At 44.5% G+C, this 144,179-nt stretch overlaps 1 non-coding gene across 1 annotated transcript; it reads left to right on the top strand.

Annotated features, from left to right (window-relative positions):
• The first annotated feature begins 4,894 nt into the window (after positions 1 to 4,894).
• Positions 4,895 to 5,003, top strand: LOC128585144 (U6 spliceosomal RNA). Its single transcript, XR_008379888.1, has one exon. It is a non-coding gene; the product is annotated as a U6 spliceosomal RNA (small nuclear RNA).
• Positions 5,004 to 144,179: the final 139,176 nt, after the last annotated feature.

Genomic DNA, 144,179 nt, shown 5'->3' with positions numbered 1-144,179 from the left:
CTACCCAAAGCAATATATAATTTTAATGCAATTCCTATTCAAGCTCCATTGTCATATTTTAAAGATCTTGAAAAAATAATACTTCGTTTTATATGGAATCAGAAAAAACCTCGACTAGCCAAAACATTACTCAGAAATAAAAACAAAGCAGGAGGAATCACACAACCAGACCTGAGACTGTACTATGAATCAATAGTGATCAAAATAGCATGGTACTGGCACAAAAACAGAGAGGTAGATGTCTGGAACAGAATAGAAAACCAAGAGATGAATCCAGCTACTTACGGTTATTTGATCTTTGACAAGCCAATTAAAAACATTCAGGGGGGAAAAGATTCTCTATTTAACAAATGGTGCTGGGTAAAATGGCTGGCGTTCTGTAAAACACTGAAACTGGACCCACACCTTTCACCATTAACTAAGATAGACTCTCACTGGATAAAAGATTTAAACTTAAGACATGAAACTATAAAAATACTTGAAGAAAGTGCAGGGAAAACTCTTGAAGGAATTGGCCTGGGTGAATATTTTATGAGGAGGACTCCCCAGGCAATTGAAGCAGTATCAAAAATACATTACTGGGACCTGATCAAACTAAAAAGCTTCTGCACAGCCAAGAACATAGTGAGTAAAGCAAGCAGACAGCCCTCAGAATGGGAGAAAATATTTGCAGGTTATACCTCCGATAAAGGTCTAATAACCAGAATCCACAGAGAACTCAAACATATTAGCAAGAAAAGAACACGTGATCCCATCTCAGGGTGGGCACAGGACTTGAAGAGAAACTTCTCTAAAGAAGACAGATGCATGAGCTACAGACACATGAAGAAAAGCTCATCATCCTTAATCATCAGAGAAATGCAAACAAAACTACTTTGAGATATCACCTAACCCCAGTAAGAGTAGCCCACATAACAAAATCCCCAAACCAGAGATGTTGGCGTGGATGTGGAGAAAAGGGCACACTTCTACACTGCTGGTGGGAATGCACACTAATACATTGCTTTTGGAAGGATGTTTGGAGAATACTTAGAAATCTAAAAATAGACCTGCCATTCGATCCTATAATTCCTTTACTAGGTATTATACCCAGAAGACCAAAAATCACAATATAACAAAGACATTTGTACCAGAATGTTTATTGCAGCCCAATTCATAAATGCTAAGTCATGGAAGAAGCCCAAGTTTCCATCGACCCACGAATGGACTAGCAAATTGTGGTACATGTATACCATGGAATATTATGCAGCCTTAAAGAAAGATGGAGACTTTACCTCTTTCATGTTTATATGGATGGAGCTGAAACATACTCTTCTTAGCAAAGTATCTCAGGAATGGAAGAAAAAGTTTCCAATGTACTCAGCCCTACTATGAAGCTAAATTATAGCTTTCACATGAAGGTTATAACCCAACTATAGCACAAGAATATGGGGAAAGGGCCGAGCAAGGGGAAGGGAGGGTGGAGGTTAGGGTGGAGGGAGGGTCCTGGGTGGGGCCACACCTACGGTGCATCTTAGAATGGGTACAGGCGAAACTTACTAAATACAAATGTCTACATACAATAACTAAGAAAATGCCATGCAGGCTACGTTGAACAGTTTGATGAGAATATTTCAGATTGTATATGAAACCAGCACATTGTACCCCTTGATTGCCCTAATGTACACAGCTGTGATTTAACAATAAATAAAAATAAATAAAAAAATTATAATTTCTGGAAGCGATGAAGTCACAGTTTTTCTCACAGCTTTTTGTCTAATTTATAATTGTAGAAAATGCCAACTTTCAGTGTGAGGTTCATGAACATACATAGAGTAGAACCTCTGTAAGTTGGTCACCCAAAGGACTATAACAAACTAGACAACATATGAAAGTGCCTAATAAAGGGAGGTGGTTAGTTGTGGAGGTTCTACTGTATGTAATTTTTTTCTCATTCAAGTTTAAGGGTTGCCGAACACTAGAAAGTGTTAGTGGACCCTAGGTTCAGAACTTCAGCCCTTGAAGGGTATGTGGTCAGTAACATAATACATTCATTATGACTGCCGAAATAATAAGTATTTATAAAAATTCAAGCCAAGTATATATGTACTAAAGTCAGATTCCAGTCTCCATCACTTCTTCCGTCTGCTCACCTACTCCCACTGATGGGTGGGTCCTGGGTGCTGTGGACCCCAGTGGGACTTCTCTTCATTCCTGACCCTCCTCCCCACTTTCATTCCAGTGCTGTGGGGGCTGGGCACAGATGGAGTAATCACTTGGCATTTGTTAACAATCTGCTTGTGATAACTCTTTGAATGCCAAAATTTTAAACTTCTGAGATTTTTATTATCATTCCTGATGACTTCTGAACCCCTTAATTAGGTCTCTTAATACAATATTTTTCATTTGCCTATGAACCACTAGATGGCAGCCATGTCCCACAGAATGGCCTTTTCCAGCTTTTAGCGTCCCATCTACTGGTTATTTTTTAAAAAGTGTCACTTCTATGGGTTTTCCAGGAGTGACTCCTCTTCATGTCTCCCTGTACCAAATGGCCATGAAAAGAAAATCCATATGCACACACACACAACACAAATCAAACATGAACAAGAACGTTAAAAGACTGAACTGCTTTGAAGAAAGGAATTATCCAAACGATGGGAGTAATGGCTAGGAAGTGGAGAGGTGGCGGGAGTGCTGAGGAGTCAGTAAAACTCTAAGCTGCCCAAAGCAGCCTAGGCCTGGGCCCTGGGGGAGGAATCCTTTTGCCTTACCAACTTCTGCACTGTTGCACTTTCTTTCCCCAATCCAAATAAAAAAACTCCATCCTGGTTGCAGCTGAGCAGAGGGGAGAGGGAGTCTGGCCACACTTGCATTAGGAGACCTGCCAAGGGGAGGAAGGCCGCCCAGGGTTTGCAGTGAGCATGGCATGGGCACAGGACTGAATGGGACACGCCCTGGAATGGAACAGTTTGATAAAGCCGAACCCTGAGGGAGAACGGGGGAGAGTGCTGACCACTTCTCACCCTGGGCTTCCATGGGGACATCAATCCCTAAGGCTGAACTTCAGCAAGCCCTCCAGAAATCACCAAAGCCCAGAAAACCCTCCTTCTGTTTTCCTGCTACTGTCCCTCATCAAAAAAGTCTGAGAAAGCTGAAACCCCAATGGAGGTGAGAAAACAAGGTAACTTTGCTTCTTAAAATGTTGTCCATCCTTTTGCAACACAAGCAGCAAAGAGAAATCAAACAGGTTTATTTATGTCCAAACCCCGAGGAACAGACTGAGGTAGTAGTAACGCTGAATAATCCTATTTGGTACACATTTTTTCACAACTCTGAGGGGACAATATTGCGCCTTGGGGTTAAGTTCCAGGGAGTGTTCTTTCTAGTTACATGCTCTTTCAGTCTCGGTTACCCCCCCGTAGAGTGGGGGTCATCTGGCACCTACTTCAGAGGATCACTGTGGAGATTAAATGTGAAGTACTTGGTGCAGAGCCTGGGGATATTTATGGATGACTAAATAATAAGTTGTACATTTTGATATGTTGCGAGCATGGATTCATTCAGCCAAATCTGCTGTATGTCTGAGAGGAGTGAGACCCAACCTCAGGAGTCTGTTTTGAAACTGGGAAATAGAAGAATCTACATACACCTGTTCATACTACATTTCATTGATTCTGGAATGTTCTTTTTCACATTTTAATGTCCTTGAATTTGGCAACATTGCTTATTTCTTGGTGGTAAATAAAATAATGATGTGGCTTATAATCAGTGGAACCCTGGATTCGGTGAAAAGTAGTATAGGCAGAAAGACTATAAGCATAAAGACAGCAACATCATCTTATCACCAGGATGTAGCCCACACATAGACACCCACAGGGAGAATTCCCACACAGGTGGCCAGCAGAGGATGCCTTGTTCTCTCTCCTGGGATGTGTCTACCCCTCCACTGCGTTTGGGAGATGGGTGTGGGAAAGGTCTTGATTGTACTGGTGGCTGAGCACTGGGTGGTGCCCAAATTCCAGTGCGTTTGCAGGTCCTTGTCTGAAATGCAGGCTCCTAACCCCTGCCCCAGAGTCTGGTTAGAAAGGAGCCTTGGGTGAGCCAACCAGCTTTGGTTCCTTCCTGGTGTGAGAGGATTCTTGACTTGGGGAGGAGTTTCACAGTTGGGCTGTGGGAATGATCCCTACCTGAAACGGGAAACCTACATTCACACCCAGATGTTAACTGCTCCTCTTCTGTGCTGAAGCTGACTTGTCTTGGTTAGCATGAAATTAGCCACGGTGAGAGTATTTACACCTCAGCCATTGGCAAACCTTACAAGTTGAAGCTCCCCTTCCTTCCTTCCTTCCTTCCTTCCTTCCTTCCTTCCTTCCTTCCTTCCTTCCTTCCTTCCTTCCTTCCTTCCTTCCTTCCTTCCTTCCTTCCTTTCTCTCTTTCTTTCCTTCCTTTCTTCTTTCCTTCTTTCCTCCCCTCTCTCTTTCTCTTTCTTTCTTTTCTTTCCTTCTCTCTCTCTCTTTCTTTCTTTTCTTTCTTTCTTTGCCAGCACACAACTGTGACTTCTTAGTTGGGTGACATTGAAGCTAGCACTGAAAATCACTCTGAGCCCCTGTCTGTCCATTTGAAAGGGGATAATTATTTTTTTCAACTCATAGAGTTGTGGAATAAATGAGTCTTCAAGTAGGAGAACATATCTAGCCTAGGGTTAAGCTCTATCCATTTTCAGTTTATTCTTTTGCTCCAAAAATCTCCATGAGTACAATTATCTTCTTGGGAACTTCCCAGGGAGAGAATGAAGTGAAATGAACATACTTCATGATGCAATGTGGATCTCAAGGTGGATGATTAGCATTTACCAGCAAGGATAACAGTAACCAACTTTCCATAAAATTTATAGTTTAACAAGCTGCTGTTCATGCTTGCTTCAGCAGCACATATACTAAAAAATTAGAACAATACAGAGAAGATTAGCATGGGCCCTGTGCAAGGATGACATGCAAATTCATGAAGCGTTCTATATTTTTTAAAATAAATATCACCTCAGTAAAAAACAAACAAACAAAAAAACAAGCTGTAGTTTATGTAGCATAACGTTCCAATGCAGACACTGTGATCCTCCTATTTCAGATGAGGAAACCAAGACTCAAAGAAGTTAAGAGACTTGCTCAGAGTTATGCGTCTCTTAAGTGAGACAGTATCAAAAACTTCTGATGTATTGTCATCCCTCAGTATCCATGAGGGATTTGTTCTAGGACCCTCAGAGGACATCAGGACACCAAAAATCCATAGATATTCAAGTCCCTTATACAACATGGGGTAGTATTTGTGAATAGCCTCCTGTAAGGTTTAAATCATCTCTAGATTACTTATAATACTTAACACAATGTAAATCCTATGTAAATAATTACTATACTGTTAGGTTTAGAGAATAATGACAAGAAAAAGTCTATACATGTTTAGTGCAGATGCATGATCCATTTTTTGCCCTGAGTATTTTTGATAGTGGCTGAATCCATGAATGTGGAAGCTATAGATACCAAGGGTTAACTGTATTCTCTTAACAGCAAAGCCTGTGTGCAGAGCGCTGGGTGGGTGAATGGTGTTAAAATAAACTATATCCCCACATCTGACAGAGTTCCTAATGAAAGCTTCAAGTTTAGTTGGAGAACTGAAATACCTACAGGGGAATCACTGGAGAATGATGACCGAGCAGTCTTGGAGGCTGCCATCAGCAGATGGGTTAGCAAAATCACTTACACAAAAACACTCAGGGCTATTCCAGGCAATTTCAGACTGCCCAATCTGCATGGTTTCCCTGACTGCTTTCCTCACCTGCAGTGGCTCCGCGGTCATCGCCCCCTGTTTGCAGGGAGATGCGGCACCAGGCTGAAGCCGCATTTCTGTCTCATTTGTTGGGCTCTGCTTGGGCTCTAAGTTTTCTCCAAGACAAACACTAAATTCTTGACAGCTGAGTCTGTCCACCCTGGGTGTAAATGCGGATGGTGATTTAGTCTTTGGTTTCTCAAAGTCTGAACTTTATTGCCCACGCTGCTTATTGACTTATGAGCCGATTAAAAGGAAGGGAAAACAACTTTTCCAACTGAAAACATGCACCAGACCTTTCCAAAGTTTAAATAAAGTTGAAATTCAGCAGCAGTTTGGCTGCAGTTGAGATAAAGGGATTTGAGCCAATTTAGCCTTCACATTAAGAAGGGATAAAAGGGTCCAGCCCTGTAATTTCAAAGAATATATTGTCTTCCCTTAAAAAGAGCAAGAGTTTGCTTCCAAAGCTGATTCTCTCACCCTAGGGCTTTGATGAAAGGTAGAAGCACCTACTCTGTCTGTCCCCTTCCCCAAAAAGGGTATGCCGCGGTAGTTTTTTTTTTTTTTTTTGAGACAGAATCTCACTATGTCACCCTCAGTAGAGTGTCATGGCGTCACAGTTCACAGCAACCTCAAATTCTTGGGCTTAAGTGATTCTCTTGCCTTAGCCTCCCAAGTAGTTGAGACTGCAAGCAACCACCACAACGCCCAGATATTTTTTTGGTTGTAGTTGTCATTGTTAGCAGGGCCAGGCTGGGTTCGAACCTGCCAGCCCCGTTGTATGTGGCTGGCGCCCTAGACGCTGAGCTACAGGCACCAAACCACTACTACAGTTGTTAATGCCCACCATTTCCCAATTTTTACAGCCACCGTGTGCACTCATAGAATAGGGGGCCAGGAAGGATGCTTTCAGCCTTAAAGATTCCATGATTACGATATTTATGATCTTCTATATTTTGAAATACTAAAATCATTTTGTTCAAAGATATTTGTTGGTATGGGAAAATGCTTATAGTGCTGTTTGTGATGCTTCTACTGGGAAGTCATGTACTAAACGTGAACCATGGTAGTTTGGGCTTTGAGATGAGCAGTAATGTGTGTGTGTTTTTTCTCTTTCTGCATTATCTGATACGGGTTATCTGTAATGCAGACTAATTGTTAGTTTCTCTTGGACACTCAGGGGAACTGCAAGCTCTCTGAGTACAGTGTCTGTGTCTGATGTATTTCTTGATGCATCCAGGCTGCCAAGAACCTTTTCAGGTACACAGAAGGCACTCTGTAAATATTTGTGGAACAAATGACTGAAAGCTTCACTGGGTTTTATAAATAACTACACAATGAGTATATATTTCTGTTGAAGAGTGAGGACAGTAATAATGTAAATGTACATTAAAAATAAGAGGTACTCGGATGAAAATTCATATCCTTAAATGCTTTTATTAGAAAACAAAATTAGAAATAAAAACCCATAGACGTTTGAATATTGTGTAAGTTACCAGACATTAAACAGAGCTTACCTTGTCGTATCAATTTCCTCCAAGCCCGGGAGCTCCGGGCTGGCAGCTCCAGTTGGGGAAGGGTCGGGAAGTCTACAGAATAAGCAGAACCTTCCCAAGAGATTGGTGCTGAACACCAGGCCCGCGTGAAGACCCAGACGACACGCGGTTTATGAGCCAACTCAGACCTCATTTGGCTGAAAGCAGGAGGAGAAACATTTCAATTGGATGAGAGTTTAGGGCTTTGATATTCAATTGAACTAGACTTTTTATTACAGAAATCGGGATCATTTATTAATACCCAGGAGCAACTGGAAAGCTGTGGAAACTGCCTGTGATTCCATTGGCAGAATGAGTTGCTGGAGCCTGTTGTGAGCCTCTGTTGAGAGCCTCCTGTGTGAGTGCACCTAGCGAATGGGTGTGCCTTCTTCAGTGAACAGAGTTGTGTTCTTAAGGGTGCAGGCTGAGCGTCCTTTATTTCTGTGTCACTAGTTCACATAAGCAGCACACTGGCCAGCTCCTGGGTGCCCAGCACTGTCCTCACACCTGCCAGAGGTGGTCTACACACGTTTGTAAATGGAATGAATGGGGATCCCCCGGCAGGTGGATCTGCTGCCCTTGGGGCATTTGGTGAACAGCAGAGGAACAAGACAACAGGAGCCAGTGCATGTGTGCCCAGTGAGGACAGCATTGAGGGACGATGGTTGTATGCAATGGTGGGAGTTCCTCAGCAGATCCAGCTTCTATAAAGAAAAATAGAACTAGCAAATGGGGCGCAGCGAGGGAACAGTGAATGAGAAATAAACGCATGTACAAGGAGCAAGATCAGAACTGACTTGCTGGGCCAACAGGTAGTGCCTTGACTTTCAAAGCCAAGGGCTGAGAGCAGAAAGTAAATGAGATATCCTTGTTGGCTCCTGAGTGCTCCCTGGGTCTCTGGACTTGGATCAGGTATAACTGCCATTCCTGAGGTGCCACATCCTGCACCCTGGCCTCCTCCCAGGGCCTCTGATGCCCATGGGGGTGGAGGTATGGGTTCAGCTTCTCTTGCACAGAAACTGGTCCAGGTCACTCAACCAGCTTGCACTTGCTAAAAGCTTGTTGTTTGATTGATTGGCCTATGTAGTGGTCAACCTCAGCTGTCCATTAGAATCACCTGGGCAGCTCTTAAAGCTCCAGGGCTCAATCTGCACCCCACATCAATGATATCAGAGTCTCTGGGGTGGGACCTAGGCAACAGGACCTTTTGAAGCCCCTCTACCACCCTTCCACCCCAGAGCTGCTACTAACAAGAAGCCCAAGGTGGGGAGCCGGGGATCTACCTGAACTCTGTGTCCAGGCCATTTGCCCTGGCCTAACCCCCATTCAGCCGGCTCCTGAGGGCTCCCTCTCCATGCTCTCCTGGGGCTTCCTGGGCAGGTGAGAGCTGGGCTGACCCTGTCCGGCTATCCTGCTGAGGGGGGCTGCTTCTGGCCTCAGAAGATGTAGTCATGGTCACCATGGTCACCTGCCAGTGCATGCTGATTTCTTACAAATGCAATTTATGAGGCAAAAATTTCTCTCTTCATAAAAATGTCCCACGCTGCTATCATGAAGGTTAATTGAGGCTTTTAGCTTCTGTGTCACAGTCATTATCCATTTCCTCAAGTGCTCAGTGGCTGTTGCCCCTGGGATTTCAGTCATGTTCTCGGTCAGTGAGTAACAGGGAGGATGTGAAGTGGACGTCCAGGCCAGGTGACTCAGTCGGCCCCGAGTCCCTGGCCAGCAGCTCCTCACATACTTAGGCACTGAATCCCAAACAGCTGTGAGTTAGATCTGGCGAGCACTGCTGTGGGATTCCAGGCCCATTCCCTGGACCTGTCTGATACCCTACCCACTCCATCAACACATACAGGCCACGCTGAGGGTTCCCCTCCCACCTGAGAGGTCGGCCAAGTGGCTCTTGTGTCTCTCAGGGTGCCATCCCACCTCGGCTGCAGCCCTTTGTGGTGGTAGGCTCAGTAATAAAGTATTTCTCTTTCTTTTACTGAGAGATAAGGAAACATGGGTCAGAGAAGGTGAGCTGTTTGTCCAGGTCACAGAGCTAGTTTCTCTTTTCCAACAAATTTTCCAGGCTCTGTATACAGTGGATGGTCCTGGGTCCTCAAGCCCTCTGCACTCAGGAGCAGGGGTCCCCTGAGGGCTTCCAGGGAGTAGAGCTTTGAAAGGAGAGAACTGGTGCTAAAGCTTCCCTCCCCAGGGTCAGGGTACAGAGCTCAGAACCCCAGGTGCTAGGAAGAGAAGACGGGACGGGACAGCAGGGCGCCCTGGAGAGAGCATGGGACGGCAGGGCGCCCTGGAGAGAGCATGGGACGGCAGGGCGCCCTGGAGAGAGCATGGGACGGCAGGGCGCCATGGAGAGAGGATGAGGCATGAGCACGTGGGGTTGGTGCAGGCTGAGTCCATGGCTCAAGTGTAACAAAGACACCTACTCACCCAGAAAAAATAGCTAACTGTTGACAAATGAGTGAGTCTTATCCTTTGGATAGAGCCCTGGGGTAGAGCCAGAGGCACCTGCGTTGTGATTTTAGGGCTGCTCCTGTTGATCTTAGAACACCAAAGCAGGTGTATCAGGGTGAGAGTGTGAGACAGGCGGGGTGAGAGCCTGGACCAGGCACAGGTGGGAAGTGTCCCTAAGTTGGGTTCTACCAGTTACCAACTGAGGGGTCTTGGGCAGAGTTAGCTCACCCTCTGGGCCTTCATGCTCCCATCTATAAAGTGTGGAGGATACTCTCTCTCTTAATGGGCTGTTATGAGAATTGATTGAATTTATACACAAAAAGCACTTGCAAAATCCCTGGCCTACAGCAAAGCTATGGATGTGTCTGCTGTCATTCTAACGTCCATGAACGTGCCAGCACACAGACAATGCTTGATTCTGGGTGTGTCTGAATTCATTGTTTTTTCTCTAGGGAGCAGGACACAGCAGGACCCTCTGTCTCTGGATGCTCCACCCCACAGTCCCACCATCAGTGTCCACAACCCAGCTCTGCTTGGTCAAGGTGGGCAGCAGGGGTCAGGCAGCTCGGGCCAGTTTTCACTCAGTCATCCTCTATGGACAATCTACCTGGGCTTCATATTCGTTACATGTTGTTTGGCCGATCTGACATGGGTAAATTATTGTATTCTTTTTGTTTTAACTTGCATTCCTGGAACACCAGTTCTACACACACACCCTCAATTTATTTGGCTTTCCTTCTAATCTCAACCCAAAGACATACATGATTTTGATTAGCACATGACTTGAGCTGTACAGTTTACAAAGCACCCTCACACATAAGCACTAACCCAGTCGTCCTAGCCAGTAGACGGAGGTTTGCTTGCTGCCCCACTTCACAGGGATGTGGAGACTGAGGCTAAGACGCTGAGGTGGCTTGTCTGAGACACAGGTGGGCTTCAATATGGACTTCCCAATAGCCAAGCCTATAGTATCCTTCCCACCAAAGATCTTTTTTTAAATTTATTATTATTATTATTATTATTATTATTTTTGAGACAGATTCTCACTATGTCTCCCTCAGTAGAATGCCATGGTGTCATAGCTCACAGCAACCTCAAACTCTTGCCTCAGCTTCCCAATAGCTGGGACTACAGGCACTCACCACGACACCCTGCTAGTTTTTAGAGACAAGGTCTCCCTCTTGCTCAGGCTGGTCTCTAATTCCTGAGCTCAGGGGATCCACCTGCCTTGGATCCAGAGTGCTAAGATTACAGGCATGAACCACCATGCCCAGCCTTCCCACCAAAGACTTTTCCTCCTGATTTTTAACAAAGCTCTACACAGTCACACATTTTAAACCGTTTTTAATATTATTTTGGAAAGTGGTTCCTTTTTCTACACTGTCACTCTGGCCATCATCTGAATGCACAATTTAACATTTTACCCTAATTTGCTTAGCAGTGCAGATCAAGGTACATTTAGGGCAGTCAGATCTTGCTGCGGAAGCAAAGCTATTGCAACCTTTGGGATCCAAAACAATTTCCTTTCTCTGAATTATTTTCTTGGAAAAAATTGACAAAAATAGGATTAAAGACTCAATAAGTATGAATTTATGACTCTTGATTCACCTTAGTGTCATTGACCTAAAAAAACCCCATGCCTATTTATTTACTTGTTACCCACGAACGCATTCATTTATTGCTTTGTTTAGCCATCTATCCATCTGCCCATTCATTCTTTCATCCACCCAGCCATCTACTCACCTAACCATTTATCTATTCATCCATCTGTCCACCCAATGTATACTGCATTTCCTCTGAGCCTCAAATATATTTCAGAAGTTCCAGAAAGAGTACGCATTCTGGTATATGTGTATGGCTGGGGGTGCAATAGGAAAGTACCCTGCCCCACCCTCTACTCTCCATGTCTACTCTGTGTCCCCTAGACCAGCCCCTGCCACTCCCTCGAGCAATATGTTCCCAAGCTCTGCCCCTACCTCTCTGCCCTCTGTTGCCTCCCTGGTTGATGCTGGCAGTCCTGGCTCCTTCATTTCTTTCTGCTTATTTTGGAAGGTCGGTCATTTAGCTGTAGCCACTGGAGTCATCGGTTCCAGTTGTTTCCCCAGGGCCTGGCTGGTGGAGGGCCTGTGCTGGGGGCAGCTAGCCTGAGCTGGGGGACAGCTCTGTCCCTGGGACAGAGACCAGCCGCAGCTCTGGGATGTCCTCAAGGGTCAGTGGCCTGTTGTGGGAGAACTGAATAGGGCAAGCACAGCCTCCCCCTGTGGTCTTGGGAGGTCACAGAAAGTTTCCGAGGCGCTCTGCTCCCTTCTGCCTGCAGCGTGTGTGTGTGTGTGTGGGGGGGGGGGGGGCATCAGGAATCCCTCCAAGAGATTCTTCTTTTCTCCAAGAGAATATTGGCAATGAATTCTTTAAAATTAAAAAAAAACCCTTCCATTTCTTTATTAAATAGGTAAAATATTGCTGTGGCAAAAAATACCAGTTAGCAGTAGAAACAGTCCCCTGTGATCCCACGTCCAGCAGTGCCCATGGTAACTAACACATGGAGCTCACCCACAGAAGGAGAGCAATGCAGGCCAAGCCCAGGAACTTGGCTGGGCCAAGGAGGGCATGGGGCTGGAAGACGAGAGCTAGGGCCAGATTGTTCTCAGTCAAATGGAGAAACAGAAGCCACTTGGAAAGAGGGGATGGCCCATGTCCTCAGACCTGAGGTCAGACACCAGTATGCAAACACACCCGAGCATACCCATGCACGTACCAGTTTGCACACCCAGGGTGAGGTGAGGTCAACTTCCCTTGCAGCCTGCCTGCTTCCGCTAGGGGTCATCAGCACAAACATTCAGGGGTGACTCATTCTTTGTGACTCAAACGCCGACAGATGTCACATTATTATCCCTTCATGTCCTCCATGATGGAGGTTCTCCCCAGCCCGGCTTCCATCTCCAGCCCAGTGGAGCCTGGAGGGAGGGCAGGGCCTAGAGGAGCTCACCGGACTGTGCAATGGAGTGGGAGGGGTGGTATTTTATGGAGGCTTCACCAAAGATACCCTTCAACACACACTCTGCACTGGGCAGATTTAGACCAGGGGCAATTTCCCCCAAACTGATTTCCTTGGCATCTTCTCAGGAATCTGTGAATGATGCAAAGTGAGACTGGAGTGTTGAGGAAGAAGAATAGCCTGGGGTGAGGGGGCAGATATTTCCATCTAACCCAGCGTCTTAGACCACCGTGACCACTTTGCACCACCACTTTTAGCACATCACCTTTGTCCTCTCCAGGTCTCCCTTACGTTCCTCCTCGCCTGGCCCTGGGCTCAGGCCAGAGACTGTGGGAAGAGGCCACAGCCTGATCCTCTCCTGCTGAGTCTGAGAACATTGCGCTGCAGGTGCTCACTGTGGTAGCATTCACTGGAGGCCATGTGACATTCCAGGGTATTGAGGGAGGCAAGAAGCAGCAGTGCAGCAGGTTGCACATGTGAGTGTGCCCCAGGACAGCGGACTTCTTATCCTGGGGTGGCAGAGGAGAAGACTGCCATATGGGGGGAGGTTTCAGTTTAGAGAAGATGTTGACACATTTTGGAGCAGGCAGGCATCCATGGTTTTGGGCAGCCAGATCCCCAAGGATGAAATCAGTAGGTACCCATGATTCTAGGAGAGGGTATGGCTGGGTACTGTGAGTACCTAGGCCTGGGATCCAGCCCTGTGCAAACAGGGGGCTGTGTCACCCTCTCCCCTGCCATGGAGGCAAGGAGCTTGATGGCTGCTTGGTGGGGTGGTGGAGGCTCAACTCACTTAGTGAGCCTGTGGCCTTTCTGGGAGAGTGAAGATCTCTTGAGCCATTCTCTTTGAGGTTTTAAGTTGCTGAAATAAATCCGGATGTAGCAGGTAGTTGTTTTTGTTTTTGTTTTTTTTTGAAACAGAGTCTCACTCGTTGCCCTTGGTAGTGCCATGGCATCATAGCTCGCAGCAACCTCAAACTCTTGGGCTTAAGCAGTTCTCTTGCCTCAGCCTCCTAAGTAGCTGGGACTATAGGCACTGGTCACAACGCCTGGCTATTTTTTTTTTTTTTTTTTGCAGTTGTCATTGTTGTTTAGCAGGCCTGGGCTGGGTTCGAACCTGCCTGCCTCAGTGTATGTGGCCGGCACTCCAACCACTGAGGTACAGGCGCCAAGCTGCCCCTTGGGTTTTGTCTTTTCACTGGTGTCCACTTCCCTTTTTAACCTGCCATGTTGTGACACAGCACAAAAGCCCTTGCCAGAAGCTGAGCAGATACTGGTGCCATTTTTTTCAAATTTCTCAGCCTCCAGAACCATGAGCTAAATAAGCCTGTCTTCCTTATGAATTACCCAGCCTCAGGTATCCTGTTATAGCAACACTACAAGGTCACTGGGATAGTGCCAAGGACTGGGGACTCTGGGAGAGAGACTACTTCTTACCAGTCTCAGAAAGCAAGGATCGAAGTTTTTATACTTTGAATGAAAATTATAAGAAAATAGAAACTTCTTCCACATCTTAAGCTGGTGAAGGGATGTCCTGGTTGCTCACGCAATGCACTGTGGGTAGGGTATGTTATGCTGCTGTAACAAGTTGCTCTGAAAAATCTTAGTGATTTAAAACAACATAGATTTATTTATTGCTCATAATGACATGTGCATCTCTGATCTTCAGGGGCTTAGCCTATCCTTAGTCAGTCAGGGAGCCAGGCAGCCATCATTTGGAAGCTGGACAATTGTAGTGGAGAAGAGTATGCTGACTTTAAAAGTACCTCCCTGGAAGGGACACACAATGTTTCTTTCTTTCTTTTCTTTTTTTTTTTTTTTTTTGCAGTTTTTGGCCAGGGCTGGGTTTGAACCACCTCTGGCATATGGGGCCAGCGCCCTGCCCCTTTGAGCCACAGGCGCCACCTGACCCTCATTGTTTCTAATCACATGGCAAGTCTCACGGCCCCACCTAACTCCAAGTAGGTGGGAAGTAACCCCTGCCAAGAGTCCAGAAAAAGGGAGGGCCAGAGTATTTGTGACCAGTCCTAATGACTTAGACACTCAAGCAGAGGCCGTATATGTTTCCTATAGACTCTACTGGCCTCAGGAATTCTGAGAAGGGAGACAGCACTATGGCTACATTCAGGGAAGCCTTCCTGGAGGAGGTGAGGTCTGAGGTTAGCCTTGAAGGACAGCTTAGCTTCAGAGACATTAGTCTGGATAGAGGAGGATAAATCAGAGGAAGCATCCAGAGACAGGGGATTTAGGAGGAGACCGGGTCTGCTGGCCATAGTGTCTCTGCTCTCACGTCTTCTCCTGACTCAACTCTCTTCCGAGCTCCAGGACTTATGGTGGGAAGAGGTGAAGAAAGAGACTGGGCTGGGGTCCAGAGATGAAAATAATGGTGGTTTCCTTTAGGCATCAACTATATCAAGAACAGGGACATGGTGGAGACCCCTCAAACCTCGCAAGAGGAGCCTTAGACTTGGTCCTATCTAACTGCCAAGCTGTTGCAAGGAATAAATGAGTCTTTTAATGAGAAAGTGCTAAACAACATTAATAACACAGAATTCAAAACTGAAGGCCTACAGATTGGTTGGCTTGATGTCAAGGTCCCAGGATGGCTTAAAGGCTGGATTTCTCCTTCCCTAGGTCACCCAGGGCTTATGCTCTGGCAATAGGCAGACTCCTCTAGGGCCACCTGCTAGGGAGAAAACAGGAGCTACAGGACAGAGGTGAAGAATGGAAGCAAGTGGTGGGACTGCTGAGATGGGTTGGGCGGACAGGTGGGGAGCAACAGTCAACCTGGGGACAAGGCATGATGCCTCCTGGGGCTAATGTTGGGACAGAGCACAACAATTCCTGCCAGGGCAACAAGGGGGTGAATCACAATCCTGGCTTGAGGGTGGATGTCTGGGATATTGACCTTGGGAGCACTTGTGGCAGGAGACAGAACTCTTAGTAAGATGAGTGTGTTTGAGATACACAGAGACAGCCAGAGGGAAAGTGAAAATGGTGAGGGCCTTGGCCTAAGGCCTGAGTCAGCTCCGAAACCCTGTGGGAACCTGCAGAGGTACCAAAAGGCCTTGGGAGTGAGAGCTGCTGGGGACAAGGAGGGACAGGTGGAGAAGGGACAGAGCCGTGGTGCTGGGGCTGGGCAGGGAGTGCCAGATCTCTCTGTGGACCACAAGTTAGGGGCAGAGAGCTTCCTGGATCTTCCTCAGGGCATGTGTGTGGGGAAGGAATATAAGGGCTTCTACTATCAGTAGTGTCCCCTACCTTCTCTCGTCCAGTCAGCACTAGACACACCTGGAGTGGGCAGTGGGGATGCTGACTCAGGATCTGGCCAGGAATCGGGGGTGGTCTTCACCCCTGTGCTGATCTCAGGTGGACCAAAGATCAGGACTCGCATGCTCAGGCTTCGAAGGGAGCCTGAAGGCGTGTAACAGTATGGCAACTTGTTCTTATCTCATGCTTGGCACTGCCCAAAGGACTCTATAGCTGCTACCCCCACTTCAAAGACAGGAGACTGGGCACAAGGAAGCAGGGGGATTTTCCCCAGGTCACAGGGCAGGGGCAGCTGGATTCCACCCCAGACAGCCCAGCTTGTGGACCTGTGCTCCATACCAGACATGAACTGATCTGATGGAAAATCTTCCTTAGAGCCAACAAGTCCTTCATCCACAGAGGATGCTGCCAAGCTTGGGGCTGGGCACTGTGGGGGTTCTTGGGTCTGTGGCTCAGAGCCCTAAGCTTGGGACTCGAGGAAGGCCAGAAGGGTCCCAGGGTCCAAGGAAGGAGATCAGCTGAACAGGGTTTCAGGGTGCCCAGCGTTGGGCAGGACATGTGGCCCTGCAGCTGCCACAGGGGACCTCGGGATTGTCACAGCTTCTCTAAGCTTCATTAGTGACATGGGCTTATGAGGAGACCCTTCTGGGGAGTCCTGCTCAGGCATCCATACTCCTCTTAGGGTCATGGGCAGGACCACCTTGATGCCCCTGTGTCAACTCGGCACGGTTTCTCAACTCCAGCACTATCGACACATTGGGCTGGAGGACTCTTTGCTATGGGGGCCATCCTGTGCATTTTAGGATCTGTAGCAGAATCTTTGTCTTCTATCCATTAGATGCCAGTAGCACCCTGTCACAACAACTGAAAACATCTCAAGACGTTGTCAAAATTGCCCCCTGTTGAGAACTTTGGGTCTAAAGGGAGGGCAAGGTCAAGAAGTTGTCAGACTGGTAAATCTCTGGGTGGGTCCCGTGGGTCCCTCCCTCTCTCCCAGGTCCTCAATTCCCTGCCTCTGATAGTGGGAGACAGAGCTCCGGGCCCCCGAGACAGAAGGAGAGCAGCTGTTTGGGACCCAGAAGCTGTTTTAAGCCAGGCTGGATGGGTTAGGGGTCACTAACCCTCCCATTAGGGGAGCTCTGGGATGGAGGGCACATGCCTTTGTGCTTTGCCCCCTTGCAGTGCAGCCTCATCCCTGGTGTTCCTCCTCATTTCCTTTCAAACACTTGCAGCTCTCCCCTTTGCTGTGCTTTTCATACCTCTATGCCTTTAGCACATTCTATTCTGTCTGCCTAAAGGGGTTTTAGTACGCTCTCTGTCTGTTGAACTCCTATTCAGCCTTCAAAACCCAGCCTAGAAGCCATCCCTTATGTGAAAACTTCCCTGACCTTGAGTATGCCCTTCATAGACCTATCTTTTGTCCTCCTTTCAGTGAAGATGTATTGTCTGTCTCCTCTGCTAACCTCTAGTGGGGAGACAGAATTTCTGAAGGGACATTCCTTGAGCTCAGTGATGCCCAGCACAGAGCCAAGCACATGTTGGCCCAGTCAATGTTTGTCGAGTTGAATGTAATTCAGAGGCAGAAGGAGAGGCAGCCCCTGTTAGGGAGTCTCTGCTAGGGCAGGCTGTGACCTGCTGGGGGAGAAGGACTGCCCTTTCCTCCCATGGGAGCCCATAGGACACTCAGATACCAGCCAGTGCAGGAATACAGAATAGCCTGTTCATGTGGCTTGTGTTTGTTCATCCCCAAAGTGGAATTCTAGAACTGTGACATTGAAAGGGGGCTCTGAAATTCAACATTCATGCTTCCAGGCAAGGAAACTGAGGCCCCCCCCAAATGACAGGCTTTGCCCTAGCATATCCAGGTGGTCGGTGACTCAACTGGGATGAGAATGTAGGTCCTGTAATCCCAGTTTCGGGACTGTGCTGCCCATAAAGCAAGCTGTCCCTGCACAGCGTAGTCCTAGGGGCGGCCAGGTGGGGCTGTCTCTGCCCCTCACCTCGTGTGTGCCTCTGCATGGTAGGGACAGTGGTGCTGCCTCTGAGGAGTCAGGGTGGGTGTCAGGCAGCACAGTGCAGCACACAGGTCTCCACTGAGCTGAGTCCCCTACATCGCCTGCTGTGCACAGGGAAGGTGCTAGCACTGAGAGCCGTTGGATACTTCAGAATCAGGAAGTTTGTCACAGGCGAGGAGCCAGAGTTTACAAGAGGAACTGCTGTTTCCTGAGAACACCATGTTCCTGGCCAGCCTGCCCCTTCTCTCTCCCCCCAACCCTCACCCCACCCCCACAGCTACCCCATTGCTGTATGTCCAGGCTATCCCGAGGACATGTCTCACATTCCCGCCCGCAGCTGGATCTTGATCATGGCTATCGCATCATCACACTGAAGACCTGAGGTCTGAAACCAGGCTCAGGTCTTCTGCAGGACATGAGCAGTTTGTCAGGAGTGGCTACTAGCCTTTTCCCTGCTGCCTCAGGGTCACTTGGTCTTGTGTCATAGGACATGCAAGGACCTGATCTGAGCAGGTGCCTTGGTAGCTTCACAGGGCATAAGACAAGCCCTCCTGTCCCATCCTGTGCTTGTCTCTCCACAATCTGTCCTTCAACTCCCACTGTCTCTCTTTCTTGGAATTATTTAATTAAATGCTTTCAAGGTCAGCAGTCACAAGTCAGAGAAGTGCCATGGGCCTTTCAACTGCAAACTCCCAAGGGCCAAGGCACAACCTTTTTATCTCTAAAGGTTCAAGGGCACAGCCCCCTCCTCTTGCTTTCCCTTTTTCAGTACACTGAATAGGCTGCTGCTGCCTAGTCTAGATGTCGTGGTGAGATAGAGATGGCCTTAAGATGGATGCTCGGAGGACCCAGAAGTGCCCAATCGTTCCTAGCCCCTCAACTCCTCCCCTCAAAAAGTAAAGCAAAGGAATAGGTTTCCTAACTGCTGGTTGGGGCTTTGACTCCAACCGAGGAAGCAATGTTGGGCTGCCTTTCTCCTCAGCTAGCCAGGCCTCAGAGGCCATTGGCCCAGAGAGCCTCTTTCTCCTAACAACATACCCAAGCCTCAGGCAAGCAAAGGCCAGCACCAGGAAGCAACCGTGCCCTGATGTGTGGCCTTCACCCCGAAGTTTCCTACCAGGGAACAGACCTGTCTGAATGGGAGCAGGCTTAGGGTGGGGGAGAAGTGCAAAAAAAAAGATGTCCAGAGCTATACGGAAACAGGCAGGAGGAGCAACAGCCACAGATAAGCACCTCCTGGGCCTTTCCTCTTTAGATTCAGCAAGGAGGACAAGGGCTGGCCAGCCAGTGCACTGTTTTGTTGTTGTCGTTGTTGTTGGGTTTTAAGAGGCACGGTGATCCCACCCGCTAGTGCAGTGGCCCAGAGAACATCCTTGAGTTGGCTCAGGAGGGCAGGGATGAGGCACAGAGAGAATGTTTCCTTCTCAAGGGCCACAGCAGCACCTTCCCACCCTGACATGCCTCGCTTTGTATTTTGTTTTGCTTTGCAGCTTGTAGAGAGAGCACATGCTATATGCTAGACACTAGGCTAAGGACTTCAATCTAATCTTATTTAATACTCAGAATAGCTCTGTGGGCCAGGTACTATCTGTTATTGACTGAATGTTTGTGTTCCTCCAAAATTCATAGGTCAAAATCCTAATCTCCAAGGTGAGGGCATCAGGAGGTGGGGCCTTTGGTAAACGATTAAGGTCATGAAGCTGGGTGCTCACGAATGGGATTAGTGCCCTTCTAAGAAGAGGCCAGAGATTTAACTAGTCTTTTCCCACCATGTGAGGGTACAGGAAGTTGGCAGTCTACATCCTAGTAGAAGATCTTCAACAAAACTCAATGGTGATGGCATCCTGATCTTGAACTTTGAGCCTCCACAACAGTGTGAAAAAAAATGTTATATAAGCTACCCAGTCTGTGGTATTCTGTTAAAGCAGCTTGAGCTTAGACACTATCATTATTCCCATTTTATAAAATGAGCTTGGGACACAGAGAGGTAAGTAATTTGTTCAAGAAGCAGAGCCAAGATTTGAACTCAGAGCCCCTGACTCCAGAGTGGTCATTTTAGGAACAGGTAGCAAAATGGGGGCAGAAGTGAAGGTAGGGTTCTAATCCAACATGGCCTGGAGTTTTGTTTGTTCTTAAGGACAAGATCCCTGCTGAAATGAAGGATAAAGACCTCATTGGTAAAGAAGCCCCATGCAGGACACTGCCCACTTCCCCCCTCCACCTCTCACGCTTCTCCCTGACTGCAGAGGGAGGATTCTCTCCTGTCTTTCAGGGTCTCTGCTGAAAGCAATTATTAACCTCTCTCTCTCTCAGGCCTGATACATCCCAGGCAGTGAGGGAGGGGTGGGCCTGGCATCCCTCAGAATGTGGAGGAGGGGTCCTCAGTAACACACATGTTGGGGGGTTGAATGAGCAGCTGGGATGGCAACGTTGCTAACTTGCAGAAGACATCTGCTGGCATGCAGGCATTGTGAAGGAAAGCTTGTAATTGCAGCCATAAATCAAATGTGGACAGAGGGGAAACTGTCAGGTTTTTTTTTTTTTTTTTTTTTTGAGTTATTTTGTACAGAAGAGGCAGAAAAATGCAACTGTGATGTGATAGCTGGGTTGCCTGGATGTTGGTAGGGGAGGAGTAGGGGTCATGGTGGAGGAAGGTCCCCTGCCTCAGAAAGCTAATGTTGTGCCCTTCACTTTCAGGATGAGAAAATAGGTTCCCCAAAGGTAACGGTCCCCCGCCCCATCCTGAGGGCTGTACTGTGGAGCAACTCTGAACCAGCCCAGTTTATCTTTAGCATCCTTGTTCTCTTTCTGGCCTGCAGTTCTGGCTCTGCCACTTATAGCTTTGTGCCCTTTGGCAAGCCACTTAAAAAAATAACTATGTATTGAGTGCTTGCTATATGCTAACTCCTGGGGCTGGCCTTCTCAGCTGGAGTTTACTTTCGTCCTCACTAACAGAGACTGATTTTATTCAGGCATCCACTTTCTCAGCAGCCCTGGGTTGTAGCCCAGCAAGGGCCAACCCTAGCCCTGGAGGTGGATCATGATTGTTTTAAACCAGAGTAGTCCCAGTCCCATTCCTCTTGTCTCTGATTGGTTTAGACCTGGGCATGTGACTCAATTCTGTGAGCTATAAGAGGGAGTTTATAAGGTGTCCTCTAAGGGAGATTTCTCATCTCATTCTCACAGGAAGAGATAGTTCTTTAAACCTGTGGATATTGGGTGTGGACCACCATAGGCATCCAGCTACATGCCTAAAGATGATAGCACTGAGGATGGCAGAGCAAAGAGGTGGAAAGAACCTGGGTCCTTGGTGATGTCATTCAGGTGCTAAATTGGCCTTTGCTGGAGCCAGCCTACCTTGCAATTTCTTGTATAAGATAATGCATGTCTTACAGTTTAAACCACTGAGTTGCGTTTTCTGATAATGGCAGTTAAAAGTGTCCCTACTTTTTGCTTCACTGAAAAATGGGTAGGAAAAGTATCTCCTGTGTTAGAGGGTTCCACAACTGGCTGTGTCCCTGAAGTGTCACTGTCTTTTAGCTTTTCACATAACAAGCCATCCCCTGCCGACTGGGTGCAAACATATCCCTAGGATGGCAAGATGGGTGGACGTAAGTAATAACCACTTCCAAGGCTCAGCCCGTTTTGCTGGATAGAGCTCATTACAGCAGGTTTGCTCTTCTCTCAGGCAGATGGAAAATGATCTTAGGAAATGCCTGTCTAATAAATGTCCTTCACTGCTTGTTTTATGGGTGCCTTGCTTCAGTATGGGCTATTAATTGGAATTATGAGACATTTTACATTCACGATTGTGTTAGATGATATTGGTGAATTATTAAGCACCACTGTCTAGTTTTGCCTTAGACTGCCTTGTACTCCCTGTGTATATGATAAGAAGACTGAAAACTCCACCAATCCCCCCTGGAGGCTTTCTAGTGATGAATAATGGAGACACTGCCCCTTCTGGGACTCTCCTAGCTCAGCTCTTTGCCCAAAGAAGAGCTGATTAATGTGGGATTGATGGATGTGGTATACTTTCAGGTATCAACAAAAGGAAGATTAAAGGCTCACACCTTCTCCCTCTCTCCCCACCTCCAAGCCAGACAGTTGGGGCCCTTCACATGCTTGTCCCTTGTCCATTTCTTTTTACATAACAAGCTGGCAGCAGGGAGGTTGCAGCAGTGATCAGAGAGAGTCCATTGCAGCCCAAGAGGACTCCCAGCTTGTGTCCAGTGCTTGACTGATGGTTCCTAAATGAGCAGACTTCTGTTAAGATCCTGGAGGTCAAAGAGCTGCAGTCAGATAGCCCCCAGGAAGTATTAGAGAGATTGAAAATGGACTGTGCCTACTGTTACCCATAATTAACTCCTCCTGATGAGCACTGTAAGGTCCAATCTAAATCTGTGAGTTGATGCTCTGGGGAGGAAAGGGCTTGAGGAGCTTTGAACACTACTTTCTCCAGGGACAACCTCATCAGCCTGCAGACAGGGGAAGACCTGGGCCAGTAGAAGGCAGGGAGCACTTTTGGACTTCATATGACCAGTCCTGTTGTCTTCATGAGGGTTTCCTTTTGCTCATGGAAATACATCTTGTTTTCCTGTAGGTAGTAAGTTTCTTCCCTGCTATCTTAGCCAAGATCAGCATCTCTCTCTCTCTCTCTTTTTTTTTTCTTTTTGAGACAGAGTCTCACTTTGCCACCCCCAGTAGAGTGCTATAGTATCACAGCTCACAGCAACCTCAGACTCTTGGGCTTAAGCGATTCTCTTGCCTCAGACTCCCAAGTAGCTGGGACTACAGGCACCCACCACAACACCCAGATATTTTTAGAGATGAGATCTCACTCTTGCTCAGGTGGGTCTCAAATTCCTGAGCTCAAACAATCTACCTACCTTGGGCAGCCTCTGGATTCACCTGGGCTCAAGTCCCAGCTTCACCATTATTATTTATATGGCCACAGGCTAGTTATGTCACCCCTATGTGCCTCAGTTTCCTCATCTATACAATGGGGAGATTCACAGCACCTCTCACAGAGTGGCAGGAGTATTGAGAGAGGTGGCACAGGGAGTGCATTCAGATTTAGCCCATGGGAGCTGCCTGATAGCTGTGACCTCTGGTTGCCCACTGCAGGCAGTCTTGGTTAGCTCACCACTTTGAGATTTCCTGCCTTCCCCACTTGTCAGGTGAGCCTGCACGCCACACGGTCTGACGCCAGTTCTACGCTTACGTGGCCTTTGTGAGGTAAGTGGTCCTTTGCTCGTATTTTCATTCCCAGAACTTAAGGAGATTTGGGGGCAGCTGAGTATGTGTACCCCTGCCAGCCCTGTGGAAAGGGGAACAAATGTGTTTCTAGAACCCCTCCCCCCACGTCCTGGTCTGGTTCTGCCTGAGGTCCTCACGGGAGCAGCTGGAAGCACCCCCTCCTTATCTGGAAAACCAAGGAGTTCAAGGCCTGGGGCTGGCGGGAAGGGGCTGGCGACAGTGCTAGGGCACCTGCTCTAGGGCTTCTCTGTGGAGGGGGAGAAAGGCCTGGACAGCAGCTCAGTCTCACCCAGTAGAGAAGAAACCCCTGAGGGTTTCCTAAGGCGGGAGGCCCAGCCACGAATGGTGGCTTCCCAGGACTCTGAGAAGTGAGGGTTGAGGGGATGTAGGGAAGCTGCCTAGGCTTTTGCTCCTCTCTGAACCATGGGGATGCCTGCCCCACATTGAGACAGAGTCCAGGGCTGGAGGTCACCCATCATAGTAGAGTGTCATGCTCTTGGTCTACCCTTTATCAGGAGAGAACTCAGGGGCAAGCTGTGCCCTCTAATGGAGCTTAAAATATTTCAAGGGAACTGCCTGCCCTCACCCACCACTCTTCTGCCCCTGCAGCCTCCCTGATTCTTGCTAGCTATCCCCCGAACTAGATTAAGCTGTTTCTTCTGAAAAGGTGCCTCTGAGTTTTCTCCTCTGGGTCTAAAAACGATATAAACATATTGGTAAAGGAAAGCTTGGGGGAAAAAATCAGCCACAATCCTACCAACTATTGCCATTTTTTCCATTTTCTCCCAGTTTTGGTCTAAGTGGTGTCCTGGTGTCACCATACCATTCTGTGTCCTATTTGTAAAGCTGGTGTCAGCGGCCTGGGTCACCTGTGCTGTGATACATTAAATTGGCTCAATACCCCTCGCAGGGGTGCGGAGCCCTGTGTCTGCTGCCTAGGTCCACTCTCCACTTCTTCTCCCGGCTCGGCATTTGGAGGCTGACCGGTGTCGACCGCACCCACTCACCCATGTGCTAAATGGAGGCCCCAGCCAGAGACATGAGGAGGAAGGAGGAAGGCAGCTGAGGTTGGGGTGTTCAGGTACTAATTTGCTCTGGCGCCATAACAGAGCATCAAAAACTGGGAACCTTAAAACATGGAATGCATCCCCCAGTTCTGGAGCCGGGAGTCTGAGATCTAGGTGTCAGCAGGGTGGGTTTCTTCTAAGGCCCTCTCCTCATCTTGCAGATGGCCACCTTCTCCTGGTCCTCTCATGGTCTTTCTCCTCTGTGTGCGTGACTCTGATGTCTCTTTGTATGGCCACATTACAGCTTTTTATAAAGACAGCAGTCAGACGGGATTAACCTAATCTCCTCTCTCTCCAAATACAGTAACCTACTATAGTGTGGGAGGTCGGGAGTCTGAGATCTAGGTGTCAGCAGGGTGGGTTTCTTCTAAGGCCCTCTCCTCATCTTGCAGATGGCCACCTTCTCCTGGTCCTCTCATGGTCTTTCTCCTCTGTGTGCGTGACTCTGATGTCTCTTTGTATGGCCACATTACAGCTTTTTATAAAGACAGCAGTCAGACGGGATTAACCTAATCTCCTCTCTCTCCAAATACAGTAACCTACTATAGTGTGGGAGGTTAGAGCTTCCATATATGGATCTGGGGACCAGTGCAGCCCAGAACGGTATCCACCCCCTATTCCCTCCTTGTGGGGTCACTGAGGGCTGGCTGTGCCTCTCAACAGGAGGTCACAGCTTTGACAGGCAGCTCACCGCCCTCTCTCTCCCCACCTGCCTCATGCCTGGTGGGGTTTACGGTGCTGAGCTGTTACCAGCCCTGGGGGACTGCACAGCCCCCTCTGGTTTCCCTGCCATCTGCGCAGCATCCACCGTGAGGTGCTGTTTCCTGCAGGGCCCTGCCTGCCCCCCCAGTGTGGAGGTAGACCCAGCAGCCCTCCTGCAGCTCTGAGGATTCTATGAGCTCTGCTGCATGCGGGGACTCTGCCCTTGTCTCTTACTAAAGGCACAAGGGTAGAGAGGGAGATGACCTTATGTGGCAAGGCGGCAAATGAGTACAAAAGAATGTTCCATGGTGCTCAGCCTCTGCCACGAGGAATCCTCGATGGCTGCTCCATCACACAGATACCAATGAAATGCCTGGATGCCCTACTTGGCAGCTCCTCTCTCCTCCAGCTGCCAGTGCCAACTCTCAAGTTCCTACTATTTCTTTTAATTCAGTAGGTCCCCTCCTACATCTTGTGTTTCCTCTTAGCCCATCCAAACCATTCCCTGGGGGCTTCACATTTCATAGCAAAGAGGCCTCCTGGTACTGGGCCAAGTAGAAACTCCCTGGGGGACTCTGCCACCATCCTGTAAAACTGATAATTCCCTTCTGCATATTATGTCATGGCAATCTTTCTGTGTATGACGCAGTCTCATGATATTCTGAAGAGGTACATGGCATTTATTCCTCTGGTCATGTCCCTATTTTTGGATATTTATGGCACTTGTACTTTATTTATTTATTTATTTTTTGAGACAGAGTCGCCCTCGGTAGAGTGCCATGGCATCACAGCTCACAGCAACCTCCAACTCTTGGGCTTAAGCGATTCTCTTGCCTCAGCCTTCCGAGTAGCTGGGACTACAGGTACCTGCCACAACGCCTGGCTATTTTTTTGCAGTTGCCACTGCTGTTTTAGCTGCCTGGGGCTGGGTTTGAACCCGCTACCCTCGGTGTATGGGGCCGGCACCCTACCCACTGAGCCACAGGCGCCACCCAGCACTTGTACTTTATTAAACACATTTTGGGCCCAATTCCTTCCTTCCTAATTTCCCAGATCTCAAGTATTGTGCATGGTTAAAACAAGATGATCAAAGTATGATTTCACAAATCACAGTTTATTGCCATAGAAAGATACTTTTTTCCCGAGGTTTCCAATGCTTATAGAGGGAGAGAATAACATGAAAACACCACCTCTATCTCAAATACAGTCATCTCCTAAGCACTGGAGGTTAGGGTTTCCACATATGGATCTGGGGGACCCAGAACGTTATCCACCCACCCTACTCCCTCCTTTGTGGGGTCGCTGAGGGCTGGATGTGTCCCTCAACAGGAAGCCCCAGCTTTGTCAGGCAGCCCACCGCCCTCTCTCTCCCTTCCTGCCTCAGGCCTGGTGGAGTTACATCAGTCCCAAGCGAGTTTCCAAAATTATTAAAGTCTAGTTGCTCAGTTCTGATGGAAGCAGGCTTCTGTGGAAAGTAAAGGCTAATTCAACTGTGAGGTGTGCCCACCTTTCTACGAACAGGCAGTAAGATGGCAGCCAACACAGAGGAGATTCATGAGGACATGTAGAGTCCCTCGGACGCTTCCACGTTTCAAGGCTAACAGGGTGTGGCCCTGTCGAAGAGGCAGCTGACAGAGTGCAGCCACAGCCTAAGCTCTCAGAGCGTCAGCCAAACCCTGAGATGTATATGCAATTTGAAGTTCAGGTATTGAGGTCAGTAACTTGTACGTGGGGTCTGATAAGGTGTGATGTCACATTTTCGAGGGGAGCGATGAGTTCACTTGAAGTCCTTGTCATAGCACTGCATAAGCCTTTAGGATTTTTTCAAAGCTCCATCAACGTCAGGACTGCTGAAGGATCAGCACACATGGTTTAGTCACCTTCCGCAGAGAAAGCTTTGAATGGCCCTGAGTTATTTTGGGCAGAGGGGTGCGGGCAGTGCTTGCCCAGGTCACAGTTTCTCAGGACCATCATTCAGAGGGACCCATGGAGACCTGACGACAAAAGCTCTCTTAGGACCTTGGAGCCCATCCGGAAGAGGACAGATCATGGGCCTGCGAGGCCACACTGAAGGAATTATGACAAGAAGAGCTTTGTCACCAAGCTTTCTAATAATAGACATTACTTGCTTTCCAGGCATTTCTGTCTAACATCTTACACCCCATGTAATAAGACAATGAGAACTTTTATTATATTGAGCCTGACAAAAGCAGAATTTCCCAAAGTCTGGGATGCCAGTCACATGATATCTTCCAGAAAAAAAGTATTGAGTCATCAAGGAAGTTTGGAAAACACTCTGCCCACTATTTAAGTATATAGTTAAGTCTCAGAATCTAGCAATAAAGAAACATATTCACTTTAGAAATACAGTCTGGCGGCACCTGTGGCTCAGTGGGTAGGGCGCCAGCCCCATATACCGAAGGTGGCGGGTTTGAACATGGCCCTGGGCAAACTGCAACAAAAAAATAGTTGGGCGTTATGACAGGCTACTCGGGAGGCTGAGGCAAGAGAATTGCCTAAGCCCAGGAGTTGGAGGTTGCTATGAGCTGCGACATCATAGTACGCTACTGAGGGTGATAAAGTGAGACTGTCTCTAAAAAAATTAAAAAAGGGAATAAAGTATTTTTCAAGCTGATTAGATTTTTAACATAACATGCTAAAGGAAGGAAGATGGAGATCCAATTCGTGCAATTAAAGTGGCTTTTATTCCACCTAGAGTGCAGGTGGGGTGAGATTCCTGACTAGGGAGAAATCCACACGTGGGCTATGGTGGGCAGGGATTTAAAAAGTTAGGGCAGCCAGGATTGGTGGCATTCCTATTTCCTGGGAGGGACATGAGTCTGACCCTTCCTGGGCGGGCCATGAACCTGACCCTGAGGTTCCCGGGAGGGACCCTGAGTCTGACCCTGTCTGGGCAGGGCAAATTTATTTGGGCAGGTACACCTGATTCTATCAGAGTCAACTAGTGTCTTAGATTAGTGAGGCCATGCTCATCCTTTGATCAGGCAGACCAATCACAATCATGGAGCAGCACAGGAGGAAACAGTGATTAGGTCATGGAAGGTTTAGGGAAAGTCTTGAGCAACAGGTTGTGTATTTATCACTTAGGAATATTTGGGACATACTATGAATCTCTTAAGAAAAAATCAACAGGGAAAATCTATAGTCTTTTCCCAGACTGTTTCTTACTACCTTTTAGAAGATTGGCTCCTGAACTGTGGGACAGGGGGCGACATTCTTAGGCTCCTAAGGACCAGTTGGCATCGTCATGCTTGGGCAGTGCAGAGACAGCCTGGAGCCCACCCAATTCTCTTTAGAACAAAGCTTTGTGGAGTGGGCTCCTAACTCCACTCCATTTTAGGGCCTGAGATGGTTTTTCTAGGTGCCAAACAAGGACACTGAAGAGTACAGGCCCCCATCAACTTTGACCTATCCCTTCCCTATTCTCTTCCCAGCTCCACCCATAGTCCCACCTGTCCCCAAGGTCAGAGACTGGTATAAGAGAGCTTAAGCCCTGGCTGCTGAAGGCAGGCCCAGGAACCATGAAATTCTCTACAGACCTGAAATTCTCTACAGTGGGGGACCTGCCCCAGAGAGACAGAGAGAAGTGAGAGGGGAATGGGTGAGGTGTAAGGAAGGGAGAGAAAGGTCAAGAAGGGGGTTTGTGTGGATGGTCTGGGCCCCACTTGGTGCATTTCCAGGGTAGAGTAAGCAGAGGGGAACACAGAGCTGGCCCTAAGTTTTTGTTTTGGCCCTAAGTTCCCACTGCAGGGGGGACTCAGCCCTTGGATGGAACGCTGCCTGGCAGTGAGTGCTCTGGGACGGGTTTCTGAGCACTCCTCAAAAATGGGACTCCTTACCCACAGGTCTGACTGCATGAGTGTGGGATTCCCTGTGAAGCTGCCTGTTTGGGTGCAGGGAGGCCAGGAATGTGCAGCTGTCTTTGGTTCATGGCATGAACAAGAGGCAGAGGATGGTGGTGGCCCCTAGACAGAAGGGTTGCGAAGAAATCTGAGGAGGGGAGAAGATGCACACCACCTGCCAGGACCTTGCAGAGGTCAGGACCGTGTGGTTTTGGAGAGGGTCAAGGAGGGGGCGCAATACCCAAGGGCCCAGTGGTATCATCAAAAGAACCCTATGAGAATCATGCTAGTCCCCAGCAATCCTGAGAATAATAAAATAACAATAATAGTGACTTATGCCTCATTCATTTATTCAACTATATTCACCGAGACCTTCCTCGGTGGCAGGCACAGGCCAGGCACCCAGCACACCGGTAGGCAAAGTGCTTGCCCTCATGGCCTTTATAGTTCAAAGTGGAGCTTCCACACCCCCCCCCCACACCATGATCATGACAACACTTACTGAGAGAGCTTATGCTCTTTAATCTTCCGTGAGAGGATTAAACTTTACCTGCTTTATTTCATTTAATCCTCACAATAAATCAATTGGGTTAGTGCTTTTATTATTCCATTTCACAGATGGAGAAATGGAGCCTCAGAGAGACAATGGACTCCTAAGCTTTCAGACATAAAGTCAGTATGAGACAGTGTAGACAGACACGGACCCAGAGTTATCAAGTCCCTTTCTGTAGCTCTTGGCGGGGAGCTGACCCAGTGGTGAGGAGGGCAGGATGCACCTGTGGGGAGGGAGCGAAAGGACAGATGGTGCCAGTGTCAAGCAGCCCCATAGGCCCAGGCTCCAGGGATCAGGCTGCTGGCTGAGCTGTATCCAAGGTGCCTTCTTCCCCCTCCTTGCCTGTGCTTGGGGCCCAGGACCTGCTCTCTGCACCCCCACCAGCAAGGTCAGCAGAGCTGTGGGCTGACAAAAGGCTTTTCCTGTCAGGGAGATTTGCACTCCATGGGCAATGGCTGAAGACCTTGAATATCTCGTGAGCCAGAGGATGTATGGGTGTGAACTGAAGTCTGGAAATAGGAGCGAACAGGGAGGTGGAGGCCTAGTAGGAGAAAGAGAGGCACCTTGGGGGAAGGTTGGGTATAACCTCAAGTGGAGCATGATGCCGTGACTTTATTCTGTGTCTGAGGAGCCATGGGGGCTTAGGCTGCACTGCCCTGACAGAGAATCACTGGCACAAGCCTGTGGGTCAAGGTGAGAATCAATGCATGGATTGCATTGATTGCAATTGAAAATCCTGGAGGCCTTGGACTTCTAGACCAGGATGGGATGGAGAGGTGTGTTGGCGTGGGGGACACTGGCCTGCTTGTAGGCAAGTCCAAGAGTCCCTCCTCTGAGAGACCCACTGGCTCCCAAAGCCTGCCCCACTTGGCTCCCCTGGCCCCCCAACTCATCAGCTCTGTGCAGCCGCTGGTCCTCCCTGCAGGGAATTGCTTTCCTGTGCTCTTTCTGCAACATAACAGAAAAGGTGAAAAAATCTTGAGCTCCCTGGAGAATGACAACCAACTGTATCAGATATTTGAATAGTTAATGACCCTTTGAAAATCAGGGTGGCATCAACACCTGGACCAGCCCCTTCCACCCAGTAGGTTCTCACCACTGGCTGCATGCTGGAGTCACCCTGGGGAATAACAGAAAACGTACTGATGCCTGGACCCATCTCCAGAGGTCCTGATTTATTGGTCTTGGGTTCAGCCTGGGCACTTGGAGTTTTATAAAACTCCTAGGGGACTCTAGCATGGGACCAGAGCCGGGAACCACTGCCCTGCAGCCTCCTGCAGCTTTTGGTTGGAGGTGACACTGAAGTTGGTGAACTCCTCCACATCAAGGTACTTCCTGGAGGCCCCAGCAGCGGCTTCTTCCTATATGAGGTAGTTGTTTTACTAAGTTTCTTAAAATGCCTTGAGATCCTGAGAGGAGAGTTCTGGATTCTCACCAGAATATTCTGAGGCCTGACCTAAGAGGGCCCTGTCCTTAGCTTCCTGTTCATCATGACTATTCTTTCCTTCCCTGACGCAGGATCCTCACCCCAATCTGCCTCTCAAACCAATTTCTTTGACAACCATTAAGATAAATTTTTAAAAATCATCTAAGAGAACATGTGTAATCCACTGGAAATTTCAAGGCAGTGAGTCATCACGTTGCTGGTCCCCCTCAAATTCCCAAGTCTTATGTAAGGCTGAGTCACTTTTTATGAGGTCTGTGCATTGTAGAAAAAACTTGAAAGGCTCTCAGGATGAAAGAGAGAGAGAGAGCTAGGAAGAAAGAGAAATTGATTCATGCTATTTACACTTTCAGGGACTGGTAGTACCCTGAATTACCACCAGATTCTTCATCCCCTGTACTCATTTTCCTTTTCTCTCTGCTTCATTTTCTGTCCACTGACTGTTTTGCTCTGGACTGCAATTATGATGGCTCTGTCATCTTGCTGCCTTGGCTCAGGACTGCTGTCACAGGGCTGGGGATCAGGCAGGTCCCAGGGCAGGGATGCTCCACTCCCTAGTGTGCATGCCCAGAGCAGGGCTGTGGCCATCTATATGCAGGCCCCAAAGCTGGCGAGGTGGCTAGGATATATCTGGGGCCCAGCTTCCAGCTCTGAGTTCTAGTTATTTCAGGCCTTCTCAGAAAAACACAGAGGATGTAGAGCAGGGGCAGGAGAATAAACAATTGCAGGCATTTCAAGGGAGCAAAATGAGGAAGCCCATTCCCCAGAGTGAGGTTGTTCTTCGAGAGTTTGACCAGACAACTGATACGTAGAAATCAAAGCACACAGAGGCAGTCATCCTTAAAAAAAGACAGAACGGACCCCAGGCCAGCAAGAGTCACCCTTTAAAGGAAAGAGATGTTGGTCTGAAGGGACCAGGTCTGCAAGGGAGGTGGGTAAAAGGGCCAGTCCCCAGGCACATGGCTACTCCTGTCTCATACCGCCCAGGGACAGGGAGCCTGGCTGTCTTCACCCCCAGCAATGGGCATGTCTCTGTGGGGCAGGTGCGGGCCTCACACTGTTTGTGCCCGAGATTTTTCCATCTTTTGCACTCAGTAAGGAAATTTCCAATTTTGAGTCCAGGCACCCAGGACAGTCCCCTGAGAACTGTGCCTACAGGGCAGGGAGGGACTGCACCTAAAGGGAAGACAGAAGCCAGCTGTTCGTCATTTCTTCGTGCACGGACAAATCCACCTTCTGGTGTGATAGTCCTGTGAGCTTGTCTCATGAATCCCTCACTTTACCACCAAGAGACAACCATCCCTCACAGATGAGAAATAACCAGGAGAAACTCTGGACATGGAGAAGACATCAGATAAATTCCACCCCCCGAGACCCACCAGCCTCCCAGGGCGTCCCCAGCATCTCCAGAGGCCTCGCTTCTTTTTCCCTAACTTCCTAAGCTTTCCCCTCTGATGAAGTAGCTGTTGAGAGCCTTGAATGTGGCTAATCTGAACTAGAATGTGCTGCAAGGGTCACATATATATGGAATTTTGAAGAAAGTATGAAAACGGTGTAAAATGTATCATTAATAATTTTCTATGCTGATTATATGTTGAAATGATAATGTTTTTGGATATATTGTGTTAAAATAACTGTATTGTTAAAAGTAACCTCACTTTTTTTTTTTTTAAACCTTTGGTCCCACTCCATGGCCCACCAAAAAGAAAATAAAGAGATAAAGACAACAAGAGAATAGACAATATAACAGAATCATCTTGGGAGCCAAAAACCAGTTGGGTAAGTAGTCACCGCACTGGGTTGAACAGTGTCTCTCTAAAATTCATGTCCACCTGGAACCTCAGAATATGACTTTATTTGGAAATAGTGTCTTTGCAAATGAATTTAGCTAAAATGAGATTGCACTGGACTAGGGTGGGTTATAAATCCAGTGACTGGTATCTGCATAGAACAGCCATGTGAAGATGCAGAGACACACATAAGGAAGAAGGCCCTGCCATGCAGAGGAGAGACTGGAGTGATGCGGCTACCAGCCAAGGACTGCTAGCAACCACCAGAAGCTAGGAAGCGGCATTCAGGGATTTTTATCTAGAGCCTTCAGAGGGCTTTCATGTGGCTCTGCAGACACTGGTTTCTGATTTCTGGCCTCCAGAACTGTGGGACAATACATTTCTATTACTTTAAGCCATTCAATTTGTGGTCATTTGTTACAGCAGATCTAGGAAGCTAATGTACTTGGTATGAAAAGGAGAATGTAAAACATCTCAATAATTTTTATATGAATAAAGGTTGAAATGATAATATTCATGGGGATTCACCTAAATATAGCATGCTAAATAAAATATATTACTAAAACAAATCTCACAGTTTTCCCTTTACATTGTACAATTTGTGGCGATTAGAAAACATTGAATTGCATAGATGACTCATTTGTAGCTTACAGTGTATTTCTGTTGGACGATGCTTCTCTAGAGTGGACAGAAACAAGAATCCCCGGGGGTCCTGTGTGTGAGACCCTGGGGCTCTTCCTCTGGAGGAGAGAGAGTGGAGAAGCTTTTGAACCAGAGGTCAGGGGGGCAGGGAGGCTTTTCCACAAAGTCCAGCAGCCCCTGCAGCTTCTGCAAACCCATGTTTCAACTCCTTCAGGAGAATGGAGGACCTGCGTGGGATGGCAGAGGAGTCAGGCTGTGTCTTCCTTTATAGGTTGGGTAGAAATTCTGGGCTGCTCCCAGCAGGGTGGACACTTCTTCTGAGGACAATCGTAGTACCCCAAAAAGGATCCCTGCCTAGGGAAGGCTAGGGCAGGCAGGAAGCAGGACAGCTGCGGTGAATGCTCCTGTCCCTCTTGAGGTGGGCTCAGGCTAGAGCCCCACATCCCCCTCACTTTCAAAGGCAGCAGGCTACACTAGGTCAAGGCTCTAGAATCCCTCTGGCATGCCCTTGCTGGCTGCAGGCCATGTGGGAGTGGAGATCTGGGGTTACCCAAACAGCTGATTGGCTCCAGAGTTGGGGTTGTGGGAATGGAAGGTGGAGAGACAGAAGCCACCTGGCTTAGCCAGACCTGACTCATGTTTTCCTTGGCCGGATCTGGGATTCCTTTCAACGTTTCTGCCACATGATAGTGGTGCGGCTTGGCTGGGTGGCAGCTAGATGCTGTATTTTACCGCTTTCACAGGCTGAAATGGGAACCAAAGATCATCTGGGGAGTGTGTAAGGTATGAAGGTCTCCCTGGAAGTATAAGCCCCTGATGGAAGCTATTTGATTGCCCTGGGGAGGTAAAGATAAAGGTCTGAACTGGGACCCCCAAACAGTTTCCCCTCTTCATGGGGCTCTGGGATACAGGGAGGCAGGCTGGTTTGGTTATTCTTCTGAGATCAAAGAAAGCCCAAAAGTGACCTTGAAACCACTCGCTGGAGCCCCTGTGGGGAGAGCCTTTCCCCCTCTGCATAATGGTAGCAACCACTCCTATTGTTACTGTTGGATGACTTCCCCAATAACACCCTAGAAAGGTTTAAGAGCTCAGTGCATCCAAATTCCCCCATGCAAGCTGTCTCGTATCAACCCAGACCCTCAGTGTTGCTTTGAGGGACACCTGGTCATTTTTTTCTGTCTCTGAAATGCCATCCCTGGGGAACTGGTCCTGGCTAAAATACCAGTTCACTCCAGGAGGAGAAATACAGCAAGTCATTCTCTTTACTGAGCACCACAGAGCCATGCGCCAGACCATGTCTGGGCACTGGGGCACAGTGGTGAATGGTGTGTCATGAAACCCAGGTGCTGCTCAGGGAGACACATGTTCTCACCAGTGAACAACTGGCTGGACCAAGGCTCAGGCTCTAGCAGCCATGTCCAAGCAAGGGTGAGAGGTCCCGGCATGTGTGTCTGTCTCCTGCAGGGTCTGGACGCCACAGCCTGCTCTCAGCAAGGAGCCTGCATTCCTCCCTGGGCCCAGCTCCAGTTCCCAGGCCATCTCCCCCCACCCCACCCCCCAGTCTGCTGCTTATTTCTGTCTCCAGTGTTTAAAAAATGTCATCCTGAGCGGTCAGGGCTGTGAATAGCCATGGGAGCGAGGAAAGCCTTGCAGCAAGGGAACAGGGTCCCCCCAGGGCCTGGCTTCAGAATGCATGCTGGCTGGAGCTGGAGGGGCCCTCAGGGATGAGACACACCTGCCTGTTTCCTACCCCATCACTACCACCTTAGCCCACCTCTCCCTGACCTTGGGGAACTGGAGATCTGTAATTTCAACAGGTGGAGAAGAGAGTGATGCTGTCTCCATCCCTAAACTGCCCCTCACCCAGTACTTGTTTTAAACAGGATCTGGAGGGACACCCACCCTGTTTTACCTGGTCAGGGCATGAAAACCAACAGGATCTGCTTAGGAGGACAAGCCCCTGAGCCAGGCTGCTCAGCAGCACTCCTGCTAGCCAGAGGGACAGACTCTGGGACTTGCTCTTTCACAGAACTGCCTGGTTTTTAAGGAGTGGGTACCCCTGGTTGAGAGGGAGAGCCCCCCAACCTGCTTTAACTAAGATTCCAGGAGGGCCATTTGAATGAGGGCGTAAGTGTTTATATGTTGGTTTCATAATAGTATTGAGTACATTGGATACATTTTCCACCCCATTCTTGAGATACTTTACCAAGAAGAATGTGTTCCAACTCCATCCAGGTATACATAAAAGATGTAAAGTCTCCATCTTTTTTATGGCTGAATAATATTCCATGGTATACATATACCACAATTGTTAACCCATTCATGGGTCGATGGGCGTTTGGGTTGCTTCCATGACTTGGCAGTTATGAATTGAGCAGCAATAAACATTCTGGTGCAAATGTCTTTGTAAAATGACTTTTGTTTTTCTGGGAGGATATCTAGTAAAGGGATTGCCAAATCAAATGGAAGGTCAACTTTTAGTTCTTTTTTTTTTCTTTTTTTTTTTTGAGACAGAGTCTCACTATGTTGCCCTTGGTAGAGTGCTGTGGCATCACAGCTCACAGCAACCTCAAACTGTTGGGCTTAAGCGATTGTCTTGCCTCAGCCTCCCAAGTAGTTGGGACTACAGGTGCCCACCACAATGCCTGGCTATTTTTTGGTTGTAGTTGTCATTGTTGTTTTTAGCAGGCGTGGGCCAGGTTTGAACCCACCAGCCCTGGTGTATGTGGCCAGTGCCTTAGCCACTGAGCTACAGGTGCCAACCCCAACTTTTAGTTCTTTAAGAATTCTCCGTACTTCTTTCCATAAAGGTTCTATTAGTTTGCAACCCTCAAACCATCACATTGTACCTTATAAATGTATACAAGTTATGATTTTAATTAAGAATCAATAAAAAATTAAATTAAAAAAAAAGAGATTTCAGGAGGACCCAGGCTGGCTCTTCTAGTCACTTTCCAGTTTCCATAAGGATTAAAGGGAAAACATGGACTTTCATTCCAGCACTGGGGCTGTGGATAGACTGGAGTGGGGTCAGGCCCCGGGACAGCGCTTCCCACAGCTGAGGTGTGCACCTGTTTCAGGCAGACCAGAGTGACAAATATTTCCTCTGTGTTCTTCCAGCCTTATGGCTTTAATCATTAGATCTGGAAAAGCATCTTTTTCTTTCTACATTCCTTTGAAAAAACAGATTGTCTTAAACACAAAGTGATCATTTAGGCCTTTGGAAAGCAGAAAGAAGAGAGAGATGACCTTTTGGGAATAATGCTTTGTGTCCGCCCCTTCTGGATTAGGAAAGGGCCCTGCTGTGGCTTTGACTCTGGAGGAGATGGAAGATAACACTCCTGTGTTTCAGAGGCATTTCCCCCAAGGGCCCAGCTGCTGGCAAAGCCTCTGGGAAAGCCTTGGCCACACACACCTCCAAACCCCGCTGCCAGCCTCCACACTGAGGCTGCTCTGCCCGTTCGAGCCTGTATGTATATCCCCAAGTGGGCAAGAGGCTGTGTGCCACAGCTCTCCCCATTGCTAGATGCCTGGCTGCAGGCCCTGGGCCAACCTCAGCCAGTCTAGGAGCTTGTAAATAAGCACATTTATCTTAGACAGACCTCCTTTTCTGAGGAACTGTATCCCCTCAGGGACGTTAGCAATCAAAAAGTCCATTGTTCCCTGTGGGGCCCGCAGCTCTTCCCCACCTGACAGTTGATATTTCATTGATGGCTGCTGTCTCCTCCATATGGTTTTTAAGTGTATTACATAGTGTTTGTAGAGTTCCAGCAAGAAGTTAACTCCTTTCCCCCCAAGACAGAGAGCTTTGGCTCTCCTGATATCTATCTAACTGGTGGTCTGTTATAAGACCCCCAAAAGGGTAGCTGCATGTGTGTCATTGGTCAAATATTCAAATATCCTGCTGTCCTTGAGACCAGGACCAAGAACAGCTTGCAAATGGGTGTTCCTAGGAATTGGGCAAGCCGGAAGAGGTGTATTATTCAGAAATGTTTCACGTCTGGGAGAAAAGAAGGACTCTTAGGCTCAAGGGAGGAAGGTTTCAAAAAATATTAGCCTGTAAGCCTTGAGAATGTGAGGGGCACGAGATGGCAGCCAGAGTGGAATTTGGAACCCGACCAAGGCCATGCAGCAGGGTGTGGGGCAGATGTGGGCAGTTTATCAGATATTGGGCAAAGCGGTGGGCAGGAGGAAGCAGGAGAGTTCCAGGCAGAGCCCAGGCTGTTCTAGGTGACTCCCAAGTGTCAGGAGAGGTGCTGAACGTCCTGCTGGCTGTCCTGAGGCCTAAGTTCCAGCCCGTTTCCACTCCTGAGTGGCCAGCTGACCTCAAACCAGTCCCTGATCTCCATGCCTCAGTTTCCTTATCTGAGGCTGGGGAGGGTGATGCTGAAATAAAAGTTGTGGGAACTAGCACAAGGAAGGTACCAGCTGAGGGGGGTGGCTGTTATAGAGACCACCAGCCAAGTCTTGCCAGCTGAGTTCCATCTTGAGCCCTCGAGTCAGCTGGGTTTACAACCACAGAACAGTCCAAGTTCTGCTGGCCAGGGGCGATCTGCCTCTAGGGTGTCTTGGGGCTCCTGGAGGAGTGATGTTGCCCCAGGAGATCCTGGGCTGGCTCTCTCTTTCTCACCCCAGTCTCTCCTGCTTGTGTGTTTAGACTTATCATTCATCCCTAGAACTTTTTCATTTTTCTACTAAGATGGAAACTTGGCTGGTGACCAGGCCTGGATGTGCTTGCAAAGTGGCTGGGCTTAGTCCAAGTCCACGGTAATTGTAATCATATGTGAGGGGCTGGCTCATGGAGTGTTGGGGAGGTGGGGAGGCAGTGGCTGCCAGGCAGTGAGAACAAGATGGGCAGAGGCGCTGGGCTGGCATGCAGACAGGGTGGCCTTGGGTAGGCCCTCACTCTGTGACCCTTGATTTCCTTTTTCTTTTCTTTCTGTCTTTTTTTTTTTTTATTTTTTTATTTAATAGGAATAAGGTTTATTGACAATCTCTAGAACAGTCTGGTTCCAAGTTCTACCTCTCTGTGCCTCCATTTTCTCATCTGTAAAATTGAAAAATTGAGCTAATGAGAGTACCTAACTCACAGAGCTATGAGGATTAAATCATATAATTTTTTCTGAGGGTTTTTTTTTCAGGTTAATGTGAGGGTACAAACAACCAAATCAAAATATTTGAATTTGTTAGGTAGAGTTCCTTTGGTAGCTATGTTCCTCACTCAAAAGGTGGGCCAAACACCCGGACACCATGCTCATTTAGTGGAGAACCCCACCCCCCACTCTGTCCTCTTCCCCCTCCCCCCAACTTAAATTGAAATGGGTTTTTCTCCTATGTGGGCATTAGATCATCTACTGGCTTCATATTAATATTGAGTACATTGGATAATTGCTTTTCCATTCTTGTGATACTTTACTAAGAAGAATGTGTTTCACTCCATCCAGATTAATACAAAAGATGTGAAGTCACTATCTTTTTAGGGGCGAATAGTATTCCATAGCTTGTATATACCACAATTTGTTAATGCTTTCCTGATTTGACAGGCATTTAGGTTGTTTCCACATCTTGGTGATTGTAAATTGAGCTTCAGTAAACAGTTTAGTGCAAAGGTCCTTATGATAACATGATTTGTTTTCTTCTGGGCAGACACCTAGTAGTGTGATTGCAGGGCCAAATGGGAGATCTAATTTGAGTTCTTTGAGGAGTCTCCATACTTTTTCCCAAAAAGACTGTATTAGTTTGTAGTTCCACCAACAGTGTAAAAGTGTTCTTTTCTCTCCACCAGCCTCTGCAACTTTGGGACTTTGTGATGTAGGCTAATCTTACTGGGGTTAGGTGATATCTCAGGGTGGTTTTGATTTGCATTTCTCTGATGATTAGGGACAATGAGCATTTTTTCTTATGTTTGTTAGCAATTTGTCAGTCTTTCTCAGAGAAGGTTCTGTTCATGTCTTTTGCCCCGTGATAGATGAGATTGTTGGGTCTTTTTTTGTTGATTAATTTGAATTCTCTATAGATTCTAGTTATCAAGCCTTTGTAAGATTCATAATATGCAAATATCTTTTCCCATTCTGAAGGTTGTCTACTTGCTTTGGTTGTTGTTTCCTTAGCTGTGCAAGAGCTTTTCAGTTTAATTAAGTCCGATTTGTTTGTTTTTGTTGTTGTTGAAATTGCCACAGACGTCTTCTTCATAAAATCTTTCCCCAGGCCTATAAAAAAGTGTTTTCCCCACACTGTCTTTGAGGATTTTTATTGTTTCATGCCTTATATTTAAATCTTTTATCCATCTTGAATCAATTTTTGCAAGTGGTGAAAGGTGTGGGTCCAGTTTCAGTCTTTTACATGTGGTTATCCAGTTCTCCTAGCTTCATTTTATTGAATAGGGATTCTTTTTGTCAGTGTATATTCTTGTCTGGTCTATCAAAGATCAGGTGGCTATAAGATGTTAGTTTCATCTCATGATTTTCTATTAGGTTCCAAATGTCAATGTCTCTATTTTTATGCCAATACCATGCTGTTTTGATCACTGTGGACTTGTAATATAGCCTAACATCTGGTAGAGTGATGCCCTGATTTCCTTGTTAATTATATGAGGGGACTGGCTTATAGGACCTCTGAGGACCCTCATCATCCCATGAGACTCCAAGCTAGCATGGGATATGGACTGACTCTCATGAGTTCCCTTGGGTCCTCCCAACTCTGGCCTGGCTTTACACGTACACTGAAAGGAACTGTGAACAGGGCGTTGGAGGAGGGCTCCAGGTTCCTTTCCCTGCCCTGCCCCATTGACCCGGGTGCCTTCTCACAGGACACAGAAGAGGGGCATTCTGAGGCAAGCCCGGGGCCAGCCAGAGGGAATAGGTTGCCAGGGTGGGGTGGGGTGCCTAGAGAATGGTCTGGAAGTGAGAGACAGAAGCATATCTAAGACAACCTGCACCTGCTGTTCTATGATACAAGACAACCCGGACTCCCATTTCCATGAACCAAGGGCTGGGGCTGCCCTTCTGCCAGTGTTGTCCTCTCTCCACGGTGACATCATTCTGGGGCAGCCCAGAAACTTCTTCACCCAGTGGAGATTGTATCTTCTGTTCACACTGAAGTCTCATAAAGTCTGAGAATAAAGAGCAGGCAAAGAGTTGTGAACAGTGGTTACCTGGCTAATTGCTATTGCCAAGAGCAGCAGTAACCTAGTAAAGCAGAGTCTGAGTATAGGGTGTGAGGAGCAGTTTCTCCAACTTTGCAAAACCCTTGGGGCTTCTCTCCCCTCACTCCTTTTCTACTTTTCATGAGTCTCTCCTCACTTCTTCTTTGCCCATCTAGCTCATGTCCTCCCTTTCTGCTTTCCTCTTTCCCTCTTCCCTTCTCCCTTCTATTAGAAGAAGCAGAATGGATTGACCCAGGACAAAGAGAATGGCTTGGGAGTCAGGTAGCCTGGACCTCTTTGAGTCTGGGGGTTCTCACCTAGGAAACTGGATAGTGATAGCTTGACCTTGGCCTTGTTGGGAAAGTTGAAGAGGATGTTCCCTCCCCCTGCACACACCATTTTATACAGCTTCACGTGTCAGTCAGGGTTTGGTCAGAACACTAGAAGCCGCTCTAGATATTCTAAATAGTAAGATTTTAATACAAGGGATTGAGAGGCTTTCATAATGGTTGGAAAAGCTGGATGAAAAGCAATCAGTCTACTGTCAGACCCCCCAAAATCAAGGAGTGCCAGGATTGTAGAGAAGATGTGGAGACCACGTTGATTGCCTGCAGCACCAAAGTGGGCAATTTATGGGAGCTTGCCTGCAAGCTATGGTCAACCACACATCCACCCAGGCCAACTCAGAAAGGGACATCTTCTCACCTTCAACCTTCCGGTATTTGTGCAAGTGTTTAGTGCCAGAATCTAACTTAGAATTATGCTGGCTAAGAAGGCCAGAAAATGATGGTCCCGGGATTCGTCCCTGGAGGCAGGGGAACACTCAGAGAGTAAGCAAGTCTGTGCTGATCCTGGCAGCACCAGCATCTCTGCCAGGGGACAGTCTCCCGGTCTGCACAACCCAGTGGCTTTCCATTTCCTCGGCTTCATTTGGCAGGAGCAAGGTGTTCATAAGCCACTGCATTCTAGGAGGAGGGAAAGGGCATAGGAGCAGAGAAGAAATTGAAGAGGCATTTCACAACTTGTGAAGGAATTTAAAAAGGCAGTTTTAAAAAAGGTTGTCTTTCCAGAGGGCACACTATGACGTCCTAGACAGATTGGATGTTGGGAGCAAACACCTGCGGGAGGCCCTGGTAGGTCCCTCCTCTCCCTGCTCAACATCTCTTCGTCTGAAAACTGAAGGAACTTTGCAGTAAGGTTCCTTTCAGCGTACCTTCCTGTGACTCTGACTTGTGAGGCAGAAGATGGTGTACTTGGCATTGAGGGGTGATATTTCATGTCCCCCCCACCCCTGGATTCTTCTCTCAACCCGTGAAAATCCTCAGGTCCTTGCATCCTTTCGAGACCAACAACCAAATAAAACAGCACTTGCTGCAATTTTATTATCCTCTCCTCAGCTGCTGTTTCATCCTGCTCCTTCTTTTTATTTCCAAACCTACAGAAAGAGGTGTGAGTGTGCACACCGAGAGGAGCCAGGGACATGGGTCCTCTTGGCTGGGAGTCTCTGACCGTGGAAGGAAAGAGCTGGAAAGATCACCCACTGGCAGGTGAATAAGGTCTGTGCTGATGTCTCCAGGAAATGGCCTCATCAATGATGCTGCCCAGGAGGCTAGATTTTGAGCAATGCATTTGTTTTTGAGGTCTGCTGTAACAAATTACCACAAACTTGGTGGCTTGAAACAACAGAAGTTAACAAGAAAGAAAACAAACAACCTAATTAAAAAATGGCAATGGATTTGAATAGACATTTCTCCAAAGAAGATATACAAATGACCACATGAAGAGAGGCTCAACTTCTTTAGTCATCGTGGAAATGAAGAAGGGGGGAGGCAGGGAAGGAGGAGAGGGGCAAAACCCTACCTACCAGGTACAGTGAACACTGTTCACACTATTTGAGTGACAGTGGCACTAACAGTCCCGACTTAAGCATTATGAAAGCCATCCATGTAACAAAAACATTTGTACCCCCTTAATATTTTGAAATTAAAAAAAGAGAACTATCAAAACCACAATGATATACCGCTTCACACCTCTCAGGACGGCTATAAGTACAAAAACAAAGCCAGACAAAAAACTGGAAAAGAACAAGGTTGGCAAGAACGTGCAGAAATTGGATCCCTTGTAGATAGCTGGTGGGGATGTAAAATGGTGCATCTGCTGTGGAAAACGGTTTGGCAGTTCCTCAAAACATGGATCATACAATTATCATATGATCCAGCAATTCTACTCCTAGGTATGTATCCAGAAGAATTGAAAGCTGGGCCTCATCGCAGCATTAGTCACAACAGCCGAAAGGGAGAAACAGCCCAAGTGTCCATCACTAGATAAATGGATAAAGAAAATAAAGTATTTACACACAGTGGAATGCTACTGACCCATAACAAGGAATGAAATTTTGATATATGCTGCAGCATGGATGGACCTTGAAAAGATTGTGCTTAGTCAAACAAACCAGACACGGAAGGACAAACATCGTATAATGACTCCACTTGTGCGGTGTCTAGAGTAATCAAATTCATAGAGACACAAAGTAGAATAAAGGCAGCTAGGGGCTGGAGGAAGGGAGAAAGGAGGGGATTGTTTAATGGGTACGGAGTTTACTTTGGGGGTAGAGGGTGATGGGCACAGCACTGAGAAGGCAATGAATGCCACTGAATTTTACACTTACAAATGGTTAAATAAATAGTGAAATAAATACTATGTTATATGCTTTTACCAGAAAAGTAAAAAAATAAAAGAAAACAAGCAGAAATGTACTCTTACAGTTTGGACAGAGGGTAAGTCTGAGATCACAGTGTCGTCTGAGTTGTGCTCTCTCTGAACACTCTCGGGGACAGAATCCTTCTCTGTCTCTGCCAACTTCGGGTGGCTCCAGGTATTCTTGGGCTTGGGGCTGCATAATTCTAATCTCTGCCTCTGTCCTCACATGGCTGTCTTCTCTGTGTCTGTCTTCCCCTCTGTGTGTGTTTTATAAGACCCTTATTAGTGGATTTAGGGTTCACCCTATCTTGATCCTATGTTGAAATCTTTGATTCTAGCTTGAGATATTTATGTTAGCAAAGATCCTTTTCTCAGGCAGGCCACAGTTAGCAACCTTTAATTATAGGTTCTAGGGATTAGGATATGAACACGTCTTTTGGGGGTCACCATTCCATCTACTGCAGTGCCCTCTATACCCCACTCTGCCCAAGTGACTGGATGAGCTGTCCTGCGGTCAGGGCAGCCAATCCATGGGCCGGCTAGCCAATTCCATTGTGGTCTAACTGAACATAGGAGCCGGGTTGGTCAAGGTCATATTTTTGGAAATGCAGCTGAAGAACATGGATAGCCTGAGCCAGTTAGCAGCCTTCCGTGTGTGCCCAGCATAAGCAGAAATTGTGAGGGTGCTGGCACTGCACATGAGCAGATGTGCAGGAGGAAGGTGATGCCACACCGGAGACTTTGCAACCACCAGAGAGACAAATGGCTCCTAGGGTATACTTTGCTTCCTGGCAGCCCTTCAGGTACATGGTAGAGTGGTGTGTACCCTGAAAAAGTTCCTAAGGCACTTGCAAAGTCTTTCTTGGGGCCACAAGGTACTGAACAGAACCAGAACAAACATTCCTTATCCTGTAGGTGCCTCAGCCTCAAGTCACCGTGAAGACCCTTTGTGAAGATGGCCCTCAAAATTCGTCCCGTACAATGTGTCTTTTTTGTCATATGACTTTGCTGCCCCTCTTATCAAGAAGTGAAGGTATTTCTTCTTCGCTTGAATATGAACTTGGCAATGTGAATTATTTTGACAAGGGTGATGCAAACAGAGGCTTGAAAGCACTTGTGCATGGGGTTTGCCCTCCCTTCGGCTGTGGTTAGAATAAAAAAATCATGGTGTGAATGAGCCTCAGCCAGCCTGTTGGATAGGCCACATGGAGGACGGAGAGCTTATGCTTGTCAACTGCTGGTCATGTGAGTGAGGACCTCTTAGACCATGTAGCCCTAGTTAAATCAGATGACTATAACTGCACAAATGACCCAGGGTGAGACCTGCAGAGCCACCAGCTGAGCCCAGCCAAATTGCTGGCCTACAAAACTGTACGCCAGTTAAGCGGCTATTGTTTTAAGCCACTTAATGTTGGGATGGTTTGCTGCAGAGTGGTAGATACAAGCTATAGTTCCCCATCTAACCACAATGCTGGCACACCCAAAAGCAGAGTCAGCCCCTAGAGGCAGGCTCCTGAGAGCTAGCAGGGGTGTAATGGTAGAAGCCATGTCTCCCATGAGCATCCTCCCCTTCTACATTTTGGTAATAACACAAGTCCACCCAACTAGAGACTATATTTTCAATCTTTGCAGTCCAACCTTATTTTCCCCAATGAAATGTGACAAAAGCAATGTGTGTGACTTCTGTGCAGCTTCTTTCAAAGGAACTTGCTTGCCCTGAACTTCCTCCATTTCCGTCCTCCTGCAGGCTGGAATGCAGAGCTGGTGGCAGCAAGCGAGGATGACAACTGTAGGGCAGGCCTAGTCAAAGTGTAGCCCACAGATAGACGAGCTGCTTGGTATAGTCCACCCTGAGGTGAGTACAGAAATCAAGATTGCTTACAAACTTTCATAACAAACTCACAAACAAATATTAGGCCTATTGACAATAACAGCAAAAATTGGGGGCTTTAAAATGTCTTCCATTGGGTTGGGTTTTTAAACATTTTTTTATTGTATTTTATAAGTATACTGATTTATAGAACATTGGGCAACAAACAAACAAACAAACAAAAAAACCTGGTTCTTCACCCTTTACCCCAAATAGCCTGAGAAGCACTGCTCTAGGGATAGCAATTAGCAAGTCACCTGGAACTTGGAAGTGCCTTGAGCCTTGTCAGGACCCTCTCCCTTAGCCTATCATTTTCTTTCTTCCTCCCTCCTTCCTTCCTTCCTTTCATTCTGAGTCTCATTCTATGCCCTGGGTAGAGTGCTGTGGCATCATAGCTCACAGCAACCTCAAACTCTTGGGCTCAAGTGATCCTCTTGCCTTAGCTTCTGGAGTAGCTGGAACCATAGGCACCTACCACAACGCTCAGCTAGTTTTTTAGAGACTGGGTTTCACTCTTGCTCAGGCTGGTCTCAAACTCCTGAGCTCAAGCAATCCACTCGCCTCTGCCTCCCAGAGTGCTAGGATTACAGGTGTGAGCCACTGCGCCTGGCATAGCTCGTCATTTTCATTTCTCTGTGTGTTACCTTTTCCCATGAGGCAGGGCATCTAGCAGCATGGAGCTCTAGAGTCTAGCCTCTCAGCCTCACAACCAGAAAGTAGAGAGGCCTTCTCTCCCTGGCTCTATTTAGAAAAATTTGGGAGAAGATTGGGATGAGCTTGGCTTGAGTAGGATTGCTGACCTTCTAACCAATCTCTGTGATGGTAGGAAGGATTGGAAAGCTATAGGCTCCAGTGGGGTCATTCAGCTCTGAGGGGGCCATAGCTCTACCAAGGGGAGTGGTGACTGCCCCCAGGAGAAGGCAAATGCTGGGCAGAAAGGAATAAGTGTCCACCACACAGAATTCCCAGCTTTCTCCCAGCTCCTTTCTCCTCTTCTCCAGACTCCTGAACTCTGTCCACCAGGAATAGCCCTGTAGGCCTATAGGAGGAACAAAGTGGAAAGCGCTTGTTGGAAGAGGAGGGAGAGCATTTAGTGCGACAGCAGCTCACAATGGCTGGTGTATTCTAAATCAGGGAGCAGAAAATGAGATGCTGAGGCCAAATCCTCCACAGGAGTAGGAAGGAAGGGGGTCCTGGGTGGCTATAACATCAATAGATGACTATGGCTGCTGCATACAGGATTGAAAGGGAGCAGGCTAGAGGCAGGCAGGCCAGTTAGGAGGCTGCTGGAGCCATCCAAGGAACAGATAATGATGGCCCAAAGAGTAGGTGGTGGGGAGAAGTACGATAAATACCTTCAAGAAGCCTCTGGGAGGGGCTGGGCACCTGTAGCCAAGTGGTTAGGGTGCCAGCTGCATGCTCTGGGGCTGGTAGGTTCAATCCTGGCCCAGGCCTGCTAAACAAACAAAAAAACAAACAAACAAAAATAGCCAGGCGTTGTGGCCAGCGCCTGTAGTCCCAGCTACTAGGGAGGCCCAGGCAAGAGGATCACTTGAGCCCAAGAGTCTGAGGTTGCTGTGAGCTATGACCCCATGACCCTCTACTGGGGTGACAAAGTGAGACTCTATCTCAAAAAAAAAAAAAGAAGTCTCTGGGAGGAACAATTGACAAGACCTGTAGATGAACTTGCTGTGGCAGGTGTGGGAGAGGGAAGGGTCCTGGGTAACTTGTGGGGATGCTGATCCCATTCACTAGCACAGGGGACCCAGGCAGAGACACAGGTGTGGAGATGAGGCTGGTTTCCACCACGGGTAAGCTGGGTGGGTGGTGCGCACGGCACGTTCAGATTATATTTGGTTTTTTGTTAAGACCATTTCAAGAGCCTCTTAACTGGTCGCTCTCCATTTTTTTCCTTTTTAAATTAAATTAATCTGACTTATGGTGCTTTCTTGCTTTCTAAGGACTGTCACCTAAGCTCTTGATCCTGGCATCTGAGGCCCTCTAAGATCTGATCTCCCTTTCCTGCCACTAGGGCCACACTTCTGCGGGTCCTGTTTTCTGGCTGCGCTGAACCACGACCTCTTCCCCATTTATAGTTTGCTTCCTCCACACCTTCAGTCATATGCTTCTCTCTGCTTAGAATGCCCTCTCATGGGTACACACACAAAATTCCACTCTTCCTTCAAAGTCAAGTTCATAATCTATGCTCTGACTACCCACGTGAGAAAATTACCCCCACCTTTTGAATTTCCACAGTATTTTATCTCAACCTTTGCCATCTGTGTTATATATGACATGTTATATATGGCAGGTAAGATAGGGATTGATGGTCTTACTACCGAAGGGTGTGGTGACATGGGTTATTTTTGTTTGTTTACGTAGTAGCTTTTCTGCTTCTGAAAACAGCACCTCAGTTTTCATTTGGGGACTCACCCTTTCCCCTGTGCTAAGGACAGGCTGACACCCACCTGGTTCCTTGGGTATAGGCCCCAGCCTGTAAATTAGCACATTTTACTCCCTGACTGCAGTGACTGGTTCAAGGCTGACTCATGACTGGTCACTCCAGGGGAGCCCTGGCAGGACTTCGGAGGAAGAGGGCAGTGGAGGCTGTCATCAGGGCTGTGCTCCCTCTGAAGGCTCCAGGGAAGCCTTCTTCCTTGCCCCGTCCTAGCTTCTGTTGGCTGCTGCTGGTCCTCTGCCTTCCTTGGCCTTGCTCTGTACCACTCCAGCCTCTGCCTCCATCATCAAGGGTCTTCTTTCCTGTCTCTCTGTGTCCCTTTGCCTCCAAGTTTCCCTCTCCTTATAAGGACAGTCATTGGATACAAGCCTTACCTTATTCCAGTGTAACTTCACCTTAACTTGATTCCATCTGCAAAGACCCTATTGCCAAAAAGGTCCCATCCACAAGGACCGGGGATTAGGGCTTAAACATGTCTTTTTGAGGGACATAATTCAACCCTGTGGTTCTTGTCTCTTCCATGGGATACATACATGCATCCTCTCTCCAAGAAGAACTTCGGGCTGATCTCAGCACAGCTTATACATGAGCCACTGGCCCTCCACATCAGCTCTAGCCCCGTAGACTGCTCAGGTATCCACAGGGCCCCATAGTACTCATCTCTCTGAGAAGTGCTAAGCCCTCATGGCCTTAGTGTGAGAGGCAGGCACCTTCCACTCTTCTTCCTTACAAGGAGAAGAACATGGAGTCAATAAATAAATCCCTTCTTCCAATTTCCCCCCTTGGTCTCCAACAACCTGATCCTCAAACACAAGAAGGGCTGTAAGAATTATAAAACCAGTTTAAAAATTTTTTCTTATAAAATTTACTGGGGTGGGGCGGCGCCTGTGGCTCAGTCGGTAAGGCACCAGCCCCATATACCGAGGGTGGCGGGTTCAATCCTGGCCCCTGCTGAACTGCAACCAAAAAATAGCGGGCGTTGTGGCGGGCGCCTGTAGTCCCAGCTACTCCGGAGGCTGAGGCAAGAGAATCGCTTAAGCCCAGGAGTTAGAGGTTGCTGTGAGCTGTGTGATGCCACGGCACTCTACCGAGGGCCATAAAGTTAGACTCTGTCTGTACAAAAAAAAAAAAAATTTGCTGGGGCGGCATGTGTGGCTCAAAGGGGTAGGGTGCCGGCCTCATATGTGGGAGGTGGTGGGTTCAAACCCAGCCCCAGCCAAAAACTGCAAAAAAAAAACAAAAAAGAAAAAAAAAATTGCATTGTGCTTCCAGGGACTCGGGAGCTGGTATCTGTCTCCTCAGGCCTGAGGAACTGGAACCAAACAGCTCTTCACATATATGGCCATACCCCCCATCTGGTCAGTCAGACGTTCTCCAGGGGAGAGAAGCCTCCAAACCTACACCAGGCCTGCCTGCTCTGGGGCCCTCCTGCTGTGAGTGGGACCCTGTGCAGTGGGGAAGGAAGCCCGCAGACCTCGCATACTGCCTCTTCCTCATCCTGGGATCGCATACAAACTGCCCCACTGAGATTCATTTTCCTCTTCATAAAATTGAAATAAAAAAAAATACAGATCCAGTCTCCTGGAGTCATTGTTAGAATTAACTGCATGACTATAACCCAAGTGGATGCAATGAGTTTATTCAGCTCCCAGACAACGCTTCTTACTGAAGGCTCCTGGACCATCCAGGGGAGGGAAAGCATGGGGCAGATAACTCACTAGATTGAAAGCATTGGTGCAATAGCCTCAGGGGAGAGTCACACATGGGCCAGGGATTCTGAGCTGAATCAGTGGCACAATATGACCTCTGCAGGGGGTTGGAGGTAGTAAATGATCCTGGTTTGGAATAGCTTCTTAGAAGGGGCAAGCCTTGGGCAGGGTCCTGGGGACAGTAAGGTTAGCTTGGGGGCATCAGAAGCACCTGTGGAGTTTAAGAAATACCGATGTCTGAATCTTACCCCAGAGACTCCCATGTGGTTGGTGTGGGGTTTGGAAAACTACCCCAGTGGGTTCTGACATGTGGCTGGGTTTGGGAACTGTTGCTGGCCTCTCAAAACTCAGCTGGAAGAATATGGTTTCTGTAAAAACAAACAAAAAAAATGCTAAGTGGTGGCCCCATGTTGTTCCAGCTGCTCCAGAAAAGCCAAGCTCCTGTTCAAAATGCTTCTTTCCTTTCTCTGGACCATCCTATTCCCAGGAAACTCCCTCCTGACTGTGGGGCATCTTGTTCTCAATCTTTTGCCCATCTTGGTAGGAGCGCTCCGACACTCCAACACCACAGAGTTTTGCTCAAATTTTTTTGCTCAGTTTTTTTTGCTCAGAGTTTTTGCTCAGTTTTGCAAAGGACTTTCCAGAAGGATTTGAGGGGCCTTCCTTCCACAGTGGAAAGCACGCCGGCCTGGGAGCTTGATTCCCCAGCCTAAGTGCTGACACTGCCGCTAACCAACTCTCCACTCCGCACCTTCCCGTCCACGTCTGTGAAATGGGGGTGGCCGGGGGCCCTCTGAGCCTTCAGAAGCTGCTCCAAGCAAGGGAGGGCCTAGCACAGCTAGGGGCTAGGGCCTAGCACAGCTCACCTCCCTGGCCCTGCTTCCTGGGGCCTCCGCCAAGCCCCGGGCTTCTTGCCGTGGGCACAAGGGGCCTTTACAGAGCCTCCGTGTGGCATCCTGGGGAGGCAGGAGGCCTCTCAGAGCCAACACAGAGGCTTTGTCTGGGTCCAGAGCTGAGGGAGGAGTGGACTGCCCAGCCCACGGGGATGCTATCTTCCCTCTGGATTTTTCCATGGCCTTTTTAGAGGCTTTCATTTGAACATCAAGTGAGTCCTCAGCAGCAGAGACCAATAAGGATGGAGAGCTCCATTTTCCACAGGAGGAGCTGAGGGGCTCAGGGACAGGGAAATAGTGATGCCAGGGGAGACAGCACATCAGCAGCTACAGTGGCTGCTGTTCTGCCATTTAGCCTCTCCCAGCCTCAATTTTCTCATCTGAAAAAGCAGACATTTCTTGACTGCAGGTAGTCTCGGCCCTGTTCTATGGAGATCCCTCTGACCACAAGGTAGGACCCAGGGGCCAAGTCAGTGCAGAAACTGGGCCTTAAGAAGCATATGATGGACCAGGTACTGTTCCAGAACATTCTGAACATCATCTCATATCATCTGCCCAACTGCCCTGCCAGTCAGGCAGCATCTGCCCCATTTTGCAGAAGGGGCACTGGACACCGAGAGCTCACACATGTCCAGGGGCCAAACTCAGGCTCTTCCTACCACTCTGTGCCTCCTCGAGTGTGGGCTTCACTCCAGAAAGTGAGGAGTCCAGCTCTGATCCTACGTCATCTCCTCCCCTCAGACAGATGGCCAGCAGGACAGGGTCAGCCTTGCCACAGTCTCCAGTGTAGGCAAGAAATCCAGGGAAGAGAAACTGCTGAGTTTGAGAAACATGAGCTTTGAGAGCATTCCTTTCCTTAGACCATTTTTTTACAGAGGAATTTACATGGATTAAAAAAGCAAAGCTGGGTGGTGCCTGTGGCTCAGAGGAGTAGGGCGCGGGCCCCATATGCCAGAGGTGGCCAGTTCAAACCCAGCCCTGGCCAAAAATCTGCAAACAAACAACAAAAAAAGCAAAGCGAACTAAAAGAGAGACTTGAACATTTATCAAATCTCTGGAGGAAGAATGTCTTTTCTTAAACTTGGAAATGATTGATGAAATCACAAAGAAAAGAGTAGCAGGTTTGACTACAGAGAAATGGAAATTCTCTGTACTTAGAATAATGACTGAAAGGGACAAGTGGGGAAAAATATTGGCAGCATTTAAGGTACATAAAAAGGTAATCAACTGTTTTTATTTATTTATACTCTGTCTCCTTTCTGAAAAGTTTTGAGGAAGGAATATTACATAAAGAGTTCACACAAATTTATAGTTACAAAGAAAGAGTCTTACATTTATATAAATGGACAAGGGGCATAGTGAAGCAATTTACATAAGACAGACTATAACAGTAAACGTTCAACCTTGCTAATCGTCAAAAAAACCCAAAGCTAAATATTATAGAAGAAAGCATTTCTGTTGATACCCAGTGCTCATAAAGTTGTGATTGCATAGCCAGTCCCACACATTGTTGATCTTACTAAACTATTACTACTCTCAAGGAAAATAACACAGTGAACGATATCAATAATTAGAAAAATATTGTTCTTTTCAACAGAGTAATTTTACCACCGGGAATTTATGTCTGAAACTCGAAACTGTGAAAAGCATTATGTGCACAAAAATCCTCACTGCAGCATTTTTTTTAAAAAGGCAAAAATTTAAATTGACCTAAATGTTTTAAACTAGGGAAATGATTAACTAAAGTTTGCCTTATCCACTCAATGGAATACAATGTAGCCTTTTAAAAAGAGGTTTACAAAGATCAATGGCAAATAAAAATGATGGTGACAAAATGTTGACTTTAAAAATCAGGACGTGCAACTGTAGCATTCATAATAATATATAATTGACCCTGCTTCCTGGGGCCAATTGAATAATATATAATTCATAGGATTAACATAGCCATGTGCAAAAATGTGTGCAGGGCCTGGGGCAGGGGCTACAATAGTAAAAAGTAGTAATTTAAGCTAACAAACTGTCAAATAAAATGTTTTATCTTCCTACCTTGTGATAAGTTAAGATGCATATTGTAATTCCTAGAACAATCATTAAGAAAATAACCCAACAAATATAGTTTAAAAATAAACAAAGAAATAAGAAGTTTTCTAGGAAGACATCTGGTAACATAAAAGAAAGGAATAAAGGAGTAACATTCTAGGTGTAGGGGCTCATGCCTGTCATCCTAGCACTTTGGGAGACTGAGATGGGAGGATCACTTGAGTGCAAGAGTTTGAGAATAGCCTGAACAACATCATGAAGACCTGTCTCTACAAAACTATGGAAAAATTATCTGTGCATGGTGGTATGTACCTATAGCCCCAGCTGCTTGAGAGGAGGATTCCTTTAACTCAAGTATTTGAGGTTGCAATGAGATATGCTGACACTACTACTCTCCAGCTCAGGACAAAAAGATATATAAATCCAATTATATTAATAATTACTGTTATGTGTGGAATGTTCATGCCCCCTTAGTTGAAGCCTAACTCCCAATGTGATGGTATTTGGAAATAAGACCTTTGGGAGGTAATTGGGTTGTGGGGCTCCCAGAATGAGATTAGTGCCTTATAAGAAAAGGAAGAGAAAAAAAAAAAAAAAAAGAAAGAAAAGGAAGAGACCAGAGGTCTTTCTCTACCATGTGAAGACATAGCAAGAAGGCAGCTTTCTGTAAATCAGAAAGAGAGCCCTTACCAGGAACTGAATTTTCTAGCACTTTGATCTTGGACTTCTCAGCCTATGAGACGTATATATCTGTTGTTTAAGCCACCCAGTCTATGGTCTTTTGTTATAGTAGCCTAAGACAATTACATTTAATCACAGCAGCATTATTTATAATTGCTCTAAACTTGAAATAACCCAAATGCCCATTAGCTAGATTAAACAAATTATCAGATACCCAGCAGTGATTAAAATGGAATGGACTAATGATACTTGATTCAGCATGAACAAACTTCAAACACATTATGCTAAGCAAAAGAAGCTACATGCCAAAGGCCACATATTATATAATTCCATTGATATGACATGTCCAAAACAGACAAAGCTACAGTGGTTGGCAGGGGCTAGCAGTGCAGCAGGGACTGACTACAAATGGCCACAGGGGTTTTTGAGAGAAATGTCTTCTCTAAAATTGGATTATGGGATGAGAAGCTAATCAAGGACACAATTCCCTTCACAGTAGCTTCAGAAAAAAATGAAATACCTAGGAATACACCTAACAAAAGAGATGAAGGACCTCTACAAAGAAAATTCTGAACCCTAAGAAAAAGAAATAGCATAAGATATTAACAAATGGAAGAACATACTATGCTCATGGCTGGGGAGAATGAATCAACATTTTCAAAATGTCTATACTTTCCAAAGCAATCTACAGATTCACTGTAATCCCCATTAAAATATCATCATCATACTTTCAAAATTTGGAAAAAATAATTCTTCATTTTGTACGGAACCAGAAAAAACCCTGCATGGCCAATGCAATTATTAGTAATAAAAACAAAGCTGGCGGTATCTCCCTATCAGACTTCAGGCTATACTACAAGGCCATAGTGATCAAAACAGGATGGTATTGGCACAAAAAATAGGGACATTGACATTTGGAACCAAATTGAAAACCATGATATGAAACTAACATCTTAAAGCCACTTGATATTTGATAAACCAAACACTGGGGAAAATAATCCCTATTCAATAAATGGTGTTGGGACGACTGGATAACCACATGTAAAAGACTGAAATTGGACACTCACCTTTCACCACTTACAAAAATTGATTCAAGATGAATAAAAGATTTAAATCTAAGACATGAAACAATAAAAATCCTTGAAAAAAATGTGAGGAAAACACTTGAAGATATCGGCCTAGGGAAAGATTTTATGAAGTAGATTTCCATGGCAATTGCAACAACAACAAAAATAAGCAAATGGAACATAATTAAGCTGAAAAGCTTCTGCATAGCTATAGGGAAGCAATAACCAAAGCAAATAGACAGCCTTCAGAATGGGAAAAGATACTTTCATATTATGAATCAGACAAAAGCTTGATAACTAGAATCTACAGAGAACTCAAAGTAATCAATAAAAAAGACCCAACAATCCCATATAACACTGGGCAAGAGACATGAATAGAACCTTCTCTAAAGAGGACAGAAAGGCTAACAAACATATGAAAAAATGCTCATCATCCCTAATCAGCAGAGAAATGCAAATCAAAACTACCCTGAGATATCACCTAACCTCAGTGAGCATGGCCCACATCACAAAGTCTCAAAGCTGCAGATGCTAGCATGGATGTGGAGAGAAGGGAACACATTTACACTGCTGGCAGTACTACAAACTTTTTTGGAAGGAAATATGGCGAATCCTCAAAGAGTTGAAATTAGACTTCCCATTTGATGCTATAGTCCCATTACTGGGCATCTACCCAGAAGAAAATAAATCATGTTATTGTAAGGACATTTGCTCTAGATTGTTTATTACAGCTCAATTTACAATTGCCAAGATGTGGAAACAACCTAAATGCCCATCAAACCTAGAATGGATTAACAAGCTGTGGTACATGTATACCATGGAATGCTATTCAGCCATTAAAAAGATGGAGATTTTACATCTTCTATATTAACCTGGATAATAGTAAAGCATCACAAGAATGGAGAAGCAAGAACTCAATGTACTCAATTCTATTATGAAGGCAGTAGGTGAGCTAATACATGGGGGTGGGTAGAGGAATGAGGGAGTAGGGAGAGAGGATGAGGGAAGGTGTATGGCACACCTCTTGGTGGCGGGCCACAAGTATAAGAGGGACTTTAATAAATGCAATCAGTGTAACCTAATTCTTTGTACCCTCAATGAATCCCAAACAATAAAAATAAAATAAAATAAATAAAATTGGATTATGATGATGGTTATAGTGATAGACAAATATAAATTCACTAAAAATCTTTGAATTACACATTTAAAACTGGTGAAATTTATGGCATATAAATTACATCTCAATAAAGCGGGTTATTTTTAAAATGCTAAAACAAAGAATTTTTGTGCTGCAAATGATACTGTCAGGGCTATGAAAAGACAACCCAAAACTGAAGTGTGTGTGTATGTGTACGTGTTTTGTCTCTGCCACATGGTTCTGGTGGGTGCACATAACTCAGGGTTCCACAAACCGTTTTTAAAAGCCAGATAAGAAATACTTGCAGCTTTGCAAAGTCATCAGGTATCTTTTGCAATGATGCAACTCTGCTGTTGTCATGCCAAAACACCCATAAACCAAATGTAAATGAATAGGTGTTGCTGTGTTCTAATAAGTCTTTATTTATAAAAACAGGCCATCAGCCTGTTATAAATAAATTTTTATTTATAAAAACAGAGTCTCAGAGGGCTGTGGTTTGCCAACCTAACAGAGTTTCTCATGGAATGAAATCATACTAGAGCAAAAGTGAAATTTGCATTATGTTCACATTGTTCCCTAATAACACCAATTATGTTGGAACAAGGTCTCGCTGACTAAATTTATTGGCTGTTATGAGAGAAGTAAGTGAACCAGTGCCCATAAAATCCTAAATCATTGATGAATCAGTGGTCAATAGATGTTGATGATCATTATCAGCTGTGTTTTATGGCTGTTGTTGGCGTTACATATGATTATTTCCATAATGTACTTAGAACAGTACTTGCAACTTAGTAATTTTTAGTGGCTATTTTTTTAGAGCAGAGCTTTCTCATATGCCCTCTGTCGGTCTATGTGGGCAGCCTCCCTCTCTACCAACATCTCCCACCAGAGTGACACATTTGTTACAACTGATGACATATCATAACCACCCAAAGTCCTGTGTTATGTTACGCAGGGGTCCTCAATCTTTTTGAACAGGGGACCAGTTCACTGTCCCTCAGATCGTTGGAGGGCCAGACTATAGTTTAAAAGAAAAAACCTATTAACAAATTCCTATGCACACCGCACATATCTTATTTTGAAGTAAAAAACAAAACAGAAACAAATACAATCACACCGCCTCATGTGAGGGCGGGCCGCAGTTTGAGGACCCTGCATTAGGGTGTTTGCTGGACATTCTATGGGTTTGGACACCACTATAGTATCATACAGGGCAGCTTCACTGCTCTAAAAATTCTCTGTGCTCTGTCTATTAATCCTTCCCACCTCCCTCTCTCCTGGCAATCACTGATCTTTTTTCTGTTTCCATAGTTTTGGATTATGGCATTCCTTTCTAGAATGCCTATACTTGGAATAATTCAGCTTGCAGCTTTTAAAATTGGCTTCTTTCACATGAAATTTAGTAATTTTTAATTGAAGCATCCATCATTTCCATCAAATCTAAGAAAGACTTTTTTTGAGACAGAGTCTCACTCATTGCCCTTGGTAGAGTGCTATGGCATCACAGCTCACAGCAACCTCAAACTCTCGGGCTTAAGCAATTCTCTTGCCTCAGCCTCCCATGTAGCTGGGACTACAGGCGCTGGTCACAATGCCCGGCTATTTTTTTTTTTTTTTTTTTGCAGTTGTCATTGTTGTTTAGCAGGCCTGGGCCAGGTTCGAACCCACCAGCCTCGGTATATGTGGCTGGCGCCATAACCACTGTGCTATGGGCGTTGAGCTGAAAGACGTATTTTTTTTTTTTAATTGTGGTTTAATACACATATCATTCTAACCATTTTAAAGTACACAATTTGGCAGCATTTAGTATGGCCAGAATGTCATGCAGCCATGACTGCTATAGGGTTTCAGAATACTTTCACCATCCCCAAAGGAAACTCTATACCTATTAAGTAGCCATTTCCCATTCCTCCCTCTCCCAGCCTCTAAGAGATAATTTAGGAAAAAAAAAACATAGGCTTGGCACCTGTAGCTCGGCGGCTAGGGCTCCACTCACATACACCAGAGCTGGTGGGTTCAAACCCAGCCCGAGCCCACCAAACAACAGTGACAATTACAACCAAAAAATAGCCGGGCATTGTGGTGGGCGTCTACAGTCCCAGCTACCTGGGAGACTGAAGCAAGAGAATCACTTAAGCCCAAAAGTTTGAGGTATCTGTTAGCTGTGACGCCACGGCACTCTACTGAGGGCAACATAGTGAGACTGTCTCCAAAAATAAAAAATAATAAAATAAAATAAGTAAAGACTTCTCTTGATTCTTTACATTGAGCTGGGCTTATAATCAAAAGCACCTTACAACAGTGTTTCCCATATGGCAGTCCCATGTCGTTGTTATTACCTATATGAACATAAACGTGGTCACAGCTTTTTTGTGCATTCTGACGTATTTTAAGTGTCGAGTTTAACTGCTTCTACATTGGCTTCATATGTGCCGTGGATTCCACAGAGAAATGAAAAGTTGTTGAGTGTGATGAAGGACATGAAGTTGAGTGGCAGAATATAATTATGCTTGTTACTAATGAGGCAGATATTTGTCATCAGAGGAATAACCATAGTCTCTGCCTCTTATGGGATAGGGAACAAAGATTTTTTATGGGATAGGGAACAAAGCTACAAATAGACGAAGCTGTGCTATGTTTTGTTACTGAGATCTGTGTCTAAAAAGATAATCTTTCAAGCAAGACAACCAAAGGCCAGAGAAATTGTGAAATCCCTTGGAATATATAACAAAAAATGTCAAAGTACTGAGAGATTAATGTGACTAGTTCATGTGTCATGCGAGGCATTATGACTTGGTTTAATGGCATTATATGTTTTCTTGATGGTGCATAAAATAACGGAGCATCTTATAATTGATAACATCTTAAACTGATGACACAGTATTATTATCATCATTATTATTATTTCCATTTGCTTCTTTGTCTCTCACTGAGGTATCAACATTTTGAAGAAAAGGAGTTTGTCATGTTTACTATTATATTTTCTTTTTTATTGTTAAATCATAGCTGTGTACATTAGTGCAATCGCCTGTACCCATTCTAAGATGCACCATAGATGTGGCCCCACCCATCACCCTCCCTCCACCCTAACCTCCCCCACTCCCTTCCCCTTCCTTGGCCCTTTCCCCATAGTCTTGTGCTATAGTCGGGTTATAGTCTTCATGTGAAAGCTATAATTTAGCCTCATAGTAGGGCTGAGTACATTGGATAATTTTTCTTCCATTCCTGAGATACTTTGCTAAGAAGAATATGTTCCAGCTCCATCCATGTACACATGAAAGAGGTGAAGTCTCCATCTTTCTTTAAGGCTGCATAGTATTCCATGGTATACATGTACCACAATTTGCTAGTCCATTTGTGAGTCGATGGGCACTTGGACTTCTTCCATGACTTAGCGATTATGAATTGGGCTGCAATAAACATTCTGGTACAGATGTCTTTGTTATATTGTGACTTTTGGTCTTCTGGGTATAAACCTAGTAAAGGAATTATAGGATCGAATGGCAGGTCTATTTTTAGGTCTCTAAGTAGTCTCCAAACATCTTTCCAGAAGGAACGTATTAGTGGGCATTCCCACCAGCAGTGTAGAAGTGTGCCCTTTCCTCCACATCCACGCCAACATTTCTGGTTTTGGGATTTTGTTATGTGGGCTACTCTTACTGGGGTTAGGTGATATCTCAGAGTAGTTTTGATTTGCATTTCTCTGATGATTAAGGATGATGAGCTTTTTTTCACGTGTTTGTAGATTGTGCGTCAGTCTTCTTTAGAGAAGTTTCTCTTCAAGTCCCTTGCCCACCCTGAGATGGGGTCACGTGTTCTTTTCTTGTTAATACATTTGAGTTCTCTGTGGATTCTGGTTTTAGACCTTTATCGGAGGTATAACCTGCAAATATTTTCTCCCATTCTGAGGGCTGTCTGCTCGCTTTACTCACTATGTTCTTGGCTGTGCAGAAGCTTTTTAGTTTGATCAGGTCCCAGTAGTATATTTTTGATACTGCTTCAATTGCCTGGGGAGTCCTCCTCATAAAATATTCACCCAGGCCAATTCCTTCAAGAGTTTTCCCTGCACTTTCTTCAAGTATTTTTATAGTTTCATGTCTTAAGTTTAAATCTTTTATCCAGTGAGAGTCTATCTTAGTTAATGGTGAAAGGTGTGGGTCCAGTTTCAATCTTCTACAGGTTGCCAGCCTGTTCACCCAGCACCATTTGTTAAATAGGGAATCTTTTCCCCACTGAATGTTTTTAATTGGCTTGTCAAAGATCAAATAACGGTAAGTAGCTGGATCCATCTCTCGGTTCTCTATTCTGTTCCAGACATCTACTTCTCGCTTTTGTGTCAGTACCATGCTGTTTTGATCACTATTGATTTATAGTACAGTCTCAGGTCTGGTAGCGTGATTCCTCCTGCTTTGTTTTTATTGCTCAGTAATGTTTTGGCTATTCGAGGTTTTTTCTGATTCCATATAAAACAAAGTATTATTTTTTCAAGATCTTTAAAGTATGACAATGGAGCTTTAATAGGAATTGCATTAAAGATATATATTGCTTTGGGCAGTATTGACATTTTAACAATGTTGATTCTTCCCAGCCATGAGCATGGTATGTTTTTCCATCTGTTAACATCTATGGCTATTTCTTTTCTTAGAGTTTCATAGTTCTCTTTGTAGAGATCTTTCACATCCTTTATTAGGTATACTCCCAAATATTTCATCTTCTTTGGCACTACTGTGAAAGGAATAGAGTCCTTGACTGTTCGGCTTGGTTATTGTTGGTATATATAAAGGCTACAGATTTATGGGTGTTGATTTTGTAGCCTGAGACATTGCTATATTCCTTGATCACTTCTAAAAGTTTTGTGGTAGAATCCCTAGTGTTTTCCAGATATATGATCATATCATCTGCAAAGAGTGAAAGTTTGATCTCTTCTGACCCTATATGGATACCCTTGATGACCTTTTCTTCCCTAATTGCAATGGCTAAAACTTCCATTACAATGTTAAAGAGCAGTGGAGACAATGGGCAACCTTGCCTGGTTCCTGATCTGAGTGGAAATGATTTCAATTTAACTCCATTCAATATGATATTGGCTGTGGGTTTGCTATAGATGGCCTCTATTAGTTTAAGAAATGTCCTTCTATACCAATTTTCTTCAGTGCTCTGATCATGAAGGGATGCTGGATATTATCAAAAGCTTTTTCTGCATCAATTGAAAGAATAATATGGTCTTTGTTTTTGTTTATGTGTTGAATTACATTTATAGATTTACATGTATTGAACCAGCCTTGAGACTCTGGGATAAATCCGACTTGGTCATGGTATATAATTTTTTTGATGTGTTGGTGGATTCTGTTTGTTAGGATCTTATTGAGTATTTTAGCATCTATATTCATTAGTGATATTGGTCTATAATTTTCTTTTCTTGTTGGATCTTTCCCTGGTTTGGGGATCAAGGTGATGTTTGCTTCGTAGAATGTGCTGGGTAATATTCCTTCTTTTTCTATATTTTGGAAGAGGTTTAGTAGTATAGGTACTAGTTCTTCTTTAAATGTTTGGTAGAATTCTGACGTAAAGCCATCTGGTCCTGGGTTTTTCTTTTTAGGGAGATTTTGAATAGTTGATGCTATTTCAGAACTTGATATAGGCCTGTTCAACAATTCCACTTCGTTCTGGCTAAGTCTTGGCAGGTGGCGTGCTTCCAGGTATTGGTCGATTTCTTTCAGATTTTCATATTTGTGAGAGTAGAGTTTCTTGTAGTATTCGTTAAGGATTTTTTGAATTTCTGAGGGGTCTGTTGTTATTTCATCATTACCATTTCTGAATGATGAAATTAGAGATTTTACTCTTTTTTTCCTGGTTAGGTTGGCCAAAGGTTTATCTATTTTATTGATCTTTTCAAAAAACCAGCTTTTGGATTTATTGATCTGTTGTATAATTTTTTTGTTTTCAATTTCATTTAATTCTGCTCTGATTTTGGTTATTTCTTTTCTTCTGCTGCGTTTGGGGTTGAAGTGTTCTTCTTTCTCCAGTTGCTTGAGATGTTCCATTAAATTATTGACTTCCTCTCTTTCCGTTTTCTTGAGGAAGGCTTGCAGTGCTATAAATTTCCCTCTTAGGACTGCTTTTGCAGTATCCCAGAGGTTCTGGTAATTTGTGTCTTGATTGTTGTTTTGTTCCAAAAATACGGTGATTTCCTTTTTATTCTCATCTATAACCCATGTATCCTTCAGCATAAGGTTGTTTAGCTTCCATGTTTTTATATGGGTATGCAGGTTCCTGTTGTTATTGAGTTCAACTTTTATTCCATGATGGTCTGAGAAGATGCAAGGAATAATTTCTATTTTTTAAAATTTGCTGAGGTTAGATTTGTGGCCTAGGATGTGGTCGATTTTGGAGTATGTTCTGTGGAGTATGTTCTGTGAGAAGAATGTGTATTCAGTTTTGTTGGGATGAAATGTTCTGTAGATGTCTGTTACATCCAGATGTTGAATGGTTGAGTTTAAATCTAAAATTTCTTCGCTTAGCTTCTTTTCAGAGGATCTATCCAGGATTGCTAAAGGGGTGTTAAAATCTCCAACTACTATGGAAGTGGAGGAAATCGAGTTGCTCATGTCTGTTAGAGTTTCTCTTATAAATTGAGGTGTGTTGTGGTTGGGTGCATAAATATTAATAATTGAGATCTCATCATATTGAGTATTACCTTTAACAAATATGAAGTGTCCATCCTTATCCTTAATTATTTTGGTTGGTTTAAAGCCTATCGCATCTGCAAACAGGATTGCAATGCCTGCTTTTTTCTGCTTTCCATTTGCCTGGAATATAGATGACCATCCCTTCACCTTGAGTCTATATCTGTCTTTTAATGTAAGATGCGATTCTTGTATGCAGCAGATATCTGGCTTGAGTTTTTGTATCCAGTCCACCAACCTATGCCTCTTTAGAGGACAATTTAAACCATTCACATTAATTGAGAGTATTGATAAGCCTTTCGAGAGACTGGTAGACATTTTTAATCCTTTTGCGACTGTGGAAGTTGGAATTTGATCAAAATTTTTTGGGTGGGTTTACTTTTGTGGTGGAGAATTACGCTGGTCTTTATGGAGGATAGGTCTAAGAATGACCTGGAGAGCTGGTTTAGTTGTGGCAAATTTCTTCAACATGTGAATGTCATTGAAGTATTTAATTTCTCCGTCATAAATGAAGCTCAGTTTAGCTGGGTACAGGATCCTGGGTTGAAAGTTATTTTGTTTTAGGAGATTAAAAGTCGATGATGATCCTCTTCTAGCTTGAAAGATTTCAGCAGAGAGATCTGCAGTTATTCTGATATTCTTTCCCTTGTAGGTAATGGTTTTCTTTCATCTGGCAGCTTTCAGAATTTTCTCCTTCATATTAACTTTAGTGAAATTGATTATGATGTGTCTGGGGGATGTCTTATTTGGGTTGAGTTGTGCTGGAGTTCTGAAACTGTCTGCTATCTGAATTTCGGAATCTCTTGGCATGTCTCGAAAGTTCTCCTTCATAATGTCATGGAGAAGAGACTCTGTGCCTTGTGAAGCCACTTCATCACTTTCGGGGATCCCTATAAGACAAATATTGATTTTCTTCAAATTATCCAAGAGCTCTCTGAGAGAGTGGTCTGTTTTTGCTCTCCATTTCTCTTCTTCTTTCAGGGTTTGGGAGCATTCAAAAGCTTTGTCTTCAATGTCAGATATCCTTTCTTCTGCTTGCTCCATTCTGTTACTGAGGGATTCTACTGTGTTTCTCAGATCTTTGAGGGATGCAACTTCTTGTCTCAATGTGTCGAAATCTTTGGTCATTTGGTCTTTGAATCCGTTGAATTCTTGAGATAACTTTTGGAATTCTAATTCGATCTTATTTGCTATCCAGATCCTGAATTCAATTTCTGACATCTCAGCTATTTGTTTGTGCATGGGGTCTTGTGCTGTTTCTGCCCCATTGATCCTTGGGGGAGTTGATCTATTCTGATTATTCATATTGCCAGAGTTTTTCTGTTGATTTTGCCTGATGATTGTTTTTCACCATTGCCTCTGGCTGTCCTCAGAGTTGGGGAGGCGTCTCTCCAAGATTAGACCCCAGTGGGATCACTCTATTGTTGCTGGATCTTTGTAGGGAGTGAGCCTGTGTAGTTCCTCTGGGGCTGCTCTAGCTAGGGAGTTCTGGTTGTGGAAGCAGCTCCAGTTTGTGACACACCCAGATCTAGCAACAGGGCTGGGGGTGGTACGCACCCAGGGAGTGCCAGGCGCCCAGTGGCTTTGGCACAGAGAGCCCAAGGCTCCTGCAGTCTCTGGCCAGGATAAGAGCTCTGCGCAGAGGCAGGGAGGGCTCCAAAGGGCATGGAGCTACCAGAGTCCCTGTCCAGATGAACGGGCTAGTGTGGAAGCCGGGAGGACACAGGAGGGAGGACGCAGGGTTGCGTGGCTCCTGCAGTTCCTGGTCAGGGAATGTGGAGGCCCGGTGGGTGCGGGTCACCAGTTGGGGGTCACTGCACAGCTCTTATGGAGGTCTGGGCGGCGCCAAGCCCAGGAGTTTGAGGTTGCTATGAGCTGTGACGTCACGGCACGCTACCCAGGGTAACAGCCCAAGGCTCCAGTGTGCCAAAACTGTCTCACTCTGCCCCTAAGGATTAAGGCTGTAAGGCAGCTCAGTCCCCACCTTTAGGCTGCTCAGTCAGTAGGTTACTTTGACTCGCCCAATCCTTGCTCTGAGACCCTGAGGGTGGAGCTTGCTGGGGCAGTTCTTTCACAATGGCTTCCTGCGCCCAGCTCAGTGGCTCAGTCTGGGGCCCCAGACAATGCCCCAAATTCTCCACACTCCTGCTCAAGCTCTCCCCAAGGCAGTTCAACTGAGTGCCAAGACCAAGAACACCGAAACAGTTCACAGGTAAGGCCTTTCCAGTTTGCAGTCTCACTGCTGCTTGTACTTACGGTTGCCGGCGTGATTAGATCAATCAAACACATGCAACCACTTGCCAGTTTTCCACTGTTTTTGTCCTCCTCTTGGGGTCCAGAAGTCCCTTGCTGGCTCCCTGTATCCTCAAAGGGATGATTATAGGCAGATCCCACCGGCCAGAGATGCCTGGAGTCTTGTCTCCCCAGACTCGCTGTTCCCAGTTGCAGGGACGCTGTTACTCAGCCGCCATCTTTGCTACTATTATATTTTCAATGCTCTGCCCAATATCTGGTATGTAGTAGGAACCAATAAATGACTTGGAATGACTAAAATTCCATTTGGGAGATGAAGCTCATAAATTCATTAGCATTAATACCAGGCTTATCAGTAGAACACAGCTTAGGGTTGCTATGAAAATTAAAAAAAAAAAAAACAGCTTTAAAAAAATCCTGCCTATGATAGTACTTGGCATAAAGTAAACACTTGTTGGTTTTGATATCAGGATAGTGTTTGGCTAATGTGACAGAAGACCCAAAATAATAATAATAGCTTAAACAGCAGAAAAGTTGATTTTCCCTTCAGATGACCAAAGTGTGACAGTAAAGAGCTCAGGGTTGGTAGGGCAGCTCCACAACGATCAGGGTCTTAATTCCTTAGTCTTGTTGCTTTGCCTCCTCACATCTTCTGCATCCACCTTATGGCCCAAAATGGCTGCTTGAGCTCCACCCATCATGCTCACATTTTGGCTGGCAGGAAGTAGGAGAGAACAACAAAATAAAAGTACATTTCCTTTTATGAATAATTCCTAAAAATCATAAATGACACTCTGTTTACATTCTGTTGACCAGAATGTGACTACATTTAACATGTGGAGTCTGGAAAACACAGGTTTTGTCTAGGGAACCCTGGGCCCTGCTAAACTCCAAGGGTTTCATTACTGAGGGAGAAGGGGAGAATAGATGTTGAGAGATGAGTAGCAGGCTCTGCCACAATTATTAACTTCATGGTGCTGATTACAGGTGCAACATGGGCTCTAAGAAGGCTGGTTCTGTAATTGCAATGGAAGGCATTCATGTGGAGATGGGGCATGAGCTGGGCTCATGAGTAAAATTCACATAAGCAGAAGGGATAGTGAGGGGATTTCAGGCAGAGGAATGAACTAACAAAGACTCCAAGGCAAGAAGGCACAGATGTGCCTGAGCGATAAATGTGCCTGAGCGATAATAGGGTTGTCTTGGCCAAGCAGGGGCTTTGTGTTGAGGGAAAGGAACACTCAGATGGCTAGCTGGCTGGGTCTCCATCCTGGAAGCAGGGGTCAATCTTGGTGCCAACTATGTAATCAACATGTAGTCACCTAAGCGCCTCACCCCCAAAGATTTAGTTTCCTTCTCTGAAAAATGTGCACAGTAACAATTTTGCTGCGAAGATTCAATGAAATAAAGCAAGAGAAAACCATTTGTAAACGCTAAGTTCCTGGCAGTGCCCATAGCTCAGTGGGTAGGGCGCCAGCCACAAACACAGAGGCTGGCACTTTTGAACCCAGCCTGGGCCAGCTAAAACAGCAAGGTCAATGCAACAACAACAAAAAGATAGCCAGGCATTGTGGCGGGTGCCTGTAGTCCTTGGGAGACTGAGGCAAGAGAATTGCTTGAGCCCAAGAGTTTGAGGTTGCTGTGAGAGCTGTGATACCATGGCACTCTACCCAGGGTGACAGCTTGAGACTCTGTCTCAATAAATAAATAAATATGCATAAATAAATAAACTCTAAGTTCCTACCCACTTTAGATGTTAAAAAATGACTGTTATCATGACATAGGCCCAGGGTTGGAAGGTGAAGCCTTGGAATCTGGGCTTCCTCACCTCCTCCAGGCAACTTGCCCTGGCTGGTCCCTTTGGGCAGACTGCAGATGTGGCTGTGATTGAGGGACTTGTGGGTAGAGGGACAGAAACCTTTGGTAAGGTACAGACAAAGCACACAGATGCTCCTAAAATGTAGGACAGTGACTAGGAAAATGGGGGAAGGGCAGCTCTGGATTGTCTGAATGACCTTTCCCTTCCCACTCTCACCAGGAAGCAGTGGGTTGTGTGCTGTGCTAGCCCAGGGCAACTCCTGGGACCTCCAAGCCTGCTGCAGTCACACCAGCAGCTCCCTGGGCTCCTGAGCTTGTCAAGCCCTCTGGGCATGTGCATCCTCCACATCGCTGTGGGAGCCTCTCTGGCAGAAGCCCGAGACCATGAAAGCTGAAGTCGAGGGTGCAGAGGGTTCAGAGGGGTACAGAGTACAGGTCAGGATCGGCTTTGGTGTAGGTCCGGTCTGGAGCCTGACCAGGTTGCTGCTTCCCCCACAGAGGGGCCAACCAGGATACAACACTGCTGCACTCAGCTCAGGCTACCATAACAATAATGGGATTTATTCCTCATGGGTGTGGGGGCTGGGAAGTCCAGGGTCATGGTGTTTGCTCAATCAATTCCTGGTGAGGGCTCTCCTCCTGTCTTGCAGAAGGCTGCCTTCTTGCTGTGTCCTCACATGATATGACAGTGAATGAGCTCTGGTGTTTCTTCTTCTAAGGACACTAACCTCATCATGGGGTCTCCACCCTCATGACCTCATCTAAACCTAATTATTTCCCAAATGCCCCGACTTCCAAATATCATCACATTGGGGGTTAGGGCTTCAACATAGAATTTGAAGGACACAAACATACAATCCACAGTAGACATCTAACTGGAAATCTTCCCTGGCCCCAAGGGCTCCTGCTTTGTCCCCACATTTGGCCATCCTTGCAGGGCACACACCATGGCTGGGGGGCTCCTGCTCTAGAGGAGTCAGGCAGGAGCTGTGCCAGGGCTGGCTTCCTCTCAGACACACAGGACTGCACTGGAGGAGGGCAGGCCCTGCAGCCATATTCCAAGGCCACTGGTTCTCACTACACTGACGAAAACTAAATGGTTTCCTTCCTTCCTTCCTTTCTTCCTTCCTTCCTTCCTTCCTTCCTTCCTTCCTTCCTTCCTTCCTTCCTTCCTTCCTTCCTTCCTTCCTTCCTTCCTTCCTTCCTTCCTCTCCCTCTCTCTCTCTTTCTTTCTCACTCTTGTTCCCTCTCCTTCCTTCCTTCTTTCTTTCTCTCTCTTTCTTTCTTGTAGGTTGCAAAGGCCCCCGTGATGCGTATAGAGGGGAGAACCATGGAAGGGAAAGATAGTCAGAGAACAGGTCAGAGGGAGACAGGACACAGGGGTGGGGAGCGGGGAGTAGCACAAGGACCAAGACAGACACAGGGATAGGGTTGGGGGAGTCAGAGAGGGAGAGAATGGAGGGACCATGAGATGAAGACCCAGGAGAGACAGAGGGAGATATGGGATCTATGAGGCAATGCAGAGAGTAACCAGGGCCCATGACCCAGGACAGGGAGCACACTGAGCATCAGCTCCCCACACTGCTGCCTGCTTGCCCTCTCTCCTCTAGTCCTCCTCTTCCCCTCCAGATCAGGGTCAGGACTGATTAGGGAGGACTGCAGGACCCTGAGGTTCCAGGTCATTGTGTGGCTGATCTGGTTGGCCCAGTGTGGCCAGGCCTATAGGCTAGGGATGGGGATGGGGACCTCTGAAGCCCCTTGTAGCCTGCAGGCTGACTGGACAGCAGTGAGGAGTCGTCAGCACTTATGTGCTATTGAGAAAGGGAGGAGATGAAAACCAACAGCTGAAGGGGGAGGTGAAGACAGCACTCAGTCACAGTCAGATGTCCACTCCGCACTGCCTTCTGTCTTGGAGAGTGTGGTCTCCCTGCCCCCGATGGCCATGCCCACCCCTGAAGCATGTGCATAGCCAGCCCCTGCCCTGATAATGATTCCCAAAGGCCCGTGTGGAGCCGGAGCATGGTGGCCAAGGGGCAGCTATTCTAGAATGGAAGTTTTACAGGGAGCCTCACACTGCAGGAGTTTGGCTTGACCAGAGGTGAGCAGGCAGGGCCGGGACAGAGTGTGTGTGCGCACGCATGCGCGCGAGGGGGTGCCCCAGTTGTCAGGGGCTCACAGTGACCAGAGCAGGAAAATCCACCCTGTGGAAGGAGGAGAGACAAGCAGCCCTTCTGCTGACCCCCAGGGACAGAAGAGGGGATGACCTGCTCGCTCCCTCTGCCCCGGGGCTCCCACACATCCTTGGAGCCCAATGTTCAAGCGAGGCTCTTGGCACAGGCTCTGAGCTGTTGTGGGGGGTGGTGGAAGGGGCAGCAGTCTCTCCCTTAAGAAGAGGGAAGACAATGGTGCTGCTTTTAACCAGTGAAGGCGGGATGAGGGAGGCCGGAGCTGAAGGGCCACAGGCTGGCTGCTCAGACCCTCCCAGTGTACAGAGCGGCAGCTCCATCTTTTGGTGTCCTATTCACCACCCTCTGCCTCCTCATGGTGTCCCTCGTCTCTTTTGTCAGCATCTTTCCTGTCTAATCTCGATGGCTGTCAGAGCTGCCCTGAGTGGAGGTAAGGGTTATTCCCATTTCACTAATAGTGAAACTGAGGCCCACTGGGTGATTGCCCAAGGTTACAGTGTGATCTGAGGCAGAGCCGGGGACCAGAACTCAGAGTTCCCTGCTGTGTCCAGGCAGCTCATTTTCCTGCATGGCCTGTGCTAGGCTGACCCCTGGGCTTTCCTCCGCACCTCCCTGCTCTGAGCAGACCCTGCCTGCTGTGGTAGAGAAGGCAGTCACTTGTGAGTGATGCCCCCACTCTGTCTCTCTGCCTGGGCCAACCTGTCCCTGTTTGAGAGATCCATTCTGTTGGTAGATGTCCCATTGTCTGTGAGTAGGGACATCTTAATCTGCCCCTTCCTCACTGTCTGCCCCGGACCACCTTAGTTCATGACACCTCAGTGTGGGTAAGTGTCAGCCACCATCCTTTCATGGTAGGAGGCTTCAGCCCAGTGACACATGGTAGGCGGTGGAACGGGAATATTTTAAATCTGAGTTATCCTTCTAAGACTGGAACATGTGGTTGCCGGAGGCCAGAGGGCACTGGTTCCCTCAAGAGGGGAGGGGAAGGAAAGAGTGTTGAAAGAAGGTAGAAGGTGGAGGGGTGGGGACAGCTTCCTGAGGGCCGGTCTTGGAAGACCGCTGCTTGGCAACACACATGTACAGTCCCTTCCAGACCTTGGAAGCCCCCTCTTGCTCTCCCAGGACCCCTGCTCCAGCATATTTCTGCAGCATCAGCAACACATGTCTGTTTCTCCTCCAATTCCCCGGGCAGCATATTCCATGCCACCAAAGTGGGTTTGTGTGCCAGATGCTTCCTTCCTCGTTGGGAGACTCATGTGTGGAAGGGAGGGGTGGTCATGCTTCTTGTCTCCCATGCCCCAGGCAGATGGGACAGCAGACTCTTGAACTCATCAATCAACTCCCAATGTGCCTGTGTGGGTTTGGTGCCCCAGATCCAGCTATGGCCAGCGGAGCCCGGGCCCTGGCACAGGGAGCATTGCCAAAGGATGGCCAGCGGGCAGGCAGAGAGTGACCATGTGGATGGCTGCCCTCTGCTGAGATGCAGGCTCTTCAGTTTGCCCAGAAGAGCAGATGGTGGGGCTTTCAGTTCTGGGGCATGGGGAGGCCAAGGGTCTCTGCCTCTGAGGGCTTCCAGATGCAGCTTTCTTCCTTGAGGACCTGAATGAAACTCAGTGACCTCTAAGATCCTCTAAGGATCTTAATGATCCTTTTCCCAAGAAGCCGTCTGAAGGGTCAGCTAGCCACCACCCCAGAGAGAGAGCCCAAATGGGGCCAACTTTCTGAGCAAGCCCCCAGAAAGGAGTCCAGCCTCTGGCCTGCCAGTTTGGTGCAGTTGCCTTTGGCTGGGGTCCTCATCCCTTGGAGCAGGTTCTAGAGGTGGTTTTGCTGATCAGGTGGCACTGGTCACAACAACTTTAAGCAGAAGGAGCTATTTGGGGCCACTTTTCCCCCAGAGGGGCTCTGGGAGAGGCAGTTATCTGGAGCTCCCCAGGGTGACACCTGGGTACCAAGACCTTAAGGCAGGGTTCTGTTATTCATTCAGTAAACATTTATTGAGTGCCTACTGTGTGCCAGGCTCTGGTAACATTGGGGATAGAGAGTCCTACCCCTCATGGAGCAATAGAAGTAACCCAGGATTACAATCACATGCGCCATGTACTCCAGTAGGGGAGAACAGGGGGTTCTGGGAGTTCACAGGAGAGAGGCTTTGACTTACCTAAGTTGGTGCCTGAAGGGTAATTAAGTGAGAGGGGACCGGGGAAGAGCCTTCCAGGTAGAGGGGATGGTCTGAGGCAAAAGTAACAATGGTACTTTCCAGACACGACTCCCAGGGCAAGTGGTAGAGAGAAAGAGGGCTGCAGAGATAAGAAAGAACTACTCACCAAAGGCTTTGTAAATCTGATGATTTTATACCCGTCTAGAGTCTTCAGCCAGAATTTTTCTGGGCCTTCAATTCCAGCAGGAAACCCAGTGGGAAAGAGCTATTTCCTGCCCTCAGAAAGAAGAAAACAAAACCTCAGCAATTTCTGCCTAACCCCAGAACGTCAAAGTTGGCTCATGCTGGTTGGGGTGACATACAGGACGGGAGACTTTACGCTATCAAAAACAGTGCTTATTGCATTTCTATTTATAAAGGTAATACATACTCCACTGAGAAAAATATAAAGAGGAAAATAAAATCACAGATAATCTTTCCATGGAGATAAACGATAAGACATTGGTTTTTTCTTCCAGTCTTTTTTTTTTTAACATGTATTTTATTTTTCTTACATAGTTGAGATAAAGCTGTATTTACAATTTTATTACCTGTCTTGTTCCCTTATCATAACTTGTCCCCATGTTATCAAAGTCTTCATTTTAAGGGCTGCATCTATATGGCTCTGTCATAGTTATTTAGGCTCCCACTGGATGCCCTTCCCATGGTGGCTTTCCCTAGTGATTCTCTGGGGCTCCTCACCAGCCCTCAAGACCCCAGCCTCAGCAGCCCCAGAAGCCCCAGGAAGAGTGATGCCCAAGCCAGATGATATCTGGAATGACCCAGGCAGCTTGGAGAAGTCTCAGAGGGAGTCTGCTTTTTTATTGTTAAATCATAGCTGTGTACATTAGTGCAATCAAGGGGGAGTCTTTTTTAAGAAGCTCCTCAGAGTGTCCTGAAGCCATTCAGAGAACAGCATTTGGAAGGTGCTGTTTTAAAGCCTCTGGGGCTACATAGCACCTGTGTAGTTGCAGAGAGTTGATGTATTTAATTTTAAATTAGGCAAAATATTGACTATTTTGCAGAATTTTCAGGAAAAAGATAAATATGGCTTGTGGAGTTCAGAATTGAGTGTACTTTAGGTGTTCAAAATAAATTGTACCTGCAGTTGTTAGAAATCTAGCAGGTGTCTTTACGCTATATTCCACTGAGATGGACGGTCTGTTCCTACACCCATGCCAGGATGGGTCTTATTGCTTTAGGGCCTGGTTCTATTCATCCTCCTTTGGAAGAAATACAGAATTTATGCTCACCTCTTTAGGAATATATCAGAACACATTGTGTAATCAGGATTGTCCCAAATGCCATCTGGCTATAGATGACAAGGGAAGACTTGGGGTAGGGGACGAAGTTCGAAATAGATGCTAAGGGGCCTTGGAACCTTTCTTCCTATCCAGACAAGAAGGAGGCAAAACTTCAGAAAGAGGGGAATTAATGTTTATTGAGTGTCAACTCCAAGTACAGGGTGGTTATCCTCTGGTACAAACTGTTACTGGCTGCTGATTAGATAAGCACAGTAATTGAGGGTAAACACTTAGGAAATTTAATATCAATTTGACATTGCCAAGTAGCCAAGTGTGTGATAATTTTTCTAAAAATTAATTTTCATTGTATTTTATAAAAAGAATTGATCTGGGACTGAACGGATACTTTAAAAATTGATCCATCCCTACAGAAAGCTTGAGAGGCACTGGCCTAGAGACTTAACCCTCACACCCCCTCTGCAAGGTCTGGAGTTAGGGGTCTGTTCTTCTCCCCTGGTCCCTCCCATGCTTGCCTGCTAAGTGTCAGCCAGAGGAAGGTGGGACTGTTCTGTGGTCCCCTGTCCCACACCGGCACCAGGCTGAGGTGGAGACTCCCAGGAAGAACTGAGGCAGGGTGTGGGATCCAGAGCTCCCCAGGAGGATGGGGATAGGAGACCCTCATCCCCTGCTCCTGGGGTCTTCCAGGTGCCCTTCATCCCTCCTCATTTAGGAGCTTTCCCTGTGTCTGAGCTTGAGCTGCTGCTGGTGCTGCTGTCCTGAGCAGCCAATTAACTAACAGTCAAGATCCTGCCATGAGCTGAGACTGTGCTGGCCGCTCTAGGGCCACATTGAATGGAGATATTTTTGTTAAGCACTTACTGTGATCAACTCATTTACTTTTCCCCACAATCTCATGAGATAAGTCCTATTTTTATCTTCACTGTACAGGATAATCTCAAGGAGGTTTAAAGGATGGGTCTAAAATCACACACTAATATGTAGCAGAACCGGAAGTCGGGATCCAAGCTCTTAACCACAGCTTGACACTGCGGACCTGCCTTCAAGACTCTTGCAGTCTAGTTAGGTGGTGAGGTCCTTGGAGAATCCTCCCTCCTGACAGCGAGGCCCAGGAACCCAGGGGAGGGAGTGCGGGGAGGAGGCAGCCATTCTCAGCCCTACCCCTTGCCCTCTGGCTCAGCTCTCTGGGGCTCCCCTGGGAGCAGGCTCATATCCTGTGTTTCTGCCGCCTCCCTCCCCAGACATGATCTCACTCCTCCTCTCCCTGGAGGCCGCAGAGAAGAGGTTATTGTTTCCTCCCACACAGAAAGTATCGACACCCATGAGACCTCTCTCTCCCTGTCAGGTTCCCACAGCGTCAGGGACAGGGGTACCCTGAGCCCCTGACTTGGCACAGACCGGCTCCCCATGACCCCACAGTCCCTCTGCCTTCAAACTGCATCTTTTGCATGTGTTTTTGCTTCAAGAAGGGCGAGCTTTACAATCTCCAGGAAGGAGCCCTGCTGGAGTCCGTCTGGAATTTCCTGCTCTGTGGATGGGGCAGAACGGAGCCGAGTGGGACAGGGCACATGTCATCAGAGATCCCAGATCCTGCTGCCCTAATCTCTCTGTCCTCATCCTGGCAGTGGTGGCAGCTATGAGGACTAAATGGGAAATGGCTGTGGAAGCTTTTTGCCATCTCTAAATGGCTCCGCCTGGGTTGGCTTCCCTCCCACCCCAGACTTATTTGAGTCTCGCCCTGTCTTCAAAGTTCTGCTTAAGAGCCCACTTCCTCCAAGAAGACCTCCTTGACTATACCATCCAGACTGAGGCCTCGGCCTGGAGGAGTCCTCACCCACACTTGGCGATATGTGGCTGTGTCCTGTCAGATCTAGAAAGCCTGTCATCCCTATCCTTACCACAGATGGACTCTGCCATGCTGCTCCACAGCACCAGACATGGGTCAAGCTCAGGCTTGCTCTACACCTAACTGCCAAGCCTCAGAACTTGGTGGCTTTCCAATTGTTTAACTTGGGGTGACCAGATTTGGGGGATCTCTTAATCACCCGGGAGATAGTTTGAGATGAGATTTTTGTTATTCGCACTGTACTGGTGGGGAAAATGAGGCTGAGAAGAAGCAAGAGACCAACAGAATGGTTTGGTGATTAGAGGCAAGACTCAACCTAGGTTCTGACACTCTTGACAAGCATTTGCTTGAGGCCTGAAGAAAGCTGAGCCCAACACTCCGAGTGTGTGCACCTGGGGCTCATTCAACTTCTTTGTTGGACTTCTGCCTTCAACTTCTTTGTTGGACTTCTGTTGCCCCTACTTTTCTCTTCTGGCATCCCAGTCCAGAGCCCTCTCAGCCCTGTCTCAGGGGGCCAGGCAGAGACAGTGATGGCTAGATCAGACCCTGCATCCTACATATGTCATTGGGATCCTGGGGTGTGGTGGGTGGGGCTTTGCTTTTGGCAGGACAAACAGTCCTGGTTGCGAAGAGCCCCAGAGGCCATGATAGAGTTTTAAATAGCCAGTGACAGGCTGAGTGTGAGGCCCGGTTTAAATTAGTTGTCAGTGCTTGATTGAATCAGGTTTAATTGTTGGTTGGTGCTGAAATGATGAATGAGATGTGGCTTTAAATAGAAACCATAAGTGTTTCAACCTCGCCCTGGGCGGGAACTGCAAGCATGACCTGGCATCCTGCTATTCAAAGGGTTCCCTGGAGCAGGAGGGGCTGGGGGGCTGGGCCAGTGGTGGGCTGAGCCAGCCTGGCCTGGGCTGGTCTGGGCTGGCCTGGGCTTCTTCACCTGTTCCCCAGTGCTGCAGTGTTCTGGGACAGATATAAGAAGTATCTGCAGGGGGCCCAGGGAGATGAGGCCTCAGTGATCCAATCAATTGATCCATTAACCAATCGGTCAGTCATTTTCCTTACTGTCCTTTGACCAAGCTTGCTTGTTTCCATCTGTGTCTTTGCAGGGGTGCCGGCCCAATCTTCCTGGAGTTGACAGAGGAGGAGGGGAGGAGGGCAGAGGCAGAACAGTCCCCTGTGCGTGGGCAGTCCTGCAGTCAGGCCTCACCCCGCCCTGCACCAGCTGCCTGGCTTTGGGAAGTCAGCAAGCTCCTGAGCCTCACTTCCCACACTTGTAAACTGAGACCGGCCTGCCCTATCTCCCTCCTCCTAGGAGTTGCTGATGGATCAAGAGGGCTAATGCCAGGGGAGGAGCTCTGGAAACTGTCATCATGCCATTACTGGTGGCTGATCAACACCTCCCTTTAGCCCTGGGCCGGGCTGGGGTGAGTGGGGGTGGAGTGTGGGTGGGAAAGGGAGCTCCCACTGAGCTTTCGGCAGCCCCAGAGCTCTCCCCCCACCCCCCCTCCCAGGTCACCGCCTGCTCTGAGGTGCTCTGGTGCCTTCCCCAGAGTTGCTGGACATTTCTGAGTCTCTGGGCCAGGGCTGGATTCTTCACCCATCCCTCTCACCTGGGACCTGCCTGGGAGGCTCCCCTGGCCACAGCTTTCATCTGCAGCTTCTCTAACTCTCACCTGGAGCCAAGTGGGCCGTCAGAAAAGAGGGCAAGAGAAGCTCCATAGAGCCAGGGCTGGGACCACCATTCTCAGTGGAAGATGCAGCTGATTCCTGGTTCTCCTCCCAGAGTTGGAAGGTTGGCTACAGGTAGAAATCAAGTACCAGCCAGTGGTGAGAGAAAGCTGGGAGCCTCAGAGAAGGCTCTTTTCTTCCTGGGGCTCAGAGCTTCAGCGGCTGCTGCTGGTCACACCCTCCTGAGAGGGTGGGGAAGCAATCCCACAACCATGTCAGCTGGCTTCTTCCTCTCAGCCACCATGCTCAGCTGCGTCTGCTGCTTCAAGAGTTGAGGCACCGTCCTGAAATACCACGTTCCCCTCATCGTGTCCCTCCTGGAGCTCCACAGCTCCAATGCCTGTGCAGTGACACTTGAGATCCCAGCCAGCCCATCACAGCCTGCAGCTTTGCGGTCCCACCTGCAACTCCCCTCTCGCCTTGCCCTTTCAGTGGCAGGGTGTGGATGGAGAGGACATGGGGCTTTACCCTGGCATCCGAGCTCGCCTGGCTCGGCCTTGCTGCAACACTAGCTGTCACCTGCCTGGTCCCCTCTGTGCAGAGCAGCCACAAGGAGCTGAGAGGTAGCCAGGGGACATGAGCACACAGCAAGGTGCTCGGAAAAGGTGTGCTGAATTTCCTTACCCACCTTGCAGGCTTGTTGGAATTACTTAAGAGTCTATAAGAGGAAATGTACTTATGAGAGAGCTGAAGAACTGTACAAGTTGTGGCCCCATAAGCCCCTTCTCCTGTGTTTCAAGCAGCTGGGACTGTGCATGTTTAGCTGAACAGGCCCCATGCACTCCACCAGGACTCCCTGACTGAGGCACGTGCTGTCTTTCTCCCCTGGAACACCTCTTTCCTCTACAATTCCCACATATCTCTCCCGCCCTCCAGGTCAGTGCCCCTGGATTCCTTGGGGACACCAGAGGTCCTTTCTGCATCTGCTCCCCAGCTCTGCTGTCTGTCTTTGAGAGGCAAGGCATGTCATCCCCCCCTTCAACGTCTTTTGACTTTACCACCCCCAAGATGGGGGGTTTGAATCACTCTTGTTTAAATGGTGGGAGGACCCCCCCTGACACCAGGGCACATGCAGAGGCAAAAAAAGGACAAAGGTTTTCCCCCACCCCCATCTTTAGGGATTTTTTTTTCTTTAGCTTAAAAGGTTTGTGGGAGATGAGATGCACAGGAGATGCATTTGAAAAGACAAGGTAACGCTGCTAACAACCCTAGTGAAAGGACAGGAAGGTCAGGAGACCTTGCCCATCCCCTCCAGCAGGGTCACAGGGTACCAGAGGGTGCCAGCTGCTTTGTGCCTTTGCTGAGTTTTCTCCACCCTTGTCACCACCTTCTCCTCCCAAACACATGACGTTGGCACTAGAATGATGCCCACTTCCATTGATGCAGGGAGTATGCAGGTGCTATAATGCCCACGCTACAGAAGAGGAGCTGAGGCGTGGAGAGGTCAGATAACACTGATGCTGAAATAGTAACAACATCATTACTGGCTGAGGGCTTATGTGCAGGCACTGGGAGAAGAGCTCTTCACATGTCCTCTTACTGAATCCCTTAACCACCTGGCAAACTGGATACAATCACCCCCATTTGATGGACGCTCAGAGACATTAAGAAACGTGTCCTCACCAGTTCCTGGCAGGAACAAGGGAGGCCACCATCCCATCTCTGAAGAACAGAAGTAGCCAAGGGCAGAGATCTGGATTTCCTCCAGTTGCCTGGGGCTAGATTTAGGACTTAAGGACTCCTGGGTAAAACTGACAGGGAAGCAGGTTTTAACTCAACTTTAAAAAACATTTTAGATGAGGCTTTCTTTAGAAATACAAAACACCCAAGGAGCTCAGACAAAGTCTGATGAACCTTCTATTTGGATTGTGGCAGAAGCGACTCCCCACTGCATTTGAGGACAGAGGTTAATCTCAGAGCTGGGAGACCATAGCCCAGCTCTAGCACTGACCTATTTATGGCATGACCTTGAGTCAATTGCTTGATGTCTCTGAGCCACAGTTTCCACATTTGGAAAAATGGGAAAGTAAGGCCTTTCTAAAAACATTGTTGGGGGATTCTGAAATGTGAAATAACGGATATAAAAGCACTCCTGGTTTGGTCCAGGGTTGTCATCTGATAAATGCTGGCTGAATCTGAATCTAAGCCAGGGAAGGGCTTGGACCAGAGGTCAGTCCCTCGCAACTCTGAGTGTCTATGACCACACCTGCCATGGAGCTCTGCTGGCTGTGATACTTGCCGCAGGTGAGGATGTGAGGATTGAGAGAAGGTCTGCTAAGAGCACTCAGTTTAATTGCAGCCTCCTGTCCTCAGTTCAACTGCTTTTTGGAGGAGAGGATGGAGAGAGGAGGGGCACATCTTATGATCAGTCTGAAGTGGAAAGAAAGCTCTTATCTCATTTCCTTCCCAGAGATCCATGTGATGGTGACTGGGCCACGGACGTGCTGGGGAGAAGAATAACGGGAACTGACAGTGGCTGGGGCCACATTCTCTAGTGCTCTTCCCACAGAGGCATCCAGAGGAGGGGAGTCGGGCCCTCTTTGCAGTGCCAAAATAAACGTGCATTGTTTCCAGCTCCACAAGAGGCCTGGAGAGAAGCAGCTTTTGCCAAACCCTAATAGGAAGGACGGCGGGATGTGGGGGGCGGGGTGCTGGAGAGAGAGAGATGCACCCACCCCTCACTTTCTCCTGACTTTCAAGAAACTCCACATAGGCAAGCCCCACAACAAACCTCAGAGGGCCCTGTGAAAAAGAATCTGGGCTTTCAGACAAGAAAGAAGGGACTGGAACTCCCAGCTGAGTGTCTCATATGCTAGGTATTAGTACTTTTCTTATTGAGTTGTGTTAGCGAGTGGGAGTACACACAGATATGGGTTCAAATTCTGACCCTGCCCTCTGCTACTCTTCCCCCTGGACAAGCAAACGACTTCTCTGAGCGTCTGTTTCCTTACACAGGGCATGGGGCTGATAACCCTTCCAGTGCTTGGAAGGGTTATTTTGAAGGTGAACTCAGATAATGCTAGTGAAGGGCTTAGCATAGTGCGTGGCACATAAACGTGCTCAGTATGGGTCAGCTTATTACTACTCTACAGCTGCTCATAACAATGGCATTTGAAAACTTTCACGACAATGCTGAGAGGTAGACATTGCTACATACATATTACAGGTATAGAAACTAAGTCTCAAAAGAGGTGAATCACTTTTTTAGGCTCTGACAGGTAATTCAAACTCAGGTCTGCCTGTCACACCTCCATCTGAAACACATTTCCTGGTACAGATGCCAAGGTGCTCCGAGGCTGGGGAGCTGGAAAGCAGCAAAAACAGAAATTGCCAAGCATCATTTTCATGGCCCAAATGCTCTGGAGACTTCACAGGCTCAGCCTCTATCCTGCTGGCCCAAAGCCTGGGGTTCCCCTTGCTAGGCCCCCGGGCTCCTCTGTCTTTGGCGTGTCCGTCTGGAGTGAGCGTCTGCACCCGGCATCGTGAGCCCTGCTCTGAGCAGAATCTGCACAGCTGGCCTCCCATTCCTGTATGGACAGCTTATTGAAGCACAGCCAAAGCAGTCTTGGATTTAAATCCTGGCTTTGTCACCCACCAGCTGGGCAACTTCAGGCACGTTACTTGGTCTGTCTGATCCTCAGCTTTCTCATCTGTAACACTGGGGCAATAGCACCTCACTCTCCGGGTGAGAATGACATGAGACAATGCGCTTGACAGTGAGTGCTTGGAAGGCATTAGCTCTCCCTCCCTGCCCCCTTGCCTCTTGAGCCAGGTGCTCCTCTGCTCTCCTGCTCACTCAAGACCACTGGGCCATGGATCCCAGGGCTGGGACCTATTTTTCATTCTGATATGTGCTCTCTGCATGTCATCCTTAATGAAAAGTGAATAACTCATGTGTTCATTTTAATAAATGCTGCCCCCACAAAAGTGTGGGCTTGTGCAATTCTCTAAAGACTGTCAACTGGAAGATATCTCAGAATTCCTCGTAAATCAAAAGGTTTCATTTTCCTGCCAAGGCAGTCAACTCTCTTTGCCTTGAGCAAGGCGGTGGGTGGTGCTGGGCTGGGCTGGGCAGGGCTGGAGCTGGAGACCTGCCTGCTAGGCCAGGCTCTGCTTGTTACCCACACACGGGAACAAATGAATTGTTTCTCTAAGGCAGCAGTTCTCAACCTGTGGGTCGCGACCCCTTTGGGGCTCGAACGACCCTTTCACAGGGGTCGCCTAAAGACTACCCTGCATATCAGATCTTTACATTACGATTCATAACCGTAGCAAAATTACAGCTATGAAGTAGCAAAAAAAATAATTTTATGGTCCGGGAACTGTCTTAAAGGGTTGCGGCATTAGGAAGGTTGAGAACCATTCTAAGGCCTTGGTTTCCTCTTCTGAAAAACAGGTGGGATATGTATTGGGTCCCACAGGGTGACCTTCCTTCTGTAGTTCTAACATTCTGGAACTTGATCTTCCTTCTCTCTCCACCTCTCCCAGCCCCTTCCCACCTTACTCCCTACCCCTGCCCTGTGATCCCTGTCTTTCCTGTCAATCAGGGCCAATCAGCCCAGGGCAGAGTGTGAGGAGAAGAAACATCCAAGCATTCCTGGCAGAGAACAATCTTCTAATGCCCCTTGTTGCAAAAGCAGCCCTTCTGTGGGGTGAAAAGAAGGGCAGCCAAAATCTGTGTTTCTATTGTGGGGTCTAGGAAGAGAGAGGCATTTGGATGGGGCTAAGGATGAATAAATTTAGAAGTAAAAAGGCAGCTCCTTCTTTGGCTTCACTTGGGAAGGGCTCCTGGAACAGCCCAAGGGTCTCTGTGGTCACCTGGTACAGCAGGTTCCAGACCACCCAGAGGGGTCTGCAGACTGTGGGTGGCAGCAGGGTGGGGCATGCATGCGGACAGGCCCCGGCATGCATGCGGACAGGCCCCAGGCAGGAACTTAGCCTCCTAAAAACCAGTCAGAGCTGCTCTCTGGGGAGGAGGACTGGGGAGCTGCAACTGTTCATGTTCTTTACCACTGGGACATGTGACTAAGGGCAGCAGATAGAAATGGGGGACCAGAAGGATTACTGCTGAGTGCAAGGGATGGGAAGGAGAAGGAGATGAAAGAGAGGGACAGGGAGAGGCAGAAGGGACAGAGAGAAAAGCAAAGAGGGACAAAGGGAGAGGGAGAACAGGGAGAGGAGAGGAGGGAGAGAGAAAAGTAGGCAAGAAGAAAGGAAAAGGGAAAGAAAGACTAAGGAGGGAAAATGTGTCCCTGAATGGTGTCACCTGAGTGCTGCCTCCTTGTGAGGGAGTTGGAAGGCACCAGGGAGCGGGCTCAGCGACTTCCTCATACCTGACGTCCTGTGCTGGCTGCACGGCTGCTCTCGGAGCTAGTTAAGAATCATCCCCCACCCCATCACACAACTCAAGAACACTATATACCTAAAACACTAAGGAAGCACCCTGGAGCTTTGCAGGGAACTTCCAGGCCCTGTGTGACTGCACAGTAAATAGGGGGATATCCGAGCATTCACACTACAGCACCCAGGGTCCCACTCACCAAGTCATTGTCCTCTTTGTTTACACCGCAAGAGCCCTTTTATGTTTATAAATCCACTCCATTCACGATGGGTGGCTTTAAAAAATCTTCACTAGTTCTGAAAAGACAATCCCTCACTAAAGACCTGCAACTATTAAGATGTCTATCCATCTGTTCATCCTTCCATTCATCCGGAGTCCATCCTTCAGTGGATGTTTAATGGATTATACACAGTGTGTCTGCTTTACTGGTACAAGCATGAAGGAGCTCACCCTCTCTGGGGAAACATGCTTAAATAGTTTATTATATATAGCATTTTAAGTGGAATAATAAAAGTGTTATGAGTTGTTGTCTGAAAAAAAACAAAACAAGAAAAGAACTGTGCTGAGCAACTGCTACAGTTCATCTGTGATGTGGGGCCCCTGGCTTCCAGCAGGGGGCGGCCTCCTCTCTCCACCTCTCAACCTGCTTTGATCTCGTTTGGCTGGTGTGCCCTGAACTCAGAATTGGCATTTCCATTTTTCTCATTTTCTTTTTCTTAAAAATTTTTTTTAAGTGCATAAAACATATGCATAATTTAAAGAATAACTATAATGCAAGTACTTTTGTAACCAGCCATGAGATCAAGAAATAGACTAGAACATCTCCAGTACTTGTGAAGTTCTCCCCACTCTGACCATGTGTACCTCCCCAATCAAATCTCCCTTCCTTCTCCTCACAGGTAACACTATCCTGAATTTTCGGTTAATCAAGACCTTGCTTCCAGTTATAGTTTACCTCAATGTATGCACCCTAAACAGTATTAGGCTGAAAGATAAGAAATAACCATTTGTAAGACAAAAACAGTTGAACATCTGCAATTTCATATAGCTTCATATAGCTTAACTGACTAGCCTATTTTTAAATTTGGAAATATGTATCATAATTTGTGCATCCTTTCATGATTTGCTTCATTTGCTGGACAAAATGAGATTCATCCTGTACATAGCTAGTTTCGTTATATGGATTTTCATTGCTGAGACTTCATGTATCATATGAACTCACAGTTTATCCATTTTTCTTATGGATGAACATGTGAGTTGTTTCCAATGTTTGACCTTTACTGACAATGTTGCTATACGCTTTCTTGCCTCCTGGGGCACACATGCAAGGGTTGCTCTTCACTGATGAAACTGCTGGATGATATGCTCTTCAATATTACTAGACCTCGTTCAACTGTTTTCCAAACTGGCTATACCAATTCCCACAAGTATCCATATCCTTGTCATCCCTTGGTGTTATAGACTTGATTTTTCCAATCAGGTGGTTTTGTAATGATGTCTTATTGTGGTTTTAATTTTTATTTTCCTGATTATTATTATTTTTTTTCATATAAAGATTCCTTTTTATTATTTTTTACATGGATTAGAAGAAATTTACAGAATGAATATAATTCTTATTAAAATCCCAATGGCATTTTTTTATAGAAATAGAAAAAGCAATTTTAAAATTCATATGGTAATACAAAAGACTGAATAACAAAAAAAAAACTTGAAAAAAGAAAAGAAGAAGCTAGCAGCATCACACTTCCTGATTTCAAATACAGAGGATGCCAAGAAAATGTATACACATATTAAGAAAGGAAAAAACTGTATTAAATTTGTTATGTTCAAGTCATGTTTAACTTCTACCACTGTGAGAGGTGCTCACTGTGACTTGTATGCATCTTTCATTGTCAGTCTACATTGAGAATAACAACTTTAATACAGTTTTTTCCTTTCTTATAATGTGTATTCATTTTTTGGCACCCTCTGTATATTATAGAGTTATAGTAAATAAAACAATATGGTATTGGCATAAAGACAAACATATAGACAAGTGGAACAGAATAAAGAGTCCCCAAATAAATTCACACATACACAATCACCTGTCAACAGAATTGCAAGAATACACAATTGCGAAAGAATAGGATCTTCAATAAAGTATGCTGTGACACTGGATATCCACATGCACAAGAGTGAAATTGAACTCCCATCTTATACCAGGCAAAAAAATTAACCCAGAATGGATTAAAGATGTAAGTGTAAGACCTGAAATTGTAGAGCTGCTAAAATAAAACACAGGGGGAAGCCTCATGATGTCAGTTTGGGTAATGACTTTTTGTATGTAATGCTAAAAGCACAGGAAACAAAAACAAAAATAGACAAGTTGGTCTACAGCAAACTTAAAAACTTCTGCACAGCAGGGGAAACAATCAGTGAATGAAAACCTACAGAATGGGAGAAGACATTGACAAGCCATGTATCTGACAAAGAGTTAATTTCTAAAACATAAAAAGAACTCATAAATCTCAATAGCAACAAAAACCAAATAACCCGATTTAAAAATAGGCTAAAGACTTGAATAGATAATTCTCTAAAGAAGACATACAAGTGGCCAACAGGTTTAAGAAAAGTTGCTCAACATCACTAGCCATTAAGGAAATGCAAATCAAAACTACAATGAGATAATCACCACACATCTGTTAGGTTGGCTATTATAAGAACAAAAAATAAATAAGCAAATAACAAGTGTGGGTGAGCATGCAGAGAAATTGGAATCTTTGCACACTATTGGTTCAAAGGTGATAATGGTGCAGCTGCAATGGAAAACAGTATGGAGGTTCCTGAAAAGATTAAAAGTAGAACTACCCCATGACCCAGCAATCCCATTTCCAGACATTTATCCTAAAGAATTGGCATGTTTGCAGGGATGCAAGGCTGGTTTAACATACACAAGTCTATAAACGTTATCCACCATATTAACAGAGGCAAAAATAAAGATCACATGATCCTCTCAATAGATGCAGAAAAAGCTTTTGATAAAATCCAGCATCCTTTTCTAATTAGAACACTGAAGAGTATAGGCATAGGTGGCACATTTCTAAAACTGATTGAAGCTATCTATGACAAACCCACAGCCAATATTTTAGTGAATGGAGTAAAACTGAAAGCTTTTCCTCTTAGAACTGGAACCAGACAAGGTTGTCCTCTGTCACCTTTACTATTCAACGTAGTGCTGGAAGTTCTAGCCAATACAATTAGGCAAGACAAGGAAATAAAGGGAATCCAAATGGGAGCAGAGGAGGTCAAACTCTCCCTCTTTGCTGACGACATGATCTTATACTTAGAGAACCCCAAAGGCTCAACCACAAGACTCCTAGAAGTCATCGAAAAACACAGTAATGTTTCAGGATATAAAATCAATGTCCACAAGTCAGTAGCCTTTGTGTACACCAATAACAGTCAAGATGAGAAGCTAATTAAGGACACAACTCCCTTCACCATAGTTTCAAAGAAAATTAAATACCTAGGAGTATACCTAACGAAGGAGGTGAAGGACCTCTATAAAGAAAACTATGAAATCCTCAGAAAGGAAATAGCAGAGGATATTAACAAATGGAAGAACATACCATGCTCATGGATGGGAAGAATCAACATTGTTAAAATGTCTATACTTCCCAAAGCAATCTACCTATTCAATGCCATTCCTATCAAAATACCAACATCGTACTTTCAAGATTTGGAAAAAATGATTCTGCATTTTGTATGGAACCAGAAAAAACCCCGTATAGTTAAGGCAGTTCTCTGTAACAAAAATAAAGCTGGGGGCATCAGCATACCAGATTTTAGTCTGTACTACAAAGCCATAGTGCTCAAGACAGCATGGTACTGGCACAAAAACAGAGACATAGACACTTGGAATCGAATTGAAAACCAAGAAATGAAACTAACATTTTACAACCACCTAATCTTCGATAAACCAAACAAGAACATACCTTGGGGGAAAGACTCCCTATTCAATAAATGGTGTTGGGAGAACTGGATGTCTACATGTAAAAGACTGAAACTGGACCCACACCTTTCCCCACTCACAAAAATTGATTCAAGATGGATAAAGGACTTAAATTTAAGGCATGAAACAATAAAAATCCTCCAAGAAAGCATAGGAAAAACACTGGAAGATATTGGCCTGGGGAAAGACTTCATGAAGAAGACTGCCATGGCAATTGCAACAACAACAAAAATAAACAAATGGGACTTCATTAAACTGAAAAGCTTCTGTACAGCTAAGAAGACAATAACCAAAGCAAAGAGACAACCTACACAATGGGAAAGGATATTTGCATATTTTCAATCAGACAAAAGCTTGATAGCTAGGATCTATAGAGAACTCAAATTAATCCACATGAAAAAAGCCAACAATCCCATATATCAATGGGCAAGAGACATGAATAGAACTTTCTCTAAAGACGACAGACGAATGGCTAACAAACACATGAAAAAATGTTCATCATCTCTGTATATTAGAGAAATGCAAATCAAAACAACCCTGAGATATCATCTAACCCCAGTGAGAATGGCCCACATCACAAAATCTCAAAACTGCAGATGCTGGCGTGGATGTGGAGAGAAGGGAACACTTTTACACTGCTGGTGGGACTGCAAACTAATACAACCTTTCTGGAAGGAAGTATGGAGAAACCTCAAAGCACTCAAGCTAGACCTCCCATTTGATCCTGCAATCCCATTACTGGGCATCTACCCAGAAGGAAAGAAATCCTTTTATCATAAGGACACTTGTACTAGACTGTTTATTGCAGCTCAATTTACAATCGCCAAAATGTGGAAACAGCCTAAATGCCCACCAACCCAGGAATGGATTAACAAGCTGTGGTATATGTATACCATGGAATACTATTCAGCCATTAAAAATAATGGAGACTTTACATCCTTCGTATTAACCTGGATGGACGTGGAAGACATTATTCTTAGTAAAGCATCACAAGAATGGAGAAGCATGAATCCTATGTACTCAATTTTGATATGAGGACAATTAATGACAATTATGGTTATGGGGGGGGAAACAGAAAGAGGGAAGGAGGGAGGTGGGTGGGGCCTTGGTGTGTGTCACACTTTATGGGGGCAAGACATGATTGCAAGAGGGACTTTACCTAACAATTGCAATCAGTGTAACCTGGCTTATTGTACCCTCAATGAATCCCCAACAATAAAAAAAAAAAAAAAAAAAGAATTGGCATGTTCGTTGCACCAGTAATCGCAGTAACTGAGGTATGAAAACAACCTAAATGATAGCAACCAACCTAAGAAATGTATGATGATACCTCTTTGTGGTTTTGATTTTTACTGTATTTTGTCCATGGACAGATGAATATATTTTTAAAATGTGATATATACATGCAATGGAATATTCTTAAAACATTTTTAAAAGCAATTAAATATTCCTCAGCTTTAAGACAGAGAGAGAGATTCTGCAACATGTGACACCAGGAATGAGCCTCGAGGGCATTACGCTGAGTGAAAGAAGCCAGTTGCAGGACAAATGCTGCTCGATTCTTCCCACAGGAGGCATCTAAGATGGTCCAACTCATAGAATCAGCAGGTAGAATGGTGGTTGCCAGGGTCTGGAGGAGAAGGGGTAGAAACAGAGAGATACTAACCAACAGGTACAACCTTTCAGTTATACAATAAAAATACGTTCTAGCATACCCCACACAATGTACAAAGTTGTGCCCATAACAATACTGCATTGTACACGTAAAGTCACGCTAAATATTCTTACCATAATAAAATAAAATTTTTAAAAAATAAAGAAAGAATTGGCAATGGGTAGAATAAAGAAAATAATTCAAGAGCCCCTAGTGACACTAAAAAAGAGAAAAAGACAGAGAGGGAGGAGGAAGTAAGTGTGATGTGGCCTCTTCTTTCTAAGGGAAAGCAGCCAGCAGTGGAGGAGGAATGAAGAGTGAGAAGATCACTGATGGTGAATTCCCAGCTTAAAAATGGGTCTGGGCAAGGCTGAGCCAGAGATGCTAAAACACTAGGTGAAGGTGGCTCCAGAAATATTAGTGTATTCATCAAGATGTGATTAAATTACACTCAACACATACTGTTTTTATTTTTTATTTATTTATTTATTTTTTATTGTTGGGGATTCATTGAGGGTACAATAAGCCAGGTTACACTGATTGCAATTGTTAGGTAAAGTCCCTCTTGCAATCATGTCTTGCCCCCATAAAATGTGACACACACCAAGGCCCCACCCACCTCCCTCCTTCCCTCTTTCTGTTTCCCCCCCCATAACCATAATTGTCATTAATTGTCCTCATATCAAAATTGAGTACATAGGATTCATGCTTCTCCATTCTTGTGATGCTTTACTAAGAATAATGTCTTCCACGTCCATCCAGGTTAATACGAAGGATGTAAAGTCTCCATTATTTTTAATGGCTGAATAGTATTCCATGGTATACATATACCACAGCTTGTTAATCCATTCCTGGGTTGGTGGGCATTTAGGCTGTTTCCACATTTTGGCGATTGTAAATTGAGCTGCAATAAACAGTCTAGTACAAGTGTCCTTATGATAAAAGGATTTCTTTCCTTCTGGGTAGATGCCCAGTAATGGGATTGCAGGATCAAATGGGAGGTCTAGCTTGAGTGCTTTGAGGTTTCTCCATACTTCCTTCCAGAAAGGTTGTATTAGTTTGCAGTCCCACCAGCAGTGTAAAAGTGTTCCCTTCTCTCCACATCCACGCCAGCATCTGCAGTTTTGAGATTTTGTGATGTGGGCCATTCTCACTGGGGTTAGATGATATCTCAGGGTTGTTTTGATTTGCATTTCTCTAATATACAGAGATGATGAACATTTTTTCATGTGTTTGTTAGCCATTCGTCTGTCGTCTTTAGAGAAAGTTCTATTCATGTCTCTTGCCCATTGATATATGGGATTGTTGGCTTTTTTCATGTGGATTAATTTGAGTTCTCTATAGATCCTAGCTATCAAGCTTTTGTCTGATTGAAAATATGCAAATATCCTTTCCCATTGTGTAGGTTGTCTCTTTGCTTTGGTTATTGTCTTCTTAGCTGTACAGAAGCTTTTCAGTTTAATGAAGTCCCATTTGTTTATTTTTGTTGTTGTTGCAATTGCCATGGCAGTCTTCTTCATGAAGTCTTTCCCCAGGCCAATATCTTCCAGTGTTTTTCCTATGCTTTCTTGGAGGATTTTTATTGTTTCATGCCTTAAATTTAAGTCCTTTATCCATCTTGAATCAATTTTTGTGAGTGGGGAAAGGTGTGGGTCCAGTTTCAGTCTTTTACATGTAGACATCCAGTTCTCCCAACACCATTTATTGAATAGGGAGTCTTTCCCCCAAGGTATGTTCTTGTTTGGTTTATCGAAGATTAGGTGGTTGTAAAATGTTAGTTTCATTTCTTGGTTTTCAATTCAATTCCAAGTGTCTATGTCTCTGTTTTTGTGCCAGTACCATGCTGTCTTGAGCACTATGGCTTTGTAGTACAGACTAAAATCTGGTATGCTGATGCCCCCAGCTTTATTTTTGTTACAGAGAACTGCCTTAACTATACAGGGTTTTTTCCGGTTCCATACAAAATGCAGAATCATTTTTTCCAAATCTTGAAAGTACGATGTTGGTATTTTGATAGGAATGGCATTGAATAGGTAGATTGCTTTGGGAAGTATAGACATTTTAACAATGTTGATTCTTCCCATCCATGAGCATGGTATGTTCTTCCATTTGTTAATATCCTCTGCTATTTCCTTTCTGAGGATTTCATAGTTTTCTTTATAGAGGTCCTTCACCTCCTTCGTTAGGTATACTCCTAGGTATTTAATTTTCTTTGAAACTATGGTGAAGGGAGTTGTGTCCTTAATTAGCTTCTCATCTTGACTGTTATTGGTGTACACAAAGGCTACTGACTTGTGGACATTGATTTTATATCCTGAAACATTACTGTGTTTTTCGATGACTTCTAGGAGTCTTGTGGTTGAGCCTTTGGGGTTCTCTAAGTATAAGATCATGTCGTCAGCAAAGAGGGAGAGTTTGACCTCCTCTGCTCCCATTTGGATTCCCTTTATTTCCTTGTCTTGCCTAATTGTATTGGCTAGAACTTCCAGCACTACGTTGAATAGTAAAGGTGACAGAGGACAACCTTGTCTGGTTCCAGTTCTAAGAGGAAAAGCTTTCAGTTTTACTCCATTCAGTAAAATATTGGCTGTGGGTTTGTCATAGATAGCTTCAATCAGTTTTAGAAATGTGCCACCTATGCCTATACTCTTCAGTGTTCTAATTAGAAAAGGATGCTGGATTTTATCAAAAGCTTTTTCTGCATCTATTGAGAGGATCATGTGATCTTTATTTTTGTCTCTGTTAATATGGTGGATAACGTTTATAGACTTGTGTATGTTAAACCAGCCTTGCATCCCTGGGATGAAGCCTACTTGATCATGATGAATGACTTTTTTGATGATAAGCCGTAATCTATTGGCTAGGATTTTGTTGAGAATTTTTGCGTCTATATTCATGAGTGAGATTGGTCTGAAATTCTCCTTTTTGTTTGGGTCTTTTCCTGGTTTTGGTATAAGGGTGATGTTTGCTTCATAGAATGTGTTGGGAAGATTCCTCCTTCCTCAATTTTTTGGAATAATTTGTGCACTACAGGAATAAACTCTTCCTTGAAGGTTTGATAGAATTCTGGAGTGAAGCCATGTGGACCAGGGCATTTTTTGGTTCAAAGATTTTTTATTGTTTCTTTAATCTCAGTGCTTGAAATTGGTCTGTTCAGGAGTTCTGTTTCTTCCTGGCTGAGTCTAGGGAGAGGGTGTGATTCCAAATATTGATCCATTTCTTTCACATTGTCAAATTTCTGGGCATAGAGTTTCTGGTAGTATTCAGAGGTGATCTCTTGTATCTCTGTGGGATCAGTTGTTATTTCCCCTTTATCATTTCTGATTAAGGTTACTAGAGATTTTACTTTTCTATTCCTCATTAGTCTGGCCAATGGTTTATCTATTTTATTTATTTTTTCAAAAAACCAACTCCTTGTTTCATTAATTTTCTGAATGATTCTTTTGTTTTCAATTTCATTGATCTCTGATTTGATTTTGGATATTTCTTTTCTTCTACTGAGTTTAGGCTTAGATTGTTCTTCTTTTTCCAATTCCATAAGATCTCTTGTGAGATTGTTGATGTGCTCTCTTTCTGTTTTTCGAATGTAGGCATCTAAAGCGATGAATTTTCCTCTCAAAACTGCTTTTGCAGTATCCCACAGGTTTTGGTAGCTTGCGTCTTCATTGTTGTTATGCTCAAGGAAGTTAATGATTTCCTGTTTTATTTCTTCCTGCACCCATCTATTATTCAACAGAAGATTGTTTAATTTCCATGCCTTTGGGTGGGGTCGAGCATTTTTGTTAAGAGTTGAGTTCCACCTTTAGTGCCTTATGGTTTGAGAAGATACAAGGTAAAATTTCAATTCTTTTGATTCTGTTGATATTTGTTTTGTGTCCCAGGATATGATCAATTTTGGAGAATGTTCCATGGGGTGATGAGAAGAATGTATATTCTTTATCTTTGGGATGGAGTGTTCTATATGCGTCTATCAAGGACAGTTGTTCTAGGGTCTCATTTAAATCTCTTATATCCTTGTTTAATTTCTGTTTAGAGGATCTGTCCAGCTCTGTAAGAGGAGTGTTAAGGTCCCCTGTTATTATGGTAGTATCAGATATCATATTGCTCAGACTGAGTAAGGTCTGTTTCAAGAATCTGGGAGCATTTACATTGGGTGCATAGACATTTAGAATTGAAATGTCTTCTTGTTGTATTTTTCCCTTGACCAATGTAAAGTGACCATCTTTGTCTTTTTTGACTTTAGTGCTTTAAATCCACATGTATCTGAAAATAAGATTGCAACTCCTCTTTTCTTCTGAATTCCATTTGCCTGAAAAATTGTCTTCCAACCCTTGACTCGAAGCTTTAATTTGTCTTTTGAAGCCAGGTGTGTTTCTTGCAGACAGCGAATGGATGGCTTGTGTTTTTTAATCCAGTCAACCAATCTATGTCTCTTCAGTGGGGAATTCAAGCCATTAACATTTATTGAGATAATGGATAAGTGTGGTAGTATTCTATTCGTCTTATTTTGTGAGAGTCCATTGCTTAGTTTTATCTTTTGCATCAGTGTGGAGGTTAGGTTCTGTCCTTTAATTTATGAGTTCTTACTTTGCTGCTGACCCATTGTGGTGGTCAGTGTGCAGAACAGGTTGAAGTATTTCCTGTAGAGCTGGTCTTGTTGTGGCAAATTTCCTCAATGTTTGTATATCCATAAACGATTTGATTTCTCCGTCAATTTTGAAGCTTAGCTTAGCAGGGTACAGAATTCTGGGCTGGAAATTGTTATGTTTAAGTAGATTAAAGGTAGATGACCATTGTCTTCTTGCTTGGAAAGTTTCATTAGAGAAGTCTGTGGTCACTCTGACGGATTTGCCCCTGTAGGTCAACTGGCGCTTACTCCTGGCAGCTTGCAGAATCTTTTCTTTTGTCTTGACTTTGGACAGGTTCATCACAATGTGTCTTGGAGAAGCTCGGTTAGAGTTGAGGTGACCTGGGGTCCGATAGCCCTCTGAAAGCAGTGTGTCAGAATCTTTGGTGATATTTGGAAATTTTCTTTTATAATATTCTCTATTATGGCTTCCATTCCTCTGGGGCATTCTTCTTCCCCTTCTGGAATTCCTATAACTCGTATGTTGGAACGCTTCATAAAGTCCCATAATTCTGACAGTGAACGTTCTGCTTTCTCTCTCTTCTTTTCTGCCTCTTTTACTATCTGAGTTATCTCAAAAACTTTGTCTTCTACCTCTGAAATTCTTTCTTCTGCATGGTCTAACCTGTTGCTGATACTTTCCATTGCATCTTTAAGTTCCCTGATTGACTGTTTCATTTCCTTCAGCTCTGCTATATCCTTTTTATATTCTTCATATTGTTCATCTCTTATTTGATTCTGTTTTGAATTTCCTTTTGGTTATTTTCCACTTCATTAGCAGTTTCCTTCATTGTTTCTGTCATTTCTTTCATTGTTTTCAACAAGTGTATTCTAAATTCCCTTTCTGTCATTCCTAACATTTCTGTATAGGTGGAATCCTCTGCAGTAGCTACGTCATGGTCCCTTGGCGGGGTTGTTCTGGATTGGTTCTTCATGTTGCCTGGAGTTTTCTGCTGATTCTTCTTCATGAGTGATATCTTTTATCTGTTTCCTTGCCCTAATTTTCCTTTCACTTCCTCTTGCTCTTTAAGTTCTCGTGCCTGTGGACTAAGGGTTACAGGACCAGAAGGGTGAGAAGGTTGAAGAGCAAAAAAGGGATGAAAGAAAGGAGGACCGAGTGATAAGAAAAAGAAAAGAAAAATAGAGAAAGGAGAGGGGGTGGGTAAAAGGAATATTGACAAAAAGAAGAGAGGCACAGAAAGAGGGAGACAGAACAATATAGGTGTATAGTAGGGTACTTTGATACAACCTTGAAAAAAAAAACCACCTTCTGGGGGTGCCCAGTTGGGTGGTTCCCTTGAGGTCAGCAGCTCTTTGCTAACCTGATCAGACACAGTACCCCACCTCCACCAAGTAGAGAGGAAAGACAAAAATGCTATAAATCAAACCAAAACAAGCAAACAGAAAACTTTACGGGATAAAATTCCTGGAAAAACCAAATAATAGCGGTAGAAACACTAACAAAAATGAAGTTCTAATTATTGAAATAGGCAGCAATGGGAAATTATAATTAAACTAGGAAAACTGAGAAAGAAAAAGGATCTGTATGGAAAAGATTGAACTTAAAAAACAAAACAACAATCAACAACATCAAAATAAACAAAAAAAAACAACCAAACCAAAAAAAAAAAAAAAACACAACCAAAAACAAAGCAGTATGTATATGTTATTGAATATTGTCTGGGCAACACGTGGTCTTCTGGGGTATGAGATGTTAATCACAGTTCTGATACGACTGGAGGCTGCTAGTTTCTCAAACCCCAGCAGGTAGACACCCTAAATCTCTCTTCAGCCCACTTAAAAGGCACTTTGCGCTTGTTCACTTGTTAAGCAGAAGCTTTCCCAGGGAAGTGCTTGTTGCTGGAATCACTGCTGAAGTGGCTATCCACTTACCCTGTGTGCCAAAACTGGTCTCCCTCTGCCCCCGTGGGTTAGGGCTGCAAGGCGGCTCAGACCCCACCCTTAGGCTACTTGGTCGCTGCGTTACCAGCTCCCACCCAATTCCAGCTCTGCGACCCTGAGGGCAGAGCTTGCCGGGGCAGATCGCTCACAATGGCTGCCTGTGACCCAGAGCCAAACACTATTAGCTCCGTCTGGCTCAGCTGCTCAGACTGGGGCCCTAGACAAAGGCCAAAGTTCTCCGCACTCCCGCTCAGTCTCTCCCCAAGGCAGTTCAGCTGAGTGCCAAGTCCAAAGACACCAAAACAGTTCACAGGTAAGGCCTTTCTGGTTTGCAGTCTCACTGCTACTGAACTTACAGTTGCGGGCGGGTTTAAACGGATTGAACACACGCGACCACTTGCCGTTTTTCCACTGTTTTTTTCCTCCTCTTGGGGTCCAGAAGTCTCTCGCTGACTCCCTGTATCCTCTCAGGGGTGATGATAGGCAGATCCCACCAGCCAGAGATGCCTGGAGTCCTATCTCCCCAGACTCACGGTGCCCAGATGCAAGGAAGCTGTTACTCGGGTGCCATCTTGCTCCACCTCCGAAGCCTCAACACATACTCCTACTAAACTGACTGCAGACCGCAGACATTCCAAGGAGAAGTTGCTCGGGGAAGTCCGCACTGCCTTCTGCAGGGACTGCTCAGGCAGGCTATTTTCCTGATTATTAATGAAGTTGAGTATTTGTTTTGATTACTAGGCATTTGGATTTTCTCTTTTTAGATTTATCTGTTCAAGTCTGTTGCCTGTTTAAAACATTGGGTTGTCCTCTTTTTCTTTTTCTTTTTTTGAATGTTCTGGGTATTAATCCTTTGTTGTTATGTATATTGGTCCATTTTGTGGTTTGTTTTTATCTCTTTATGGTTCTTTCTCAATCTCTCACTTAAAAACAATACATAAAAATAGAGATAATATCATGAATCTCCTCATACCTATCACTCTGCTTCAACAATTATCATTTCATGGCTAATATTGGTTCATCTATACCCTTTCAATCTCTGGTCCTCCAGTATTATTTTGAAGCAAATCTTAAACACTATTATTTCATCATAAAATTTTGAAAATGTATTTTTAAAAGATATTCTCTTTCTCTGTGTAACACAACCACAATATCAGTATGACATCTAAAATATTACATTTTCGTATCCCAACTTTTATAATAACATCAGATGAAAAGAAGTTGGTCTATTTCATGAAACTATTTCTTTATTTTTTATAGCTCATTTAAGAACTTCTTGCTCTGAGGCCATGAAGGCATTTGCCTCTTACTTAAAAAAAAGTTTATAGTTTTACTTTTCAAATTTGGGTCTTTATTCCAAATTAAAATTATTCTTGTAATATGGTGTGAAGTAGATATTCAATTATTCCCCCATATCCCATTTTTTTCAGCATAATTTAAAAGAATATATTTTTTTTTAACTCTCTCACATATTAATTATCCATAAATGAGTAGGTCTATTCATGGGCTCACTCTTCGGTTTCACTGATCTATTTTTCTATGCTTTATGCCAATGTCATACTATCTCAATTATGATAGCTTTATAATAAGTCAAGATACCTGGTAGGACAATTCCTTCACTTTGTCCTTCTCATTATTATTACATCATCATATACATTTTACAATAAGCTTACCAAATTCTACACGCAAAAATGTGTTGGGATTTTGATTGGGATACATTGAATTTATATATAAATTTGGGGAAAATGACATATTTATAACATAGACTCATATATCCATAAATATAGGATACCACTGCAATTATTAGAACATCTTTTAATGTTGCTTCACAAGTTTATGTAAGTCTAGCATGCATTTTGTTAGACATATTCATTAATCCTTCATTTTCGTTGCAAATGTAAATGATCACATTTTCTCAATGCTTATTGTATAAATATTGAAATAAACTCATGTTTCTATGTTAATTTCATATCCAGAAATCTTGCTACATTTTTTTATTTGGTCTAGTAGTATTGGTAAACTCCTGTACTTTCTATTCACTGAATAATATTATCTGTACATATTTCTTTTCTTTTTTTTTTTTTTTTTTTTTTGGTTTTTGGCCAGGGCTAGGTTTGAACCCGCCACCTCCGGCATATGGGACCGGCGCCCTACTCCTTGAGCCACAGGCGCCACCATATCTGTACATATTTCAATTTTTATCTTTTTTTCAACCTTAACCATTAACGATTTTTTCCTTTATTGAAGTGGGTAGGACTTTTGATACAGTGTTAATAGAAGTAGTGACAGTGACCATCCTTATTTTCTTCTCCATCTCAAAAGCAGTAATTGGACAAGATGATTTCTTGAGTTTCTTTGAAGGGAAAGATGTTGGTTTTCCTCATGAGCCTCTTGTTTCTGGTTACGGAATATACAGCCTTCTAGAATCTTCCTTCTGGTCTAGACTAAGAATCATAATTTGTATCCAGACCTTTGATAGCTGCATGTCTTCAGCCTGAGTGTAGAAGATCCTGGAGTCTGATCTCTTCTCCAACTTGTTGAGTCATTTCCTCTCAAAACTCAGTTGTTTCCCAAACTCCCAAGCCATTTCTGGTTCACATTTTGAATCATAATTAATCTTCCCAAAAAACTGTGATAACTGAGAGGTTGGCTGTGCTGATATACCCTCCCTTTTTTTTTTTTAAACTCTCCCTAACTTCCTTCAGGGTGGGAGAAATGAACAATGCTTTTGCTCTGACATCCAATCACTGTCTGAAAAGAGTGGTACATGCTATGCCATATTTTCTTTGGGGTGTTAAGCTGCATCCAGGTGTAAGAATACCAGATACAGAATACCTGAATTCACCAGGATTAGCCCCCTTTCACCAAATAAATGCCTAATGTTCTTTGCAATTTTTACAGAGGATTGACATAACAAATAACTATTGGGGGTGGCGCCTGTGGCTCAAAGGAGTAGGGCGCCGGCCCCATATACTGGAGGTGGTGGGTTCAAACCCGGCCCTGGCCAAAAACTGCAAAAAACAAAAAACAAACAAACAAACAACAACAACAACAACAACAAAAAAAAAACCCAAAAAACCAAATAGCTATCGGAAGGAGTTTTGCCAAATAAGTGTTGAAGATATTGTTCATTATGTTGTTCCATGTTCCCTATGTAAGGAATGGAGACTATATTCCTTTTGGAATTTAATATCAGCATAGTTAGTCTCTCCTGTTGAGCTAACATGTTTCTGCTATGGGGTTAACATTCGTTTCTAAATTATTCTTAGATGAATTTTCATAACCTGTTGTTCAGGAGCTTCTTGTCCATTGAAGCAATGTTTGAGTCTCAGTGAATAGTGAGTCATTGTTAAGAGAACAAAGGTTTTCTAAATTCCTTTGACTCTCATGTTGTACATCAAGAGCTAGGCCTGGATGATACATCTTAGAAGATGACGACAGGGACACCTGTCCCTTCTACTCTTTCTGTGGGTAAGGGAACAGGGACAGAAAGAGAACAGGCGGATCAGGCACCAGAGCTGTTCTCTGCCACTACCATTATTACCTCTACCACCTTCTCCATCAATATAAGTCAGGGCACAACCTGGCAAGTTGGGAGTTTTTAAAGTGTACAGAATTATGGAAGTAACAGGAACTGTATAGGCTAGAGGCATCATCAGCCAGGCATGCTGCATCCAGGAGAAGCTCCCCCAAAAAGACATGGAGGTAGGGCAGCGCCTGTGACTCAAAGGAGTAAGGTGCCCGCCCCATATGCTGGAGGTGGCAGGTTCAAACCCAGCCCCGGCCAAAAACTGCAAAAAAAAAAAAAAAAGACATGGAGGTGGTAGAAAGTAGTAGGTAGGGCAGCCTGGGACAGCACCCGAAAGGGCACTGAGACAGCCAGCAGAATGGCAGAGGCCTGGAGACAGGATGAAATGGCCACCAGGGCAGCTGGCAGGGACCATGGGCTCTATCCAGCACTGGGTCCTAGCACAGCACCCCAGCATCCCACAGCAGCGGGCATGAGTTCAGGGAGCAGGCTCCTCCAGTCCCTCACAGTGGAGAGCAATGAGGTCCAGGGGGTGCCTCAGGCAACCAAGGGCCTCTTCCCTGGGCTGTGGGAGGAGTCATTGGCCACATTTGGGTTCAACAGGCATAGAAAGTGCTCTCCATAAGGTTGAGATTTACCTGAATCACCCAAGTCACCTATGAAAGAGTTTTAATTGCTAAATCAAGTTACAAACTTACCAAATTGGGTGAAAGTAAAGGGTTTCCCCCTCCTGCTGTCCAATGGAACTGATAAGAAATAATAGATTAGTTATAAAGAAAAAAATTTTAAGCTGTATTTTGCCCCACAATTGCATTGTAAAGTACGTTTCCCCACTACACATACTTTTTATGAAACTGGGAATCATTTATCTTATCCAAGTCTCTTTTTAGCATAGAGCTGACTTGCACTTTACACTCAATGACAGTAAATACTCTTGTGTAGGGGCAGAAAGGCACAGACTTTGCAGTTGTGGCCTGGGCTGCATTATCACTTTCAAGGGCACTTTTATGTCTGTGGGCTCCTTCCTCCATGAAAATTAAACATGTTTTATAACTGTCGGTATAAAGACAATATAATATTAATATAATATAGCATATATTAATAATATATATTTTCTTCAACCTAAATGTTCGTGTTTCTTCTGATAAAAGAAATTTCAAACATTTTCTTGGGCCACATGTTGGAGGAGGCACCGGGTCTGCGGTGCCCCAGGGAGGTGTTGGCCCTGCTGGTCCCCTGCTTTCCCTGAGCGGCCTCTTTGCTCTTCTTCACCTGTAAAGGGGTTGTTGGACTAAATGACGAAGCCCACGTTCAAGGACTTGAAACCTGGTGACAATGTGAGCTTCCTTTCTTCATTTCCATGGATTTGATTTTCTATTTCTATTTTAGTGATCTTGCTACATACGTGGTTTTCATTGTGAGTCACCTTCAAAATTCTCTTTGGAAGTAGGTGGGGTATAAATTATAAATAAAGATTCCTTTTTACTTCCTCAGCACTTAGCACAATGCCTGGCTTTATGTTCCTGACCCTTGTTTGTTGACTGTGCTGGTAAACGGCTTCCTCCTCTCCCGGCCTCCGCCCACCACTCGTCCCACTCGGGCAGGCCTGACCCACTCCGAGAGCAGCACCCTTCCTTTTTTCCTTTCCCCTGGTCTTTGGCCCTCAGAATTCTTTCTTAGAGCTCAGCCGGCCGTCAGAGGCAGAGCTGGAGAGATCGGGAGGGGAGGGCTGCCCTCCCAGACCCGCCAGTGAGCAGGCGGGATGCTCACGGAGGGACCGGGACTGCCGGCGGGTGACATCGGCGTCCTGCGCCCCCGTCACGTGCAGCGAGGAACTCTATGGGAAACACGGAAGTCCCCCTCGGCGTGTGCTCGGCTCTGTCGCTGTCTCCCTGAAACCCCTTCCTGGACGTCGGAAGGGAGGGCTGTTTCCAGAGGATTCAACTGTGCGTGTGCGTGCGTGCGTGTGTGTGTGCGCGCGCGCGCGTGAGGGGGTGGGGGAGAGAAAGCGCGCGCGCGCAGTGGAACAGAATGCACCATTCATTCAGCACACCTTCCCACTTATTCAAGAAGAGACAAAATACAAATTACCCGGTAATGGGACAGAATCTGCAATTTAAAAAGAGGAGCCCACTGGAGTTTATTTATGCCCCATTATAGTAGTTCCTTTTCTCCCTCCCCAATCTATGACATTCAGGGATCTGAGGCCTGAGCATTCAATGACATGTCAGGTTTGGAAGGAGAAAGTGGGAGAATGAGAGGGAAGGATAAATTAAAAAGAGAGTGGATGGTGGACATCAATCTATGAATCTCCAGGACAGACAGACCTGGAATGTTCTAGTCTTAACAATCATATTATTAATAACTGTGAGAATGACTGATTATTGAACGCTTCCAGTGCCAGACATGATTCTAAATGTTCATTAGCGTGTTTAATCCTTCCAATTGCCTAAAGAGGTGGCTTCTATTATAAACCCCGCATTACTGTTGAGAACCCAGAGGCTCTGCAAGGGGCAGTGACTCAACTATGGTATTATCACTAAGAATCCACCTCCCACTTCGAGTCTGCCCTGGCCCTGTGGCCTCTGCACAGGCAGCAGTGACACTGTGGGACAGGTGAGGCCAGGAGGGGCTGGGCAATAAATACTACAATGGCCTCGCTGAGTTTGGAGCAGAACACAAGAGGTTGGATCTGCAGGCTTTGAACCCTGGCTCACCATTACTAATTCTGTGACCTTGGACAAGTCCTTTGCCCTTGTTCTTTTCGTTTTTTTTTTTTTTTTTTTTTTTATGTACATTAAATGATGTTTGAGGGTGGCAATGATGACACCACCTCCTAGAGAGGCTGTAAGGACTCAATACAATTCTGTATACAAATGTTTAGCACAGGCCTGGTCGGACACTGGTATATCGCAGGCATCTATGATCACATGATTTGCTTCACAGGAGAGCTCCCCATCCACTGTCCAGGCTTTGGGGTCGCCCTGTGGACTCAGTGCTGACTCCACATTAGACTTCCATCCTTCAGTGAGGACAGACTGTGACATGCAGTAGGAACCACAGAGAGGTGAAATGCTAATTAGAAGTGTCCTCACCTGTCCCCAAACCGATGAGCATGATGGAAAACATGCTTGAGTCTGGCTGGGCCTGACCTGTGGAAACATCTTGGCTGTGGGCAGGCTGTGATTGGCCACGGGGATGCTGGAGGACATTTGCTGGCTTCTGCCTCCACATGGGGCAGTCTGGCTGGGGGCAGAAGACCCTTATAGGAACTAATGAGTGGACCAGGTGGGATCTTCCCAAGGGCCACCTGCAGCATGCAGTTGTGGCCATTGGAGAGCAGAGTGACCAGTGAATGTGGGCTGGGAGCAGGTGTGGGCCGAGCAGATGGGAGAAGGCCAGAGGGCTGTGGGAGGTACCCTGTGTGTGGGATGCTGTGACTCAGCCACCCAAGAACCAGCTTCAGGTCTTCAAGCCCCACCTACAGTTGAGTACCCACACTCTCAACTGGGAAACATGATTTTTCTCTTCCTTTCCTTTTTCTGGTGATGGGCAGTCCTGTGGCCAAAGGTGAGGCATGGCCAAGGCCCTTGTTTCCAGAGCTGCTCTGGGCTCAGCTGACTGTGCAGTTTGAATGTGCAGGGTTCTCCCTGCAGGACACCAGCAACTGTGCCCACAGAAAGAATGCCTTCAGAGCTGTGCTCGTGTAAATGAGTCCATCCCACCTGTCACACAGGCAGGCACAGCAACCATCTGCTAGGTTCTCTAGCCCCACTCCTCCCCTTTCATTTTTAACCACGGATTTCAGTTTGCCTTACTTATTTAAATCTGTTATTTAGAAAGACACGTGTATGGCTAAGTAAGGAAATGGCAGTTTTTGCCCATTGAAGCCTATTCTTTCGATTCTCTGTAGCTCAATGTGGTCCCCAGAGACCCTCATGCTCTAGCCTGGGTATCTTATGACTGGGCTGGATTTAGTACTGGGTCTGCCTGGACTTCTTGATGTGCTGTACTAGAGGGGGAGAGGAACTGTGATAGTCAATGTGACTCATCTCTTTAAGAGTAATAATTATGACTCCAGCTTCTTGATCTCCACCATAGGGGATGTTGACCTCCACTTTAATCAAGAGACAATGGGATGCTCTTGAAGTCACACTACACACCGAGACCATTGATTCAGTTATTCAGCACCTACTGTGTGCCACACACTGTATAGTGGGCATTAGTGATACCTCAATAGCGAGATGAAGTCCTCCTACCACCACCACTGGCCATGGAACTAACATGTTAGTGGGGAGACATGGACCAGAAAACCCAACACAGACAAATTGTGCTAAGTGCCACTACAGGAACAAACCATGATAGAATAAGGAGAATAGGGGAGAGAACCCAGGGGTGGGGAAGGCCCCAGGGAGTGACATGGAAGCTGGGACCTGGAGGAGGAGGAGCAGTAACCTCTGTACTCAGAGTGCCAGTGTGTGCAGTTAGGGAAGACAAGGGAGCTCTGCATGTCTGGAAAGCAGAAGAGTCTGGCTCTGGGTCTCCTTCCTACCCCTGCCTACCAGCCCCGGGGGCCCCCGGCCTCCTCTTCTGCATCTCCTCTGGAGTAGGAAGGACCAGGCCTGGGCTGCTGCCAGTGCCAGCACAGCCTCCTGAAGGGCCTGGCCTGCCTGCTCACCCAGTCGTGTCAGGCATTTTGAGTCTGCACCTGGCCAGAGTCCCAAGATTCTGACACCTCCTGCAGTTTATACACACTTCCACTCCCACTCCACTCACTGGTCCTGCCACCATCCCTGCCATCTCTTGGGTCGCTGGTCACCTGGATGCAGCCTCATCGTTCTGACAGTTCCTGCTGTATTCACTGACCTGGCCATACTTGCAGGCTTCAGCACCCTGTTAGTAATTCACTACTGCCCATCCCCCTCTCTTCCTGGTGACATCTGGCAACTTCCACAAGCTTTCTTCAGATGCCACTCCCTTCTCTGCACCCCGCCCCCACGCTTTCCTTCCTCCTTCTCTTCTGTTCCTGGCACTTCACTTTAAGGCACATCCTGCTGTGAGCTATTTGAGTCTCTCCCTGGCGTGCGGAGGGCAAGGTCTGAATTGCTTTTATATTTGCAGTCCTAGGAACAGATGCAGAGATTACCAATAAAGGCTTGCTGAACGAATCCCTCGTGAGCCCCTCAGAATAACAATCTCCTTCATTGATTCAGCATTTATGAAAGCTCTTTTGAAGCTTTGTTCCGTTTTATGGGACATCACACACTCTATAAGAGTAGGTGATGACCCTCTGCTTTTGTAGGAGAGTGGACAAAGGCCATGGGACTTAGTCTAGATCATACACACCAGCTGGCAGTGGGGCTGGAGCACAGTCCTTATGTCCTCACTCCTAGTCCAGTGCTGTTAACTGTGAAGCACTCACACTTGGAGTCAGAGAAAACCCAAATTTCTCAGAATAAATCTTAAAGTCTGCATTGAGAGCACACCTGTTTGGTTATGAGCTTTTAAAAATGCATCTTCTTATAGTACTTCTTATAGTAATCCAGCCTTTCATCGGTGATTCGAGAGCATTCCTGCGCACCTGCTGGGTACTGAACTAGCTCTCCGGGGAACACCAAAGAATTGCAAGTCCCTTCTTTGTAGCATTCACAATTATTCAGGATTTTAAAGGACCCAGAGAAACACAACAGATGGAGAAAGGAAGTCAGTTGTAGGCGCAGTTAGGTACGTGCAGAAGCTCTGGGTGGAGCAGGGTTACTCCAGAAAGGGTTGGCAAGGACCTCAAGCAGCCATTCCTGCCAGGGAGAGGAGTGACCACAGACAGGACACAAGTCAGCCCCAGCTGGCAGGAGTGCGGGAGTCTGGTGGGTCCACCTGCGGGGTGCCCCCCTGCGGGCCAGAGAGGAGCAGGCATGCTCTTTCTGGTTGTCTCATCCACATGCAAAGCATTTATCTTCCTCAGCTGCTGGAAGCAGTTTTAAGACAGACAAACTCAATCTCTGCACAGAAAGGATGCCTCTCTCCAGGGAATTCTCAGAGGGTATGATCTGCCTTTCCAACTCCCAGGAGAGGCTCCAACCCATCTCTGGTGGACTTCAAAGCTTATAAGGTTTCTGAAGGCCTCAGCACGCAGGGGCCAGCCACAAACTCATTTGGGAAAGCAGGCTCAGTGGGGGTCATTCTCTATTTTTTCTCTCAGAGGGGTGCACCGGGCTGTTCAGGGCCCCAGGCAGGTCTCCGCTTCTGTTCAGCCGGTCCTTAGGCAGGACTCATGTGCGGCAGCAGCTCTTTAGCCTCTGAGGCCTGTGGGTTGGTGCGGAGCCCCTCACACACAGCATCTCTGGCTCAGCCTGCTGGCACCTTGCTAGGCCTCTGTAGTCCCATATCCCTCCTCATGGGTCAAAATAGGAGCTAGCCCACACTTACAAAAACACTTACTATATCCCAGCAGAGTTTCTGGGGAAAGGATTCCCACCTCTTTGCATGGGTCCCCTCCTTTCAAAGGCTGACAGCCCCTGTTCAGCTCTGACTTGGAACTAACCACCTACCACAACACAAGCCAGCCCTCTTGGATCTGTTCCTCAGGCCACTGAGCAAGGAGCTCTGGGCTGTGCACCATTATGTTGGGAGTGGGAGGGGAAAGAAGGGACAGCAGAAGGGGGAAATCCTTACGGCCACTGTGAAGCCACCTAGTAGAATTGTGGCAGGTGCTAGAATAACCATGACAGCCGCCGTTTAGTGGGCACCCACTCTGCATTAGACACACTTTGTGGACTTTCTAAACATCTCACCTCATCATGTGACAGCAGGTGGTAGCCAGGTGTTGACACAATCTCTCTCATCTCTCTCCAAGAGTCGTGTCCATGACATGATGAAGGGGCTGGACCCCAGTTTGCCTAAGTAACCTGGCTGGGGCTACCCAGGTAGGCAGCAGACAGTGTTGAGACAAAAAACAGGACATGTGAAGTGCAGAATGCATTTTCCTTCAGGCCACCACGTTTTCTCTCTAAACCAGCCTCTTTCCCTTGGGGCTTGCTGGCCAGGGGAAGGAGGTCTGCAGGGCTCCACTGGAGATGGTAGGTGTCACCATCTTTGCTCTGTGAATGAGGAAAATGGAGCTCAGCGGTGAGGTTACCTACCCGGTGTCATACTAATCAAGAGGAAAGCTCATATCTAAACAGAAGCTTATGATTTCAACCTTGTTAACATTATGTATTTGAACAGCATTTATAGAGTACCTACTATGTGCCAGGTACCATTCTAGGCGTGGAGAACATGCATGAATATAAACACAAGGACGATATCTCTGCCTTGCTCATTTCAGTTATGCACAGCTGCAGTGGAGGCTGAAGGAACTACGCCCTGATGAGGAGGGGAGGGGCGCAGAAGGGGAAGGGAGGCTGACTGGCACTCTGTGGTTACTCAGGAAATCAAAAGGCAGAGCCAGGTGTCTCCACTCTTGGCCTCTGTGTGCTATTTCTTGCATCTTTGGAAATGAGCCTTTCTGAGATAGTCAAAAGAATCTTTATTTTCTAGATTCCCTAGGCAGGAAGTCCACCTCACTGCTTGGGAGGGGTTTCAGAAGTGTCTGGTGCCTGGCACTTGCAGAGGGGGTATGTTCCTGGTTCTGGACCGTCATCTTCTGGAAGTGTGTAGATGTGTGGTATTCCTTTCTGTGAATGCTTAGTATTTATGAGGTCTCTATCCCATGGGGCTTCCCCATGTTCTGCACGTGAACATGGCAAGCCTTTTTAGAGCAGTGAGTACAAGCAGATGTGTAGATGGGCTGAGGAAACACGGCAAGCTTTTGTGAGGATGCAGAGCCTGGAGACTCAGACTGTTTTTCTCCTCTCTGGGAAAATGAGTTTATGACTGGCAAGAAACCACAGTCCAAGGTGTTCCCCGAACACCGGTTCCACAAAACTTCTGCTAGACTGGGACCCTGGTCCTGTGCCCATTCACCCAGCTCATCATATGACAGCATATGGTAGCCAAATGCTGACACAATTCTCTCTCATCTCTCTCCAACATCTCTCCTCAACAGTCTCTCTCCACAACACTGACGAGGGACTGGGCTCAGTTTGACTAAACTGGCTGGGGCCATATGGGTGGACAACAGGCAGAGTTGCGATACAAACCTTGACATGTTGTATTTTCATTTCAAGTGGTTCAAGTATGTTACAGTCTCCCTCTGATTTCTTCTTTCACTCGTGGGTTATTAGAAGAGAGTTTTTACATTTCCAAGCATTTGCACATTTTCCACGTGTCTTTCTGTTATTGATTTATAATTTAAATTATTAATTTAAGATAATTTAAATTCTTATTAACTTTTATGAGACTTACTCTTTATGTCAGGATGGGGTCTATTTTGGTAAATGTTCTATGTGCATTAGAAAAAGTTGGTGTTCTATTATTGTCAGGCGAAGACTACAAATGTCACTGTATTTATGAAGAAATAGGTCAAAAAAGTGAAATATGTAAATTTGCTATTACAATGGTGGGTGATTATGTGACCCAATTTTATTTAACTGCTGTCATGTGAAATAATGTGACAGGCAACCCAAGTCTTTTGATAAGATCAATAAATAACCAGGATGCATCTGCATATGCAGTTGCCCAAAGAGCTGAGATCTCAAGCTAGTTTATCTTGCACAAATGCAAATGTACGCCAAGAACATCTTTTAAATCTTAATGTTCTACACACACAATGCTCATACACAAAGTCAGTATTGTGATAACGCATTTTCGTGAAGCCTAATTTGCACAAAATGCATAAAACAAATTAGAACCTTCTAAAAATCTTTACACAATTTAATACCTTTAGTACTGGAAATGATGCAAGGATGAAATAACACAGCATAGCAAATTTGTGCTACGTGTGAAGGAGCAGAGGGCAGAAGTCATACATGACTGAGTCATTTGGCAGGGGAGATTCTTAGCATTTATGACTGTTTTCACTTCTTTGATCTTTGAAACAACTCATTGCACTTGTATTTGAAGAGTAGTTGTAGTATACAGATGTACGTGCTGTGCATCTGAAATTCTGGCTATTGTTCAGCTGTTGTAGTTAAGTAGTTTTCTGTTTTCATAGCATCAAGAACAATTAGTTTTTAAACTTGTATCTTTCATCATTAAGTACACTTGTTCACTTATCACAGTCTTTTTTTGAGGAACAATTTCACAGATTTCTTTCACTGTGTTGCAAGGAATAAAGTAAGAAGGAATGATTTTCAGTTTCCTCAATACCAAATCTGTATTAGGTTCTCCAGAGAGATGGAAACAATAGGGAATGTACATAGATACATGTTAGGAATTTATTAGGGGAACTGGCTGAGAAGTCCCACCATTAGGTGTCTGCAAGTGGGAGACTCTGGAATTCTGGCAGTGTGGTTCAGTCTAAGTCCAAGGGCTTCAGAACCAGGGAAGCCAATGGTGTACAAGCAACTCTCTATCCAATGACAAAAGTCTGAGGACCCAGGAGGTTGTTACTGTAAGTCCTATAGTCCAAAGTCCAGCATGCCTGGAGTTCTGATGTCCAAGGCAGCAGAAAAAAGTCTGTCCCAGATGTCAGAGAATTTAATTTGCCTTCTTCTGTATTTGTTCTCTCTGGGTTCCCAATGGATTGGAGGGTGCCTCCCAATATCAAGAGGAGGTCTTCCTCTCTAGTCTATTCAGACTCATACACTAATATCCTCGGGAAACATCATCATAGACACCCAGAAAATAATGCTATCCCAGGTTTCTAGATAGCCCTTAATCCAGTTAAATTGACACCTAAAATTAAATCTGGAAGTCCATCCCTCGTCAACTTGGCACCCATATGCATCCCCTTAAACTATACTTACTTTTCAAATAAAGACAATAACAAGGGAATAGTTCCACCTAACATGATGCAACCATCCTGCATATGACAAAAAATGCACTAATTCCTCCCCTAAAATTTGGCTTTCAGTCAAACATATAAGCAAGAAAAGAACAAGTGATCCCATCGCAGTCTGGGCAAGGGACTTGAAGAGAAACTTCTCTGAAGAAGACAGGCACACAGCCTACAGACATATGAAAAAATGCTCATTATCCCTAATCATCAGAGCAATACAAATCAAAACTACTTTGAGATATCATCTAACTCCAGTAAGATAAGCCCATATCACAAAATCCCAAGACCAGAGGTGTTTGCATGGATGTGGAGAAAAGAGAACACTTGTACACTGTTGGTGGGAATGCAAATTAATACATTCCTTTTGGAAAGATGTTTGGAGAACACTTAGAGATCTAAAAATAGATCTGCCATTCAATCCTATAATTCCTCTACTAGGTATATACCCAGAAGACCAAAAATCACATTATAACCAAGATATTTGTACCAGAGTGTTTATTGCAGCCCAATTCATAATTGCTAAGTCATGGAAAAAGCCCAAGTGCCCATAGATCCACGAATGGATTAATAAATTGTGGTATATGTACACCATGAATATTATGCAGCCTTAAAGAAAGATGGAGACTTTATCTCTTTCATGTTCACATGAATGGAGCTGGAACATATTCTTCTTAGTAAAGTATCTCAAGAATGGAAGAGGCAGAGACAAGATGGCTGACTGAAGCCAGCTTTCCACAGAGGCTCCTGTCCAGAAGGAGAGTTAAAGGACAGAAATTTAGCTAGTAACCTGGTGGATTAGAGCTGCACCAAGAGAAGGTTGAAGAACGCACATCAACCCCACTGAGGTGAGCAAGGATACAAACAAAAGGTACAAAATCCATCAACAAGCGGATGGGAGTCCCTTCCCCCATGAGAATGGCTCAGAGTGCCTCACAAACAAATGAGCAGAGTTCAAAGGTCCTCCCACTATGCTCCATGGGAGAGAACCTCTAAAAACTGGACCTACCTCTCCTACTAGGGTGCCACGGCGTTCTCCTGCCAGGCATAAAACTGTATAAAACTGTATATATTCTCTACTGGCAACTCTAAGCTCCCAGCACTCCCCTCCACTCTCACTCTGAGGTCTGGAGGCCTGTCCCCCAGGAGTCCAGATTCTTGGGTGATTTCTTGAGGGGTGTGGACAGGGCCTAAACTGCAGCTGGTCAGTGCTGACTCTATGGCATGGGAACAAGGAGAGGATGGTTGGCAGAGAGGGAGCCACACCAGAGCGGTGGTGCCCAGAGGCGCAGAGCAGCAGCCTTCTTTTGGCAACAATAGGGCTCACTCCCAAATATTACAAAGCCACACCCCCGTCTCCCTGGGCAACCAGAGGAGGCTGGGCATCTACTCAGGTGGCAACCACCACAGAAAAGAACTGGGATGGAAACGCAGGCCCCGTGAGTAAAGGGTTTGCCTGAGGTGGTACCGAACTGGGTAGAGCGCAGGGACTAGAAATGCATGTGCAGGGCGGCGCCTAGAAATGCATGTGCAGGGCGGCGCCTGTGGCTCAGTCGGTAAGGCGCCGGCCCCATATACCGAGGGTGACGGGTTCAAACCCGGCCCCGGCCAATCTGCAACCAAAAAATGGCCGGGCGTTGTGGCGGGCGCCTGTAGTCCCAGCTACTCGGGAGGCTGAGGCAAGAGAATCGCTTAAGCCCAGGAGTTGGAGGTTGCTGTGAGCTGTGTGAGGCCACGGCACTCTACCGAGGGCCATAAAGTGAGACTCTGTCTCTACAAAAAAAAAAAAAAAAAAAAAAAAAAAATGCATGTGCAGAGCCTGGGAGTTCCCAGGGCGGGGCTGACCTAGAGGACCGCTTTACTGAGCTTAAGACGCACCCAGCCCTCAGGGGATTGTCAGCCTATAGACAAAGGAAGACAGGTGGCTAGAACTGACAGGTAACCGAATACAAACCTGCAGGAGCAAAGACAGGGCCTGAGCCACAGGCTCTGGGAACTCAAAACAGCTTCTCTTCTGCAGGGGAATTTAGCAGGGACAGAAACAAATTCCCACAAAGTTGTTCTGTTCTGTTCCGTCAGTAACATCAATCAGGGGCAGGGCTAGAACTGACTGAACACCCCCTAGCCTCCATCAAGCACCCAAGGCTGTCAGGCCTCACCTCCCCCTGCTAGATAGAGGCAGAGCGCAGCGGCCTGGCTGAGCAGAAATAGATTTCCTTGTGATTCAGGCAGGTGCAACCCCCTGGAGTATCTGTTCACTACAGGCAACTGGGTCACAGCCCTGCAGGGATATCAGTGACTGGGTGTGACAGAGGTGCAAGGTGGGGAAGGAGGCATCAACCTTCCCAGACTGATCTATTTGTTGAGTGGCTCCTCCTGACTCCACAGAGCACCAGAGCAAGCCATATTTGAGTAGTCACCAGACACCTGTGATCCAGTTGCCAGAGACCTTTTAAACTCTCCCACCTGAGACACATGCTGACTGAGACAATTGATTCGGACTTTTTGAACTGAGCCAATTTCCTGAGGACTATTCAGGTGATGCCCTGGGTGTGTGGTTGTAGGAAGGTTTGATTTTCCTTTTCCAATTGTTACCTGTGGGGGGCGGGGTGACTTAATTGCTGGTATTTCTCCACAGCTGAGACTTCAACCCAGAGTAACTGTTTCACTAGGGTTAAACAGAGACCAGCTGAAAACAAGACAGAACCACTTAGCTCCACCACACCAAACAGTTCCCCAGTTTCTCAGGACATAGCATGGTACAGGTCGTTGACAAAACTCCAGGGGAAAAAAATCAAACGGTGTAAAACAACATGGGGTGGAATCAGCGGACAAACTCTGGTAACATGGATAACCAGACTAGATCAATCCCCCCTGCAAGGAAAGATACGGCAGATGTAACTGAAGATCCCATTCATAAACAGATAGCCAAGATGTCAGAAATCGAATTCAGAATTTGGATTGCAAACAAGATTAATAGAATGGAGGAAAATTTGGAATTAGAAATTTGAGGAGCAATTCAAAAGCTGGAATTAGGAATTTGAGGAGAAATTCAAAAGTTGTCTCAAGAATTTAACGAATTTAAAGACAAAACCACCAAAGATTTTGACACACTGAAGCAAGAATTTATGACCCTCAAAGATCTGAAAAATACAGTAGATGCCCTCAGTAACAGAGTGGAGCAAGCAGAAGAAAGGATTTCTGACATTGAAGACAAAGCCTTTGAACGCTCCCAAACTCTCAAAGAGGAAGAGAAATGGAGAGCAAAAATGGATCATTCTCTCAGAGAGCTCTGTGATAATTCGAAGAAGGCTAATATCTGCCTCATTGGAATCCCTGAAAGTGATGAAGTGGCCTCACAAGGCACAGAGACCCTTCTCCATGCAACTATGAAAGAGAATTTTCCAGACATGCCAAGAGATTCTGAAATTCAGATAGTAGACAGTTTCAGAACCCCAGCATGACTCAATCCCACTAAGATATCCCCCAGGCATATCATAATTAACTTCACTAAAGGTAATATGAAGGAGAAAATTCTGAAAGCAGCCAGACGTAAGAAATCCACTACCTACAAAGGGAAGAATATTAGAATGACTGCAGATCTCTCTGCTAAAACCATTCAAGCCAGAAGAGGGTGGTCATCGACTTTTAATCTCCTAAAGCAAAATAACTTTCAACCCCAGATCCTGTATCCAGCTAAACTGAGTTTCATTTATGATGGAGAAATTAAATACTTTAATGACATTCATATGTTGAAGAAATTTGCCATAACCAAACCAGCTCTTCAGGATATTCTCAGACCTATCCTCCATAATGACCAGCTCAATCCTCTACCACAAAAGTAAACTCACTCAGAAACTTTTGATCAAACTCCAACTTCCACACTGGTGAAAGGATTAAAAATGTCCACTGGACTTTCAAAAAACTTGATACCCCAAATTTTACTAGACTTATCAATATTCTCCATTAATGTGAATGGCTTAAACTGTCCTCTAAACAGGCACAGGTTAGCTGACTGGATAAAAAAACTCAGGCCAGATATTTGCTGCATACAAGAGTCACATCTTACCTTAAAAGACAAATATAGACTCAGGGTGAAAGGATTGTCATCCATATTTCAGGCAAATGGTAATCAGAAAAAGCAGGTGTTGCAATTCTATTTGCAGATACAATAGGCTTTAAACCAACAAAAGTAAGGAAGGATAAGAGTGGTCACTTCATATTTGTTAAAGGTAATACTCAATATGATGAGATTTCAATTATTAATACCTATGCACCCAACCAGAATGCACCTCAATTTATAAGAGAAACTCTAACAGACATGAACAACTTGATTTCCTCCAGCTCCATAATAGTTGGAGATTTCAACACTCCTTTGGCAGCTTGGATCGATTCTCCAATAAGAAGCTGAGCAAAGAAATTTTAAATTTAAACCTAACCATCCAACATTTGGATTTAGCAGACATCTACAGAACGTTTCATCCCAACAAAATTGAATACACATACTTCTCATCAGCCCACGGAACATACTCCAAAATCGATGACATCTTAGGTCACAAGTCTAACTTCAGTAAATTTAAAGGAATAGAAATTATTCCTTGCATCTTCTCAGGAATAAAAGTCAAACTCAGTAACAACAGGAATCTGCATACTCATACAAAAACATGGAAGTTAAATAACCTTATGCTGAATGATAGCTGGGTCAGAGATGAGATCAAGAAGGAAATTGCCAAATTTTTGGAACAAAACGACAATGAAGACATGAATTATCAGAACCTCTGCGATACCACAAAGGCAGTTCTAAGAGGGAAATTTATAGCACTGCAAGCTTTCCTCAATAGAACAGAAAGAGAGAAAGTTAACAGCTTAATGGGACATCTCAAGCAACTGGAAAAGGAAGAACATTCCAACCCCAAACCCAGTAGAAGAAAATAAATAACCAAAATTAGAGCTGAATTAAATGAAATTGAAAACAAAAGAAATATACAACAGATCAATAAATCAAAAAGTTGGTTGTTTGAAAAGGTCAATAAAATAGATAAACCTTTGGCTAACCTAACCAGGAAAAAAGAGTAAAATCTCTAATCTCATCAATCAGAAACGACAAAGATGAAATAACAACAAACTCCTCAGAAATTCAAAAAATCCTTAATGAATATTACAAGAAACTTTATTCTCAGAAATATGAAAATCTGAAGGAAATATGAAAATCTGAAGGAAATTGATCAATACTTGGAAGCACGTCACCTTCCAAGACTTAGCCAGAATCAAGTGGAAATGTTGAACAAGCCAGTATCAAGTTCTAAAATAGCATCAACCATACAAAATCTCCCTAAAAAGAAAAGCCCGGGACCAGATGGCTTCACGTCAGAATTCTACCAAACCTTTAAAGAGGAATTAGTACCTATACTACACAACCTGTTCCAAAATGTAGAAAAAGAAGGAAGACTACCCAACACGTTCTATGAAGCAAACATCACCCTGATCCCCAAACCAGGAAAAGACCCAACAAGAAAAGAAAATTATAGACCAATATCACTAATGAATATAGATCCAAACATATTCAACAAGATCCTAACAAACAGAATCCAGCAACACATCAAACAAATTATACATCATGACCAAGTCGGTTTTATTCCAGGGTTTCAAGGCTGGTTCAATATATGTAAATCTATTATTATAATTGAGCACATAAACAAATTAAAACCAAAGACCATATGATTCTCTCAATTGATGCAGAAAAAGCTTTTGATAATATCCAGCATCTCTTCATGATCAGAACACTTAAGAAAATTGGTGTAGAAGGGACATTTCTTAAACCGATAGAGGCCATCTACAGCAAACCCACAGCCAATATCGTATTGAATGGAGTTAAATGGAAATCATTTCCACTCCAGGAACCAGACAAGGCTGCCCATTGTCTCCACTGCTCTTCACATTGTAATGGAAGTTTTAGCCACTGCAATTAGGGAAGAAAAGGTGATCAAGGGTATCCATATAGGGTCAGAAGAGATCACACTTTTGCTCTTTGCAGATGATATGATTGTATATCTGGAAAACATCAGGGATTCTACTACAAAACTCTTAGAAGTGATCAAGGAATACAGCAGCGTCTCAGGTTACAAAATCAACATTCATAAATGGGTAGCCTTTATATGTACCAACAATAGTCAAGCTGAAAAAACAGTTAAGGACTCTATTCCTTTCACAGTAGTGCCAAAGAAGATGAAATATTTGGGTGTTTTTCTAACAAAGGACGTGAAAGATCTCTATAAAGAGAACTATGAAACTCTAAGAAAAGAAATAGCTGAAAACATTAACAAATGGAAAAACATACCATGTTCATGGCTGGGAAGAATCAACATTGTAAAAATGTCCATACTACCCAAAGCAATATACAATTTTAATGCAATCCCTATTAAAGCTCCACTGCCTTACTTTAAAGATCTTGAAAAAAATAATACTTAGTTTTATATGGAATAAGAAAAAACCTTGAATAGCCAAGACATTACTCAGAAATAAAAACAAAGCAGGAGGAATCACGCTACTGGACCTCAGACTACACTGTAAATCAGTAGTGATCAAAACAGCATGGTATTGACACAAAAAGAGAAGTAGATGTCTGGAGCAGAATAGAGAACCAAGAGATGAATCCAGCTACTTACTCTTATTTGATCTTTGACAAGTCAATTAAAAACATTCAGTGGGGAAAAGATTCCCTATTTAACAAATGGTGCTGGGTGAACTGGCTGGCAACCTGTTGAAGACTGAAACTGGACCCACACCTTTCACCATTAACTAAGATAGACTCTCACTGGATTAAAGATTAAACTTAAGACATAAAACTATAAAAATACTAGAAGAGAGTGCAGGGAAAACCCTTGAAGAAATTGGTCTGGGCGAGTATTTTATGAGGAGGACCCCCCAGGCAATTGAAGCAGCTTCAAAAATACACTACTGGGACCTGATCAAACAAAAGCTTCTGCACGGCCAAGAACACAGTAAGTAAAACAAGCAAACAGCCCTTAGAATGGGAGAAGATATTTGCAGGTTATGTCTCCGACAAAGGTTTAATAACCGGAATCCACAGAGAACCCAAACGTATAAGCAAGAAAAGAACAAGTGATCCCATTGCAGGCTGGGCCAGGGACTTGAAGAGAAACTTCTCTGAAGAAGATAGGCGCACAGCCTACAGACATATGAAAAAAATGCTCATCATATTTAATCATCAGAGAAATGCAAATCAAAACTACTTTGAGATATCATCTAACTCCAGTAAGATTAGCCCATATGACAAAATCCCAAGACCAGAGATCTGGGATCTGTTGGTGTGGATGTGGAGAAAAGGGAACACTTGTACACTGCTGGTGGGAATGCAAATTAATACATTCCTTTTGGAAAGATGTTTGGAGAATACTTAGAGATCTAAAAATAGATCTGCCATTCAATCCTATAATTCCTCTACTAGGCATATACCTAGAAGACCAAAAATCACATTATAACAAAGATATTTGTACCAGAATGTTTATTGCAGCCCAATTCATAATTGCTAATTCATGGAAAAAGCCCAAGTGCCCATCGATCCACGAATGGATTAATAAATTGTGGTATATGTACACCGTGAAATATTATGCAGCCTTAAAGAAAGATGGAGACTTTACCTCTTTCATGTTTACATGGATGGGGCTGGAACATATTCTTCTTAGTAAAGTATCTCAAGAATGGAAGAAAAAGTGTCCAATGTACTCAGCCCTACTATGAAACTAATTTATGGCTTTCACATGAAAGCTATAACGCAGTTACAACCTAAGAATATGGGGAAGGAAGAGAGGGAGGGGAGGGAGGGGGCTGGATGGGTGGAGGGAGGCTTATTGGTGGGATTACACCTACGGTGCATCTTACAAGGGTGTATGTAAAACCTATGTACATTAGTAAATGTAGAATATAAATGTCTTAACACAATAACTAAGAAAATGCCAGGAAGGCTATGTTAACCAGTGCGATGAAAATATGTCAAATGATATATAAAATCAGTGTATGGTGCCACATGATCACATTAATGTACACAGCTATGATTTAATAAAACATTTTTTTCAAAAGATAGAAAAAATTTGGCTTTTAGTATTTCAACATTCAGATTTTAATACTTTGGAATTGTGATTTTCAAGATTTTGGACGTTAGAAATTTTACATTTTAGGAATTTTGATTTTTCAAGATCTCAGCATTTGAGATTATGGCATTTAGGATTGTTTTGGGTTTATGATTGGCACCAACCATTTTAAGTTATATTTTTGGTAGATTTAGAATTATGGTTTGTCTTTTTTCCTTTCAATACTTTAAAATGCATTTCGTTGTCTTCAGGATTGTATTGATTATGATTAGAGTTCTATAGACCTATATGAAAAACTTAAGTTTGGCTCAGCCCCTGTGGTTCAAGCACCAGTCACATACACATGAGCTGTCGGGTTCGAATCCAGCCCGGGCTCACCAAACAACAATGACCGCTGCAACCAAAATAATAGCTGGGCGTTGTGGCAGGTGCCTGTAGTCCCAGCTACATGGGAGGCGGATGCAAGAGAATCGCTTGAGCCCAGGAGTTGAAGGTTGCTCTGAGCTGTGATGCCATAGCACTCTACCCAGGGTGACAGCTTGAGGCTCTGTCTCAAGAAAAAAAAAAAAAAAACAACTTAAGTTTTTAGTCTCTTTTTAAAAATTTTAATCTCTTTTTTCTTTGTACAAAATGTGTTTTTTGTCTTTGGATAGGTTAAAGGTGTTTTCTTTGGAACTGTTTTTCAGAAATGTGATTATATTATTTCTTGGTATAAGGTATTCAGATCTATAGATTTATAGTTCTTGTCAAATTTGGGAGGAAAATTGACCATAATTTTTTCAAGTATTTTTTTTTTTCATTTGTTTCCTCCTCTATCCTATCTTTCTGGAACTCCCAGTTCATGCATACTAGATGGCGTCACTGAGGTTATGTTGCTTTTCCCCCAGTTTTCTTTTCCTCTTTTTTTCAGCTTAGATACTTTCTATTGCTATGTCCTCAAATTCACTGTTGTTTTCATCTGTAGTGTCAAATCTGCTGTTAATGTCATCTAGTAAAATTTTCATTTTATTAATATATGCTTTTTAATCTCTTAAAGTCCTAATTGGTTCTTTTTCATATCTTCTATTTTCTTCTTGTTATGTTTATGTTTTTCTTTAATTTCTTAGACTTGTTTATAGAAGCTGCTTTAACGTTCCTGTGTGCTAATTTCATTATCTCTATCATTCTTTGATTTATTTTTATCTACTAAGTTTTCTCCTGTTTATGAGTCACATTTTCCTTTTCCTTTGCATGTCTAGTAATAGCCTATTGGATTCTGGAACATTGCAGATTTTATTTTGTTCTCTGCTGGATTTTGTTATGTTCCTTTAAAGAATGTTAATCTTTTCTCTGGCAGGCAATAAGGTTACTTGTAGATCAGCTTGACCCTTTTGAGGATTGCTTTTAAGCTTTGGTTGCCCTTCTGCTAAGACCTGTCCCTTCTGTGGTTTCTACTGAGTGACTCTGGAGTTCAATGTGGACTTTTTATTCTGTCTGATTGAACTTAAACATCTTACAGTCCAGTGTGACTGCTAGGAATTGTTCAGTTTACATCTCCACGATAATTATTTACTTAGTCTCATGGAGTTTTACCCTACTTGTGTTCAGCTTAGTTTTCAGAAACAGATTCAAGGGAACCCTTATGCAAATTCTGGAAGCCCTTATGCAAATTCTGGAAGTTTTCTCAGCATAATTCCCTCTTCTTCAGTATTTTGTCACACACATTCCAGCTGCCTCAGTCTTCCTAAATTCTTATCTCTAGATGTCACCTCAACTCTTCTAGGATCCCAATCCCTGCAACATGGCCCCACAAATTGCCTCTGGGCAGAAACATGGGGCAACCAGAAGGCTTACATCACTCACTTCTCTTCTCTCAGGTATTGTAGTCCTGTGCTGCCTGTTGTCTAATATGTGAACAATCAGACATATTATTGTGTATAGTTTGCTCATTTTTGTAGTTGGTTATGGTAGGAATCAAGTTTGATCTGTGTTTCCCAAAAGTAGCCTTTACCATTTTTAAGAAAACAAAATATTACAAGCACATAGAAAAAGTATAGAGAAAATTCAACCACTCAACATGTTAAAATTTGCCATAAGTGCTTCAGGACTTTCTTTTCTAAAGAAAAAAAAATATTGGAGACACAATTTGAGTGCTCTAAGGCTTATTTGCTCTTTATAAAAACACTTTGAGGTGGTGATGATTACTTGAATTATATTCAAGGATACAAAAACTTTTCAAGGATGGCACAATTGGCCCTTGGCAGAGCTGGTCTGGGACCTGCTTGGGCCATCTTCAGGCTACAGAAATGGACTCTGGAGTCACCCATACATAGTGTCTTCAGGAACAATAAGGAGTCTAGCCTGACTGGGAGGCAGCAGAGGGGTCGATAAAGAAGAGAGAAATAGGAAAAATGACTTTGGGTTAGCTGGATGTGCCCATGGACAGAGTCTTGAAAAGCACATGGGAAACTGACTTTATTTCTATGAGTCAATGATAAGTGAGCCTCTTTAACACACATGACTGGGCTTTTGAAACGAACTCCAAAGCAGATTTAGCCAGGGCCAGATGGCTGTGGGAGAATGAAAATAGCCAATAGGTATAGAGGTATGAATGAACCAGCACAGGATTTTTACTCATATGATGACACCAATCAGGTGAAATAAGGGTCATGAAACATCCCTACCATTGCCTGAAGTGACCGATTTGATAGGTCTCTGTGGCATCTTAGTAGAGTGGCTCCTTTTATTGTCTGTTTGGTGACTGCTTTCTTCCACACAGCTGCCTCACTGCTCATATTATCAACCCACAGATTGCATGGCTCAGGTCCATGTTTAATATCACAGACTGCTTCATTATCGAATTTTAGTAGTTGGAGAGGAGGTGTAAGTTTTCACAAAGGTGTGCATAGTTCTGAGGAGGATACAGGAGTGGGAAGTATCTGGAGTCCCCACGTATGGGAGAACACTTCTTTTTAACCAAAGATCATCCAGATTAGGCAAACACTAATAATCATACATATCATGGAAACTTCTTGCTTTGTCTGATGGTCCCTGTCCACTCCCTGGGAACCATCCGCTCTTCTCACTGTGCAGCTTCCAGGGTAGGAGGCAGAGGCAGCCACATTCTCACTTGGCTTGGCTCCTAGCCACAGTGGCTCTGTGAAGCTGGGTCATGAATCCCTCCTGGGGACCTCTGGATGTGAGACCTAGAGTAGCATTGGTGTCTCTCAGGGTAAAAGTTGCTGTGAGCTGTTGACTCAGTGGCTGCAGTCCTCACATTTCCCACCCCAGAGAAGCAGAGATGAAAATGGAGCAAGTGTTCTAAGAGATACAAAGATAAAAGATGGTAAGAGACTCATGCCATGCCTGAGAGCCTGGTTATGCCCTTGGATCCTATGACACATTCCAAGACAGTTTTTTAAATCCTCATTGTGTGTAAGTTAGTTCAATGTGGGATTATTTAATAACAAAATTTGTGTAGGTCTTCCTTTTGGTAAAGATTACACATCTTATCTCATCTCAGCCTCACAGCAACTCCAGAATGGTAGCAACAAGGGCGTCAAGAATATCACTGAGACACACTTCATCTAGGGCTTAAGCCTGGATGTATGTGGCTGAACTGCTATAGTCATCTAATGGTTACATCAGGAAAGCCTTTCTGAGAATGGAGCCTACCCAGAGAAAGCAGACCTTCAAGGAGAAGAACCAGTTATCCAGCCATGCTTGAGAACAGCCCCACTGCTGAACTTTTCAGCTGCACCATGACCGGGATCAACACCCACCCAGACCTCTGTAAGAGCTGCACCTCGACTTTGATTGGCACCCTCCCGGACCTATGTAAGAGTCGTGCCATGACTGCAATCAGCGCCCACCCGGACCTAAGAACTGCGCTGTGACCCCTGACCTGTGACCCGCATTTGCTGGGCCTCCACATGCCCTGACCAGGAACTGTAGGAGCTGTGTACCACGCATCCTCCCTCCTGCACCCTCCCTGCCTTCACACCAGCCCGTTTGTCTGGCCAGGGACTTTGGTAGCCGAGTGCCCTCCAGAGCCCTCCCTGCCTCTGCGCAGAGCCCTTCTCCTGGCCAGAAACTGCTGGAGCCTTGGGCTCTCTGTGCCAAAGTCACTGGGCACCAGGCACTCCCAGAACCATGTGCACCACCCCCCGCCCTGTTGCTGGATCTGGGTGTGTCACACTCCAGAGCTGCTTCTACAACCAGAACTCCCTGGCTGGGGCAGCCCCAGACGAACTACACAGGGTCACTCCCTACAAAGATCCACAACAATAGAGTGATCCTGCTGGGGTCTAATCTTGGAGAGACACCTCCCCAACTCTGAGGACAGCCAGAGGCAACAGTGAAAAACAATCATGAGGTGAAATCAATAGAAAAACTCTGCCAATATGAATAACCAGAGTAGATCAACTCCCCCAAGGATCAATGGGGCAGACACAGCACAAGATCCCATTCACAAACAAATAGCGGAGATGTCAGAAAATGAATTCAGAATCTGGATAGCAAATAAGATCAAATTATAATTCCAACCAGTAACCCAAACAATATCTCAAGAATTCAATGAATTCAAAGACCAAATGACCAAAGATTTTGACACAATGAGACAAGAAGTTGTAGCCCTCAAGGATCTGAGAAACACAGTAGAATTCCTCAGTAACAGAATGGAGCAAGCAGAAGAAAGGATTTCTGACATTGAGGACAAAGCTTTCCAATGCTCCCAAACTCTCAAAGAGGAAGAGAAATGGAGGGCAAAAACAGATCACTCTCTCAGAGAGCTCTGGGATAATTCGAAGAAAACCAATATTCATCTTATAGGGATCCCCGAAAGTGACAAGGTGGCTTCAAAGGCCCAGAGTCTCTTCTCCATGAGATTATGAAGGAGAACTTTCCAGACATGCCAAGAGATTCTGAATTTCAGATAGCAGACAGTTTCAGAACTCCAGCACGACTCAACCCAAATAAGACATCCCCCAAACACATCATAATCAATTTCAATAAAGTTAATATGAAGGAGAAAATTCTGAAAGCAGCCAGACGAAAGAAAACCATCACCTACAAGGGGAAGAATATTAGAATAACTGCAGATCTCTGCTGAAACCTTTCAAGCTAGAAGAGGATGGTCATCGACTTTTAATCTCCTAAAACAAAATAACTTTCAACCTAGGATCCTGTACACAGCTAAACTGAGTTTCATTTATGACAGAGAAATTAAACACTTCAGTGACATTCACATGTTGAAGAAATTTGCCATAACTAAACCAGCTCTCCAGGATATTCTCAGACCTATCCTCCATAAAGACGAGAATGATCCTTCACCACAAAAGTAAACCCACTCAGAAAATTTTGATCAAATTCCAACTTCCACAGTCGCAAAAGGATTAAAAATGTCCACCAGACTCTTGAAAGGCTCATCAATATTCTCAATTAATGTGAATGGTTTAAATTGTCCTCTAAAGAGGCACAGGTTGGCTGACTGGATACAAAAACTCAAGCCAGATATCTGCTGCATACAAGAATCACATCTTACATTAAAAGACAGATACAGACTCAAGGTGAAGGGATGGTCATCTATACCCCAGGCAAATGGAAAGCAGAAAAAAGCAGGCGTTGCAATCCTATTCCCAGATACAATAGGCTTTAAACCAACCAAAATAAGGAAGGATAAGGATGGACACTTCATATTTGTTAAAGGTAATACTCAATATGATGAGATCTCAATTATTAATATTTATGCACCCAACCAGATCGCACCTCAATTTATAAGAGAAACTCTAACAGACATGAGCAACTTGATTTCCTCCAGTTCCATAGTAGTGGGAGATTTTAACACCACTTTAGCAGTGCTGGATAGATCCTCCAAAAAGAAGCTAAGCAAAGAAATTTTAGATTTAAACTTAACCATTCAAGATCTGGACTTAACAGACATCTACAGAACATTTCATCCCAACAAAACTGAATGCACATTCTTCTCATCAGCCCATGAAACATACTCCAAAATTGACCACATCCTAGGCCACAAATCTAACCTCAGCAAATTTTAAAAAATAGAAATTATTCCTTGCATCTTGTTGGACCATCATGGAATAAAAGTTGAACTCAATAACAATAGGAACCTGCATACCCATACAAAAATATGGAAGCTAAACAACCTTATGCTGAAGGATAGATGGGTTATAATGAGATTAAGAAGGAAATCACCAAATTTTGGGAACAAAACAACAATTAAGACACGAACTATCAGAACCTCTAGGATACTGCAAAGGCAATTCTAAGAGGGAAATTTATAGCACTGCAAGCCTTCCTCAAGAAAACGTAAAGAGAAGAAGTTAATAACTTAATGGGACATCTCAAGCAACAGGAGAAGGAAGAACATTCCAACCCCAAACCCAGCAGAAGAAAAGAAATAACCAAAATCAGACCAGAATTAAATGAAATTAGAAACAAAAGAATTATACAACAGATCAATAAATCCCAAAGTTGGTTTTTGAAAAGATCAATAAAATAGATAAACCTTTGACCAACCTAACCAGGAAAAAAAGAGTAAAATCTCTAATTTCGTCAATTAGAAATGCTAACGATGAAATAACAACAGACCCCTCAGAAATTCAAAAAATCCTTAACAAATACTACAAGAAACTCTACTCTCACAAATATGAAAATCCGAAAGAAATTGACCAACACCTGGAAGTATGCCACCTACCAAGACTTAGCCAGAACAAAGTGGAAATATTGAACAGGCCTATATCAAGTTCTGAAATAGCATCAACTATACAAAATCTCCCTAAAAACAAAAGCCCAGGACCAGATGGCTTTATGTCAGAATTCTACCAAACCTTTAAAGAAGAACTAGTACCTATATTACTAAACCTCTTCCAAAATATAGAAAAAGAAGGAATATTACTCAACACATTCTATGAAGCAAAAATCACCTTGATTCCCAAACCAGGGAAAGACCAACAAGAAAAGAAAATTATAGACCAATATCACTAATGAATATTGATGCAAAAATACTCGATAAGATCCTAACAAACAGAATCCAACAACATATCAAAAAAATTATACACCATGAGCAAGTGGGATTTATCCCAGGGTCTCAAGGCTGTTTCAATATACGTAAATCTATAAATGTAATTCAGCACATAAACAAACTAAAAAATAAGGACCATATGATTCTTTCAATTGATGCAGAAAAAGCTTTTGATAACATCCAGCATCCCTTCATGATCAGAACACTTAAGAAAATTGGTATAGAAGGGGCATTTCTTAAACTAACAGAGGCCATCTACAGCAAACCCACAGCCAATATCGTATTGAATGGAGTTAAATGTAAATCATTCCAACTTAGTTCAGGAACCAGGCTCTTTAACATTGAAATGGAAGTTTTAGCCATTGCAATTAGGGAAGAAAAGGCGATCAAGTGTATCCACATAGGGTCAGAAGAGATCAAACTTTCACTCTTCGCAGATGATATGATCGTATATCTGGAAAACACTAGGGATTCTACTACAAAACTTTTAGAAGTGATCAAGGAATACAGCAATGTCTCAGGCTACAAAATCAACACCCATAAATCTGTAGCCTTTATATATACCAACAATAACCAAGCTGAAAAAACAGTCAAGGACTCTATTCCTTTCACAGTAGTATCAAAGAAGATGAAATATTTGGGAGTATACCTAACAAAGGACATGAAAGATCTCTACAAAGAGAACTATGAAACTTTACGAAAAGAAATAGCTGAAGATGTTAACAAATGGAAAAACATACCATGCTCATGGCTGGGAAGAATCAACATTGTTAAAATGTCTATACTACCCAAAGCAATATATAATTTTAATGCAATTCCTACTAAAGCTCCATTGTCATATTTTAAAGATCTTGAAAAAATAATACTTCATTTTATATGGAATTAGAAAAAACCTCGAACAGCCAAACATTACTCAGAAATAAAAACAAAGCAGGAGAAATCACGCTACCAGACCTGAGACTGTACTATAAATCCATAGTGATCAAAACAGCATGATACTGGCACAAAAACGGAGAAGTAGATGTCTGGGACAGAATAGAGAACCAAGAGATGGATCCAGCTACTTACCATTATTTGATCTTTGACAAGCTAATTAAAAACATTCAGTGGGGAAAAGATTCCCTATTTAACAAATGGTGCTGGGTGAACTGGCTGGCAACTTGTAAAAGACTGAAACTGAACCCACATCCTTCACCATTAACTAAGATAGACTCTCACTGGATAAAAGATTTAAACTTAAGACATGAAACTATAGAAATACTTGAAGAAAGTGCAGGGAAAACTCTTGAAGGAATCGGCCTGGGTGAATATTTTATGAGGAGGAATCCCCAGGCAATTGAAGCAGTATCAAAAATACATTATTGGGACCTGATCAACTAAAAAGCTTCTGCACGGCCAAGAACACAGTAAGTAAAGCTATCAGACAGCCCTCAGAATGGGAGAAAATATTTGCAGGTTATACCTCTGATAAAGGTTTGATAACCAGAATCTACAGAGAACTCAAATGTATTAGCAAGAAAATAACAAGTGATCCCATCTCAGGGTGGGCACAGGACTTGAAGAGAAACTTCTCTAAAGAAGACAGACACACAATCTGCAAACACATGAAAAAAAGCTCATCATCCTTAATCATCAGAGAAATGCAAATCAAAACTACTTTGAGATATCACCTAACCCCAGTAAGAGTAGCCCACATAACAAAATCCCAAAACCAGAGATGTTGGCATGGATGTGGAGAAAAGGTCACACTTCTAAGCTGCTGGTGGGAATGCACACTAATACGTTCCTTTTGGAAGGAAGTTTGGAGAATACTTAGAGACCTAAAAATAGACCTGTCATTCGATCCTATAATTCCTTTACTAGGTTTATATCCAGAAGACCAAAAATCACAATATAACAAGGACATCTGTACCAGAATGTTTATTGCAGCCCAATTCATAATCGCTAAGTCATGGAAGAAGCCGAAGTGCCCATCGACCCATGAATGGACTAGCAAATTGTGGTACATGTATACCATGGAATATTATGCAGCCTTAAAGAAAGATGGAGACTTTATGTCTTTCATGTTTACATGGATGGAGCTGGAACATATTCTTCTTAGCAAAGTATCTCAGGAATGGAAGAAAAAGTATCCAATGTACTCAGCCCTACTATGAAGCAAATTTATAGCTTTCATATGAAGGCTATAACCCAACTATAGCACAAGAATATGGGGAAAGTGTCATGGGAGGGGAAGAGAGGGGGGAGGTTATGGTGGAGAGAGGGTAAAGGGTGGGGCCACACCTACGGTGCATCATAGAATGGGTACAGGCGAAACTTACCAAATGCAGAATACAAATGTCTACATACAATGACTAAGAAAATGCCATGTAGGCTACGTTGAACAGTTTGATGAGAATATTTCAGATTGTATATGAAAACAGCACATTGTACCCCTTGACTGCACTAATGTACACAGCTATGATTTAACAAAAAAAAAAAAAAAGAAAAAAAGAAAATCACTGAGGCAGGGAGGGGGCTTTAGAAGAAGAACTATTTCACCTGGACTGGTTTAGGCTCAGCATGCCATGAGGCAGGAGATTAGGTGTATTGATTCTGCGATGCTTCGGTTTTAGTTTGGGAATCAATTCATGTGACTGCTAAAATATAGTTGCTCTTCCCTGGGGTATTTAAGTATAAAATAGGGTTGACCAACGGAAATATAATGTAAGCCACATATGCAATTGTAAATTTTCTTATAGTTACATTTAGACCCTCAATGAGCAGATGAGGCTTAGAAACAGAGACTTCCTCTTGAGCTGGCTGAGGAAAGGGGGTTCTGTGCAAGGGTCTACGTGGAAGGCATGGTGACTCAGAATAGGAGCCCTGGTCCCACTGGCTCTCGTGGGAGCTGGAGCTGAGCAGGGAATGCCCTCTCAAGCTAGGGCCACAGTCCCATATTTCTAGGAAGCTGTGGCCCATTCCCCTGCTCTCTGAGTGTCTGTGCTATCCTCCAGCTCTATCTCCAGCTCCTCCATGCCCTTGACCCGCACCTGACAACCAGAGATCCCCTGTTTCTCTTTGCCCCTCCTCCACAACCCTTCAAGTGTCAACAGCCTCTCAGTTTCCCAAACTTACATCCTGGAGGAGGAATCTTAGATGCCCAGACCATCTTCTCACCAGATCACAGCTCAGTGGCCTTGGAAGAGGCTCCCCTTAAGTCACAGCCCAGCCTGACCTAGCTAGCTACAGCTGCAATGGGAGAAGGGGCAGATTCCAGGGGATGGGTATGAGAGGATGAAATAAGATTGTACCCACATCTGACATGTGAGAACAGGAACAGGGGAGATGAAAGCTACTTTTGAGGATTCAAAGATGGCCTTCCTACAACACTCTGTCCAAAGGGAAGAGAAATGTTGTCATCTCTAAAGGCCAGGTTAATTCAGTGGCAACTGGAACATTAGGGAGTTCACAGAGAAACAGTTTCCATGTGGTAAAAGCTAGACTCAAGACAGGAGGGTTTGAAAAGGAGCTCAGAGACATTAATTCCCATGTCACCTTTACTATTCATAATGGGCTTTTATTAAAGATGTTCATTTTTGTCTGACTCCAGCAGAAGAGCTTCATAATTTGTATTGTTGAATCCTCACTTTCCTGAGAGGAAGACGAGAAGATTTTGCTGGTCAAAAAAGTTCATAATTTCCTGGAGGTATTGGACATGACAAAGAGGCAGATATCGCAGTAGAGAGGACACCAATTTGCCTCCTTCTGTCTCCCAACTGGGAGACCCTGGACCGCCTCCAGCATCCTGAGTTTTCCCTCCACTTAAAGACTACGCAGTGGAGCCAAGCCGGAAAAAACTTGGGGTCTACCATGGACGGGGCAGGGCCTCTGCTTCTGGCTCCACACCCTGCCTTGCCAGAAGGCTTGGAACTGCTGCCTGGCCTGTGGCCACCCCAGAGCATCAGCACTGTGGGAAGGGTCACAGAGTCCTGCCAGAGCCAATCTGACACAGCCACAGAGCAGCCCACCTCACCCAAAGTCAGGGAAGACAGGAATCCCAGCCTGTTCACACAGTCCCAGAGGCCACACTTTATTAATGTTGCTTTCATTATATTAACATGAGGAATAACAAGTGCTTCCAGCCTACTAAATCATACAGCTGGGAGCTACAGTAGGCTATAAAGATATAGACCCTTCAAAGAGCTGGCCATTTGTCCAGGCTTTAAATAGGTTCAGATGGACTTCAGACCTGCCTCACTTGATCTTGGGCTTTGCCCCACATCATCAGGCTGCCCCGTCTCATGCAAGGCCAGCCACCATGGTCTTGACTGCTCAGGCACTGGCCAAGTTCCAATGTTCTATCCACTTCCAGAATCACTTGAAAGAACTAGGACTTGCAACACTCTTTGGTGGAGAGCACTGTTGGAAGGTCTGGCCAGCTGCAGTGGGGTGGACAGCAGGTACAGTGGGAAAGAAGAGCCTGCCGTCTAGCCCTGGGCTTTCTGCCTCTAGGGAGCCAGCCCAGACCCCTCTTGGAATAGATGGGCACCCTCAGGGTCACCACAGGAGTGAAGCTGCACTGAACAGGCTCTGTGATCTCCCTTGCTGTGTGTTGACAGAGCGAAGCCACTTGCAGCTGGTTACTACAGGTGCCTTAGCGGCACCTCAGTGGGAACACTAACCTTCCCTGCTTACTGCACAAGGCTGTTTTATTAATACAAATGGAAGAGCTATATAAATGACTCTGTGCCAAAAAATGTAACGCTGGCATTTGTTAAAATGCCATCTAACCTGGAGAACATATTTTACTACTACTAATCTAGTCTCTCCCAAGGAGTAGTAAGGACAATGGAAATTCCAGTGAAAAATGTAAAACAAGAAATACTGGGCCAACAGCAAGCTAGGACATGGCATTTCCAATTCCACTCCTTAAATCCTTGGCTGAGTTGCTGGGGTGAACATGGCCTGTTGGCATAGTTCCCTTTGCGGAGAGAACCCGGTTCCCAGCCCTGGTTCCTCCCCATCACCTGTGACCCCTACCCCACACCTTTCACACCTTCAATACTAGGCTCCTGCCAGTTCCCACCTGAAATGCCACCTGTCAGCAACACCAGTCTTCCCGCCCCTCCTGCACTGAGCCCCCGAGCCCCGGGTTGCTGTCTACCCCAGGGTTCCCCAAAGCAGACCCCGAGACAAGAATTCAAGGTACAAGGTACAAGTCATTTATTTGGGAGGTCATTACTGAAAGCTCTGAGAGGGAAAGAGGAAAGGGAGGAGAGCCACAAAGGGTTCTGGGCAGTGAGTGGGGCAGCTGAGATGCCATCCTGCCAGGGGCCACCAAGGGTCAGTGTAGTACCCTGGAATCACCCTACCTAGGGCAAGGAGGCTGGGGGTGGGGAGGGAGGTCGGTAATGAAGCCAGGGTATTTCTACCCACTCTGGACCCTCATGATTAGAAAGGTGCCCCTGGAAGTCACTGACTCCCTTGAACTTTCAGTCTAACCTGCCAGTGGGCAGACAGGGCCAGAAAATGACCCCCTGGCAGAGAGTCACAGGGGCTGGAGTAGAAAGTCATCGACATCTACAGGAAATGTCCTCCAACCTGCAGGGGTGCTCCACTGGCCGAGGGAATGTGCAGGGACAAAGATGATGCCACATCAATCAAGGCCCCCAGAGGAGGGCCCGACGGCAGCAGGCTGGCTTTCACTGCAGGCTCTTAGAAGAAAACTCCCTTGGCTTTTCAGCAAGAAAACTGAAATCAGTGGGCACACAGATGAAGCCTCTGCTCTGGCCTCAGGGCAAACCCGAGCAGTTCCCTTCCCTGCTAAGCCTTCACCCTGCTCTCTGGAGCACTCACACCTCCTCCACAGGCCTGCCATGAGCCCTGAAGGAGAAAATGGGGGAAATACAAGAGAGGATTCTAGAAACACATCAAGAATAAGTGAGCACATCCCCAACTCTGAGATAAGCAGCAGGATGCTGCCTCCCCGCAGCCCCAGACTCCACTCCCCACACCAGAGGAATGGGTTACAATGGTCACGAGATACATTGCTGCATGGGTCACGAGATAAATGACATGGGCAAAAATTTATGTTATTCGGTGCTTGCCACACACCAGTCACAATCATGCTCTTGACCAACCATTATGGAAAGTTCAACATCAATAAGAGCTGGTGTGGCTACCTGTGCATTCCTGCAGATTGCCCAGCCTGCCTACATCTCGGGTGCTTGCCTTCAGCTCCTTTGTGTCTTCAACCTTTCCCCCTGTCCCACCAGCACATCCTGTGCCCTCCCAACAGGGAGACTTCGCTAAGACACGATTTCACTGTATCGTCTGCTTGCTGAAAAGCCAAGGGAGTTTTCTTCTTTCTTTTCTTATTGTGTAAGACACCTACCGAGTTTCCTTCCCAGTCAGATTTTGTGGGAACTGCCTTCCCCCAACTCATTTGATAAAAGCAATTGGTCCTGGGCTATTCTGTGGGGTAGCACATAGTTACAGTCATGATCAATTGTTTGCAAGGTGGACCAATAAGGTAGAAATTTAGAATACTGGCTGAGCAAGAGAGACGGTAGATGTGCCTAGCTGGCTGGATGTGTCACATAAACTCAAGAGCTGGGAGTAAACATGTCTACCCTGGTTCCCATTCCAAACTGGGACATTAGAACCTGAAGGCAGGACTTGCAGAGTGGGTGACCCAACTTGATCCACCAGTAAAAAAAGACTAACAGCAAAAAAAGTGACTAAGCAACATTAGAACCTGCCTCCTCATGTTGGCCCAAACCCCTCCACTATCTTCCTATGTCAGGGGCAAGACTGCTAGCCAGGTTTCGGCACAATCGCTGCCTATCTGTTAAAACCTAATACCATTTACAATAACACAAAACCCACAAGAACAACAGAAAACTACAAAACATTGTTGGGGGGAAGAAAAGAGAAGATGTAAATAAACGCAAGATACACAGTCAAGCACTGGATGATGACATTTCATTTAGTGACAAAGCCCATGTAGGATGGTGGGTCCATAGGACTCTAATTTCGTATTTTGCTGTACCTTTTCTATATTTAGATGTGTTCGGGTATGCAAATACTTAAAATTGTGTGGCAAATGCCTACAGTATTCAATACAGTACATGCTGTGAGAGGTTTGTAACCTAGACGCAGCATAGTCTACCCTGGACAGCCTAGGTGGATGATAGACTTTACCGTCCAGGTTTATTTTTACTTTAAACAATCACATAAAGAAGTTAAGAGGCTAGGCCTGTGATCCTAGTGCTCTGGGAGGCTGAGGCAGGTGGATCACCTGAGCTCAGGAGTTTGAGACCAGCCTGAGCAAGAGTGAGATTCCGTCTCTCCTTTGAAAAACTAGTTAGGTGTGTGGCAGACACCTATAGTCCCAGCTACTTGAGAGGCCGAGGCAAGGATCCCAGGAGTTTGAGGTGGTTATGAGCAATGATGCCGTGGCACTGTACCCAGGGCAATAGAATGAGACTTAGTCTCAAAAAAAGAAAAATAAATTAAGAGAAAAAAGACAGTATTTTTAGTATTTAACCAGGTATTTACCATTTGCAGTGCTCTTTATTCCTTTCTGATGATTTGAATTTCATTCTGACATCATTTTCCTTCTGTCTGAAATAAAAAACCGTCTTTAGCATTTCTTTGTGCAGATCTGCTGATGACGAATTCTTTTAGTTTTTTTCTTTTAATTAACTGAAAACATCCTTCTTTTACCTTCATTCTTGACTATTTTTGCCTGATATAGAATTCTGAGTTAACATATTTCTTTTTAGCACTTCAAAAACATTGTTCTACTCCCTCATGGTTTCTGATGAGATTGTAGCCATTGTCATTGCCCTGTGGGTAATATATTGGGGGGCTTCTTGCTACTTCTGAAAGGTTTGTCCTTTTATATTTTCCTTTCAACAGTTTAACTATAATGTGCTTTAGCACATCCTACCAAGAGTTCTTTGAATATTTCAAATCCATAGATTTAGATTATTTGATATTATCTAAAAGACCTCTGGGCTCTGTTTATTTATTTAATTTTTTTTCTTTTTTTTTATTAAATCATAGCTGTGTACATTAATGCAATCATGGGGTACAATGTGCTAGTTTTATATACAACTTGAAATATTTTAATCATACTGGTTAACATAGCCTTCATGGCATTTTCTTAGTTATTGTGTTAAGACATTTATATTCTACATTTAGTAAGTTTCACATGTATGCTTGTAAGATGCACTGTAGATTTTTTTACAAATCTGTTATTCATATTGGATAATTTTTCTTTTTTTTTTTTCTTCAAGCAATCCACCCACCTCAGCCTCCCAGAATGCTAGGATTATACCGAGCCCGGCCATATTGGATAATTTCTATCGATCTGTCTTTAAGTTCACTTATTTTATTGCTCTTTATTAAAAAAAAATTATTCCTGTAATTTAAACAAAAATCTTTGCTCTTTATATTAGATAATTTCTACGAGCCTGTATTCAGACACTTAGTGTATTCCTCTCATTTCCAGTCTACTGTTAAATTTACTCAATAGTTTTTTAAAATTTCAGATATTATACTTTTTAGTTTTAGATTTCTTTTTCTGTTTCTCTTCACCTGTTGAAATTTCCTATCTTGATTCATTGTGAGGATATTTAATTTTACTTGAGGATAGTTACGATGATAGTTACTTTAAATTTTCTGTTAATTCCATATCCAATTCACCTCAAGTTTGTTCTCAGTTGATATTCTTTTCTCTGGAGAATGTGTTTGATTTTCTTGGTTTTACGTATATCAGGTACTTTTGGATTATGAACATTATGAATGTTAAGTCATGAAAATGCTGGATTATAAATCATGCTATTTTTCCCTGAAGAGTATTGTTTTTCTTTCCCTTCCCGCCCTTCCCTTCCCTTTCTTCTTTCTTTCTCTCTACTTCTTCTTTTTTAAAAATAAACCCTCTCCGGGCGGCGCCTGTGGCTCAGTGAGTAGGGCGCTGGCCCCAAATGCCGAGGGTGGCGGGTTCAAACCCAGCCCCGGCCAAACTGCAACAAAAAAAAATAGCCGGGCGTTGTGGCGGGCGCCTGTAGTCCCAGCTACTCGGGAGGCTGAGGCGAGAGAATCGCTCAAGCCCAGGAGCTGGAGGTTACTGTGAGCTGTATGATGCCACGGCACTCTACCAAGGGTCATAAAGTGAGACTCTGTCTCTACAAAAAAAAAAAATAAATAAACCCTCTCCTTAATTAATTAATTAATTAATTAATTTTTTTTTTTTTTGTAGAGACAGAGTCTCACTATACTGCCTTTGGGTAGAGTGCTGTGGCGTCACACGGCTCACAGCAACCTCAACTCCTGGGCTTAGGCGATTCTCCTGCCTCAGCCTCCCGAGCAGCTGGGACTACAGGCGCCCGCCACAACGCCCGGCTATTTTTCTGTTGCAGTTTGGCTGGGGCTGGGTTTGAACCCGCCACCCTCGGTATATGGGGCCGGCGCCCTGCTCACTGAGCCACAGGCGCCGCCCACCTTAATTTTTTTAAAGCACGTGAAATTTGCAGTTTGAGTCCAAACTAGCTCAGCTAGCACTTCCAATCTCAATTTAGATATTTTTGTCTTCAGCAGACTGCTTTGAGTCTGCTTCACACATACGTGATTTAGGGATCAATAAAGACAGAAAGGAAAGATTAGGGGATCCTTTCTCGAGCCTTTTTCCTTCTGGGATTCCCCCTCCAGCAGTATTCAGTATTCCCCTCATATTCAGTATTCTGTTAACAGTATTCAGTGTCCAAAAAAATTTTTTCATCACATGTAACAATATGGGGTAGAAATGGTTTTGCTTTATGTCATGACATCAAAGAAAGGCATGCTTTGAGATGATTTCTCTTCTGACGCTTGTTTAATTCATGTAGAGCTCACTATCCAGCTTCTTTACCTTGCCAGTTGGTTTCAAATGGTCGAATATTGTTATATGACACAGGAGGTTGAGATGGATTTGCTTCCACTACTGCTTTCGGCTCATCATTATCCACGTTGTTCTCAAGACGCCCATGTGGCTCATTTTCAAGATTAAAATCACCAGAACTTCTCAAACCACCCATGTGCTCTGCGTTCATTAGCCACACCCTTCCCAAACACTTAATTGATAATTTGATATTTGAAAATGACATGAAAGATGTTAAAAATAAGAAAATGAAACAAGACCACAAGGGCTCTTTCAGAGGGGTGGGAGGAGGGGCGGACGGGGAGCCATTCATTCGACTTTGAGCACTTATAGGTGCCCACTGTGTATCAGGCACTGTGGCAGGTGCTGGGGATACAAAGATAAACACGATGCTGTCCTTGCTCTTCAGGCATCCAGGGTAGTGAAGGGTCTGATATGAAAAATACATGGGCTAGAATGCAAATAAAAAGGAAAAGTTCTTGTGGAGATATGCAAAGAATCTGAGGGAACTGAGGTCGGAGTATCTGAGCCAACAACAGAAAGGAAGGAAGAGGGTTGAGGCAGATGGGGTGAGGGGACAGAGGGAAGGGCATTCTAAGGGGAAGGAAGGGCGGAAGCACAAGGCACAGAGTTGAAAAGGGCAGTGGCGCGTTTGGGGGCTCGAGAGAACTCGGGAGCACCTAAAGGACAGAGTGTGTGGGTGGGAGTGCAGCCAAGAGTCAGGCCAGGAAGGTCAGACCTGTGTGTCTGCCTGTAGATTTTGAGAAACTGGAGAGTGAGAGGCGCAGTGCCCTGTGGAAGTGGTATTTGGGAGATGTGGTGAGGGGCAGGCTGAGCAAAAGGCAACGTGAGTGATCAAAGAGGAGAGGAGGGAAGAAGACTAAAGATGGCCTCCGCTTGCCTTCCACCCCAGCCTTCCACCTGGCTGCATGAAAGGCAGTCTTGCTTCTCCTGAAGAATTCTGGGGTGTCACAGTTGCTTCTTGTTGTTATTCCATATAAAAGCCTTTCCTAAAGTGGAACTTTTAAATCACCATTTAATCTGCTTCTCGGGGAGCAGAGAAGTTCTGGACACCACCCAGAACTTGGGATCTGGAATGTTAGAAGAGGAAGGACCCTAGGGATCTTACAGCCCAACTCTTTATCTTGTAGAAGGTCTTTCAGAAAAAGCTTTACCCTGCCCGAGTTTCCTACAGACAGGGCCAATGCAATCTGACTTCAGCCCTCGGCACAGGCACATGAGGGAGGGCCAAAGGACTGAGCCAGACAGATGGTGTCAAAGCTAAAACATGGGGTACTACTGAGACACTGGCTGTCTACCTTTTGACAGTGTATCTTTGAAGTTATAAATATTTTCTATTCTTACCAAGAATTATTCATATTTCTGATTATTTTTGAGAAACAATCTCACTCTGTCACCTGGGTAGAGTGCTGAGGCATCATAGCTCACAGCAACCTCAAACTCTTGGGTTCAAGAGATCCTCTTGGCTCAGCCTCCCAAGTAGCTGGAACTATAAAGCACCTGCCTCAATACCTGGCTAATTTTTTCTATTTTTAGGAGAGATGGTGTCTCGCTCTTGCTCAGGCTAGTCTTGAACTCATGAGCACAAGGAATCCACTCACCTCAGCCTTCCAAAGTGCTAGAATTAAGGAGGAGCCACTGCACCTGGTCTGATTAATATTATTAAGGCAAAACAATAATGCAGGGAGCAGGGGCCTGAAGTTGAGATCAGTCCTGGAGGTCATGTTTTAAAGAAGTTTTATCTCATCCCCTAGTCAGCTTTTGAGAGCTTGGCACCAATGCTCACAGCTGCATATGTAAGCTGTGCCCAGTGTCCACAATTATTAGTAAATTAGTTGATTCTGTTTATGTCTCACCCTATTGTTCTGAGCATATAATATGTACGTCAAAATGAGCAAAAATTACATTGGGATTAGGGAGAAAAATAATTTTGCCATCATAAACTATTTTGCAGCAGAGATTTTCATCAGAGGAAAAGAGCTATATTTAAAATAACTAAGCCAACAGGCTGAAAACACAAGTTGCTAATAATTGATGGACAGTGTACCACCGAATATAGATAGGAAAGTACTTATGACACCTGTACATATACGCACACAGATATATATACACATGTAAATATAAATACATACATAAACATATATTTTTTCCACCTTGGATGAGAGGGAAAGTAACACACAAGTTGGAGTCTCCAGAAGCAGACACTGAGGCAGAATTTGGGGTGTTAGATATTACTAGGGCTCAACACCTGTGAAGGGAAGAGGGAGAATGTAAAATGAGGAAGAAGCTGAACTGCAGCTTCCCAGAGCCCCAGGCAGGGGGCGCTGGAGTGAATATTGTCCGGCAGAGTTGTGTGAAATAGCTGTGGTTTCCCATGCCTGCCTCTCTGTGACAAGATGCAAGCTGTCCAGGGAAGGGAGTGACCTTGACCAAAGTAGCCCTTTGCAGGCAGGTTGGCCACTGCCCCTGCTTTCTGCAGATGGGAGGCAAGTCCTTTTGGGGAGTGGGATCTAGGTTGTGCATCTCCGTGTCCACCACAGACATCAGTGCCCTAATACTCTAGCTCATTTCATTTCCATAACCTGTTTTGGAAGATGGTAACTAACCCACCTAGAGTTTTCTTCTCACCTCTGCTGCCTCCCCAATTTCTCTTGGTTCACTTTTGCTCCTCCTTGCTAAACTAAAGGCAATTTGAGGGTAGGTGAGTGAAGAAGAAAAGAACTATTTCCATCCTTTCCTTCACCTCCCTAGCTCTGGATGTGACTATCTGCAAATGTCATGCCTCAGTGACCTCCATTCCCTCAAGCTTAGCTCTATCTTCCACCTTCAGAGCCTTTGTCCCAAACATTGTCCTGCTGAAATAGCCCTTTCATTCTGCCTCTGTATGTTCCTACTTATCCTTCAAGGCCTTTTTTTTTTTTGAGACAGAGTGTCAAGCTGTCTCCCTAGGTAGAGCCCTGTGGCGTCACAGCTCACAGTCACCTCAAACTCTTGGGCTTAAGTGATTCCCTTGCCTCAGCCTCCCAAGTAGCTGGGACTACAGGCTCCCCTTCGAGGCCTTTTCTATAAAAACTAAAACTCCTTTTCTATTCTCATTGCTCATCACCTACCCTGTTTCCCTGAAAATAAGACAGTGTCTTATATTAATTTTTGCTCCCAAAGATGCGCTAGGTCTTATTTTCAGGGGATGTCTTATTTTTCCATGAAGAAGAATACGGTACACATTTATTATTAAATGAAGATAACGGAAATTTATTTATTTATTTATTTTTTTTTTTCCTTTTTTTTTTTTTATTGTTGGGGATTCATTGAGGGTACAATAAGCCAGTTACACTGATTGCAATTGTTAGGTAAAGTCCCTCTTGCAATCATGTCTTGCCCCCATAAAGTGTGACACACACTAAGGCCCCACCCCCCTCCCTCCATCCCTCTTTCTGCACCCCCCCATAACCTTAATTGTCATTAATTGTCCTCATATCAAGATTGAGTACATAGGATTCATGCTTCTCCATTCTTGTGATGCTTTACTAAGAATAATGTCTTCCACTTCCATCCAGGTTAATACGAAGGATGTAAAGTCTCCATTTTTTTTAATGGCTGAATAGTATTCCATGGTATACATATACCACAGCTTGTTAATCCATTCCTGGGTTGGTGGGCATTTAGGCTGTTTCCACATTTTGGCGATTGTAAATTGAGCTGCAATAAACAGTCTAGTACAAGTGTCCTTATGATAAAAGGATTTTTTTCCTTCTGGGTAGATGCCCAGTAATGGGATTGCAGGATCGAATGGGAGGTCTAGGTTGAGTGCTTTGAGGTTTCTCCATACTTCCTTCCAGAAAGGTTGTACTAGTTTGCAGTCCCACCAGCAGTGTAAAAGTGTTCCCTTCTCTCCACATCCACGCCAGCATCTGCAGTTTTGAGATTTTGTGATGTGGGCCATTCTCTCTGGGGTTAGATGGTATCTCAGGGATGTTTTGATTTGCATTTCTCTAATATATAGAGATGATGAACATTTTTTCATGTGTTTGTTAGCCATTCGATAACGGAAATTTATTACCTGTATATGGTACGGTAGTAAGGTAGTTGTCAACACAAACCAGACAAACTGTGAATCCTACCTTCAGTCATCATGAGGGCGGCCGGGAGCATCAGGCAGTGTCACCAGAGACAGACCAGCACTCACCACCTTCACCATGTCCTGTCCGCTCTGATCCTCCTGTTCTTCTACCTGCATCTGCGAAAGTCTCCTCCTCTCTCCCGCCCGGTGCTCACCGCTCACTCCGACCGCCACTCCACCTCCACACAGCAGTGACGTCAGGACTCCGCATAACGTCATTGGTTGCTAGACGCCAGTCTGGTGGCCCTAGCAACCAGTTTACCGTAAATTAATTTTCATTCCGAGACAGAGCCTAGGGGGGTCTTATTTTCGGGGGGGATGCCTTATATTTCACCCAGAAGGAAACCTGTAAGTAGGTCTTATTTTTGGAGGATGTTTTATTTTCGGGGAAACACGGTATATTCAGGCATTTGATTACAGTTAAGGAAATATTTAACTATATATTTTCTTAAATCCGTTGTTTTGTGCAAGCAGTCTCTGCAAAATTAATAACTGAGGAGCAGGAATATCCAGGGATATGCACCTTTAGTATTTCTTGAAGTACAAAATAGTATTGGGCACCTGATACATACTCATATACATATGGAATTGTATATACATATGGAATTTAAATTCCAACTACATATAAACACTTCTAGCTGCTGCAGTTTCCTCTTTGAAGGAAAATAAGTGGTCATGGAGCAACAGGTGGGAATTTAAATTCATTCATTTATCAAACAGCAAAATTACTAACTAGTTTTTTTAACAAGGACAAAACCCAGGAATCCAGGGTTGTAGTATACAATCTATGGCTCTTGGACTCTTAACCTCTGTAGTCAGTAGGTCTCTTAGCTCATTCAAAGCATCAGCAACTCCTGAAATCTAATTTAGGTCCTGCAAGGTGCATCCAATAAAGAAAATGTAATACACTCCTCTTTGGCATATTTAAGATAATTTAAATTCACTTAAAACTGATGATTCATCAAGTGTAGCCTGAGGACCTCAGGAGGCTAAGACCTTTTAAGGAGGTTGTGAGGTCGAAACTATTTTATAATACTACATCACTGGCTTTTTTCACTTTCATTCTTTCACAAGAATATGGTGTTTTCCAGGGGCTACATGGTGTAAGATGACATCGTTGTTCTGACAACTCATGGAACACGTACTTTTAGTACTCTTGTGTTTTTTAGAATTTTCTAAGGTGATACCTTTAGGATATAAATATATGTATTTTCAAAGATTAACTCAATTTGTTCTTAATACTTCAACTACACTCTTCGTTGTACCTGCTATAATTTCTGTAACCTCATTATTGTCCAACGCCTTGTTTTGAAATCCCAAAGTTTCCCTTGCATCTTGTTGGAAACTTAACTACATATAAGTATACCTTGTTATTTGAGCCGGGGGGACTTTTTGCAATATTTTAACTTGTTTCAAAAACTCTTGATATTAAAAAAAATTCACCCAAGAGTATTACTTTAGAGTTCAGTATTCTAAAAGGAAAAGAAAAATCATAGGATATTATTCTTCTCTTCAAGGATAGATCATTGGCTTATAATCATAAGAAGGCTCACTTTCCTAATCCTCACAGGTGGTGTCTATGTCCAAGATGCTGCAGAAGATAAATCTGAAGTATGAGAGCCCCGAAACATGCAAGGGAGGATCAACTTCAAAAACACTGATGAAGAAATGAGAATACAATAAAAGCGCTCTTCCTCTCGTTTCCATGGGGAGTAAGTTTCCTTATTGTGTCTGAGGCAACAAAACAATCTCAAATTGTCATTTTGAGACTGATCAGACTCCAAAGAAAAGAGAATTTTAAATGTAGACATGATGAGCTCTTTAAAAGCTAAATACTGCTTTAGGTTTCCAAACTAAAAATGAAGAGGACACCAAAGCATCCTACAGGGTGAGTTATCATATAGCATTGGCTGAAGAAGTACCCACACTAGCTCAGAGAATGATAAAGCCTTGCATAATTGATATTGCTGAATGCTTGCTAGAGGAAAAGTTAGTAAAAGAAACCAGCGCCACTTCCCCAAACATAATAACTTGTCAAATTTCAGATTTCACTGTAAAAATGAAGACTGAGTTAATGTATCATTTATAGAATTGTATTTGTGCCTTAAAAATGGACAGATGTTGCTGGATTTGCTGTTCTGCTTATATTTGTTCATATCAGCCCCAATTAATCATTTAAGATATTTTATTATATGAATGCTTAGCAACAAACAGATGTGCTGAAATAGTCTAGGCGTTGAATAACTTTTTTGAATCTCGCAGTTTAAACTAACACAACTGTGCTGAAATTTTGTATTGATGGTGCAAAAGCAATTGTGGGCAGAAACAATTGCCATCAATTAAGGCTGTATACTAGGGGTTAACACTTTTTTCTTGCCATGCCTTGGCAAAAGCAGAGAAGCAAGCTTCACTTAAGAATGTCCTTGATAAAATAGCAAAAATTATTAATTTTATTAAATTTCGATTCTTGAGTACATATCTTTGTAATATTCTGGGTAACAAAATGGGATGCCCGCACAAAATATTCTGTTGCATCCTGAGGTACAGTGGTTGTCTCCAAGAAAAGCTCTTGTTTGAACTGCAAGCTGAACTAGCAACTTTGTAATGGAACACCATTTTTATCTGAAAGAATGACTGAAGTACTATTCAGACTTGAGTATGGACATTTTTTTTTTTAATGCGATTTTAAGGAAAACAACTGCCAAGTATTTGTTACTAATGATAAAACTTGAGTTTTCAAGCAAAAATTAGAATTTGGGAAAACTCGTGTCCAATATCATGAGTTGCCAATACTTCAGAATGAGATCAGAATGAAATGGGATTTTTAAAACATTGTATATTAAAATAAGTAAAGATTTGGAAGAACTGCATAACTCAGTGAACCAGCATTTTTCAAATGAATTATGCAATGCAGGATGCTATAAAACCCACTCAGAGTACAAGATAGATGGATCTTACCCTTGATCTCAGCCAAAAGACCAAGAAATGATTAATGTCATGCATTTTAAAAGTTCATTGATAGAGTTTCAGATTTTACTTTGCAATCTGCCTTTAAGAAACTACCATGTATCAATTTTTGCCTCTAGTATCACCAAAAAATATTCACAATTAGTTGAAAAGGCTATCAAAATATGCCTCTACTTTTCCAAATACATGTCTATGTGAAACCAGATTTTCTTCATATTCTTAAACCAAAGCAACATACATTCCAATGGGTTTAATAGAGAGGCAGATAAGAATATCCAGCTGTCTCCTATTAAGCTAGATAGTAAAGAAATGTACATTGCCTAGCAATTGCAATCAGTGTAACTGGCTTGTTGTACCCTCAATGAATCCCCAACAATAAAAAAAAGAAAGAAAAAAAAAAAAAAAAAGAAATGTACAAAGATTATAACAGTGCTGCTCTTCTCACCGAATTTTCTCTTACAGAATAGTTATATTTCAAAAAATGTTATTTTTGTTAATATGTGGATTTATTGTAATTTTAAAAAGAATCAACAAATATATGTATTTTAACACATTAACTGCCACATGAGTTATGAACTATTTTACAAGTTTTTACTTTACGTTTTGACATTACTAATTTTCAGGTTCTTACATTACTTTTTAATTGATGTATGTTTTAGGATTGTTTTGTTTTCAAAGTTTTTATTCTATTTTCATAATAAAATACCATGGGCCCAAGGACAATTTTTCTTTTTTCGCATGTGGCAATGTGTTAATTTCTAACATGGTAAATATTGGTATGTAAATTCACAAATAAAAGTTTTCTAGGGTCATCAATGGTTTTATAGCACGTAATGGGGTCTTGACACCAAGAAGTTTGAGGATCACTGCCTAAATGGATGGAAACCTAGGACATGTTGAGAAATGGGTTCAAGTGACCTTGGGAAATGATCTTACTTAATTCTAGAAAGTGATAAGAGAAAACAGACACAGTTAAAAGGTCACATAATTGCCATGAGTGAGAATCTCTTTCTTGTTATAACTGATGGGGCTAGAGAGAGCTTGTAAAGGCTGGGCCACATGGCTTCTTGGGGGGTCATCTATTAGACACAGAGACTGTCTGGTAAACATGGAGATATCTTTCTTCCAAGATGCAGCGATGGAAGATCCCAGATGAATTTTTTTTAACCATTTAATATGTTTAATTTAAAATTTCAAATTAAGTATATTTAAGCCCATTAGAGTCTATCTTTTCTTTCAACAATAGAATAGAATAACCATAGGACAAAAAATACATAGTTTTTAATCTTGGAAAAACTATAAGCACCTAAAAAGCAGATCAGTGATAAAGGAATTGAGATTATTTACTTCTCTCCTCAAAATTTTTCTCATCTGCTTATGTAAATCAGCACAGTGTTAGCTCTCTTGGACTGAAAGAAGAATCAAATGATTTAAGGTAGAATTGAGCTTTATCTCTAAGAATAGAGCCAAAGTAATATGGGTTGGAATTCCTTTCATTCACCTCAACCTTCCTTCCCAAGCTGCCCAAAATAGCACACACCCTGATACATGGCTAGGACCTAACGACAACACATCACTAGAAGTCACAAGCAATTAAAATCAAAACACCACTTTCTTTTGCTTGATTTCTATTTGGGTGTTCAGAGATATTCCTTACAAGTGTAATACGTTTCCAGAACATTCTGTTAGAAACTTCTCCAGTGTGGATCCCAAGGAAGCTCTCTGAACATTTAGCCTTAGAGAATGAAAGCACTGTTCTGGTGTCCATCTCATGTAAATACATGTAGAAACATTCAGGAGTGACAGCTACATGGCCTCTCACCTATGCCTCACTGTGTCATCTCTTTTTTGGGGGGAAAAACCTGCATTAATTGGTAGAAGTACTTTCCTCTGTTTCTTGACAAATTCCAGGTCCCCTGAGCCTCACTTCTCAACAAATGATAGTCACTTCAACTGCAAAATAAGTCATCAGCTAAATCTCACAGTGATTCTCAACTGGTATGGCATGGGAGGATCTTAGGTATGCTGCAAAAAATTTTAAAGACCATTAATTGAATTATTTTCAAAAGAAGTTCAAAGCACAGTAAGTATATTCTTTTTTTTTTTTCACTTTTTTTTTATCAACATAATTTAAGTGTGCCATGGAAGTTTAAGTACAGGTTCAAGTGTGCTGTGATATAGGAAGGGTTGAAAAACACTACTAGCAGTTGTAGAATCAGATGATGTGAATTCAATTTCTTTATGGTTTAGAGGGGGTATAGAACTAGCAGAATAAAGTAATAAGGCCAAAAGGGTAAAGCATCAATTTCAACACTAATGAGGTCAGAAGAGCCTTCTAACTATAGTCAGGTTATTAAGTCAGCAGGTTAGAATAAAGGAATAAAGGGACTCGGCGGCGGGAACGGCGGGCGAGCAGTTAGTTAGTTGTTAGTCAGTGTCAGTTGCTCGGCGGCGGTGGCTGAGATCATCGGGAAAAAGACTGGACAGGCAGCGATGGTGGTCACTGCGGCGGCGTGTGCGCCCCTCAGGAAAAGAACATTTGAGGTCCATCTGTAAGGAAGGAAAAGGAAGCAACAACATAATGCCTAGAGCTGGAGCCAGTTAAACCAGTAAACATTGCTGTCTTGGAGAAGTTAAGGAATGATAAGCCAGGAAGAAAGGACATTCATCTTAGAAAGACCCAAAGCACTTTGAAGTTTTAAAGGAATATAATGCTAATTGCTAAAACCACCTTTGTTACCAGAATGGATGGAATTCTTCATTTTTAAATGGGGTTCTTCCTCATAAAATATTCACCCTGGGAGGAGGCAAGATGGCAGCCGAGTAACAGCTTCCTTGCATCTGGGCACCGTGAGTCTGGGGAGATAGGACTCCAGGCATCTCTGGCTGGTGGGATCTGCCTATCATCACCCCTGAGAGGATACAGGGAGTCAGCGAGAGACTTCTGGACCCCAAGAGGAGGACTAAAACAGTGGAAAACCGGCAAGTGGTCGCGTGTGTTAAATCCGTCTAAACCCGCCCACAACTGTAAGTTCAGTAGCAGTGAGACTGCAAACCAGAAAGGCCTTACCTGTGAACTGTTTTGGTGTCTTTGGACTTGGCACTCAGCTGAACTGCCTTGGGGAGAGCCTGAGCGGGAGTGCGGAGAACTTTGGCCTTTGTCTAGGGCCCCAGTCTGAGCCGCTGAGCCAGACGGAGCTAATAGTGTTTGGCTCTGGGTCACAGGCAGCCATTGTGAGCCATCTGCCTGGGCAAGCTCCGCCCTCAGGGTCGCAGAGCTGGAATTGGATGGGAGCTGGTAACCCAGCGACCAAGTAGCCTAAGGGCGGGGTCCGAGCCGCCTTGCAGCCCTAACCCACGGGGGCAGAGGGAGACCAGTTTTGGCATACAGGGTAAGAGGATAGCGACTTCAGCAGTGATTCCAGTGACAAGCACTTCCCTGGGAAAGCTTCTGCTCAGCAAGTGAACAAGCGCAAAGTGCCTTTTAAGTGGGCTGAAGAGAGATTTAGGGTGTCTACCTGCTGGGGTTTGAGAAACTAGCAGCCTCCAGTCGTATCAGAACTGTGATTAACATCTCATACCCCACAAGACCACGTGTTGCCCAGACAATATTCAATAACATATACATACTGCTTTGTTTTTGGTTGTGTTTTTTTTTTTTTTTTTTGGTTTGGTTGGGTTTTTTTTTGTTTATTTTGATATTGTTGATTGTTGTTTTGTTTTTTAAGTTCAACCTTTTCCATACAGATCCTTTTTCTTTCTCAATTTTTCTAGTTTAATTAAAATTTCCCATTGCTGCCTATCTCAATAATTAGAACTTCATTTTTGTTAGTGTTTCTACCACTATTATTTGGTTTTTCCAGCCAATTTTATCCCATAAAGTTTTCTGTTTGCTTGTTTTGGTTTGATTTATAGCATTTTTGTCTTTCCTCTCTACTTGGTGGAGGTGGGGTACTGTGTCTGATCAGGTTAGCAAAGAGCTGCTGACCTCAAGGGAACCACCCAACTGGGCACCCCCAGAAGGTGGTTTTTTTTTTTTAAGGTTGTATCAAAGTACCCTACTGTACACCTATATTGCTCTGTCTCCCTCTTTCTGTGCCTCTCTTCTTTTTGCCAATATTCCTTTTACACACCCCCTCTCCTTTCTCTATTTTTCTTTTTTTTTTTTCTTATCACTCGGTCCTCCTTTCTTTCATCCCTTTTTTCCCCTTCAACCTTCTCACCCTTCTGGTCCTGTAACCTTTAGTCCACAGGCACGAGAACTTAAAGAGCAAGAGGAAGTGAAAGGAAAATTAGGGCAAGGAAAGAGATAAAAGAAATCACTCATGAGGAAGAATCAGCAGAAAACTCCAGGCAACATGAAGAACCAGTCTAGAACAACCCCGCCAAGAGACCATGAGGTAGCTACTGCAGAGGATTCCACCTATACAGAAATGTTAGGAATGACAGAAAGGGAATTTAGAATACACATGTTGAAAACAATGAAAGAAATGATGGAAACAATGAAGGAAACTGCTAATAAAGTGGAAAATAACCAAAAGGAAATTCAAAAACAGAATCAAATAAGAGATGAATGATATGAAGAATATAAAAAGGTTATAGCAGAGCTGAAGGAAATGAAACAATCAGGGAACTTAAAGATGCAATGGAAAGTATCAGCAACAGGTTAGACCATGCAGAAGAAAGAATTTCAGAGGTAGAAAACAAAGTTTTTGAGATAACTCAGATAGTAAAAGAGGCAGAAAAGAAGAGAGAGAAAGCAGAACGTTCACTGTCAGAATTATGGAACTTTATGAAGCGTTCCAACATACGAGTTATAGGAATTCCAGAAGGGGAAGAAGAATGCCCCAGAGGAATGGAAGCCATACTAGAGAATATTATAAAGGAAAATTCCCCAAATATCACCAAAGATTCTGACACACTGCTTTCAGAGGGCCATCTGACCCCAGGTCACCTCAACTCTAACTGAGCTTCTCCAAGACACATTGTGATGAACCTGTCCAAAGTCAAGACAAAAGAAAAGATTCTGCAAGCTGCCAGGAGTAAGCACCAGTTGACCTATAGGGGCAAATCCATCAGAGTGACCGCAGACTTCTCTAATGAAACTTTCCGAGCAAGAAGACAATGGTCATCTACCTTTAATCTACTTAAACAGAACAATTTCCAGCCCAGAATTCTGTACCCTGCTAAGCTAAGCTTCAAAATTGATGGAGAAATCAAATCATTTACGCATATACAAACATTGAGGAAATTCGCCACAACAAGACCAGCTCTACAGGAAATACTTCAACCTGTTCTGCACACTGACCACCACAATGGATCAGCAGCAAAGTAAGAACTCAGAAATTAAAGGACAGAACCTAACCTCCACACTGATGCAAAAGATAAAACTAAGCAATGGACTCTCACAAAATAAGACGAATAGAATACTACCACACTTATCAATTATCTCAATAAATGTTAATGGCTTGAATTCCCCACTGAAGAGACATAGATTGGTTGACTGGATTAAAAAACACAAGCCATCCATTTGCTGTCTGCAAGAAACACACCTGGCTTCAAAAGACAAATTAAAGCTCCGAGTCAAGGGTTGGAAGACAATTTTTCAGGCAAATGGAATTCAGAAGAAAAGAGGAGTTGCAATCTTATTTTCAGATACATGTGGATTTAAAGCAACTAAAGTCAAAAAAGACAAAGATAGCCACTTTATATTGGTCAAGGGAAAAATACAACAAGAAGACATTTCAATTCTAAATATCTCTGCACCCAATTTAAATGCTCCCAGATTCTTGAAACAGACCTTACTCAGTCTGAGCAATATGATATCTGATAATACCATAATAACAGGGGACCTTAACACTCCTCTTACAGAGCTGGACAGATCCTCTAAACAGAAATTAAACAAGGATATAAGAGACTTAAATGAGACCCTAGAACAACTGTGCTTGATAGACGCATATAGAACACTCCATCCCAAAGATAAAGAATATACATTCTTCTCATCACCCCATGGAACATTCTCTAAAATTGATCATATC

This window comes from Nycticebus coucang, chromosome 4 (assembly GCF_027406575.1).
Source record: "Nycticebus coucang isolate mNycCou1 chromosome 4, mNycCou1.pri, whole genome shotgun sequence".
Classification (NCBI taxonomy): Eukaryota; Metazoa; Chordata; class Mammalia; order Primates; family Lorisidae; genus Nycticebus; species Nycticebus coucang.
The sequence above is the reverse complement of the archived record's forward strand: the minus strand, read 5'-3'. Positions and strand labels throughout refer to the sequence as shown.